The sequence below is a fragment of the Spinacia oleracea genome, chromosome 4, assembly GCF_020520425.1.
Source record: "Spinacia oleracea cultivar Varoflay chromosome 4, BTI_SOV_V1, whole genome shotgun sequence".
NCBI classification, from domain to species: domain Eukaryota; kingdom Viridiplantae; phylum Streptophyta; class Magnoliopsida; order Caryophyllales; family Amaranthaceae; genus Spinacia; species Spinacia oleracea.
In genome coordinates this window covers 7,131,446-7,275,159 of record NC_079490.1, presented here as the reverse complement: position 1 = coordinate 7,275,159, position 143,714 = coordinate 7,131,446, and the positions used below count along the sequence as shown (strand labels likewise).

General features: G+C 34.4%; 13 protein-coding genes, 1 long non-coding RNA gene and 1 other non-coding gene across 27 annotated transcripts; 5 read left to right on the top strand and 10 right to left on the bottom strand.

Moving 5' to 3' along the window:
• Positions 1-5,858: 5,858 nt before the first annotated feature.
• Positions 5,859-17,234, top strand: LOC110797242 (polycomb group protein EMBRYONIC FLOWER 2). The gene is made up of 15 exons (XM_022002333.2): positions 5,859-6,024; positions 7,274-7,434; positions 7,790-7,845; positions 8,644-8,708; positions 8,803-8,855; positions 10,129-10,182; positions 10,261-10,320; positions 10,679-10,725; positions 10,831-10,943; positions 11,394-11,652; positions 13,710-13,758; positions 15,711-15,794; positions 16,080-16,159; positions 16,314-16,403; positions 16,812-17,234. Exons 2-15 carry the CDS (start codon positions 7,309-7,311, stop codon positions 16,951-16,953), a joined length of 1,278 nt encoding a protein of 425 aa, XP_021858025.2. The 5' UTR covers positions 5,859-6,024; positions 7,274-7,308; the 3' UTR covers positions 16,954-17,234.
• A 17,696-nt stretch (positions 17,235-34,930) lies between these two features.
• On the top strand, positions 34,931-39,010 carry LOC110797249 (pentatricopeptide repeat-containing protein At1g63330). 3 transcript variants are annotated; one of them, XR_008932769.1, is made up of 2 exons: positions 34,931-35,345; positions 38,676-39,010. XR_008932769.1 is itself a non-coding variant. In XM_056843530.1 (2 exons), exon 1 carries the CDS (start codon positions 35,394-35,396, stop codon positions 37,578-37,580), a length of 2,187 nt encoding a protein of 728 aa, XP_056699508.1. In that variant the 5' UTR covers positions 35,113-35,393; the 3' UTR covers positions 37,581-37,670; positions 38,676-39,010. The 3 variants fall into 3 exon arrangements, 2 of the variants coding, with proteins under 2 accessions (XP_056699508.1, XP_056699507.1); XM_056843530.1 differs by having other exon boundaries at positions 35,113-37,670; XM_056843529.1 differs by having other exon boundaries at positions 35,117-37,666.
• Positions 39,011-39,379: 369 nt separating this feature from the next.
• On the bottom strand, positions 39,380-41,800 carry LOC110797248 (uncharacterized). The gene has a single exon (XM_022002338.2). It carries the CDS (start codon positions 40,640-40,642, stop codon positions 39,752-39,754), a length of 891 nt encoding a protein of 296 aa, XP_021858030.2. The 5' UTR covers positions 40,643-41,800; the 3' UTR covers positions 39,380-39,751.
• A 1,816-nt stretch (positions 41,801-43,616) lies between these two features.
• LOC110797247 (uncharacterized) lies at positions 43,617-48,352 on the bottom strand. Of its 2 annotated transcripts, none has more exons than XM_056843528.1 (3): positions 48,052-48,352; positions 44,979-46,937; positions 43,617-43,866 (listed from the first exon to the last, which is right to left on the bottom strand). In XM_056843528.1, exons 1-2 carry the CDS (start codon positions 48,150-48,152, stop codon positions 44,984-44,986), a joined length of 2,055 nt encoding a protein of 684 aa, XP_056699506.1. In that variant the 5' UTR covers positions 48,153-48,352; the 3' UTR covers positions 43,617-43,866; positions 44,979-44,983. The 2 variants fall into 2 exon arrangements, with proteins under 2 accessions (XP_056699506.1, XP_056699505.1); XM_056843527.1 differs by lacking the exon at positions 48,052-48,352 and adding an exon at positions 47,303-47,650.
• A 581-nt stretch (positions 48,353-48,933) lies between these two features.
• On the bottom strand, positions 48,934-59,393 carry LOC110797246 (putative pentatricopeptide repeat-containing protein At1g12700, mitochondrial). Of its 6 annotated transcripts, XM_056842836.1 has the most exons (9): positions 56,503-57,385; positions 55,989-56,325; positions 55,602-55,749; positions 52,016-54,828; positions 51,850-51,889; positions 51,395-51,639; positions 50,567-50,603; positions 50,237-50,475; positions 48,934-50,095 (listed from the first exon to the last, which is right to left on the bottom strand). In XM_056842836.1, exons 4-9 carry the CDS (start codon positions 52,034-52,036, stop codon positions 49,511-49,513), a joined length of 1,167 nt encoding a protein of 388 aa, XP_056698814.1. In that variant the 5' UTR covers positions 52,037-54,828; positions 55,602-55,749; positions 55,989-56,325; positions 56,503-57,385; the 3' UTR covers positions 48,934-49,510. The 6 variants fall into 6 exon arrangements, 4 of the variants coding, with proteins under 4 accessions (XP_056698814.1, XP_021858028.1, XP_056698815.1 ...); XM_022002336.2 differs by lacking the exons at positions 55,989-56,325; positions 56,503-57,385 and adding an exon at positions 59,157-59,314; XM_056842837.1 differs by lacking the exons at positions 55,989-56,325; positions 56,503-57,385 and adding an exon at positions 59,157-59,270 and having other exon boundaries at positions 55,602-55,744.
• Positions 49,142-49,243, top strand: LOC130460552 (U6 spliceosomal RNA). The gene has a single exon (XR_008920408.1). It is a non-coding gene; the product is annotated as a U6 spliceosomal RNA (small nuclear RNA).
• A 3,498-nt stretch (positions 59,394-62,891) lies between the features above and the next one.
• LOC130472315 (uncharacterized) lies at positions 62,892-65,116 on the top strand. Its single transcript, XR_008932416.1, has 2 exons — positions 62,892-63,202; positions 64,825-65,116. It is a non-coding gene; the product is annotated as an uncharacterized lncRNA (long non-coding RNA).
• A 575-nt stretch (positions 65,117-65,691) lies between these two features.
• On the bottom strand, positions 65,692-69,037 carry LOC110797243 (uncharacterized). 4 transcript variants are annotated; one of them, XM_056826765.1, is made up of 3 exons: positions 67,679-68,069; positions 66,269-66,359; positions 65,692-66,183 (listed from the first exon to the last, which is right to left on the bottom strand). In XM_056826765.1, the coding sequence occupies exons 1-3, from the start codon at positions 67,919-67,921 to the stop codon at positions 65,975-65,977; spliced, it is 543 nt and encodes a 180-aa protein (XP_056682743.1). In that variant the 5' UTR covers positions 67,922-68,069; the 3' UTR covers positions 65,692-65,974. The 4 variants fall into 4 exon arrangements, 3 of the variants coding, with proteins under 3 accessions (XP_056682743.1, XP_056682742.1, XP_021858026.2); XM_056826764.1 differs by having other exon boundaries at positions 66,269-66,315; positions 67,694-68,069; XM_022002334.2 differs by having other exon boundaries at positions 65,737-66,183; positions 66,269-66,315.
• A 738-nt stretch (positions 69,038-69,775) lies between these two features.
• On the bottom strand, positions 69,776-73,347 carry LOC110797230 (F-box/kelch-repeat protein At3g23880). The gene is made up of 2 exons (XM_056826682.1): positions 72,009-73,347; positions 69,776-70,336 (listed from the first exon to the last, which is right to left on the bottom strand). The coding sequence occupies exons 1-2, from the start codon at positions 73,176-73,178 to the stop codon at positions 69,899-69,901; spliced, it is 1,608 nt and encodes a 535-aa protein (XP_056682660.1). The 5' UTR covers positions 73,179-73,347; the 3' UTR covers positions 69,776-69,898.
• A 1,971-nt stretch (positions 73,348-75,318) lies between these two features.
• On the bottom strand, positions 75,319-79,018 carry LOC110797228 (uncharacterized). Its single transcript, XM_022002321.2, has 3 exons — positions 77,586-79,018; positions 75,775-75,830; positions 75,319-75,570 (listed from the first exon to the last, which is right to left on the bottom strand). The coding sequence occupies exons 1-3, from the start codon at positions 78,492-78,494 to the stop codon at positions 75,426-75,428; spliced, it is 1,110 nt and encodes a 369-aa protein (XP_021858013.1). The 5' UTR covers positions 78,495-79,018; the 3' UTR covers positions 75,319-75,425.
• A 6,566-nt stretch (positions 79,019-85,584) lies between these two features.
• On the bottom strand, positions 85,585-86,202 carry LOC110797232 (uncharacterized). Its single transcript, XM_022002324.2, has one exon. It carries the CDS (start codon positions 86,200-86,202, stop codon positions 85,585-85,587), a length of 618 nt encoding a protein of 205 aa, XP_021858016.1.
• Positions 86,203-108,519: 22,317 nt separating this feature from the next.
• LOC110797250 (nuclear envelope-associated protein 2) lies at positions 108,520-114,231 on the top strand. 2 transcript variants are annotated; one of them, XM_056843857.1, is made up of 6 exons: positions 108,520-108,816; positions 109,282-109,808; positions 110,136-110,239; positions 112,388-112,849; positions 112,946-113,047; positions 113,767-114,231. In XM_056843857.1, exons 2-6 carry the CDS (start codon positions 109,592-109,594, stop codon positions 113,935-113,937), a joined length of 1,056 nt encoding a protein of 351 aa, XP_056699835.1. In that variant the 5' UTR covers positions 108,520-108,816; positions 109,282-109,591; the 3' UTR covers positions 113,938-114,231. The 2 variants fall into 2 exon arrangements, with proteins under 2 accessions (XP_056699835.1, XP_021858032.1); XM_022002340.2 differs by having other exon boundaries at positions 108,521-108,816; positions 109,282-109,804; positions 110,132-110,239.
• Positions 114,232-114,790: 559 nt separating this feature from the next.
• LOC110797252 (PLASMODESMATA CALLOSE-BINDING PROTEIN 4) lies at positions 114,791-118,171 on the bottom strand. Its single transcript, XM_022002341.2, has 4 exons — positions 117,691-118,171; positions 117,067-117,594; positions 116,160-116,340; positions 114,791-115,336 (listed from the first exon to the last, which is right to left on the bottom strand). Exons 1-4 carry the CDS (start codon positions 117,752-117,754, stop codon positions 115,144-115,146), a joined length of 966 nt encoding a protein of 321 aa, XP_021858033.1. The 5' UTR covers positions 117,755-118,171; the 3' UTR covers positions 114,791-115,143.
• Positions 118,172-121,740: 3,569 nt separating this feature from the next.
• LOC110783535 (uncharacterized) lies at positions 121,741-125,883 on the bottom strand. Its single transcript, XM_021987883.2, has 4 exons — positions 125,388-125,883; positions 123,055-125,164; positions 122,610-122,958; positions 121,741-122,426 (listed from the first exon to the last, which is right to left on the bottom strand). Exons 2-4 carry the CDS (start codon positions 125,161-125,163, stop codon positions 121,741-121,743), a joined length of 3,144 nt encoding a protein of 1,047 aa, XP_021843575.2. The 5' UTR covers position 125,164; positions 125,388-125,883.
• A 4,980-nt stretch (positions 125,884-130,863) lies between these two features.
• On the bottom strand, positions 130,864-138,971 carry LOC110797253 (serine/threonine-protein kinase haspin homolog). The gene is made up of 14 exons (XM_022002342.2): positions 138,625-138,971; positions 138,410-138,517; positions 138,140-138,233; positions 136,749-137,293; positions 134,335-134,458; positions 133,573-133,682; positions 133,091-133,202; positions 132,857-132,949; positions 132,720-132,781; positions 132,509-132,639; positions 132,348-132,418; positions 132,201-132,253; positions 131,718-131,784; positions 130,864-131,370 (listed from the first exon to the last, which is right to left on the bottom strand). The coding sequence occupies exons 1-14, from the start codon at positions 138,804-138,806 to the stop codon at positions 131,242-131,244; spliced, it is 1,881 nt and encodes a 626-aa protein (XP_021858034.2). The 5' UTR covers positions 138,807-138,971; the 3' UTR covers positions 130,864-131,241.
• Between the last annotated feature and the right edge of the window lie 4,743 nt (positions 138,972-143,714).

The following is a 143,714-nucleotide window of genomic DNA, read 5'->3' as shown; positions in this document are numbered from 1 at the left end:
TAAAGCAAAGAAGGAAATGAGGGGCATGCACGTAAATGCACTATTGGGTGAATAGTAATCAAAGTATGAAGCTTTATAAGTGTTAGGATGAGAAGTCAAATAAGTTAATTAGTTAAAGAAAAAATGGCGCAATATAATTTTTTAAATACAAATAATAAATAAAATGTACTTATTTATACATAGATGAGCTTGAAATGCATCAGACTTTATGTTAAAAAGTAAAAACAATTTTGGGTTTTTCTATTTTGATGAAGAAAGAGACGATATTAACAATTTTTTTTTTTTTGTTATTTTTGTTTCGAGTACCGTTAACTATTAAGTTGGTCAACAAAAAAAAGAAAGTGAAAACAACTAACTAAATAAACTACTACAAAATGGTAAACATGCATGTGTTTATATAATTTGACACTTATAAATACTACATTTCATGGTGAAACGTGCATACCGTAACTAAAAGACAATTTAAGGTACTTTCTCCGTTTCAAAAAGATCTTTACACTTACTATTTGCACGGACTCCAGTGCAATGTTTGACCGTTAATATATCCAATTTTGTGTGGAAAAAATTTATAAAAAGTTAATATTCTCAAAATGAATAACGAGACCAATCTAACAAGATCTTACATGTAACATTTTGATGCATATAATAGTGGGAATTTACGGTCAAAATTTTTATACTTTGGACACATTTTCCAATGCGTAAAAAACTTTCTGAAACGGAGGAAGTATAATTTTTTATCTTTCATTTTTAATAGCAATTAACCAGTAAAATAATTTCCCATAAAAACTTATTAATATATTTTTAGATTACTTTTTATAGAGCGTAATTAAATTAATAATTTAAAGCTGGATCACGTTTTCAAAACTCTTAATTAACATTTATTTAAAATATTTCTTGACTTGCTAAGGTTACATTAAATCATTTACGGCCTTTGAAAAAATCACTTATGGAGTAATTATTTATAAAAACAAATTATATAAAAGGATTTTAATGTGTACGAAACCAAAATGATAAATTATGTGGTAAATGAAATCACTTTTTAGGTAAAACATCTACGTTAAAAATATTTAACTTGTTTTTTTAGTGGAAATTAACTTTATTCCCTATATTTTATCATATGAGTATTTATATTTACTGAAATTGTGAATGACCAAGGAAAAATTATACCTAAAAAATGGTACTACTGTTTTTCGTAATTATTTGTAATACTTTTAAAAATTAGACGTCTTTTTACTTTTGGTGGTCTCTTTGTTGTCACTCCTATATCTGCTTGTATTTATTTTTCTGTTGTGGATCCAGAGGTTCCGTTTTGTACGGTCGACACATGTGTCGTTCTGCGTGACAGTGGGTTGCATCGTTACGTCGTTTGTACCACTTGCATGCACCATCGCAGCAGCAGCATGGTTGTACGACTCATTAGGTTTTGCTTCATTTGGCTACTATGCTTTTCATCGCCGACTTCTTTTTCTGGTTTTCGTCACTCGGCTTGACAAGTTGCGACATTTTTGGATATCGGTCTTCCGACGGTGCATCACTTGTTGACCGTGTCTGCTCTTGTTCGAGATATGAAACCGAGTCTATTTGATCTTCAAAATTCTTAATTAACATTTATTAAAAATATTTTTTCTTGACTTGTTAAGGTTACATAAAATCATTTACGGAGTAATTATTTAAAATAACAAATTATATACAACTATTTAATGGGTACATAACCAAAATAATCAATTATGTGGTACATGAAATCATTCAATTATGTGGTATACTGAATCATTTGTAAAAATTTACATTAAAACTATTTAACTTATTTTTTTTAATTGAACTTTATCCCTATAAATGTTGTCATATGACGATTCATATTTCATTGAAATGGTGAAGGACCAAGATGTGTTTGTGTCAAAATAATGGTAATACTACTATTCGTAATCTCTATTATATAAGTGAAGAGGGGATGGGTATTTCGGTAACACCACTTTTGGTGTCCCCCCTATGATAAGACTAAATTACCCTCTAAAATTTCACAAGTAAATTCAATTAAAAAGCTAATTATTTGATTTAAAAATCTGACTATTTATTGATTTTAAAAACTGAAAATCAATAACAAAACAGGAAAGTTTTTTGGTGCCAGCATTATGGGTTAATCCTCATACGTGTAAAATTTAATGGTCTAATATTTGGAGATCTTTGACTTTCTATAAAATTAGGAAACTATTATGTCATTCATTTTCCATAAGAATGGTAAGATATGATTATGTAGAAAAGACTATAAGAGTATAGTTGCACGTAGTATGTACAAGATCTTCGCTTACGCCCATACATCAATATTAAGTAAAAATACAATTTTAAGTTTTTAATAATTTCTCATGCATATATATATATATATATATATATATATATATATATATATATATATATATATATATATATATATATATATATATATATATATATTATAAGGGAATTCATGAGGTCATTTTAGTAAATGGCCTTTTGGTGCCCCCCTATGTAATACACTATAATACCCTCAATAAATTTTAATTTAATTTAATTATAATAATTCTAAAAACTGACAGTTTAATGTCATAATGCAAAAAATAAAATTTCAATGCACGTGACAACCAAAAGTCAACAACAATTTAATTTAATTCCTATAGCAAACATGAAAGCAATTATTAAGGCAGTTAAAAAAATTGAAATTCATCACTTCAATGTTACATTTTTATATTACAAAATTAAACTTAGTCTTACTCTTAATCATACCCTAACTTTATATGGTTATACAAGCAATTTGCGGCAAAAAACGCAAAAAAAAAAAAAAATGAACAAGTAAAAAACACAATCATTTACGTTTATTTTAGTGAATTTGTTATTACATTAATTCCTAAATAGATTTTGTTACATATAAATATGTACATTTTTTTTCTTTAGTTTTAAATAAATTTTCTTACATGTTTTAGAAAATGTACATACTTTTAAGAACGTGTAGCGTGTATATAGGATTATGTTTTAATTAAAAAAATTAGAGAAGAAAGTCATTAAAGATTATTTTGTTCATTAAGATCAAACTTTAGTTTAATAACTTAGTACTTAGGTGTCCACATAAAATATCGATAATACACTTATAACAATTGTTAAAAAATTTATAAAACGTTAGAACATACTTGCTTATATATCAAATCAGATTTTAAAAAATATTTGCACGCATAGAATACTAGTTATATATAGAGAACTAATTTTTCACCTTAAAAGCAAAGCAAAAACTCATTAAAGTAAATAACCAAAATGTGAAACTTCTTAAATTTAAACTTTTAACTTTTAAGGAAGAAAACACATTAATAACCATAAAGTATTAGCATCGACAACTAACATTTCATTATATATATATATATATATATAATCAGGATCTGGTGAGAACCACCCCTTAAGATGAGAATTGAGAACTAATCTCAGCCGTTGATCAATTAAATCTAATGGCTGTAAAGCTACCCGAAATTTCAAAATTAGTAAGGGTAAAATGGTAATTTACCCGCGTTGAATGACCTCCCCCAACCCCTCAATTTCAGAATTTCTTTCTCTCTCTTCCTCCCTCCTTCCCTACGAATTCTCTCACTCTCTCTCTCTTTCAATCTCTTCCTCCTTCTTTCTCATATCTTCTTCTTCTAAATTCATATTTTGGGATTTGTTTTTCGTTTCTTCCGTTGCCCAGGTAATCAAATTTTCAATTTTTATTTTCGAACAAGTGAAATTAGGGTTTTTAGTTCTTATTCGTTTGTTGATGTTGTGTTTACTTTTTCTGATATTGTGTTTACTTTTTGTCGATGCCGTGTTTACTTTTCATTATTTTTTGTTTACTTTTATCCGATGTTGTGTTTACTTTTTCTAATCTTGTGTTTACTTTTTCTGATCTTGTGTTTACTTTATGTCGATATTTTACTTTTGATTATATTGTGTTTACTTCTACTCGATGTTGTGTTTACTTTTTTTGATCTTGTGTTTACTTTCTGTCGATGTTGCGTTTACTTTTGATTATATTGTGTTTACTTTTACTCGATGTTGTGTTTACTTTTTCCGATCTTGGGTTTACTTTTTGTCGATATTGTGTTTACTTTTCATGATCTTATGTTTACTTTTCGTCCGTTTTGTTTTAATCCAACAACTATCAGGGGTTCTCATTATAAGGAAGGTTCTCATCTTAAGGGAGGTTCTCACCAGAACCTGGTCCATATATATATATATATAACTGCGTTTTGGATTGAAAAACTAGTAAAAGTAAATGAAAATTTCATTTAATGTGAAGCAATTGGGGACCCGTTTGAAAAAATTGCATAATTACTAATATGCCATTAATGACATGAGAATCTTTAAGAGCATCCGATTTTGATGAACTAAGGACCCAAATAATTCTTAAATGGACCTGATCCACACTAAATTTATTTTGATGTACTTATTAGAATTATTATGAAAATAATATCAAATTGGTGTTATGCTTGAATAATGTGATTTTAAGGCACAATTCTCTTTACAAATATAGGGTTACTTTGATTCAAAAAATGGTGACTATATCTAAGAAAATTGGTGTTTAATATTTATTATAGTCACTATACCATAGCTGAATGATTTGACTTGTATCCAAACCGTACCTAGGAATGGATGACTCCAAGCTTATCCGAACCGAAAACACACCAATCTTAATTGACCTGACCAAATTTTAAATGTACTGTGACATGAATTAGTTTCCACAGTAAGTAGATTTTTAATAAACCAAAAATTCACAACATAAACCTGACTCATACTCGAGCCGAAATTTTCCTAATCCTGATGTGACCGTGCCCGAAAGAACCTCACCCGAAGAATGGAATAACAGGGTGCACCTGATTCGTATCGACCCGAACGATAGGTGTTCCATCGCTGCTCATATTATCATTGTTTGTTTTCTGCCAAATATAACCCCAAATTTTAAAATAACTTGACTGACTCAATATTAAACCCAATTTACATGGTTATATTTTAACACATATGGTAAGTGGTAACATGTGTATGGTCACATATTCTCCCTTTTCCCTAAAGATGACATTCGATTGGGTCGGCTTGGGCATGACACAACCCAACACGAAAAAAGCATGACATGACAAGAGCATGGAAAAAACACAAACCAACATGGGCATGAAATCGTGGGTCGTAGCTTGGGCTCAAGTGTATTTGTTAAAGGAAAAACACGACAAGCCACGACAATACACAACCAAATACGACCCAACACGACAAATCACGTCAAATTGATTGAAATTAGGTTTAGGCACGGAGACACGACACTTAAATAAATATGCTTGATGAGGACCGGACCTGTTCAAGCCCAAGGCACACGGACTTGGTCCAGATGCACGGCCTATTTGTAATCTGTAATCCATATTAACCTATTTCCCGGATTATTTAAAAGAAAAAAAAGTGACATGTCTAAAATTTTGTGAATATCTTTATGGAAAATTAATACATTATCACCCGTGACAATGCTTAGAACTTAATTTTGTTCAAAAGGTCTTGCGCGCACTAGGTGTACAATAAATTTATTGTACACCAAGATAACTTTTACCCATTTTTTTTTATAACTTTAACCTAGTTTTGATTAACTTTTATATTAGTAATTTTTTTTTTTGATAGAAATGGTTAAATGATTAATTTTATATATTATTAGTGGTTTTGACTTTTGAAATATGTTTTATTGAAATGAAAAAATTTATCACTAAAAACTAGATAACTTTTACCTATATAAGCTCAACTTTTAAACATTTTGAGTTAACTTTTAATAAGCTTAACTTTTTAACATTTTGAGTTAACTTTTAATCCCGTGTATACCCTCCGTGAATAAGAATTTGTGAATTTTGTTGATGTTGTTGACGGACAACAGTCCTCTTTTTCGTCGTTCTTCTTCTTCCTCCTCCCTCAATTCAGCGTTAATTCTCCCAAATTTCTGCAATTTCTGCTGTCAGAATCACAGGATTTAGTTCCACTGAGTTCCCACCGTTTTCCCAGGTATGCTTCATTCTTCAATTCGGTCTTACATTCTTTCAAAATTCACAATCTGAGGTTTTCGGGGTTGTTTCCGATTTTGAATTATAACTCTGTTTTAGATTATTTCGATCTGTATTAATAGTATTAAATTGATGGTTCTTTGTTAAATTAATCAATGCAATTTTAGATTTTTGTTTCTGGGTGATTTTTGAAGAGGAGGAAGGTGGTATTAATGGGGGAAAATTGGGGTGGAGGAAGAGGGTAAGATGCTTTGATAATCATGATTGACTCCTCTTTGATTAGAATTCTCGAGGTTTTTCGTTATGGATTCCAGAGCTAAGTTTAGGTTTAAGTTTACTGTAAGCTGCAGCTGGAAATTAGAAGGATCAATTCGATTACTTGCTCCCTTATTAATGTCTGGACCTAGGAAGAGGAAGGGATGTCCGTTATACATTCGAATGTACCATGCACATGGATTTCCACGCTCAGTTCGAGCTCTCCCAAATGAATAAATTAGCAAAAAAGTAGCTTCGGATGCTCAGTACATGATATATAATGGAAATTGCCGAAAGGAAGAAGAAGAGGGGTGTTTCAATTGACATCTTGTATGATTAATCTATAACCTGGTATATGCTTCTCTAATTGTGTTTACCAATATGTATATGAACTTTGGAGAATAGTCGTGGAGTACTTAATTATAATGTGTATGTAATTACTAATTAGGTTTTCCCCAATATGGGTAAATTCCTTGTAATTGGAGTACTTAATGTTTTTCATAGTAATTCTGAGCTATCTGGTATGAAGAATTGAAAATAAAAAGTGTACTTTTAGCTCTTACGAAGAGTTTGATCGACCAGACACCTGACATTTTTTAGCCTTAAGCCTATAAATTCTAAGTTCGTTCTTAGAAGTGATTACTTAATTGTTCATGTACCAGTATAACTCAGATGTTGTCCTTGTTTAGAAGTGGTTATTATCAGCCTTCACTAACTGTCCTTCGTGGCTGCTTGAATGTATATGTTTTTTCGTTTGAAAATGAAGAGGTGCAGTATTTAGTATTAGCAATATTTAAAGGAAGCAACTTAGCTTAGATTTTCTTTCAGATTGAAAAATTGCATCACGACATTATTTGGCGTTTTCTACTTTTGATTTTTAACAAATTTTTTTGAACTTTTATTTTAATCACATTACAGTATAGTCATATTCAATAATAGTCTACTGGTCGTTGTACATGTGGAATTTTCATATGTTTGACGTTGTCTTGGCACAGGTTTCTGTTGCTGGGATCTTGTCTGCCAAAGTTAAATGTGTCACCAAAGCTCCTGTCCACTTGTGACTGTGGAGGAGGAAGTTGCTGCTGAAGAATGCCTCTTAGTTTACTGCAAACCCGTTGAATTATATAATATACTTCAACGTCGTGCTCATCAAAATGTAATGTCAGGACTCTTGCTCAAAGTTCTTACTAACTCTTGTTATTAACAAATGTCCCACTGTATGTTTTTTTCACTATTTTACATGTACCGCTGACTGGAGTAGTTAATATAAGAGAGGTAATGATGTTTCTATTATCGTTAGCATCTATCCTCTACAACTACAACATATTATCGATCCTACCACTGGCAGTTTAACTAGTTATATTTTAGGCATTGATATGTTAAACTTAAATAAACCGGGTGCTGTGAATCTTCTTTTCCCCTAGTTGTTTTCATCTACTTCTAACTTGTTACATTAATTGCTCCATCAAGTTGTCTGTTTTCTAACTTGATTGTTCATCACTGTCGTGCAGCCTTCATTTCTTTCTAGATGCTTGAACTACAAAATCGAGGCAAAATGGAAAACTGGGTAAGATTTTCTTATTCACTTTTCCTTCTTTGGGAAAAAAATAACCAACCCGCTATGTCAGGTTAGCTAAGTGAATTACTTGTTGTCGCGAGTTTCTAGTCTCTATAACGTATCTTAGGCAGCATTGACTATGTTTTGCTGGTTTTGCATCCAAAATGACGCCTCTTATAACAACTGGGGAATGGATTGCTGGAATAAATAAAAACATGCATTGGCCTGCTTAGATGAACATAAAGAGTAAGAACGTAAAAAGAGAGAGGAAAGAGAAAGGCGTGGAAAATGAAATCCTAAGATGTAGAAAAGGGGTTTTCAGGAAATGAAGGGAAGAGATAAATATGTAAATATAGGAAAGACTAGAGAAAGACAAAGTGAAGAAACTTTGAGAGGAAGGAGGAAAGGAAAAACTGAAGGAAATCGTCTTTCCCAAGTTGGTGAATTTCCTGCAACTTTTTTGGCATATTGAAGGATCTTATTCTTTGAGGCTATACGAAATCCATATAATCATATCCAATCATCTTTAGAATATTGAAATTATTTTGTGGCCTTCCCTTATTCAAATAGTTTTAAGTATCATCACTCAGCATGTCCTTCAAAAAACCTTTATTGAAAAGAGAATTATTGGCTAGCTAAGGAAGTAAAATAATAAGTTGAATAAGACAGACTAACTCTATATCCTTCTAAAATGCTGAAAGAACTCCGTGGAGACCATGGCCAGAAAAGACTAAATTTGATGCTAACTAGAGCAGCATTACATGTAAATTCGTCGTCATAATTGTATTTGGGATTTCTGATGTGTAGATTGATGGATGGAAATGTAATCTTCAACTATAGGGACCAAAGCAACTTGCTTAGGAAGACCGAAGGTGTGCTTCCATAGTGAAATAATTCATTTACTACTCCTTTGTCTAATTTTTCGATTAATCAGGAATTCTTTCTTTTTGTTTCCTTGTTAATCAGTTACAAGACATTTTTCATGTTCTTTTTGCTTGATGAGATGTGGAAGCTTCCAGGTATGTATAAAACTGTTCATAATTCTTGTTCAAATAAATATGGATGGTTACACCTCATTATTAGAAGTTACTAATGTGCCATGTCTTAGTCCCTAATAGTTCTTGTACAGTATTTTGTACCCCCCCCCCCCCCCCTGTTTTTATCTTTTATAATTTACTAACTTTCCTTTTTGAAACTTTTTTTAAAGAATCTACACACTAACTTAAGTGTATTTTTTTTAACAATTACCTACCACTTCACTCTCACAAAATACATTTTTTTTTGAGGGAAAGTTAAGAGGGCATTTAACTTCAAATCAAGTTCCACCCAAGCTGTGATACTGTGGTGGTATCACATAAACTATTTTATGCATGTCACTGTCACAAATTACCTTCTCTCCTAAAATTGTAAGGGAGCCTTGGTTTTGACTAAAAAGCTAGTGTGTAGATTAAATAAATCCGGAGGTCGTACATTGTTTAAAGAAAGGATATTTTATTTCTTCATATTATTATATTCATCATGATAATGTTTCTGTAAAGCAACTTTTGTTAACTGTTTGCGGAAGGGAGACTGTAGTGCAATCAGAGAATTTAGAGGTTATCAATTTGTCATCTTTGTATCCTTTTTTTCCAAGTGCACTAACATTGAGTTTAAAGTCTCTAAACGGTTTTAGTGCTTCTAATTACTTTGCGTCATTAGTCACAATCTGCAAAATAATAAACTTGCACTAAACATGAAGATTAAGTAGGCTAACGTAGGAGATACCAGAAAATCAGAGGAGAAGAAGTTACAGGAAGGAGTGTAAGGTTTTATATGTGAATCGTAGCGTGAAACTATAAGTCGTTAGGATTTATCAGTAAGTTACTGAGGAATTGACGACCTTTCAACATGGAGAGTCTGGATGGCTTTGGATGGAATCATCACTGTCTTCTTGAGAGGCTTTTCGGTGATAGAAAAGGAAGAATAGAAGTATAGGTATCTTTGTAATAAGAAAGCACTTCAACCATAAGCCAAGAGGCTTGACCGCAGCGATTATTTGTAGCTCCAACTGTCATCTTGCTGGGAAATGGCACTTGGTTTTGAATGTCTTAGAACCATATAACAAGCCAGAGTTTTTTGAGTTTAAGGTTGTCGTGCTGTGGGCTTTTAATATAGTTCACGTGATTCCAATGCCTATTTGTAACTCTTTGTGCCTCTTTTCTTCCAACATGCCCTTTTCTAAAAGTTGTAAGTTAATGCACTACCTTCTCAACTTTTGTAATAGAAAGTGCAACTTTGATCTTCTGTTTGCAGGGTCTCCGTTCTCATCTGATCACATCACATGACCTTTTTAAATGTGAATTCTGGGTAAGTTGCATGAATTTGAACTAAAATGTATCAATTCAAACTCAGTGGCTGCTGGCTATATCATTATTTCATTTGTAGGCGACGGAAGAGTATAGAGCCATTAATGTCTCCGTCAAAACCGATGCACTACATTCAGAGGTCAGAATATTATTCTTCCCATTGTTCTACATATTCAAGTTTGTCATTTAGCATTTCTAAGAAATTTTCTTTCTAATTACAGTAGAATTTCATGTAGGATTGTGGAAGAACTTCAAATAGTTTGCTCCTGATTGTACTTTGGGTGGGGGTGGGGCTTTCATCGACCTTCTTCCAATTTAAAAGTAATGATGGGTCTAGATGTACTCAAACACAGTGCAGATTTGTGGCTTACAACAAATGCAAGCATTTACCTAATGAGACACAGCTAGATTATTTAGTTCATTCTAGTTGGAGTATGCTTTAATTCCATTTTGATTTTCCAGCTTGTTATCACACATAGTTGTCGTCATTCCTGCAGAGTACTGCCGGTGGAATTGATCCTCGGTTGCAATTATTTGGTTTCTGGTAAGTACGGCTGGAGGTTGCAACTTTGTGCTGTTTAACATTGCAGCTTATGGAAGATTCCCCTTTTCTAATAGGACTAATAGCAAAATAACCATCTTTGAACAGTTCAAGGCCTCGAAAGCGCAAACGCCCGGAAGATCCTCTTGAGAATGGGAAATACGTATATCCCCATGTCTTGGAGTCAGCCTTGCCTGCACTGGCCACTGAGAATAATGAGGGTATGCATTCTTTCAAATATTTCTGCAAGATTTAATCTTCTTGCTTCGACAATATTTGAACTGATACTTCCTAGAGACGAATCATTAATTTCCAGATATAACCAGTTGAACTTTTCTCAGATGCCTTGTAGTTGTCGATTTTTCGCCGCTTAGAATGTAGTCAATGTAAACTGCTTTTATGACAAAAGATCCTAAAATGATGCTGCTACTTATCTACTACCATTTTTGAGTTCCTCATTAGAATCTCAGTACTCTTTTAAAAGAAGTAATAAGTTAGTTTCTGCTGCATTGTGATATTCTGCTTCTCTATCATTTGTTTAAAGTGCAGTTCAAGATAAATGTATTTTCTCAAATTTGAATATCAAATACGCAATGACATTTTTGGGTCAAGGAATATTCCTAATATGCAAATGCAACTGTAAGATTCTTTCTGTTTGATTCGTGTTGTAGGTGAGAAAAATCCCAGCGCTTGTTCAATGTCACGTAATCCAAGATCAGGGGAGTTGTGTTATTCTTATGAAAATGGTAATGCAAATGGCGTCGATTACGTGGCAGCCAACAGTAATCTAGGGGTTCCAGTAGCTAGAGCTCAGGCCCTAGAAGACATAGACTGCATTCAAATCACATCTGGAGACAAGAATACGTCTTCGGTGTTGCTTCCAGCTGCAAAGTCAAGAAAACTCTCTTCTGAGCGGACAGAACCTAGAAGGTATGTGGACTGTTAAATGTCATATTCAAATTACTTTTCTGCTAATTTGGTAATCTAAGTTTCGAGGAAGTGTATTTCTTTATATCAAGATGTAGATATTGGCTTAGTTAAGAGGTGGGGCCCATGGAGACTGTTCTCGACTTGATGCATATTGGTTATATGGTTGATAGAATGAGATCAGTTGTGGTAGTAGCATACTTGTAGAAAAATGGCCATTAATCTTTACTCGATAATGAATAGATGAATATTGTGTGTTTCGTATGCCTGTTCCAAGCCATTTCTAAATTCCAGTGTTGGAGTTATAATCAACAATTCAGTGTATGTTTTCGACCACAATCTACATCCACATGCTTCTCAACTTGGCCAGAGTGGTACTCCAATTTGTTTTATACTTCCTCCGTTTTTTAATTGCACAATTTGAACTTGTATACTCCCTCCATCCTGAAAATACTCGAAACGGTTTGACCGGCACAAAATTTAATGCATTGTAATTGACTTATTATTTAATTAGATGGTACTCCCTCCGTCCCGGAATACTTGACCTGTTTTCCTTATCGGGCCGTCCCTTAATACTTAACCTGTTTCTAAAAATGGAAATATTCTAACAATATTATATTATTTCTCACTCCACCCCTACCCACCTACCCCCTACTCCATACAAAAAGTAATTAAAAATCCAACCCCTACTCTCCCCCAACCCCACCCTTCACACATTTCCCACTAACTACATTAAAATAATACCCCACTATCAACTACTACCTATTAAATTAAATAAGTCAATTCAAGTCCCTTAAACTCTGTGCCGGTCAAACCGGGTCGAGTATTCCGGGACGGAGGGAGTAGTTGGTAGTGGGGTATTTTTTTAATATAGGTAGTGGGAATGGGATGTGTGTCAAACTTTTAAAGGGGTAGGGGGTGGGGGTGGGGGTAGTAGAATTTTTTAATGTGTTTTTTAGGGAGTAGAGATGTAGTTGGGTCCTTGTTGTAAGTGAGAAATTTATATAATATTAATATAAGTTTCCATTTAGAGAAACGTTGCAAGTAATCCGGGACGGCCTTATAAGGAAAGCGTTTCGAGTAAAAATATAGTCATGTAGAATCTTGTTAGGTTCATCTCGATATATACTTCCAAAATATAAATTTTTATTTTAATTAAAAGAGTAAAGATATTAACGGTGAAAGTCATGCATTGGCAAGCGTGAAACTTCAAATGCTTCAGTTATAAAAAGCGGAGGAAATATCATGTTATTTGTAAACTCTTTAACTCCAGTATTGGTGTATTTTATACTGGCTGTATTTCGTGCCTTTCAATTCGTTTTGCATCATGTTATTTTAGTTGCATATAGTTAGTATGTCGACGTATATGTCAACTTATCTAACGAGAAGAGATCTCTAGGTGAAAAATGAGAAGAGTTGATATTAATAATTTGTTTTGTTATAAACGGACAAGACTGAAAGAGTCCCACCTACCCCAATCTCTCTCTCTCTCTCTCCTCCTCTTCCTCCCGCTTCATAATAAACTTGGAACCCAATTTGATATCCATTAATGATATCGCAAGGAGAAAATGAATTTCGATGAGCATAGACTTATTCTCTACATCTAACAAATTGGTATTTCTTATCTTTTTTGTGAATAAGATATTAGTAATCATTGCGATTCCCTTCCCTCTCTAATCCATGGTTGAACCTTCAAGTTGCTTTCTGCTCTCCGCTTTCATGACGGCCTGACCGTTGAGACAGTAGCATTGGCGTCACCAGAAAAATTGAGGGGTTTATTGATGCCATGCCGGAGTGCGTGTTGTTGACGGTCGGAGTTAGGTAAAAAGGCAGGATTAAAAAAAAAGTGCAATTATTATTTATTTCTAACTTTTATTTGTACTTTCCTTTTATATACTCGAGGTAATCTTGGCATTTGTAATAAATTTAACGGTTCATATTAACTCTTCTCATTTCTTACCAAGTAATCTCCTTCGCATTGGATACATTCCCTATTAAACATTTATACACACACCGCTTGTCAACTCTAATTGTTCTGGTACTTATTCTTTTATTTTCAGCTCTACACTCCTGCAGAAGCGGCAGTTTTATCATTCTCACAGAGCTCAGGTAAACTTACTTTATTGCATAAAAAACCATGTTGCGTTTTTACTGTGGTCCTTACTATTGTTTAGATGACCTTCAATTCTTACAAAATAACACCACCTGTCAAGTTCCAAACTCACGGAAATGTGATGTATAAAGGTCTTTGCTTCTCTTCAAGCTGTCAAATCGAGTCTGTAGGTCGCTTTGGATCTTAACGCGTTGGATCCTGTCACATTCGTGTCAAGCCGGATCAGTGTGTCCATTCAGATGAATCGAGATCAATTCGGATCACTTCATTTTCTGGTCAAGCTTGTTTGTTATTGTTTTGGCTTTAAGTCGGATTCGGTTCAAATCGGGTTTAGGTTGAGTAAGTTTGGGTTTGGGACGGGTTAGTCCAGGTATGGGTCAAGTTTGGAACGGTGAGTCTCAAATTCAGCCATTAGGTCAAGATCGGATCAGGTGAATATCGGGTTAGGGTCAAGAACAGATCGGAGGAGACTGTGGTTTGGGTCAATTTCTAATTAGGCGAGTCTCGAGATTAGGTAAAGTTCGGACCTGATCAAGTGTTTGTTCAAACACCAAACTAACATAAATAGATTTTAATAGTACTCGAGTAGTTTTGCTTTATTGAAATTCTAATGTCTGTGATACAAATATTGCCATGTAACTTTAGCTTAGGAAAAGTAGCACACTAGCGCTCTAAGCTGGGGGCTGTCTTGTGTCTTGTATGCAACATTAAGTTTTTTTATATATTTTTAAGTACATTATCGTGTTTTACATTTTTAGATGTAGAGTAACTAATCCCCTAAAAAAGAATTTCAAACAAATGTTAGTATGTCATAATCGTGGTTGGTCTTTTACCTGATATACAACTATGTTTTATATTGAGTCAATAGTGATTCAGGTTGAACTGAGCTGTCTAAGCTTGGATAAATAACGTGTTAAATGGGGAATACTCTTGTCGGGTTTGGATTATCTTAGGTTAAGTCAATAACGGGTTCATGTTGAATTGAGTTTGTGTTGTCTCGGATCGGATAAATAACGGCTTGGTTGTATGGGGGTTTTGGTTTTGTCGGGTGAATTGCAAGTTGCACCGAGAGGTTTCAGGTTTGTTGTCAGGTTTGGTGCGGCTTCAAATATGAGTACTAATTATCGGGTTCACACTGAGTTTTAATTTTGTTTTAAGCCAACTGTGGTTTGGGGTCATATCTCAAATTCTTATCAGGTGTCTGGTTGACATCAGATCAGGTTTGGGAATCCATTACCCGGGTCATTGTCAGCTTCCAGTTGGTTTCACGGGTGGGATCAGCTTTTGACAACTCCTTTTATTGGTTGATTGAAGTCATGACAGTATTTCATTTTTGCACTTTACTAATATGTTCTTGGATAAAAAACAGGCAGAGGGTACTTTTTAATTTTCTGCCTTTGCTGTATTATCTCGAGGAGACTCTCTGTACTTGATTGTATCACTTTAGTTTTGAGTCTAACGACTGGGAAACGGTAGTAATGTGGTAAAAGTCATAAAGACAAGTAATGGAAATGAATTAAGATTTTGATGTTTTATTTCTCCCTTCCTCTTCGCTTATGTGTCAATTGGAAACAACCTCTCTGCAATTGCAGGATAAGGTTGCGTACGTCTAACCCCCTCCCCCTTACCCCGCTTGTTGCGGTTGCCTCCTTGAAAGGCAATGGGGTAACGATAATGATGAGTGATAACGATTTCTCCCTTCTCTTTGAAGTTCATTGTCCTTTCCAATCCACTGTAATCCAGCTGTTTCGACGTGGTAATGCAAAGAATTGTTTCAGAGTTTTTTTTTCAATACAGAATTGTCATTGCTGCTCCTTCCTTACGTGTCTTATTTGTCTGCTTATTTGACAGTTATCTTGGACTTCACATTTAAATAATCTTGTGTTTGTATCATGTTTGTTTATATTGCTGATTATGAAGATCTTTTTTTGTGTTTTTGCACCCAAAGCCAATGGCTTTGGAACAAGTATTGTCAGACAGGGATAGTGAGGATGAATTGGATGTTGAAATTGCTGCTCTTGAAGATAGAAGGGTATGTTTGGCTCTTGAACATTGTAACCAGTTAGTTTTTGCTTCTACTCAATTATTTGAATCTTGTACTTCCTCCCAGAGCAATGTTACCTAATTCCCTAATCATCCCACGAACAGAGAACCCAAAAAGCGAATTACAACATGAAAATGGTATTTTTTTGGTTTAGTTTAAGCAATATTAGGTAGCAAATTGAGAACCCGTACCCAATCTCATACTAGTGAATCAGGTAACAGTGTCCCCGAGAACTTGTTGCTAACTAAAATGTGGATGGTACTTTGCCTGCAGATGCTTGATGATTTTGTGGATGTCACCAAAGACGAGAAACACCTAATGCATCTGTGGAACTCATTTGTTCGAAAGCAAAGGTTGAACTTTTTTTTCATGCAACTCTCCTTTCCCTCATTTTCTCTCTCCATTGTGCATGTTTGCGCTATAATACTCTTATGACTCAGATTTATAATGCTGATTTGCTTTGGTTGTTTTGCTTTCCTTAACTTTTTATTTATTTTCATGCAATAGGGTTCTGGCTGATGGTCATGTTCCATGGGCTTGTGAAGCGTTTTTGAGACTTCACGGCAACTTGTTAATTCAATCCCCTTCTCTTTTCTGGTAAGTTATCCGAGTTGGTAGTTTCACAGCGTTTTGTTCATACAATACAAGTATCCCAACAAATGAAATTATACCCAATAACATAAAACCAACCCAGAAACAGAACCCTGTCCCAAAAACTGAATGCATGACCCCAGTACAGATATCACAAAAACCCTATATTATTTACCCAGTAAGTATCCCAAAAACATATTACGGAGTATTAACTGAATGCATACCCTTAAGTATCCCAAACGTAACCAAAAAAAAAAAGTCCCAAAACCCCAAAAACATAAACTTATCCCAAAAGCTGATTATTAACCAAAAACAGAAATCATACAAGGAAAAATATGATGGCTTGACAATCCAAGTCTGTCCTTGGAATTAATCGGCTTCTCTTCTTTCTTACTTTTCTTCTCCCCTCCTCAGGTGTTGGAGGTTCTTTATGGTCAAACTCTGGAATCATGGTCTTCTTGATGCCGGTACTATGAATAATTGCAGCATGATTCTTGATAAACTTCAACATGAAGCTTCCACAAACGGAGAAGTTCCCGAACACAAACAAATATGAACCGAAAGAGATGGTTTTCATAAATTAGGCAAATATGTAATCCGATCTGTATGTTGTATTTTATTTTAGCAGAAAAATGATCGTCATAGATTGTCTAGCCTCCATTTTGTATATTTACATTTGGAGAGGGGTATTGTTGCGAGTTAGAGAGACGCTTAGACTAATAGATAAGAGAGCGTCTGTCCATAGCTGAAGGCCTGGAGTAATGAAATCACTGATGATTGTCTTACAGAGTAAACTGTATGTATGATCTATCTATTGAAAACATTATTTTTCTTTAACTCAGAGTTTTACTATGCATGAAATGCATTATATTATCTCCTCAAAAGGTTCGATCATGCGATATGTTTGCACGTTCGTGTACTTGTGTTTGGTCAGTTGACTTGGGTGTTTTACATAAACATGAATCATTATATATATATATATAGTACACCAAACTAACACAAGTTGGTGGAGTTGGTGGGGAACTCACCTTGTGACTTGGAGAGTTGGAGGTCACATGGCGGAGCTCTATCAATTACGAAATGTTTGGGAGTGGCTCAAGCCAATACTTGCGTAGTTGAGCTGAATAACATGTGATAGATTCTACACGCGAGTGCATAATCCCCATCCTGTTTCGCATGTCCATATTGTTCAAAATAGAGGTAAGTATTCTAATCTTTTTTCCATAATATCATTCTTTTATCATAAGTTCATATTATTTTATACATGTACTTCGAAATTAAAGTTGTTTTTATAATGATTTTTTCACTTTACTACCTTACAGAAACGTCAATTTTTTTGTCACCATATACTAAAATAAAAGTTGTATTTCACCACAAAGTTTGCAATTAGTTGATTCACTTGATTAACCAATTAAATCACTATCAATTGAGAAAATTTACCTAATTAAGTGAATTAATGGGAAGTAGGGGATTGTTGTACATACATGGAAATCGTTGGAAAAGAAAAGGAAATCCAAAATATAGATGTTGAAATGGGGATCATTTAACTTTCCGCTAACAGGTATTATAACGCAATTTTTATTTTTTTTGGGTGGTGAGAAATACAAAAACATCCTCGGGTGTCGAAGGAATTGCACGTATTGAAATTCAAAAAAGAATCGATCTGATACAGGTGATAATCCTGGATACATTTTCTATATTTTAGATGGTAAAAGTAGAATTTGTCATTTTTTAAAGTGGTTAAAGTCAATTTAACCTTAAGTAAATAAGTCATGCCAAATTTCACTTGTTTACAATGTTATTTTTAAAAGAATCATTTCTTCTTTTAGGATTTTGTTGAATATTGGAAAAGACATTTCCCTTATTTAAAATATGTACTCCACATTTTTTCACTTCTATATGATTTACATTCTAAAATTATACTAATATAAAATCAAATGTCAAAGTTCCATCTAATCATAGTTGATTTATCTTAATATACAAGTTTTTCAAAGTACAAGTGTTTAAATTATATTTTTAATAAAGTTAAGCGTTGTCAAACAATAAAAGTAAAAAAAAAAATGTTGTAAGTACAGACTTAGGATTAACGTCATAGCTTAATATGTAAAAGTATATTTCATGAACGAAGTTTATTTTGCAGAAAATGTAAGAGGATGTGTCATGTGTCAGATGAAAGGTGAGGTGAGGTGAGGTGAGGGTGAGGATAAGCCATCCCCTAAATTCAGTCCAAATTCACCCTTACTGTGTGCTATTTTTTTTAGCATTATCAACTCCTCAGCATAAGCTAGTTCCCTTCTCTTACCATAAGATATCTTAGACCTAGCAGTGGCTAACTCATCATCATCTTCATTTGTACCTTCGGAGTCATAATCAATTTCAGGTTCAGATTCAGTTTGAGGTTGTGCTTAAGTCTGTTTGGGTGAGAGTACTGTAATAGGTGGTTCCACAAAGTCAGAATCAAGGTCTACTACATCATCCCCATCACCAGTCAACAAGTCAAGGAAACTTTCAAACCTGGCCTCCACCTCTGTTTAGGTTAAAATTATATGTGGATTTGATTTATGCTCATTGTAGATATGAATTAATTTTTATTGGTAAAACATATATAGCTAAGAAAGGGTCACATTTACTACTGTCAAAACCTAAAAACCTTACCCCGTTCTTGAACTCTTTTTTGGGGTCACAAAAGTGTAGTTTTTCTATATTAGTGTAACCTAAACCATCAACTAATGTCATCAGATATTTTGTATCTGCATATTCAGGGATGTCATTAAAGCAATTGCTAACTGCTGTACCCGGGTACAGCCAACTCTGGCTGTACCCCCCAAAAATGACGCGCTCATATTGTTTGTTCATTCTTGTCGACTGTTTGTTCTTTTTTATTGTACTGTTTGTTCATTCTTATTGTACTGTTTGTTCTTTCTTGTTGTACTGTTTGTTCATTTTTGTTGTACTGTTTGTTCTTTCATGTTGTTTTTTAAATTCATCATCAAATTTTCATAATTGTTGTATTTTTTGTTCTTTCTTCTAGAACTTTATGTTTTTTTAATATTGTTTGTTCTTTCTTGTCTATTTGTTTGTTTATAATAATCATATGGTTAATGACCATAATTAAACTCTTCATTAATATTTTATTATTTCTTTTTGTATTGTTTGTTCTTTCTTGTTGTACTGTTTGTTCTTTCTTGTTGTTTTTTAAATTCATTCATCAAACTTATTGTTGTATTGTTTGTTCTTTCATGTTGGCTTTAAAATTCATCATAAAATTGTTCATAATTGTTGTATTGTTTGTTCTTTTTTCTGGAATTTTATGTTCTTTTTTATATTGTTTGTTATTTTTTGTTGAATTTTTTGTTATTTTTTGTTTATTTTTTTGTTCATAATAATTATCTGCTTTATTGTTTGTTCTTTCTTGTTGTATTGTTTGTTCTTTCATGTTGGCTTTAAAATTCATAATGAAATTGTTCACTTCATTGGTCTTTTATGTTTTTACAAGCGCCTATATTGTTTATTTCCCAATAAATAAATAAATGTTCATTTCCAAAATAGTAAATGTTCATTCCAAATAAATAAATAAATGTTCATTTCCGAAATAGTAAATGTTCATTTTTGTAGTTTATTTCCAAATAAATAAATAAATGTTCATTTCCAAAATAGTAAATGTTCATTCCAAATAAATAAATAAATGTTCATTTCCGAAATAGTAAATGTTCATTTTTGTACCAGTATTTGTTCTTTCTTGTTGTATTGTTTGTTTTTTCATGTTGGCTTTAAAATTCATCATAAAATTGTTCATAATTGTTGTATTGGTTGTTCTTTTTTCTGGAATTTTATGTTCTTTTTTATATTGTTTGTTCTTTTTTGTTGAATTATTTGTTCTTTCTTGTTTATTTGTTTGTTCACAATAAATATATGGTTAATGTTCATAATGAAATTGTTCACTTCATTGGTCTTTTATGTTTTTACAAGCGCCTATATTGTTTATTTTCAAATAAATAAATAAATGTTCATTTCCAAAATAGTAAATGTTCATTCCAAATAACTAAACAAATGTTCTTTTTCGAAATAGTAAATGTTCATTTTTGTAGTTTATTTCCAAATAAATAAATAAATGTTCATTTCCAAAATAGTCAATGTTCATTCCAAATAAATAAATAAATGTTCATTTCCGAAATAGTAAATGTTCATTTTTGTACCAGTATATTAATGTTCATTTTAAACAACACAAAACGACATCGTTTTGGATGGGGGTACAGCCAGCTTTGGCTGTACCCGGGTATAGCCAAAAATTTGCGGTACCCGGGTACAGCCAGCTCTCGCTGTACTCAAAAACGACACGCTCATATTATTTGTCCATTCTTGTCGACTGTTTGTTCTTTTTTATTGTATTGTTTGTTCATTCTTATTGTACTGTTTGTTCATTCTTATTGTGCTGTTTGTTCATTCTTGTTGTGCTGTTTGTTCTTTCATGTTGTTTCTTAAATTCATCATCAAATTTTCATAATTGTTGTATTTTTTTGTTCTTTCTTCTGGAATTTTTTGTTCTTTTTTATATTGTTTGTTCTTTCTTGTTTATTTGTTTGTTTATAATAATCATATGGTTAATGTTCATAATTAAACTCGTCATTAATCTTTTATTCTTTCTTTTTGTATTGTTTGTTCTTTCTTGTTGTACCGTTTGTTATTTCTTGTTGTTTTTTAAATTCATTCATCAAACTTATTGTTGTATTGTTTGTTCTTTCATTGGCTTTAAAATTCATCATAAAATTGTTCATAATTGTTGTATTGTTTGTTCTTTTTTCTGGAATTTTATGTTCTTTTTTATATTGTTTGTTATTTTTTGTTGAATTATTTGTTCTTTCTTGTTTATTTGTTTGTTCATAATAATTATCTGCTTTATTGTTTCTTCTTTCTTGTTGTATTGTTTGTTCTTTCATGTTGGCTTTAAAATTCATCATAAAATTGTTCATAATTGTTGTATTGTTTGTTCTTTTTCTGGAATTTTATGTTCTTTTTTATATTGTTTGTTCTTTTTTGTTGAATTATTTGTTCTTTCTTGTTTATTTGTTTGTTCACAATAAATATATGGTTAATGTTCATAATGAAATTGTTCACTACATTTGTCTTTTATGTTTTTACAAGCGCCTATATTGTTTATTTCCAAATAAATAAATAAATGTTCATTTCCAAAATAGTAAATGTTCATTCCAAATAAATAAATGTTCGTTTTCGAAATAGTAAATGTTCATTTCCGAAGTAGTAAATGTTCATTTTTGTAGTTTATTTCCAAATAAATAAATAAATGTTCATTTCCAAAATAGTAAATGTTCATTCCAAATAAATAAATAAATGTTCATTTCCGAAATAGTAAATGTTCATTTTTGTACCAGTATTAATTTGTTATTTCTTGTTGTATTGTTTGTTCTTTCATGTTGGCTTTAAAATTCATCATAAAATTGTTCATAATTGTTGTATTGGTTGTTCTTTTTTCTGGAATTTTATGTTCTTTTTTGTTGAATTTTATGTTCTTTTTTGTTTATTTGTTTGTTCACAATAAATATATGGTTAATGTTCATAATGAAATTGTTCACTTCATTGGTCTTTTATGTTTTTACAAGCGCCTACATTGTTTATTTCCAAATAAATAAATAAATGTTCATTCCAAATAAATAAATAAATGTTCATTTCCGAAATAGTAAATGTTCATTTTTGTAGTTTATTTCCAAATAAATCAATAAATGTTCATTTCCAAAATAGTAAATGTTCATTCCAAATAAATAAATAAATGTTCATTTCCGAAATAGTAAATGTTCATTTTTGTACCAGTATATTAATGTTCATTTTGAACAACACAAAACGACGTCGTTTTGGATGGGGGTACAGCCAGCTTTGGCTGTACCCGGGTATAGCCAAAAATTTGCGAATTCTAACCATAAGTCTAAACCCACCATCGACTTTGTTGAGATTCTAATTTATGATACGGAATGTAAATAATGTAAAGAGGGGAAAAAAAATAAAAAAAAAATTCCGCATGGAAACTTGAAGTAATAATTGAAATAAAATTGTCAACCTAGTAAATGGAAAGAACCAAGATGGCTCGTTTCTTGGCATGATTGTAAGGGAGATTAATTCTATTTCTTGTTACTTTGATAGTATTGATGTCGTTCATATTTTTAGGGAAGCTAATCTAGTTGCTCATGCTATGGCTCATCTTAACCCGCTCGAGTTTTCCACTAGGGTGTGGGTAGGGAGTTGTCCAAGCGAGGTGGAGAATATTGTAGCTACGGATTTTTGCTTAAACGTTAATGAGAACTAGTAGCCGTAGCTTTTCCCTTCAAAAAAAAAAAAAAAAAAAATTGAAATAAAATTCCCTAAAAAAAAAAAATTGAAAAACAATGAAACAAATACAAATACGAGGTGTGTAGGGGAGTAAACACACCCGAATAATCGATTTTGTACCTTGATTTACCTAATTTTTTGGCAAATGATATATACAAATTTTTTAGCCTATGTTTGACGGATGAATAAAATAATTACTCCTTCCGTCTGTTTTTGTTCTTCTATTTTTTTTTTTCGGGTGTCTCAAAATATTTTTACATTTTCTTTTATATTATCACATAAATGATTTAATATTCTATCAAAATTTGTGTTCAAAGATGATTTTAACCAATTAATTTTATTGAGTCATTTAATCTCTCACACTTTTCTATTGGGACATTAAATTTTTCTCGATCATTTTCCCAATATCAGTATTTTGATAAGAATGAGAAAATTATAAATAAACGTAATTTTCTTTATTTACTTTAAAAAATAGAGGAATCTCATTACACATTAATTAGTGATTAATAAACGTGCAAAATATCAAACGTAAAAAAACAAAAAGAGATATACTCCGTATTACATCGTACGTACTCCGAACCAATATAGTCTATTGGGTCTTTTGCGACGTGAAATTGGCAACGTGGGGAAGATTCTGCTTCATATACATGCCAATAGCATTTTTTTATGCCCAAGGTTAACCTAGAACAATAATTTAAGTTTCTTTTACAAGAATAACAATCAAAAGTCATGAATTGAGTAAGATTAACAAAGTTAATTTGATTCCTCTATATCCCCTTACTCCTTTTCCCTCTCTATAAGTTCCCCACTCTATCACGTATTGTAACACCCCGACAATTCTCCCTTTTCTAAAGTACCTTTTTAATATAAAACATAGAGAATTATCAAGGCATTATCGCCCGTGTGAAAACGTAACGGCTTATTCAGAATTTTGTAGCGGAAAACATAAAACTAACTTTAGGTTTATAAATAATCGATTACATAGTTAATCCCAAAGCCAATCAACGAAAATAAGATCAACTAACAAGTTTAAAGTCCAATTAAACAAACCCAAGTCAACTTAGCAAATCAAAACTAAATACAAGCTCTCTATTCCCGATCCCAATGATGCAACATCTTCAAACCTGCAGATGGACAATGCTTATTGATCCTTAGAGACTGCTCACCAAAGATTGGGTCATCACAGGATCAATAAGGCATAGCCATGATCAACATGCACAAGCAAAAGCACGTAATCAGCAAAGCTGAGTACTACATACTAAATCAATAATAATCCTATAACATGATTCTATTAAACGAACAATCCTAACATGATACTAAATAAAACATAAGCAAGGATAACCAAAACATATTGACTTGAAGACTATATTTGACTGAACTAGACCTTTGTATCATTAACATTATTTTAATTGAAATAGTCAATGGACTGAGCTGTCTACTAGAAACTTCTTCTTCTTCACTAAGGAAGACGAGGTACGGGCGCGACTCCGTAAACCCCAATGACCTGCGATATCGAGGGACTTTTGAATAAAATAGAACCGATGATCAATCCGGCCCAGAGAAAGCCATAGGCGACCCATGACCCCAACTCCTGATTGTCCGTCACTTTAGACGTGCACAGTCTAAAGCTATTGCTACTCAGTTTCACTTTACATGCTTTACCAATTAAACTCCGTTATGACTCAACAATCACATAAGTCATACAATCAACAATTATTCTCCACTATTCTTATCTTGGAATTAAGTAAGTGATCACAGAGATGTCAATCAAGACTCATTCCAATTAAATCCAACCTTTCCTTTAATACTGATCAACCCCTCTATATGGGTATAAGGTTTCAACTTACTAAACAAGGTCCTCGGCCCTCATAAAGTAGTGAAAAGCTAAAAGGGAACAACAATCAATCGATCTGAATCAATATATATAAAGTAATCTAGTGTTCCCAATCAAACTTGTTTGCATCAATCATCTACTAACATGTTATAATCCTCATAACGAAATATATATGTTCAACATGTCCATCCAACAATATTAAACATGAAATTCCAACATAATCTAGTTCATCAACGACTTTCAGCATGGATTCAACAAATAACACACATTCCAAGCACACAGGTATGTACGTACCTTGTGTAGACAAACTAATAGGCCACTTTAACACTTTCAAAAGTCACCTAGGGAGAATTCTCCGCCTAAAACAATCAACAAATATTCCCAATCAATTTCTAATCTTTCGCAACCATAATAAAGCAATCTAAATACATCCTAAACATATTTAGAAGCTTCCCCAATATCAAAACTTGAATATTTGATTTCCTAGCATCATAATTATTGAATTCGATGTTTGAAATTCGTTGAAAACTCTTCGCAAACATTATACTTTAAATTTTCAGCAATATAACTAATTTCAAACTACTCCAAAACATAATTAACATGTTTGAAATCATAAAAATAATAACTTTAATAACTTATAATCATCCTACCATGATTTCAAAACTATTAAAATTACAATTCGTGCTTTAAATAATTCAAATTCTCGTTTCAATCAAATTATGTAATCTGAAATTTAATAATTCAATTATGTAAAATATATAAATCTGAAATTCATAATTGAATAATAAAAACTAAACATTTAATTCAATAAAACATAAATTACATAATTAAAACATAATTTAAAACATTTAAATAGCTTAGAGTTTAAGAAATTAACCAAATAAAGGTTTAAGGAGATGCTGGCCGGCGGCAAGGGAGGCGCGGCAGCGAGTGGTGGTTCCGGTGGTTGTTGCGACGTGGCTGGGTCGTGCGGTGGCTGTGCAATAGCAGGAAAACAATTGAGGAGAGCAAGAAATATCCACCAAGTAAGGAGAACGAAAAGAAAAGGGAAAGGAGGGAGGAGAAGTTACCGAGCAGGTCGGCGGTCAGGCGACGGAGAAGAACTCGCGACGGCTGTGCTGGTGGCGAGCACGGCAGTCTCGCTGCGCGAAAACAGGAATAACGTAACCAAGAGGAGAGGTTAAGAAACGAAGGGGGAGCAAGAAAAACGAAGCAAGAGATGGAGGAGTTACCGGACAAAGGAGGAGACGCCGACGGCGAGGTATACGGTGGTGCAGGCGGCGGTCAGGCGATGGTGGTTGACGGCGGCGTTGAAGCAAGGAAAGCTGCAGCAATACTTCACGTGAAACTGAAGCAAGGAAAGGGTTTTGGTTTTGTTTTTGTTTTTTTTTTTTTTTTTGTTTCTACGTGAAATTGAAAGAGAGGCGAGGAGGGGAGAGTTGTGGATTTAATGTTTTGGGCTTCACCAAATTGGGTTAGGTTTATGATTTAGTTTTAGGATTTTAACCCAAAATCGATTAGGATCGTTTTCTAAATTCAATCGGTTTTCGCAATTCGAATTATTTTCAACGTGAGATTCTAAAATTAATTTGATTTCGTAAATCGTTAAAAATATTCAAAATGTAATAAAATAAATATACGTTAATTATATATTTATTTCTAAAATCTGTAAATTATTATTTAAATATAATTAACTATACGTTAAAATATATAAATAATGTTTCTAAATTTACGGGGGATTACAATCTACCCCTCTTAAAAGGAGTTTCGTCCCGAAACTTGACACGAGAACTCACACATCTTTCAAAAGTCTTTAACTTATTCTTACTGGAGAAATACTTGTGCCACTCATGTGCACTCTTTTGTCAACTTAAAGTTACTCGTGTTACTCATGAACACCTTTTTCTTATGCGGAGAATCTATTTACTTTGCATCAACATGAATAAGTTGCTAAAGATGAGCATAAAATGCATAAGATTGCCATAAAAATAGGTAAAAAGCGCGAATTTCTATCGCATTCTACCCCCCTTAAAGAAAACGAGTTACGCCCTCGTAACTCATCTTAGTGAATAACTTTGGATATTTCTCTTTCAACGAATTCTGTCCCCAATACAATATATTCACTCAAATCATTCCAGCAAATGAACTTCTACACTTTTTCCACACATTGCCTCAACATGTGATATCGTAATGCTCGCATGGTAACTATTGATGCACGAAAATTCAATCAAATCTAAACGATCTCCCAACTTCTCTTTAAAGCCAATAGTACACTCTCGACATATCTCCCATAGTTTGGTTAGTGCTCTCAGGCTGACCATCGGTTGCAGGGTGGAAAGCAGTATCATTTTCAATGTTGTCCCAAGATTTAACTGGACGTTTTTCCCAAATTTCAGGCTTTTATGGTCGATAAGGATCTTACATGTTTTCATATAAAGGTAATGTCTCTAAACCTCAAAGCGAACACAATAGCAGCTAGCTATAAGTCATGAGTAGGTTAATTAGCCTCATAAGGTTTCAACTAACACGACAACGAGTGCGGAAGTCAAACGCTCTTTTCACACTTGGAAAGTTTACTCTTATTTCTCACTCCACTTTAATTTCGATTCCTTTTTCAAACAGGTTGGTCATTGGTTTTTCTTTCTTCCAAAAGTCTTTCACAACCTCCTATAATGGTCATCTAGGCCTATGAAACTTCAGATATCGGACGCGTTCTTTGGAGTAGGTCACTCACTCACAACTTGAATCTTAGCAGGATCTACAGAAACTCCTTCTGCTCAACTTTTCCTTTCTACCGAACCTCATCACGCCTCTCATGGATGCATAACTTTTGGGCTTAACTCTTAGCTCTTTCACCAATTCATATGATTCCCCCCATCTTTTCAAGACAACAAATGATTTTTAACGATCCTGGACCACTCAAATCTTCTCTTAAATTTATTCCTTTACGTAACGTAGTTTTCAATCAATTTAGTCCTTCACTTTTCCGTCGGTGTCACTTATACACACATGACTTCATATTTGTATACTTCATCTAATAAAACTAGATTCTTTCTAAGCGTCTCCAAATAATCCTCAAGTGTTTGTCATGCTCCTTCTCATTCCTTGAATAAATCAGGATATCATCAATAACATAATAACGAACTTAATTCGGAATTCGTGTAAAATCTTATTCATCAAACCATAATTATGGCAGGTGCATTGGTTAACCCAAAAGACATTACTCTAAACCCATAATGACAATAACGAATCCTAACGAGGTCTTAGGTCCTTATCAGCTATTCTCAATTGGTGGTACTTCAAACACAAATCAGTCTTCGAGAACACACTAGCCCAATTCAATTAATCCAATATGTCATCTATCCTAGGCAAAGGGTACTTGTTCTCGATGGTGTTTAGTTCCCTAAAATCGATGCATAATTCCATACTTTTATCTTTCTCCTTAACAAACAACACAGGAGCTCCCCACTGTTATGCACTAGGCCTAATGTACCCCTTAACGAAACGACTCTTGCAATTGTTTCTTAATTAGCTCATTTCAGGAGGTGTCATTCTATATGGTCCCTGAGTGTTCCGTCCTTGAAAACTTCTATTTCCATTTCCATTCCCATTCCTATTCTCATTCATATTCCTCTTGAAATTCCCTTGGTTTCTCCCGCATTGAACTCTTATCTTTTCTCCCCAACAATTTTTTTTTTTTTTTTCTTGTCCCTTCTGGACTGCAAACCATAAATATGGGCGGTTCTTCCATACTCAATATCTAAACATGTAAAGGTTTCCCCACCTAATCCTAATTGGATCTCATCAGTCAAACCTTGCTCAAACCTCTGAGCCTTTAGCTCCTCTGTGGCTACAACCTCAGGTGCAAACCTCGACAGCGCTATAAATTTTCTATAGTATTCAGCGATGGTCATACTCCCCATCCCAAGGTTTATGAGTTCCTGTGATTTTTGCTTTCTCATAAAAGAAGGATAAAACTTTTTCCTTAGGGCAGTAACAAACGAATCTCAATTGAATCTCTCAACAGCGCTAAGTCTAGCTTCATTTTCTCTCAACCATAATTCAGCTTCATCTTTCAAGTACATTACAATTTGACCCACTCTCATGTTCTCAAGACAGTTCACAACCCCAAACATTTTCTCAAACTCTTTAACCTAATTTTCTAAGAAGGTAGGACAAGCTTGCCCTTTAAAGTAAGGTTGCTTAACCTTGGCTAGTCACTCAAACATGCCCCCAGAAGGATAAGGGCCTTCAGTTCTCTCATGTGTCAGCTTTTCCGCCAAGAGGCGAATAGCAGCAGCTAGGTCATTATTGTTGGTGGTCATTCTATTATGCGACCTGAAATTACTGACTCTATTTGAGGTTCGATGCATAACTTATATGTATTCTCTAAAAGGAAATTTTTGATTTGACCATAGAGATCGCATCAACAAACAATTATCCAGGAAAGTACACAATCATTAGAGTAATCATCACTCATCCAGTAAAAATATTCACCTAAGGCATAACATTTTTGAATCATATCGGTCATAAGGGTCTAGATTTCCCCTCATTTCCTTTATGCACTCAAATCACTTATTATTCTTGTGGCAATTCAATTGTTCCACAATTCACATTGAGTATGCAAACAATAAAAAAATTAATCTCTTGCGTGCTACTTAGAGCTTGGAGTATTATGGAATTCTCAAAATGAAAATAATACTTGAACTTTTATTGCTAATTCTATAAAGGTTTATTACATCCCTGAAAAGAATAAATAATAACTCAAACTCCTATTGCTTTAACTTTAAACTGTTGTAGTTTTGCTACTTATTCTCCAAAACATTTAAGAACAAACTAACTATTACAACTTCAAATGTTTAAGGCATCTTGTCTATCTGTTCATTCCTTGAAAATTTGTGAAGTGAAATCTAGATCCTCAGTATTCGTCGATTTTCTCGAAGGATCCTATGTTGGTGTACTTGGAAAGAAGCATTTTATTCATGAAACAAACAACTTAAGATCTTACTAACAATTTCCCAACCAAAGCATAATCAGAATTTAATAAAACAATAAGTTTGGTGGAATCAAACAATTTCTATGCACATTTACATGCAACACTTAAACATTTAACACATGCGCATAGCAATTAATTTCTTATGCTAGCAATTTACTACTAATGCACATATAATTCTATCCTATATGCCCTTTCCTATATTACCCATCTCTCATAAACTAAAGCATTGGAATAATTTAAATAACAAAGTAAAATGACGATAATATAAGAAAATTATAATATAGAATAATAACATAAATAAAAATATAAAATAAATGAAGTAAAATAAATTAAGGAAATGCGTAGCGAATAAATTCGGAAATAAAGTTATTAATTCGAAAAAAATTTATATTTCCTAAATAACGAATTCTAACTCTTGAAACAACTAACAAAAATTTGAACTTCTTTAAAAATAAGTGTACTCATTTTTTTTTTTGAATAATAAATAATAAGAAAAATAAAAATGTCGAAAGTATCACTTTAACTTGAATAAATAATTTAATTTCAAACTTAAATAAGAAATATTATATACTTTCAAACTAGAAAAAAGGAAATCGGCCCCCCAAAAAAAAAGTACCAATTTTTGAACACTATAATACGTAGAAGCTCGATTTTAAGAAGTTTGTTTTAAATAACTAGATAGTTATGCGCCTAAAAATTTATCAAAGTAAAACCTTAGCTCTGATACCACTTTGTAACACCCCGACAATTCTCCCTTTTCTAAAGTACCTTTTTAATATAAAACATAGAGAATTATCAAGGCATTATCGCCCGTGTGAAAACGTAACGGCTTATTCAGAATTTTGCAGCGGAAAACATAAAACTAACTTTAGGTTTATAAATAATCGATTACATAGTTAATCCCAAAGCCAATCAACGAAAATAAGATCAACTAACAAGTTTAAAGTCCAATTAAACAAACCCAAGTCAACTTAGCAAATCAAAACTAAATACAAGCTCTATATTCCCGATCCCAATGATGCAACATCTTCAAACCTGCAGATGGACAATGCTTATTGATCCTTAGAGACTGCTCACCAAAGATTGGGTCATCACATGATCAATAAGGCATAGCCATGATCAACATGCACAAGCAAAAGCACGTAATCAGCAAAGCTGAGTACTACATACTAAATCAATAATAATCCTAACATGATTCTATTAAACGAACAATCCTAACATGATACTAAATAAAACATAAGCAAGGATAACCAAAACATATTGACTTGAAGACTATATTTGACTGAACTAGACCTTTGTATCATTAACATTATTTTAATTGAAATAGTCAATGGACTGAGCTGTCTACTAGAAACTTCTTCTTCTTCACTAAGGAAGACGAGGTACGGGCGCGACTCCGTAAACCCCAATGACCTGCGATATCGAGGGACTTTTGAATAAAATAGAACCGATGATCAATCCGGCCCAGAGAAAGCCATAGGCGACCCATGACCCCAACTCCTGATTGTCCGTCACTTTAGACGTACACAGTCTAAAGCTATTGCTACTCAGTTTCACTTTACATGCTTTACCAATTAAACTCCGTTATGACTCAACAATCACATAAGTCATACAATCAACAATTATTCTCCACTGTTCTTATCTTGGAATTAAGTAAGTGATCACAGAGATGTCAATCAAGACTCATTCCAATTAAATCCAACCTTTTCTTTAATACTGATCAACCCCTCTATATGGGTATAAGGTTTCAACTTACTAAACAAGGTCCTCGGCCCTCATAAAGTAGTGAAAAGCTAAAAGGGAACAACAATCAATCGATCTGAATCAATATATATAAAGTAATCTAGTGTTCCCAATCAAACTTGTTTGCATCAATCATCTACTAACATGTTATAATCCTCATAACGAAATATATATGTTCAACATGTCCATCCAACAATATTAAACATGAAATTCCAACATAATCTAGTTCATCAACGACTTTCAGCATGGATTCAACAAATAACACACATTCCAAGCACACAGGTATGTACGTACCTTGTGTAGACAAACTAATAGGCCATTTTAACACTTTCAAAAGTCACCTAGGGAGAATTCTCCGCCTAAAACAATCAACAAATATTCCCAATCAATTTCTAATCTTTCGCAACCATAATAAAGCAATCTAAATACATCCTAAACATATTTAGAAGCTTCCCCAATATCAAAACTTGAATATTTGATTTCCTAGCATCATAATTATTGAATTCGATGTTTGAAATTCGTTGAAAACTCTTCGCAAACATTATACTTTAAATTTTCAGCAATATAACTAATTTCAAACTACTCCAAAACATAATTAACATGTTTGAAATCATAAAAATAATAACTTTAATAACTTATAATCATCCTACCATGATTTCAAAACTATTAAAATTACAATTCGTGCTTTAAATAATTCAAATTCTCGTTTCAATCAAATTATGTAATCTGAAATTTAATAATTCAATTATGTAAAATATATAAATCTGAAATTCATAATTGAATAATAAAAACTAAACATTTAATTCAATAAAACATAAATTACATAATTAAAACATAATTTAAAACATTTAAATAGCTTAGAGTTTAAGAAATTAACCAAATAAAGGTTTAAGGAGATGCTGGCCGGCGGCAAGGGAGGCGCGGCAGCGAGTGGTGGTTCCGGTGGTTGTTGCGACGTGGCTGGGTCGTGCGGTGGCTGTGCAATAGCAGGAAAACAATTGAGGAGAGCAAGAAATATCCACCAAGTAAGGAGAACAAAAAGAAAAGGGAAAGGAGGGAGGAGAAGTTACCGAGCAGGTCGGCGGTCAGGCGACGGAGAAGAACTCGCGACGGCTGTGCTGGTAGCGAGCACGGCAGTCTCGCTGCGCGAAAACAGGAATAACGTAACCAAGAGGAGAGGGTAAGAAACGAAGGGGGAGCAAGAAAAACGAAGCAAGAGATGGAGGAGTTACCGGACAAAGGAGGAGACGCCGACGGCGAGGTATACGGTGGTGCAGGCGGCGGTCAGGCGATGGTGGTTGACGGCGGCGTTGAAGCAAGGAAAGCTGCAGCAATACTTCACGTGAAACTGAAGCAAGGAAAGGGTTTTGGTTTTGTTTTTGTTTTTTTTTTTTTTGTTTCTACGTGAAATTGAAAGAGAGGTGAGGAGGGGAGAGTTGTGGATTTAATGTTTTGGGCTTCACCAAATTGGGCTAGGTTTATGATTTAGTTTTAGGATTTTAACCCAAAATCAATTAGGATCGTTTTCTAAATTCAATCGGTTTTCGCAATTCGAATTATTTTCAACGTGAGATTCTAAAATTAATTTGATTTCGTAAATCGTTAAAAATATTCAAAATGTAATAAAATAAATATACGTTAATTATATATTTATTTCTAAAATCTGTAAATTCTTATTTAAATATAATTAACTATACGTTAAAATATATAAATAATGTTTCTAAATTTACGGGGGATTACACGTATAATCTTCAACATTTCCGCTTAACAAATCTTAACCGTTAGCTTGTGACCTGACCTGAAAATCCGACCTAAACGGATCGAATTCGTACCCGACTATGACCCGAAATTTTGATAAAACAGGTAATCCGTAATTCGACCAGAAAAAACCGATGACCGATTTTAACACGATGTTCCGACCGAAAGATGACCGATAACCGAACAGATAGAAATTTGAGGACGCACGCGGAAGTTTTGATGGACCTCAATTATATAACAAAATTGTATTTTCATCATTGATTACCTTAATAAGAATTGTACAACAATATTTGCGAAGCCCATCTCTCTCACTTATATCTTTGGTAGAACTATTGTTTCTACCCCTCACTCGTGTTTTTTGTGGGAACTCTCTTGATTGGCTCACTCTAAACTTATGAAAATACAACCTATTTATAGTTGCTGTATTATGGTTTCTAGATTTTTATACTCCCCTCATCATCTAGATTTTTTTTAGGATAATTCTAGACATTTTAGTTACTATAATTTTCTAGGCTAGCTCCTAGATATTTACTAAGATTATCTAGATTTTTCTAGATTAATATTTTAACACTCCCCTTAATCTTGAAAAATCGTGTGCTTCAAAATCTTTCATCTTTCGAAAATCTCGTTGATGCACTTGTCACCAACCACCAATCGTCATAAACACTTGAGTTCTAATAATGTTGGCACCCGTGTTACCAACCTCCATCTTCTCGATACCTTTTATTAGTCTTGATCATCTTCTCGTTGATATCCATGTTACCAACTATCCCACTGATTCACATGTCAATAGTCAATCTCCTGAAATTTTTCTTTAAATTTTATTTTGTTATTGGTGCTCATGTCACCAACTATCCCCAACAATTTTATTCTTCTCATCTTAAGATTTTCAACTCTTTGCGTTGGCTTGCTCCTTGTTGTGCTCATGTCACCACCTAGCATTGCTAATGCTCATGTTATTAGCAAACTCCAAAATTCTCTTTGTGAATTTTGTTTTTCTTTCCTTTTTTTCCCACCAATCTACTCTACTAATCCCCTTGTCATTAGCATCCTTCAAACATCCTTTCTCATTTTTATCATCAACTTTATTGTCTTCGATCTTCAATTTTGTCGTAATCACTTTTCCGGCTCTGGTACCATGATAGAAATTTGAGGACGCATCCGGAAGTTTTGATGGACCTCAATTATATAACAAAATTGTATTTTCATCATTGATTACATTAATAAGAATTGTACAACAATATTTGCGAGAGCCCATCTCTCTCACTTATATCTTTGTTAGAACTCACCCGACTGAACAATGATCTAAACCCGATTCGATACCCGATGATGATCTTAACCCGATTTTTACCACATAACCTGTTAGTGACTCGACTTGTGCAGTAAATATTTTACGCTTGAATATTTTGAGATGACCAAATCAGTTATTGGCTCAATCTTAACCCGTGTTCGATCAAGAGTGAACTCGGCCTGAATTTTAACAAACCCAAAAATTATTCAATCCAAACTTGACCCCAAACCCGACTATATAAGATCCAAACCTGAAATTGAACCCGACCCGAACATGGCTCGACCCGAACCGGACTTGTACCCGAAATGAGAAAATAACCCGACCTGCACCCGAATGATAAAATGACCTGACCCGACCCGACCTGTTCATGACCCAAGACCCGAGATGACCCAACCCGGACCCAACCCGATGACCTATTTTGACAACTCTACCCTCACTAGTTCCCAATTCCCACTGTTTCATGATTATCTACTCGTTAAACCGTCGAAGGGTTAAACTCACGTCTTCGCAATTTACTCAATAGCATTGTTAATTTGTCATACTTCACTAATATTTTGATGCATGACAAATTTTTCTCCTTTTGAATTTGTAAATATTTATTTATTTATTTATTTATTTTAAACTTAAATGAATGGAATGCCCTCCTTCGCATAATCACATTGCTTTTTAAGGTTTTTCGTTCTATTGTAATTTTGAAATTGAGCAACTTGTCCAATCAAGAAGGGTGAAAATAATTTGTCTCAAAAAAAAAAAAAAAGAAGGGTGAAAATAATTAGTATTTCCTAAATAAGAAAAAAAAACAGGGGTTATTGTTAACTCTGCGGCACGTTCCCTCTATCTAGTTTTACTTCTGGGTTTGTCCACCGCCGAAACGAGAAGCGAAGCAGATTCCTGATTATCCCTTGAACAACACAAGTAGTTCTTCAGTTTTTGCTTCAATTTCAGTGAAATTCTTCAAGTATGCATCCCTTTAATGGCAGTTTACAGGTTAGCTTCTCTTCCCACTTCATTTAATTGCAATGTTGTTCATTCAAAATGGCAATAAAGTTCACACCTTTGACGATTTCAAGTAATATTTCAAGATGGGTTTTCTTAATTAGGTCAATTTCTTCAATTAATAGTGTAAATCATGTACAAAACGTCTCAAAACCCCACCAAAATGTGCTAAATAGGAGTGAAATTGACCCTAGAATACAGTACTTAAAGAATGGGTTGTGCCCAGATAATTTGAACAAGGTTTTGGATAGTACTCATGATTTGAACTCAGCTTTAAAGGTGTTCAAATGGGCTTCTCTTCAAAAACAGTTTAGGCATAGTGCTGATACCTATTCTAGGATTATATTGAAGTTAGGTTTTGCTGGAAATGTGGATCAAATGGAGGGTTTTTGTAGGGAGATGGTTAAGGATAGGTGCCAAGGCGCGGCGGAGGCGCTTAGTGCTTTGGTGGATGTATTTGTAGGTAATGGTAGGTTAGATGAAGGTGTTAAGGCGATTTTGGTTATGAATTCTAGTGGGTTTAAGCCTTCTTTGGGTAAATGGAATGATCTTTTAAGTGCTCTTGTGGAGGGGAAGAGAGAATTTCGTGATGTATTGTTGATTTATAAGGAGATGGTGAAATCGGGAATTCTTCCGAGTGTTGATACTTTGAATAATTTGATAAAAGCTTTGTTTGATTCGAACATGGTCGAAAATGCTTTGGATCAATTTAGAAGGATGAAGAAGAAAGGATGTAAACCTAATTGTAGGACCTTTGAGATCGTTATACATGGCCTCGTGGCCACAAATCTAGGGAATGAAGCACTTGGTGTAATGAATGAGATGTTTGAAATTGGGGTAAATCCTGATTTGAGTTTTTATACCAATGTTATACCGCTGTTGTGTAAAGAGAATAAGTTAGGAGAAGCTATGAGGTTGTTCGACATGATGAGAACTTCCGAGTTTGAGCCTGATGTTTGCATTTACTCATCTCTCGTCAAATGTTTGTGCATGAATCTTCACTTCGAGAAGGCTATTGAGCTATCCCGTGAGATGAGAAATGCCGGGTTTAGTCCTTCAACAGATGTTCTTGTGGATATTCTAAAAGCGTATTGTAAACTCGGGAACCTTAATGAGGCGAGAAATTTGTTAGATGATAGTCATGTTGTTGATTCTTCTGCTTACAATGTGTTACTTCAAGGTTACTGTGATGCTCAGTGCTTCCTAGCTGCAAAAGATCTATTTCATAAAATGCTACACTTGGATGTGGCAGACCATTTATCATGGAATATCCTTATTCTAGGGCTTTGCGATGAAAAACATGTTAAACAAGCTTTTAAAATTCTTGGAAAGATGATCATTTTATCGTATGAACCCAACTCCGCTACTTTCTCTGCGGTAGTCATTGGCCAGTGTAATTTAAGCAAGTACGAGGACGCTCTAAAGCTATTTCAACTAGTCAGTGAGAAAGATTGGGTTTTGGATCCCAATTCTTATAACAAGCTAATTGAAGGACTTTGTAATCTAGAAAAGTTTACAGAGGCCTCTGAAGTGTTTATGTTCATGTCTTCAAGAAATTGTTCCCTTCATTCTTCTGCATTCAGCGGTTTGATCAAGGCTTTTTGTGCAACCGGAAGGGTAGATGAAGCAATCAGGCTGCTAAAAGTTGGTCAAAGTTGCAAGAATCCTGTAAACACTTCTACTTTTACTGCTATAATCCGTGGTTTGTTGAAACTCAACAGGCCGTTTGAAGGTCTAGCTTTTTTCTCACAAATTCTGAGACGTGGTCTGGTTCTTGACTTGGAAGCGTATTGCATCCTCATTCAATGCTTGATTGCTTTACGGGAAATAAATCGCAGTCTTCTGATTCTCAACGAGATGGGTAATGAAAGCTTAATCCCCGACAGTGAAACACTTGCTAGCCTTTTGTTACATTTAACCGACCACTCTCAGTTACATATAATATGGATGTCAATAAGCAAAATTTGTCAGGAAAGTAAGGTTATTGACCCGAAGATTTACAACTTGCTAATAAACGGTCTTTGCAAGGAGGGTTATAAAACTGAGGCATGTCAGCTTCTTGATTTAATGTTGGAGAAGGGTTTGGTTCCAGATGCTATTACTCATGGATGGCTAATTGGAACTGTTGCTAGTCAAGAAGCAGCGCTTCAAGTAGTAGCATCTGACTATTCAGACACGCAGGATGAAGTTAGTAGCATACTTTCTGAAGGATTAGGGGAAGCTTAAACAAGATTTGACCCCATATAGCTACACAACTGTTCCAGATCGGTGGAATCTCTCTTCTGACCAAGTAACCTGCGTAAAAGATGTTGGTAGGTAATCCGTTTATGGCTGCATGTGTAGCTTTCCGTTCCATTACATGAAGTATTATTTTGTGTTCTTGACCGTAATATGACAAACTACAAGTTTACATCAGGATATTCCAATTTAAAATTAGGCTTTCTGATGCTGAGTTATTTTCCCTATAAGCCCTGAAGTTATTTTCCTAAATTAGTCTTTCTGATGCTGAGTTGAATCAGTTATGGAGTAGCCTTGTGGACTTGTGGTTATATGTGTTTCGTGTTTTTGCCTCTGTTTTCAAGCTTAGTTGGTTGCGTTTTATATCTTACTTTTATTGTGGTAGGCTGACTCAGTAAGTCACATAGTAATTGAGGTTAATTCATTACTTGGTCTTTTTATTTGACTTCAGATGCAAGCTTATTATAATTTGAGACTGACAGTTTGACAGTTTGTAACAGGAGAGCGTAGCCGCTTTCTGTGTAGTATGCCATTGACACATGGTCTTAATACTTATATATGACTCTTAATAGTAAGATTATTAGGTTGAAGATACATGCTTTCCTTTTTAAGGCGTTATATCAACACTCGTTGAACCTTGAGTAAATAATTAGATTTTCGAGTTGCAGAGTCTTGCATCTTTCTGTGCTTGTGCCTATGATGTTTCTTGTACGAGTGTCAAAGGTACGTGGTTGGAGTATGTCACGAGCCATTATATCGCGACAGTTAATGAAACTTGGTGACATTATCATGCACCTTAACCATTCTCATACTTGCATGTAGTCTAGTTCCCTTTTGTCTATGTGTTAGTTTTGAGTTGAATTGTTGAAAAAAGGCCTTTAAACTCCAAGAGCCTTATATTCGAACTGAAATTTTGCCTTCATGGATGTTTCTCTGCAAAACAGTGAAACAGAACTTTTGAACTGACTGTTTTCGAGACAGAATGTTCAGTTTCCCATTATGCATGATACTTGCAAGTTTCAAGTACAAGTGTTTCCTGCTTTTTGTGTCTGGTTTATAAGCTCTTTCGTTTTGTTGATGCAGATTTGGTTGATTTGTTCTTAACTATGGCCAAAGTCCCAAAGGTGGAAACAGTTGACAGAACAAATACTCTGAAATATTTCTCTCCCAAAAGCAAGAAACAAGTCATCCAATTCCTCTGAATGCCAATGTTGAACAGGAATATTTGATAGGCAATGCAGTGCGATTTTTTCCGTGTTTTACATATCCTCGATATCGAGGTCTCTGTTCTGATATTGGCAATTCTGTTCTTTCCATTAAAATGTCAATACAAGTATACAACTATTGTAAATCATGTGAATTTTTATTCATGAATTGCCCTCTCGATTCTTATTCATTCATCCCTACTTGTTCTTATATATATCGTTCACAAGTCGCGACTTTTTTTTACTACAATAATCAAATTCCTCATGATCAACAGATTAAGTTTGAGTACAGACAGTCTGAAAGTGTGCTGCACTCTGAAAGTAACCAAAAATTCTCATGACCAACATGATTCGAGTTTGAAAGTTGCTACATTATGTCCACTGCCCCACTAAAAAGATGATAAAACATCCCTTTTAAAAGTAAAAGCTCTTTTTTCCCGAAAGAGAACCTAAGAAATCAATATCAATCCATGAATTACAGTCAACAAAACAAACATCAATTTCAGAAAACAGATTCACCAATTTGCACAAATTGGATATTCTTCCAACAATAATAGTCATCCCTGAAAACAACACCAAATGTGGCAATTCATTAAACTCGTTCTCAATTTTCGACTATTTTTTCAAGTATTTTACATGAAACCAGACCAGAGGATCATCAATATCAATCCATGGATTGTAAATCAACAAAAAAAAACAGCAATTTCAGGACAGAGATTCATTCACCAAATTGGATATCCTATAGTAATCATCCCTGAAAACAACACCAAATGTGCCAATTGATTAAACTTGTTCTCGATTTTCGACTATTTTACAAGAAATCAGGCCAGAAGATCATAATAATAATAATCAGACAACATATATTTCACAATGTTACAGAACAACCTGATCATCTTCATCTTCTTCTTCAACCCCCCAAAAAAATTTCATCTGTGGATAAATATAATTTCTTTACTACACTGCATTCTCCTTCCCATTAGTCCCACCATTACTCTGCACCACCGGCACCGCGGCCAACGATCGATTTCCATTCCCAATCCCGACACGGCCAACGCCATTGTTATCCGATTTGGTAGCTTCAGAATACGGCCTCGGGCCCGACCCAAGAGCAACATTCCTCGGACTCAAACTCGGACCCGACCCAAGAACAACATCCCTCCTCTGTTGTTTGGAATGTACCATCTTCGAAGATAAGAACACAAAATGATCAATTGCTTCTTTAGCCCTTTTCCTCGCCAATGCGGCCCCTTCAATTTTCCGTTCAGCTTCGGTTCTGGCCAGGGCCACCGCCTTATTCATCGTAATCGCTGATATCTTCGCCGCCAATAAGAACACCTTCGCCGCCCTCTCATCAATAACCTGCCTCTGCTGCGGCTGCGGTTCTTCTCCGCCTCCGCTGCTGCTTCCGCTACCGCAGCCACCGTTGGACGGCGGTTGATCACGGAATTTTCTGGGTTTCTTTAAATCGAAGAATTTCAGAGAGGGGTTTGAGCAAGTAGTGCAAAGGTAAGGGGATTTGGGGATCTTGGGGGGGACGCACGTGCTGTGGGAGATTGAGCTGCATTTCAGGCACGTGAGGTTGCGATTGTTGATGGAGGAGGAAGAAGACGCGATAGGAGGAGGGAGGAGGGAATTGGGGTCATGGAGGTTGAAGCAAGTTGGGCAAAACGACGTCCGATAGAGATTTAAAACGCAGGAAGTGCAGTACTTTCGGCATTCGTTGTCTCGGGATTTGACGTTATGGAGAACCCAGTGGTCGTCGGAATTGCAGGTGAAGCAGCGTTTCCCGGAGGCGCTGACGGTGGAGAGAGATGGTTGGGGTTGTTGTGGGGGGTTCTGGGACATTGTGATTTATGGCACGAGGAAGGAATTAGGGTTTTGAGGAGAGAGAAAAGGGTGAGTCGAAATTAGGGTTTTTTTAGATGTGTGTGTTTTTTTTTCTTGAGAGGGTGGGTTTGCGTGAGGAGGGAACTAGGTCATAACTCAATGATTTGAGGTAACAAAATCAACTCTCAATTGTATGTATAAATAGTAAAATTTTAAAAAAAAATTACAAATTAAATTATGGTACATAATATTCATTTTAATCTAGCTTATCTTTTACTTTAGTTATTTGATTACCTTCTATAAATCAATGATATTGTTCACATAGTTACAGATGCACATACGTCACATGCGTGTCACAAGAGTCACGTCAGTCAACACGCACACATGTATGTAGCTAAAGATGGTCGTGGGCCGGGGCGAGCTTCGGGTTGAGCTCACGGGCTGTGGGCCTAACCGGGCCGAGCCCACGCCAGACCCACGTTGTTTCTGCCGGGCCGTGCCGGGCCGAAAAGTTAAAAAAAAGGTAAGGCTAATTTTACTAAATTTAGCGTGATTTGTCGAGTCGTTTCGTGCTTTTTCCAAAAAATTAAGTCTCAGGCCCGGCCCCGGCCCACGACTTCGTGCCCGTGCCGGGCCGGATCGGGCATCGGCCCGGCGATGCCCGACCCAGCCCACAACCATCTTTATATGTAGCGATGAAGCCAAAATATCATCATCGCAAGGACCCAATCATATTTTATGTATTCTAAAAATCTTAATACTATATGTCTATATGTCTATCAACATTTTTTCTTTATAAGTTTTATGTACTTCATCTATCCCAAATTACTTGTACCACTTTAACTAGATATATTTCCCAATACACAACTTAATTACCCATTATCAAAGTTATAAAAATTTAATTAATATTTCGAAAATATACATACTCCGATTAAAATAACGTCAACAACATATTACATACTAACATTTATTTTTATATACTAGCAAAAAAAGAAGGTCAAAGTGAATTGTGTGAATAGTGCAAAAAATTAAAATAGTGCAAGTAATTTGGAACGGAGGGGATTAAACCTTCTATTATAATTATTATTAGTACTTTTATACATGTTATGTTTTAAAGGTAAGATGAAGGCCCTATCGGATTGGAACTTCTCTCGGATTAACTTGATCTCGAGTTAGCGGGTTAGACACTTTGGGCCGAAGAATGGGGGAGCGAAAATGATCTTCTCCCAAAAGTGTCCATTGTGGGGATTAAACCTCTATTATTGACTTGTTGATATTGAAAGGTGAAATCCTTTCCACTAGGCCAAACTAGCTTGATTACGTAAGTTGTATCTTTTTTTTTTTTTCATGTTATGTGATACTCCGAAGAATAATACTACCTTTGTTCATTAATGTTCGTCATACCAATTATTTGCATAAAAATTAAGAAAATAAGAAAGAGAGTGAAAAGGTGGAAAACTGATTTCCGCAAATCTGAATGATGAAAAACTAAAATGAGAGCGCAAAAGTTAGAAATAGGAGTGCGCAAATCACCACCCGAAAAAAGTGGGGCTGCAACTTGCAAGTGGTAAAAGTAAACATATAAACACTAGACATAAATATACCCTTACCCCTTTGTAGGTGATAAAAGGGTAAAAACTGAAAAGAAGTTTTTCTAAAAAACAGAACATAGTAGAAGTGTAAAGAATAGAGAACAATCTTATACGGAGTATGAAATACATAAAGAACAAAAAGAAATGGAGGTAGTATAATCAAACTGTTACTCCGTATTAATTTTTATTTATTTATTAATTACTCGTATTGGTTTACATGCTTTTGACTAAATCCAATTTAGTCTTTTGACCCTTCTCTGGTTCATTAAAAGAAAAGAAGGGAGAAAAAAAGGAGAAGGCATGTTGCACTTTAATCCAAACATCTGAAATAATTAATGTAAAATTTTGATTGTACAAATAATAATAATAACAAAAAAAAAAACTTGATTCAATATGACAATGCCTATAAAAAAAAGAACATTATGTGCTTACTATTATTAGAAGGTAAATAAGTCCCTATATAGAATCTATCATTAAATGAGAGGATTTTGAAATAGATCTTAAACATTAAAATTCATATAAATCGATACTTTGAGATTGAGGTGATAATGTGTGTTATATAGAAAATAATTAAAAGTAACCTATATAAAAGGTGCATAACAATTTCATCTTTAAAATCGCGACAAAATCTAATTAAAAATGACATAAATAGAAAGGGTTTTATTTTTTATTTTCTATTTTCTACTTAACTTGAAAGGGAATTGAAGATGCCAGGGAAGAGGCAGTGCATGGGAGGAGCAACAACACCAATAATCCACATTGTTGATTGATCCATCTCATGCTCTGCCTCTTCCCTAGCTTCTATCCCTCCCAAAAAATTAGAAACATGAACAAATTAAAACACATAGAAAAATACATACCAACAATATTTACGCGGATGCCAACAATATTATTTTTAAGAGCGGTAACTAAAACATAGGATCGGATCTCACTCTGTATGATCTAATATGAACCGAATTTTGTATTTGTGGAGTAACCCGAATTTATTGTTGCATTTCCTAGCGCGATTACAAGCTCTATAAATACATGAGGCAAAACAGAAGTACCACAAGAATGATTGGTTTGTACTACATGCTGGTACTTAAACAACCTTCTAAGATTAGAAGCAGTACTTGATAAAATATGTACTGCTGAAACTTCCTGCAGTACAACATTATGATAGTACTTTGGATACTGATGTACTAGCAGTAGTTCAATACTGACTTTTTCAGAGGGAAATGTCAAGTTCATTGTTGTTTAAAGATGGGTCCACAGAGGAAAATTAAGCTCATTGTTAAAGAATTAAACAATGAGATTAGAGAATTTGTACCGAAAAACTCGAAAGCATGCAGATTTTATTCAATGATTTGGTGATGAGATATGAAGTATCAGACAAGTTATTTCCATCAGATCACACAGGCTAAATAAATCAGAGTATATATACATAGGAAGCCGATCACTGATGAGAAAATCGGAAGCAAGGTAACGAAATGAGCCCCTAAAATTGAGTTAATTTACTTAATTACGCGTTGTTGTTGTAGACCTAGCATAGAATCTGATGCTGAAGAGGAGAAATGCTGTTATTTTTGGGATGCTTGATCTGTGAAAAGATATGCAGCTTTCTGGTTGTTATGTCTCGGATATTCTGAATTCCGATATTATGGATCCACCCTGAAGCATGCATGAAGATTTTGGTTAGACAATTTGATAACAGATTAACAGACAGGAAACTAACTGAAAAGGAAACCAGACAAGAGAGACGATCCAGTAGTAGAACAAAACTATGGCAGCAACAAGTTGCGGAAACAATACTCCGTAAGAAGTAGCAGTATTAAAAAACACACACCAAACCATAGTAAAGCCTAGCAAGAGAGTAAAAAGCCAGCTTATATAGACCTGTACAGAAGCTTCAGTTGTGCTTCAGTTGTCACACTCGGACTCTTCTTATGACTGTGGACGGGGAAAAATGAGGGAAAAAAGGCCAATTCATGAGATGCTACAACAAATGCCTCAAGTCTTTTTTATTTTCTTCCTTTCACCCCTGTTTGGGATGTTAGTCTATTGCATTAACATAAACCCTCAAAATGACAGAGAAAACAAGACATCATCCGAGAACTCAAAAGTAAAAAATTGACTCAAAATGACAGAAAAAAGTAACTATATCTGAATCTAGAGCGGATTTCTGAATCTAGAGGGAGTCTGTTCATTACTGAGAAGAAGATGCAAATTTTCTGTCAGAAGCAACTCGCCAACTCCACAACTGGGATAGGAAACACAATATCTAGCAAATTGTATCCATACTCCATAGCAAACTGTAGAATACAGAACTTCTGTCCAACAATAGCAGCTGTAGGCTTAGCCCCTAAAACTGAGACCTTAGCCCTCGTGCCACTTTCCCCTAAATCCAATACTAGAGAGGTTAACCAAGTAGCCAAGAACCAGGAATCTACAAAAACATCACCTCTTTGGTCAACAGTCCAGCCATCAAACATCAAAAAATCAAAATTAGAATCTAGATCAGTAAGCCTCCTTAAAACTACTACAGCACATTAGCCAGATGAAATTACTTGTTCATCCAACACTCTACAAGGCAGCCCTACATCACATCCAGTGTTAATGTATCCTCCAAATTCCACAATGTACGGGGTATGTGTATGTCTGTATGCTACTAAGAGGATTTTAGGACACGCAGGGGATGATTAAACAAAACAACTAATGCGACAAATACATATTACAAACATAGCATCATTTATCTACTAGTGAATTTGCTTCTATATGCTTACCATTATTACTGTTCCACTAAAATCTCTTTACATGTTGATTTGTTGTGTCCCATGCCCTTGCATCTACTACACTGCAGCTGACGTCTGACAACCTCCTGTGAGCCAAAAAGCTTCTTTGTGGGCCGGCCTGGAGGCCGACGTGTAGGAGGAGGTGTAACCGTCACTGTCACAGCAGCCTGAGATGAATCATTCTGAAACGACCCATTAGTGCTTGGAACAGGATTTACCGTCTCAGAGTATGTCAACCTATAACTTTCAACTGAAAAATATTGGGAACAATATTCATACAGAGTTCTTCCCATGCAACCAATAACAGCTACAGCATGGCAACAAGGTAAACCAGTCAACTGCCACACTTTGCAACTACATTCCCATTGATCAATGTCAACTGTTTCTACGGTGTCTCCACGTACTTCAAATGTACTACCAACTGAGATCAAAACTTGAAGTTGAGAGACTTTCAAGTTTTCCTTCTCCAGTTTTTCTTCCATAGATGGAGTTAGCCTCGTTAACCACTGTGCTGACTCCGATTTCCGTGCGCAAATTAGGTCTAGTATCTTAGCTCTGATAACATCGACCATCTGTGTTATGGGCAACTCATGTGCCTCTGATGCCCAGCTATAAAACATATCACCAAAGTTTGATGAGAGATGATTATATCTTGCACCCTTAAAGAAAGTATTTGCCCAGTATTCAGGTTCACTTCGTATGACCCACTCATAAGCTTCTATGGAGATACTCTTGATGCTGTCAATGTATCTCTGAAAATCTTCAAGCTTAGAAGCATAAGCAGCAGCATAGAAATCCTCAACCAAGAGGCGGTTCACTTCATGAGAAAAATGCCCTTTCAGGTCCCGAATAAGATTCTCAGTCAAGTACCTTAAACAGTAACCATGAAATGAACCCTCAAATATTTCAGCAATTGATTCCTTCAACCCCTTATGTCTGTCTGCTACAAATGTTATTGAACCAGGTGTCTGCATCCCTGACTTCAACTGCAATAAAAACCATCGCCAGTTATCATCAGTTTCAGCATCAACCACAGCAAAAGCAACTGGAAAGACACCATCATCCCCATCAGCAGCATTGACAGCTAGAAGTGTTCCTTGGTACTTAGACTTCAACGCTATGCTATCAAGAAAAAGTAGAGGCCGACAACCTTGCTGGAATCCGTATAACGAGGCATGAAATGAGACAAAGAGACGTTGAAAACTCGAATCATCTTTGGTTGTAAAAGTAGCTAAACTCCCCGGATTTGACTCCATTATCTTTTCACAAAAACTTGGTAACTGCTTATAAGCTTCTTTATAAGAACCTTGCAGTTGCTCCTTGGCAATTTCTTTACCGCGCCACGCCTGGAAGTAATTCAATTGAATTCCATATTCCTGTTTAATATCATTTACAATATCCTTGGGCTTGTAATTTGGGGACACTTTCAACTTCTCTTTTATAATACCTGCAACCCAACTTCTAGTTGCTTGATAACCTGTGGTATGAATACCTCCTTCACAAGTATGTTCAGGGTTCATCTTTTTGATACAAATTAGCTGCGTGGTTGATAGCCTTGATGCATGAATTCTCCAAGGACAACCTTCGGCTTTGCATTTGACAGTCACACGGTGACTATCATTCTTCTTATATCTAAATGCAAATTGATTGGCAATTGCGTATTTACGTAACGCCTCACGAAACTCTGCAACACTATTGAATCTCTGACCAACACCAGTAATGTTATTCTGCCATTGATGAGCAGCTTTCACAAGTTTCTCATCACTGGAGCTAGCGAGGGGCGCTGGTGGAGAAATTTCAGTTGGCATATCGATCTTGACATCGGTATTGGAAATAATATCAAGAGGAGCAATAAAATGCACATCATCATGATCATGATTAGTATCCTCCACCACATCAATGGGGGCATCAAGTGGCATCATTTCCTGAGATAAAGAGGTTCTGCTCGACCTACATACAACACCCCTTAAATACTTGAACAAAAAAGGCCAACTAAAAACACCAATTCTCAAAACTCAAAAGTAATACTTCATCCGTTCTTATTTACATGACACAATTGATTTTTCCACACATATTAAGGAGAGGTAAAAGAGAGAGTTAAGGGAAAAAGTGCCCCTTAACAACCACAATCAACCATCACTTTCACCATCCTTCATTTGTTTAAAAGTGAGGGCAAAGATGACAATTCACCATATAAAACTTTTCCATAATAGAATTGTGTCAATTAAAAAGAAATTCTCCTAAAAGCAAATTGTGTCATGTAAATAAGAACGGAGGAAGTTTAAGACTAGAACAGCAAGAACAGCAATAAATACCTACTGACAGGCAAGTTAGAGAGTTCAGGATCAATAATTTCTCCTATCATGACATAGATATCAACAGTCATCTGACAATCATGGAACTTGATCATGCGCAACAAGTCCTTATCACTGGATATTGTAATGAGTATCTTGTTGTTTCCAGGAAGAAAGTACTTCATAGACATTGCATCTGTGCTCCAATTGAACATCTCAGCCACCTCCATTTTAAAGGCATTGAAATTCATATCATCATCAATATCAATGGCATGAGCCTCTCCTCCTTTATAGGTCATTATACCCTCATTATCGGTCTCAAACTCGCCCCCCGATTGACAAATTGCAATTAGCTTCTTCCCAGCCATGACCTACCCCAGAAAGTACATAAAAATTGTCCATGAATTCAATTCCAGAAAACAAGAATGACCCTTTTTGAGATACTAACCATTAAACATCATACATTACATTTCCCATGTCAGAAATCAAAACCCAGAACCAAAACCCCAAATTCAACAGCTTTGAGCAACAGAATATCAAAAACCCAAACCCAATTTCCCATAACATTCAGATAAATCAAGAATTTGACAGCAAAACAACAAATGGGTAATTTAAAATGAGATAAATTTTGGTCAATTGAACATCATTAAACACCAAAGTAACAACATTTCCAAAATTCAGATAAATTTTCACCAATTTTTTCAGCAAGCATCTAAAGAGATAATTAGAGGTGAATTAAATTAGATGAAAAAGACAAGAAAAGATTGTACCTTTGAAATTCAGAAGTGGGTAAAAATGGGATTAAAGGAGTAAATTTGGGACAAGAATTTGCAGGGAGGGAGGTCTGTCTGAATTGTGTATTTGTCTGCATATGTTCAAGTGTAGATCGTAGAGAGAGAAAGAGGAGAGAGGAGAGAGGGGGAGAGGAGGCACGCGAGATAAACGTGAGAGAGACGGAAGATTGGATGTGTCATGTGTGGGGGGAAAGACTGAGCTGAGCTGGGCCGAGTGGCCCGAGTTGGCAAGGGAAGGCCAATCGGACAAGGTGAGGATGACTGGATTGAGGGTTTGGAAGTTATGTTCATCATTTCATTTCAACCTCCCAATTCTAAGATAGGCTTCATTTTTGGCTAGAATATTGCTAGAGTTTTGAAAAAAAGTTATAAGATCGAGATTAATCTCCGGTAAAATAAATATCTATAGTTCTATTAAGGAGTCTCCCGGGAAAGAGAGAGGGTTGATGGATATATATATTTCGTATATCGGTGGTAAGGTTTATGTTTCAAATGCGCGGCAAAATACAGGAGAGACTTGGTAAAATAAAGGTGTAAGAATGGATATGGGAATCTGAGACGAATTAATATTTTATTGGAAGATAAATGAGTGTAATTCGCTCAAATAATGCATAGTAGAAAAAATATGTGCAAACTCCATTACCAAACCTCCTAGGAAAGAAAGAGAGTTAAAATAATACACCTATTTTCAATGGCATTAGGTAGTTTATGATAGAAATACGAGTACTTTTCCGTTCACACCAAAATATAGGCGGGATATTTTGGATAAACGTAAAGGGGGTAAGAGTAAGAATAGATTTAAGACGGATAAATTAGTGCAACTCGCAAGTAAATTCAAATAATGAATGCAATAAATAATACAGAGAAGAAAGAAATCCAATTTTTTTTATTGACTACAAGCCTTAACAAGACCTACTATACAAGTACATGTTCTACATCTTAGGCCATCTCATGCAAGTAGTTAGATAGGATCAGAGGAACTATCATCTTCCTAAATATATTTAGGTTAACTAAAACCAAGCATTGCATATTCTCTAGCCACGGAGTACACTGTGTCAACTGATCTGTCTCTTCGGAAACATCTGATAAAATTGGAACGATACAGAGAAGATTAGCATGGCCTATGCACAAGGATGACACTGTCAACTGATCCTCGAAAATCATATTCCCTTGCCAGTTCGTTCTTCTCACACCACCCTTAACTGATGCAACTCCGGAGAAATATTGTACATTTTGTACACTACTGTTGGAAGAAATAATCCAAACATGAGTTCTCAATTTCTCATGCACAAAAACAAATCCAAACAGACAAAATACTGAACCAGAACTCCTCTGGAATTCAAGTTTACAGTAGCAATTGGCTTTCATTTCTGCAGAAATGAATCAGACTGCATTACTAATCATCAGAACTCATATATCCATAATGGATAAGTCTTCATATCTTATGAATCCATCTCTCAAGTCGGAGCTGCTTCATAGGAGGTCCAGTATCTGGTTTATGTTTCTGTGGACATTTCCATTTCCCAGCAACCTCTGGCAAATGAGAAAGGTTAAAGTTGGTTGTTTCTCTAAGAATCTCTCTTCTCAACCTTTTATCATTTTTCCCATCAGAAAAACAATCTGACTTCACAGGAGAATTTTCCTTGTTTATCCTTGGCCTAGCTTTATTCTTCATCGAACTGAACTGATTTTCTGGAGATATGTGTTCACCCCTCTCCTTTATGATGCTTCTGGAATATTCTTCTCTTGGTTTACGGTTCAGAGATATCCAGCCAGTATTTGTTTCAGCAGCTGTAAATTTCTTCTCTGTATTTTTTTCAGCAGTTTCAACAACTCTCTTACCCCTACCGTAAGTAGCCTTTACTGGTAATAAATCTTCATCTTTATTTCTTGGATATACAACAGATTTATCTGGGAGGGTATTGCAATCATTCAGTTCTTCTGAAGTTCTCTGATCAGAAGTCCTTTTGAGATATGAACTGTTCTTGGGAAGAAAGTTGCTTCTTTCTAAACCATCCACCTGCACATTTCAAACAGAAAAGAGAGAAACTGGTTGAAATGTTGGGTAGTGACATTCTATGAACCACTATGAGCTAATCTTCAATCGAATTAAGGAGCTTCTTTTAATCAAAAGTTGGGAAAAGAATTGAAAAAGAATTACTGGAGGGTTTTTTCTGTTCTCAACTCCACTAGGTGTAATGATTGTCTCTGAGTAGCTGAGTAGTTCATCTTCGACTTCTGTTACAGGCGACTCCTTTAAAAGAACTTCCTTTTCTTTGTCAACCTCTTTTACATCACCAAAAGTATAACCACTTGAAAGTGGAACATCAAAATCAGCACTGTCTAGTTCTGGAGATTCGTATACATAACTGGAGAACCACTTCGTTATGTCAGGAGGCTCTGAAGTACATGTGCAAGCGCAAAAGTTTGAATTTATTACATCAGTTGAATCTGAAATTTACATAATATACGAAGAGAGATGAGCACCAACCAGATGGAATTGAGAGCGAGTCTGGAAAAGCTGGAACCTATCATAAAAGTTAGAGAGCACTGCCTTAGTAAAATTCTATTTTGAACTTTGAAATTGACACAACATACAGAGCAAACTACCTTATATGGGTTATTGGTTCCAAAATACAGCAGTGGTAAGAAAATACGGAGTACTGTAGTTAAAGAAGAAGATCAAGCAGAACAACAAACAACAACCTCAATCTAAAATGCCATCACCACTTACTTCAGTGCTAATTTCAGTTCACTATGATTCTGACTGTCAAGTAAACTGTATCCACATATGCTTCACTACTAGATAACTATACAACAGTAGGTGACGACTAAAGTCATCCTCTTGAATCATGATAAAAGATAGTAGCAATACGCAAATGTGTATAATATGGGTGTACTTGTATACAACGGGGTCAGTCACCCCAAATCTTATGTGGTTACAACACCTGCAGTCTGCAGACATGAAGCTCAAGTTAAGTTCTGGCAACCCAAATGGAGTATTGTTTTCAGAGAAGTTGCATACTCAAACAGCTGTTAGTCTCAGTATTATAACCCTCTTCATTGAGTTCACTCATATCTCCTTGTAGTGAAAGGCTAAGTTATATTCACCTTATTTCATGAATAAAATAAGTTCAGATAACTAGATAAGAGTTATACAAGTACACTTTATAACTAAACAAGTTCTAATTTTTACTCCGTAATAAGTTCAGAAGTGAAAGCCGGTTAAATAGAACGCACCCTAAAAGTTCCCTATCATTGGTCCTCTAACCTTTTTGTATAGATGTAATTCTGTTAAATTGAAGATAAAACACAATACCTCAACAACAGGAACAGATGGAGAATCATGCTTCTTAGCTTCCTCAATGGATTTACGAATGGCAACGGATCGATTAATCTCAGCTAAATCTTCAAAGTTTCCTTCATCTTCAGTCTCACTGTCTTCAACAAACAATCCCCTCTCTTTATCATCAACCCCATGAGAAAAACAGAAATCTTCATTTGTGTTCAATTCAGGAGATTGGTAATTGTAACTTGAAAACCATTTCTTTATGTCAGGAGGCTCTGAACTCAACCAATTTTAGCCAAACAAACAATAATTTCAGCATTTTTTCCAGCAGAACAAAGGGAAATTAAACACCACCAACAAGAATTTTAAAAAATAACCCAGTAATTGAAATGCTCAAACTGAAACGAGTAGAAATTAATTTTACCCCCAAATTATGATTAATTAGGTCAAATAAACAAGATTTTCGACAAAATTAATGAACTAACCAGAAAATTGTGAAGTTGGAGAGGATGAAAAGCCTGTGACCTGGAGGAAAGATGCAAACTTTCAGGTAATTTAACAGAAAATAACAACAAAAATTCAAGGATTACCTTAAAAAACATAATAAAATAAAGAATTTGAGGTGGGATTTCCAGATTATTTAATGGGTACCTGAGATCTGGGGTTTCTCATAAGATACAAAGTAAAAGAGAAGTTGAAATTACAATTTCTTTTGCGTGATAGTTTCACTCACTCTGCAATTTGCTCTCTAAAGTGTTTTGCGGATCTGCCATTAATTTTGTTCTTATTCCAAATTGGATTTCCGATTCAAGAAGACGTGAAAATGAAATTTCGAATAATCCCGGTATGACGATGGTCTAATTGGCGCCATTTTCTTTCCCTTTGACCCCACCCCCAAATCGGCCAAATGGGCAGTATATCTCCGTAGTTTTTATTTTAAAAGGTATGAACTCGGACTTTTAATGGGCCTCCGGCTAGAGCCGTAAAAACAGTTCATTGGGTTGGATCCGAGATGGGTCATCTCGGATCAGGTTGGGTCGTATTGGATCACTTTATCACTCGGGTTCGGGGGGGTTGGTTTTCGCTCGGGTCATGTCGGGTTCTTCTCTATTTCGGGTACAAGTCGGGTTCGGGTTACGTCATGTTCCGATCAGGTTTAATTTCGGTTTTAGGTCTTATACAGTTGGTTTGAATCGGGTTTGGGGATCAAGTTTGATTGGATAATTTTCGGGTCGGGTTCACTATCGAACACGGGTTAAGATAGAGTAAATAACTGATTTGGTCATCTCAAAAAATTCAAGCGTAAAATATTTAAGGTCGAGTCACTAACAAGTTATGCGGTAAAAATCGGGTTAATTGGTCATTTTCGGGTCGAATATCGAATCTGGTTCGGATCATTATTCGGTCGGGTCAGTTCAGTTATTTTCGGTCATCTTTCAGTCGGGTGTCGGGTTCGGATTCTGGTCATACAACATCTGTTAAAATTGGTTATCGGCTTTTTCGGACCGGGTACAGGTTGGATTTCGGCTTACCTATTTTACCAAAATTTCAAGTTATAGTCGGTTGCGGATTCGATCAATTTAGATCGGTTTTTCAGGTCGGATGAGTTTTTTACATCTCTACCTCCAGGCTCCAGCCGGTTGCACTGGTGTACGCCTAAGTCATGATGGATTAGGCTAAGTCGGCTGAGATCCTTGTTTTAAGTTTTAGTTTTCATAGGGATACTTTTTCTCCGTGCGTGTATATATACATATTTTTTAAAATATTCAGGGAACATCATACACCCTAGCTAGGGGTGTTCATTACCGGGTACCCAACATACTCGTACGATACCACCTGCTGACTGCTGCCACTCGAGTACTTACTCTTTGATGAAGATGTCTTGGAAGAATCTTACTGCAGTTATTATAACCTGGTACAAGTTTCCTAACCAATTTTCCCATATGCTAACGTAAGGGCTTCACCTTCCGCTGACAACTCAGAGCTCCTTCACCTATGTTACTCAGACTCTTTGTTTTACCTCAAGTACCCGTGTCGGATCCTCGACACTCATATATGGGTATAGACACTCCGACACTTAATTTTAGGAAATTTTGCCACAATTTAGCCGTGTCGGACACTTGGACACGTACCTGTGTCTGACGCTAGTACCTAAGTCTGAGTAACATAGTCCTTCACCACTAGCTTGTTCCACAACCGAGTGATTAGTATCACTTTTAGGAAATAACACAAACTTGATCTTTTTAGTATGACCTTCATGTCACCAATCTGAAGGGTCGTTATATTGAGTCATTCTCCTTCCTCATTCCTTCGCAACTTGAACCCAAACACTTACTCAATGAACCAGCTTCAACTGTGGGTCAGTCACCCTTCCAAGAACAGCAGGTTTTATTCCAGTGATAACCTTCTTATAAATCTGACCCGAGTTAGTGCACTCACTATATGGTAATTCCCGGGTGACTATCTGTAGCAAACACATCCCAAATGAATAAATGTCCACCAGCTGATCATTACCCTTCTTCAAAAAGCTCTGGTGCCATGAACTCACCAGAAGATCGAGCTGTAACTCATTCACAAAGAGGCTATCACAATTGTTAATAATTGGAGGATTATGACAGTGAAGATAATCTAATCCTTTCAAAATTTGTCTAACCCAATTCTTGATCGCCCTTTTTATCAACAACATTATGTTTCTTGCGGTACTGACTCATATCTTCTGAGATGAAGAGTTCAGTAATCATGTGAACTGTCTTCTTCTCTTTATCGACCTCACGAATGGTAGCATCTCATGATGTTCTCATGCTTCAAAGACTTCAACAAACTGGCTTCCGCACACACACTGTCAAGTTGTTCTTTTGACTTGAATTATTTTATCTGATAACTCGACTTTATTCCAAGCAATATCTACACCATTGAGCTCATTAAACCCAACTGTTTTGAAGGTCCCTCCTCCCAAGATCGAGCTCAACAATGTCGTCTACCTGTGAATCCAAACCCATGGTTTCAAGAAACGCAGAAGCAAGAGATTTAATGAAGTTGTTGTTTCTTGAGTGATTCTTTCCAAAGAAGATCAGATGATTATCAATGAACACGAAAGAAGAGAGGGTGGCTTGAAACGGCTAATTTTGGATGAACTGGATTAAAATTTCTGTGGGTTGCAAATCCACGAAGGGCGATGATAGATTTTGTGGTTCAAACAAAGAGAGCAAATACAAAGAAAACTAAGGCTTGATTTTGTTGAGGAGACTATCAGGAAATGGTTCAAATCTAAATCTTTTTTTTTCTGGAAACTTCTCGAAATTATATCTAATAGAATAATAGTGCATTCATTTTTTTATTAAAAATTAAGTGAATATACGGAGTAGATTCTTATCCGAGTCCTCGCTATAAAAGGAGGAGTATTCAAAAGGAAATATGTTCATGGAAAAACATGGAGGCATGGAGCAGTAACTTTGATATTATACCTGAAACAGTAGAATAATGGTTTAAATCAGACTCCGTGAATATTTTCATTATTTACATAAAGTCCTATCCTTGATATAAAGATGAGTCATACGACTAATGCTAGTGAGATAAGTGAATATAGAATAAAGTAAACCACAGTTATCTCTGATGCACCTAACTCATATAGAATGTTCACTAAGAGCATGAAGCAGAGCTTTTCATCATCATAACTCCAAAAATCTCACCATACTTGCAAAATTACAAGTTACAATCATCTTAATCAAGAACATTTGATAACAATTGGTGTGATTCAAAGAGCAACCTGAATCCAATCTTCCACGTATGACAATGCACAACTTTAACTTTTAGTATCCTTAACTAACTACTAACAGTAAAATAACTAATTTTGAAAATACATATTGATCATTTGAGACTAATCTAAAAATATTGTACATAACAGCATTAATTTTTTACATAGTAGTAAAATATATAGTCAAAGCTAATACTCCATACATAAATAGTGCAAAAAGTCACACCGTTGCATGTATTAAGAAACAGAGGAGGTATTAAAGTTGGTTCCATTTCTAACTGAGTCTCAAACAAAACTACTGCCATAAACATTACACCATTGCTACCTAGAATTCTATAAATGAGGAGATCAAGAAAATGAACCAGCAATTAAGTTTACAGATAAATACAAAAATCAAAGCACAAAAATCTGTAACTAATGTGTCAAATGCAATTGGAATAGCACCAATCTCTCAGTAACAAAGGTGTCATGAGAAATACTTACATGTTTACACGGAAATTCAAGCTTCTTGAGTTTGAGAGCGTGAATGACAAGCAACTTTGAAGATCCCCAACCTCAGACTCAAGCTTCTCCAGATGACCCCCACTCCTTTTCCTATCCCAATCAATAACTCCCGGTATAGCGACCTTCACTGCCATATATATATAATCACACATAAATCCCTCATTTGAAATGTTAACCCAAAACATACAAAGAAATCTATAACGGGTTCTGCACAAATTCCAGTTGCATTCCTCATCATAATGAAGCAAAGGTCACAAATTGGAATCCAAAAGCGGAAACTTAACCTCATAACGAAGATAAAAGAGAATAATTTCTTCCTCTTCTATAATCAAAACAAAGGAAGCACATGTACAACCATCAGTCTACCTTTTCTGATAGAGTGACGGAAATAAGAATGCTACTCCCTCCATACCACTGCGATTGCCCCATAAAACAGATGTCCCATTGAGTTTGCCCGATTCCATTTATGGCATATTTCCCTCACTCGACAATCCATGTGCAATCAAGAGAAGGAAAAAAAAGAGCTTCACATGCTTTCAAATGAACCAACTCTGACAGAGGTGAAATAAAGGGCATGGGGAAATCTTGGTGGGACAGAGAAAATATCTCCAAACCCAACAACTGGTGTAGCCTGTATGGTAGAACCAGAAACTAGAATCTAGAATATCATTTGCATGTCCAGAAAATTTAGCCTTGTGAAAATCTGCAGGCACACAAAAAAGATAACAAGAGAAACATCAAATGGAAAGCCAGAGTGCTTGCCAACTAAGGCCTGACTCCTCACAATATTTCAAGAATCAAAACACAAAATAGACAAACACCCTTAGAATAAAATACATAATGTGGGCCGGACAAAAGCGACTCTGTAGGACGGACTGACCTGATGAATCATAACTAGTGTGAAGTTCTACTGCTGTCACAAGTGCAGCTAAGAAACTCGAAACTGGACTAGCTCATGATCAACGTGGCATATCTTCTCCATGCTCGTCAATTAGATCACAGAGTTTATCTTCATCGGCCTTTTCCTTCACCAAGTTGGTAAGACAATCGCTTTCTCTTGAACCAAAATTCTTACGACCACACACAATTTCCTGGAGAAGAACCCCAAAACTGTAGACATCAACCTTAACAGAGATGGCATGACCAGCAATCAACTCAGGAGCCATATATCCCGGTGTTCCCCTTACCATTGTCATAACTCTTGGCTTTGGTCCTGGCCTACCATTTTTGCTAAGCAGAAGTCAGATATCTTGATGTTGAAATCTTCTGCCAGGAGTATATTCTCAGGTTTGATATCAAAGTGGATCACATTTTGCTTGCAGTGCTCATGTAGATATTCAAGTCCTACAGCCACACCATCAATTATCTTTCGGCGTATGTTCCAGGTAAGTGTTTGTGGTATGTCTCTGTTGAAGATCCACTTCTCAAGGGAGCCATTACACATGTATTCATAAACAAGAAGTAGATCAGTTCAACCCGTCATCACAAAATCCAATCAATGTCACTAAATTGAAATGGCGCACGCTACCTATTGTGTTGACCTCTTCCAGGAACTCCTTCCTCCCTTGGCCTGATGAATCCAATCGTTTCACAGCAACTTTTGTTCCGTCAGGTAAAATACCTCCAAAAAGGGAACCAAACCCTTCTCGAGTAGCTTTGTTAGGAAGCCTTGGGTCGCCAGTTTCAGTGATTCAAAAGAGAACCGGCTTATAATATTCACCTGAAGCAAAACTCTTGAATATCATGGTTGCAATCACCTTCTTTCAAGTTATTCAAGAAACTTCTGCAGCAAGTCTTTAGATGATTCACTTAAGTTACCGGAACACATGAGGCCAACAAACAATGAGAAAGTGTGAGCATCAGCTTCAAACCCATTGCTAACCATAACATCACTATAGTGTAATGCATTTGGCAAGTCATCATTATGAATGTATCCTCTAATGATGACATTATAGACACAATCATCAGCGGAGCAACTGTCTTCCTCCATTTTCCTCAACAATTGAATAGCTTCATCCATGAGTCCTTTCTTACAAAAGCCTTTAATCAATATACCGTATGTTTTACAATCAGGTTGTAGACCCTTGGATATAAGTTCCGAGAAGAACTTTGCTGCATCTTCAAGCTGCCCAACCTCACACAAGCTGTCTATTATAATATTGTAAGTGACAGTATTAGGCTTAACGCCTTTATCTTCCATGTCTTTGAGGATTGCTACTGCCTCGCCAAGCCCTGCATTTCTGCATAGTCCATCAACCAATGAACTATATGTGACAACATTTGGAATAACTCCGTGAGTTTGCATTTCCTTGAATAGATTGAGTGCAAGTGGGAGTCTACTTGCTTTGCACAGTCCATCAATAAGAGTGGTGTAGGTAACGACATCAGGTGTCATCCCTTTCTGAAACATTTCGTGGAATATCTTGAGGGCCTTGTCAGTGTTTCTAACTTTACAGTATCCATTGACCATAGTAGTGAAACTCACACGATTAGGCTCACAACCCTTTTGGTGCATGATATCAATTAGCTTTTTCGCATCTTTTATCTGACCACGCAAACAATAACCATCAAGTAAAGCATTGTAAGTAATGATGTTGGGAGTAACACCTCTTTCGATCATAAGTTGTAGAATAACTTGTGCTTCATCAACATCGCCATCTTTACAAAACATGTCAACCAACATGCTGTAGGTGTTAACATCTGGTGTTATGTTGTTCTCTAACATCTCAGTCAACAAGTGTTTAGCCTGATCCGGACAGCCGGAATTGTAGAAGCCTCGAACAAGGGAGGTATAAGTGACAACATTAGGTTTGATACCCTGAGTTTTCATAGTAGAGAACAGGTCCAGACCCTCTTTTAATAACCTATCCTTACAGAGACTATCAATAATAGTGCTATATATGACAAGGTTAGGCTTACAATGACCTCCAGATCGCATTTTGGTGAGCAATCTGAGCGCAGCGGCATTATCACCAATCTTACAAAGGCCTTTGACCATAGCACCAAATGTAACAATAGTGGGTTGGAAACCAAGCTTGACAATTTGATCCAACAAAATAGCAGCTTGAGGTAGCTTATCACAGTGGATGTAGCCATTGATTAAAGTGTTAAAGATAACAGAATCAAGGAAATAGCCCAGCTTAAGCCTTTTACCAAGAAGGGAGAAGCCGAAATCGACCCGGCCAAAATGACAGTAACAATTGGCCAGAATACCAATGGAATGCATATCGGGTCGGATACCAGACAATTCAAGGTTTCTGGATAAAGAAACAATGGTGGAATGAGGTTTTAAGTGTTTCAATTTTAGAATCGCAGTGAATAGCTGATTAAAATACATAACAGAAGGAACAGGAATCAAAGAGTTCAATTGATGAAAAAGGGAAAGGGGGAGATTGAGATCGGAAAACCCTAATTTGGATTGTTCTCTAACTGATTGAAGAAACAATTGACGATCAGGAGTATGATGAGAGAAATGACATGATTGAAATAGAAAAGGGGAAAACAATGGCAAATAAGAAGGAAGAAGATGATTACCACCATGGAAATAGGCCAAGGAAGCAGCAGAAGCAGATTTGCAAGCAATCTTCATCTTCATCCTTGTTTATTTGCAGAATCTACACTGACACAACGAACAGAGAGGTGCAAATGCGTATCTCACCACCGGAACTGGTTGGGTCGAAACCGGAATTGACCGCTATAGGAATTTTCAGGTCGGTTCCGGTTTGGACCGATTTTGTGATTAATTAAGTGCTCCGTCCAATCCATCTCCATGATTAGCGAGTGAAATATATTTAGTGGTATTTTCGTAAATAAATTATCAAAATATACCATCTACATATTTAAATATACAATCAATTTTTGTATTAAAATTATTTTCTTTTATTTTTATTTTTTTAAAATATCAAATATATGATCCGCGTCTTTCCCTTTTTTTGAGGGCTGCTCCTCAATCGAGTGCCGATCTTCGCTTGGGCCGCTTAAGCGAAGCTTTTGGATAGATAGAGTCTGGGGCGGTTGCATTGTAATTTTTAGATTGTATTTTTTTTTATTATTATAATTACGAGAATGCCACTTGATATACCAATCAAGGAAATTGTTTTAAAATTCTCATTAATTGTTATGGAGTATAAACGTAGGGTGGTTTTCTGAACAAATTGGACACGAGTCACTCAATACAACAGTCTTTTAATAACAAAAAGAGTATGTGAGTATCAGTGATGCAAATAACTCGTATTGGTGATAATTTACGGAGTAGTAGTGTATTAATTAATTAACCAATATCACACTAATAAAGTACCGATATCGAAATCATGAGCACTAAAGGTCACTTGCGTTTATTTTGGACACCACTACTTTTGACATTGACTTCCTCAACTTTCCATATAACTCCCTTTGTCTCTTATTGTTTGCCCCATGCATGATGCATCAAATGTGTTTTATTAAGAAACTAGTTTTCAACCCGTGCTATACACGATTATATATTTTTATCAAATTTATATAATATACTTTGATATAATGAAGGGACAATCAACTAATCAATTTATTCTTTTGTTTTGTTATGTCTTAGTAACACAAACAAGTTGTGATGTATTTTTGTTGGGAAGTACAGTAGCGTAGTGGTTCTGGTTCATCTCTATACTTAGGGAGACCCTTCATACAAGGTATGCCCTCTCTAGGTGTTGTTGATGTATTAATTGCCTTTTGGCTTGAGATCAATATATTTTTCTTTTCACCGACCCAAAAAAAAAATGATGAAATATATAGGATGTTATAATCATAAATAACATTAATGAAAAACATATGGAGAGTTATGCAGTTTGTTTATTTTTTTCAACTTAAAAATATGATTTTAAGGGTAAATCAATTAAAGAAAAAGAAAAAAAAAATATAAAAATAAAAGTCCAATGAGGATGTTATAAACATAAATAACATTAATGAGAAACTTATGGAGAGTTATGCAATTTGTTTATTTTTTTCAACTTAAAAATATGATTTTAAGGGTAAATCAATTAAAGAAAAAGAAAAAATATATAAAAATAGAAATCCAAGAAGGGGACATGTGGCAACTGGCAAGTAACACATTATATCTTAAGATATTGATTAATATAGATATATTATAAATATTTATGGTTAAAGATACGTTTTGGCAAACGTCAAATTAAAAATGATACAAGTATTTTGAAACATATAGAAAAATCTAGAGTTGCAGAATTGCAAAAACATCTACTAGAATAGTAAGGTAAGAACCTAGAATAATCTACAAAAGGTAAATTTAGTCGATTATGCTAGAGACTTGAGTACTACTTATTGATGTACTCCATCGTATAGACATTTCAATAGCCAGTAAAAGCCAGTATTTCCCCACAAAAACAAATGAGTCAATCATTCACTCTCCCTTTGCTATTTTACATCATCCACTAACTACAATACCATTTATAAAAAGAAAATAAAAAACAAATTACTACTCAAAATATTCCGCAACGATTTAGAATAAAGTTTAAGGTTTTTCAAGTATGGCTATATTCATCTTATTTCCACTTATTTCAGTAAAATTAAGTTCAGATAAGATAAGTTCAGAAAAAATTAGGATTAACCAAATATAATTTGTAACTAAAATAAGTTTTGATAAATTCAGGTAAGATAAGTTCGAGAAAAAATGAGTAAAAATCAGTTGAATAAAACGGAACCTAAGCATTCGGTTGTGATAAGCAATCTTGATTATTATTTGGTATAAATAGAGAAACATTACGGATTTTGCAATGGCGCGTGGTTTACATGCAATGTTGAAGGGAAGTTAGGTTGGACTTAGACAACTACCTTTGATAGGGTTACATTTTTTTTTTTGTTTTTTTTTAAATTTTTTTTAAAACTTTTTCTTTTCCGACTTTTTCTCCCAAGTGTGGCTGAGTAGTCTATTTACTCCATGATAAGTACACAATTAAACTTGTACTAGTATGTACCTGTGTTACGAGATATTTATATAATATATAATCCTGCTAAACCAATATAATAACAAAAGTATACTTAACTTCAAATGTCGTATTAATAAATCTTACAAAAAAGTTAAAATATCATCAAACGGAGAATACGTGATTCTAGATATTAAGATTTCCTATAATAGTCTTCCTATATGTTAATAGAATTGTATCAGGTGTGCTTCTAGTAAGTCTTTTTATAATAGTGTTCAACCACAATATAAATACACCAAAAACGTGTCATGTTTCAGTTTATCGAATAACAAACGACCTTAACCAGTGACAACTTGTCCCTAAAGTTAATCTCATTATTTTTATCTCGTGGCATAAATTTAAGTGTAATCAGTAAATTCGCAAATTATTTGATAATTAAGAATGAGAAATTGCAAATGGAAAACTACTTCGAATACCTACACGTATCTTTTATTATTTTGTATTGTTATTTCAAATGATTTTGGTTACAATTATTTATTCTTTCTTTTTTCTTTATTTTATTTCTTTGTCAATCTAATTACTTTCCGTTTTTCTTATTTGATTGATATTGCTTTTGTTATATATTTTCATGTGTTTGGTAAATTATTATTGTTGCCTTTTTTCTTTTCTTTGTGTCCTAAATGGGAGAGTAGTTAGAAGAGGAGTGTTGAGGTTTTGGACCTCTCTCATTTCACATCACTTTGCTTTAATAATAGATAGGTGAGTGGAATTGAGTAAAACAAAAGTAGTGGGCTAAACGTGGGAGTAAATTTGTAGTCCATGATCATTTTTAGTAATTGATCAATCTTTTAAAAACGGACTAAAATATCAAATGAGGCAAACAAATAGGAACGGAGGGAGTAGTAATCTAAAATTCTTATCACAATACACAAGTCAATGTTAAAAAAATTTAAGTAGAAATTATAGAGTTTATTTCATTAAAAAATTATACTCGTAATTACATGAGTTTTTAATATATATTTTACCAAAAGTATTTTGAAGGGAACGTTTCACAAATTTGGATCGAATTTTGCCAAGTGTTGATTGAGCTAAAAAATAGATTGGGGGATCTTACTCTAATCCATTTTAATCCTAAATTTCATTCATTTGGATCTGGTTCAATTGGCTTATATTTACACTAATATAAACCTGGTCCACGCTAACTTAGCGTGGACCAGGGCAACAAAGTAATTTGTATGGGTAATATGTGTAACTGTTATGTGACAGTTATTTTATGATTTTAAATAGTAACTATATGCGTATTACAGTAACTATGTGTTTTAAAGAGTTACTATGTGTTTTGTAGAGTTTCAATGCGATTTGTGCTAGTCTAGTTTATATACGTTTTAAACTTTTTTATTTTTCAAAATTTCAGATCTACATTCTGTTCATTTCTCTTTCATTTATCTCTCTTCATTTTCTCTCTATGCTTTTCAAAATTTAGCCCAAATTTCTAGGTTTTGTTCGATTTTCTTCGTAATTATCTTATAATTCTTATAATTGGATCTATTAGATGAGGAAAAATTGGAGGAAGTAGTAGATCAAGAAGGAGGTTCGTCGTTGCCGAAATCGAATCGAAGAATTTGCGCTCGTCTACAAATCTTCGCAAGAATTTTTAGAGATCGCATCTCGGTTTGTTGTTTTTTTAAAGAATTTTAAGTCTATTTTTATTTAAAATTGAAAATATTTGTTGTTTTGGAGAAATTAATGTTTGTGTTTACCGAAATATCGTTTTCACTTCGCGAATTCGATCAGTGACTTCACGATTTTAAATAGTAACTATATGAGTAATACAATAACTATATGGATTAAAGATGTACTATGTAATTTTAATGGTTACTATATGTGTATAATAGTTACTATATTATTTTAATGGTTACTATATGTGTAAAATAGTTACTATATGTGTACAATAGTTATTATTTTGTTGAGTGATTTGAAATGTTTGTTGTTTTGTTGAAATTAGGGTTAGTGTTTCACATAGTTAGTATATAAATGATATAGTCACCTTTAATTTATGTTGTGAAATAGTGTTTTTAATAGTCACTGGAATGTTCGTTGTGTTTATGTTGGTAGTAGTTTTTAGAGTAACTATATTTTTTAAAAAAGTTACTATAACTTTAAAATAATAACTATATATGTGTTTAAAATAGTTACTATATTTTTTAGAAAGTTATTATAAGTTTAAAACAGTAACTATGTGTTTAAGATAGTTATTATGTTATGAACAGTTTATAGTGACTTTTTGATAAATAAAAGTTACTATACGATTACATTATGTACTATGTTATTTAGAGTATGTTTTTGTCCGCTTCATAGATATAGTTACTATATGTGTACAATATATAGTTACTATATTATAATAATAGTCACTATATGGTTTATATAGTTACTATATATTTGAAATAGGTACTATGTTTATTTTATCATGATTTGTTACCATATGTTTATTTTCTTCAATAGTTACTATATTATTTATATAGTAATTATATGTTTGAAATATGTATTATGTTTATTTTATCATGATTTGTTACCATATGTTTATTTTCTTCAATAGTTATTGTATGATTTATGTAGTTATTATATGTTTGAAATAGGTACTATGTCAGTTTATTATGTTATGTGCATGTTTTTTATGTTTATTCTACATTTTTAGTGATGTAGTTACTATATTATGGATCGAGTTACTATATTATTATCACACCACCTATGTCTACAACTTTGTGACTAAATGACCATCAATGATATTTATAGGTACTATATCTTGTATTATAGTAACTATATGTTTGGTATAGTTTTTTATGTATATTATAATGTTATTTTTATGTTGTTTGTTTTCCTCTATGTTATTAGTATAAGAGTTACTATGTTATGCTCACAATAACTATATGATCATAACAATAACTATATCTGCAACCCTACTCATATATGACTATCATTAATATTAAGAGATATTATATCATGTATAATAGTAACTATATATTTTTAATAGTTACTATGTTATCATTTTGTTCTTTTTATGTTTTTTTTTGTCTCTATGTTATTAGTAATAAGAGTGACTATATTATTATGACAGTAACTATATGACTACAACAATAACTATATTTGCATTTCTGCGAATATCTTACCATCATTAATTCTAAGAGTTACTGTAAGATGCATAATAGAAACTATATGTTTTACATAGTTACTATGTCATTTTTTCACACTTAAATGTTAAATTATTAACTTAGTTTATATATCTATTAATTCAGAAATACAAAGATGATCATCTAGAATTGAATTCGTGCAAAGAATAACTTCTGCAAGGAAAACAAAAGCAGGATCGAAGAAGAAGAAGAAAATTCTGACAACAATGAAAACCAAGGACGTGGTAAAGGAAGGAGAGGACCCGGGCGTGGAAGGAGAGGACGTGCTACTATATTTTTGAAAGAGTTAATAGTAACTATAGAATAGAAAGAGTTACTATATGATATAGAAGAGTAACTATTTCTGTACGATAAATATTTACTATATGATATAAAGCAGTCAATATCTTTGTGTATACATTATTAAGTAATTGAATTCTTATCAAAATGACATCAAAAAGTTATTGTATGACTATTAGAGTAATTATACTACATACAAGTACAACTATATCAACTTAACAGTTACTATATGATCTTTGCAGTAACTATGTCGCATATATTAATAATTATATTGTTAAAATTTACTGTATGACTAGTAGAGTAACTATATTGCATATAAGTAAACTATATAAACGTAAGAGTTACTATATAGGCCGCGAATTTTTTGGTTCACATTGCTTGTCCATGTCATCTTTAAAAGCTGTAAAATACCTAAAATATCCTGGTCCACACTAATAGTAGCGTGGACCTGGTCTATGCAAGTGGAATTGATTGGCTTATGCACAACCCTTTTCGTATTACTCTTTCCACCTCACTTCCCTAACAATGAACATCGTTAAGTTAAGCTTTCCTATTATTATCCCTTATAGTTGTCACTGTTCTGTCACTTTATTTTCTATTATTTCAGGATAAATAAGTTTAAATAAACTAAGTTCAGGAAAAAATATTAGGCTACCTAAATGCGATTTATAACTGAAACAAGTATTTAATAAATTTTAACAATTAAGACAAGTTCAGATTAAGTTAAGGAAAGTTAAGTGAAAATCAAATGAATATAAGTATATAACACATCCTAACAAAAGTAATCATAACACAAGATAGGGAAAAAAAACAAAAAAAATTCTGTACATAAAAACATTCTTTACTCTTTCTAGATTCTAGATTTCTAGCTACTAGAATCCATCTTCATCTTCTTCATCCTCATCATCACCTTCGTCCTCATCATTGGATAGCGCATACTTAAAATAATCGCTGTCTTTATCATCATCATCTGAACTTAACCAATAAGTTTTGACTTTGCCATTGTCCTCAGAATCACTCTCATTGCCATGCGCCTCCTCGAAATCACTAGCATTGCCATCCTCCTCCTCCTCCTCGAAATCACTCTCATCACCATCATCATCATCATCATCATCATCGCAATCATCATCATAGTCATCCTCGTCTTCATAATCAGAGTCCTTTTCCCGAGACACAGGAAGAACTCTGCCAATTTAGAATGATAAATCATTCATTAATGTGGCATACAAATATTGCAACACTTGAAAAATTAAATAAGTGAAATGTCTACCGTTTATTTTGGAGAAGCTTATTGTCCACGATTGGTTGTTTAGCAGTCTAATGTTACACCCCCAACAAAAAGAGAAATAGTTAGACCATACCTGATACAACTGATAAGTGAGCTGCCACAACAGATGTTATCAAGTAACTTCAAGTTGCCGGGAAAAAAAATGAATTGCAACAATATCAAGTAACTTCAAGTTGCCGGAAAAAATGAACAGCATCAAGCCAACAACGGGAGAGAAATAAAAGACATACTCCGTAATAGTTTCTGAATATTGGACGTGAAAATTTAAAGAAGGAATATATACAATGTAGACACTATATACAAACAGAACACATGAATAGGCACCCTTTAAAACAAAAGTGCACCTCACATTAACCAAACGACTAGTTTATGAAAAGGCAATAGATGTATCCAAGTTCATGAATTACAAAGAGCAAAATGCTTGTAGAATGAAGTGATTTATTTCCAATCCAATGGCCAAAACCTATGTTAAACACATAGAATTAGTAAAAATCATGTAGCTTTTAAAAATCATGTAGCTTTGATGACACTTAATGACCTTTTCCACAAGGAAACTATGTCATAGCTCACCATAATCCTACTCTATCCAAGAATATGTACTACAATCCTACAATAGATCAACAAAAAGAACATGCTCAAAAGTTCAATTAATTACTTTTGGGTGAGTCTGATGTATCCTTCTAGGGTGGATACAAACATCTCCTTTAAACTCCTATCGTAGATCGTGTCTAGATCCTCTGGCAATTATGACTTTGAGAAATCGTATAAGTTGTTGAATATAAAGGACAATATTTTTAAGAAAACACAACTATCCTTCTCTGCATGTATATTGACTAATGCACCAATAATAAGTAGGAAGGTCGTGAACTTGTGTATTTGACATCTCATTTTCATTTAACAAACTCGAAGGTTAAGATATTACAAGTCATCCAACCTTCCTTTAATATCAGAAGCATACAACACACTTCCATCCATCAATTCTTTTGAAAAATAGAACAACAAATTTCACAGTGATATTTCAAGTCTACTCCATTGAGATATGCTGTTCCTTTAACTGCTAATTTTACCAATCAAGACCTCAGATGATATCAGAGAAGGATGCCACATTAACTTCAAAAAACAGGCACGTTAGTGGCAACATATGAATTATGAAGTATGAACCATCTGAAAGTCTATGAGTTTCAAATTCCTACTACATCTGTATGAGACAATTCTGTTCATCGGTCCTATAAACCAGAAATATAATCACAGTTTAGAATTTTCAATTAGTATCATTCAGAAATGAAACCCCCTGGCTACAACCTTGATCATAACAAACATGCGCAACTAGCTAAAACCAGCAAGAATATAAAACTACACACAAAGCATTAGAATAAAAAGACATGATCAAACCTCAAAGTTTTTCACCTTCGTTGTAAAAAAAGGTGAAACAAGACTCTCAGTATATTCCATTGTTACTTCCTTCTGAGAATTATCGGAATCTCCTCGGACAAGTTCCAAAGCTTCCTTAGATGGGTCAATTAACTTGAACTGCTCAAACTGTCGCACCAAACACTTGTCTGTCTCAGAGAAACGAAAAAAAGGAGACATTTGTAAGATCAAATGTGAACAATTTCTCCCAACTAATCGAGCCATTGGGTTTTTTTAGCATCCAAAAGTCCCAAACATTGTGAGTACTCTTCCAGTTACGACCATAGAACGTCAAACACCCTTTAAAGTTCAACAATTTAACATCTCTGTAGCTATGTAAATTCTCTCTCCATGGGAATTCTTCAAATTCCTCCCTCTCTAAGTTAAACCCAATAATGTGTTTGGCCTTACAGAGGTTAAAACGCTCAGTACATCTGGGAGGCCAGTACAGAGTTCCATCAACAAACAGTGCTTCGTTGTCCAATGTGATAGCAAGTTGATGGTAATGCCTATCAAATTTACCAACAATTCTTTTCCATTTCCCATCACGTACAGAAAGCACGTAAAACCCCGAAACTTCCCACTACGAGTAGCAAATGAAGATGCAATCTTATAATCATCAATGGAATAAACATAACCAAAACCATAAGCTAAAACATCGGGAATATTATCGGGATTAGTAATCTCACGATGCTCTTTTGTAGCAGGGTTCCACAGACCAAATTTACCAGCATACTCTTCCTTATCACACACGCATATGAGTCCATGACAAGAACCCACTAATACAGGAAAATCTTCAATATATCCACACCCTAATCGAACTAAATCTTTCACGCTACAGCATTCTTTGTACGGTAACGAGAGAAAATAACCACCATTCCCTTTCCCACAATAATCATCACAATACGGAAGAAATAGAAATTGACGGCGTAACACAGAGAATTTCAGATGGGAAATTGCGAATTTGCGGGAAGAAATTATTAATAACCAATACTTACAAACGGTTTTGAAACGAATTAGGGATTTTACCGGAAGTCGTGCCAGAATTTCTTCAATTAGGATGTGGTCCGGGAGATTTAGGGTTAGGGTTTTCGATAAATCGATCTTGCTCTTCTTCAAGCTACTCTCGTCTGGTTCAACTCCCGAATCAGCCATTCCTGTCTTCGAATTTGTGAAATAGTTGCAGAAATGATGGGATTGAGGTTGAAGAAGTGGGTAATTGAAATTGAATAACTGACGAAAACACGGGAAATTGGGGGAGAAAATGGGCAGCTTAAAACTGGAGGATATTTGCGCGGGAAATAGAGCAAGGGCTCCATAAGCCTATATTGGGCCAGCCCGTACCAAATAAATTGTACGGAGTACCAAATAGGCAAATACTAAGGAGGGGCTATATCACATTTTTTTTTTTTTTTTTACTTTTTCCTTTTTCCGGCTAAGTGGCCACAAGGACAATACCAATATCTACGAAGTATATATGCGGTTTAATAAAATATCGTATTAGAGTCAACGTATTTTGTTTTATTTTTCTATGCGAATGAGCCACAAGGGAAATATAAATTACAAATAGGGGCGGGGGATTCGAACTTGAGACCTGTAGTACGCAATCCCTCGATTTTAAGTTTTTAACCACTAGGCCAAGACATCATTGATATCTATGTAAATATTAAATGTATAGAATTTAATGAAACAGATACAGTGCTTGGGTAGAACATTATCGGGCCTTAGTTAAACCAAAACAAGGGTGGAAAATACTCCAATTTAATATGAGTACTCTGTATAAGCAATTTTCACTAGGAGACTTTTGGCAAAAAATATTTTCATTTGTCTTTGGTTATTTTATTAAAGGTGGAAAAATACTCCAAGATGAAAACACATTTTCCTTTTATGAAGAAATCTATCACTTCCACTTCCATTTCCTTTCTCACTGACTTTTCTTGCAAAGAAACAAAGGAATTTTGCAATTATGTTTTCCCTTTAAAATTGTTTTCTAAAGACAATCATTTTCCGTCGAAACGAACCTATCCGAAGCCTAAATTTCTAAGTAGGATGTGCAGAAAAGGGAAAACCATTCATAAGTTGAGGACAAAACTAATAATTTATCATAACACAGAATGGAAAAGAAAATTATGTTAACATAGACGTTTATTTACTCCTTAAGCTACCATTACAAGGATACAAGTTAATTCTAGTTTCTAGCTACTAGAATCCATCATCCTCATCATCCTCATCATCATCCTCATCATCATCATCATCATCATCGTCTTTGGATGGAATAGCATACTTGTACTCATCGCTGTCTTTATCATAATCCGAAGAACTTACCCAATAAATGTTGGCCTCATTATCATCCTTGGGATCACATTCATTGCCAACAACGTCTTCAACATCATTATCAATGCCATCATCATCCTCAAAATCACTCCCATTGCCTCCATCATCATCACCATCACCATCACCATCATCATCATCACCATCACCATCACCATCACCACCACCATCACCACCACCACCACCATCACCATCACCATCACCATCACCATCACAGTCACAGTCACAGTCACAGTCACAGTCACAGTCACAGTCACAGTCACAGTTACAATCACAGTCATAGCCATCCTCGTCTTCATAATCAGATTCCTTTATCAAAAAGAGAAATAGTTAGACTGTATCGGATAATATTTTATCAACACTTGTCATTTCTAAATTCCTAAAAATGATTCAACAGATAAGTGATCTCTCACAGCAACTCCAAGTGGCCCGAAAACTAGTTTATTAAAAGGCAATTAGAACGAAATTGCACCAGATGTATCCAAGTGCATGTATACATACAAACATAAAGCGGTAGATAAAAGCTTCAAGCAAAACGCTACTTCGTACAATGTACGGAGTAACTTATTTCCATTCAATGACCAAAAGCCAGAAGAAAAAAAACACTAGAGGAGAACAAAAATAGAGAAATGGCTTTTGAATTGTAGACATAAAATTTGAAAAAAAAAAAAAAAAAGAGGAAGATATGCAATGCAGATACTATCTACAAACAGTGGTATAAAATAACAATGAGGAATAGGGATAGCTTTAAAACAAACATGTACCTCAAATAAACCAAGAAGAGTAGTTTATGAAAAGCCAATAGCAATGGCATTGCAGATTTGCAAGAGACATATCCAAGTTGATGAAATACATACAAAGAGGAAGCACTAGATAAAAGCTAAATGCTCGTACAATATAATTTATTTCCGATCCAATGACCAAAATCAATCCACATTGAAATAGTGTAAAGAACCAATATTCTTGAGCATAAAAGTAATGGCAGAAAATGCTTGATAGACGATGAACACAAAATGGGATACAAGATAGTGACTTGAGGTCACCACTCTCCAAAGCCTAATCTTTACCAAAATTCTCAACATCCTTCCCATAATCTAATGTGCCAAACTGCCAATATTTATTACCATTTTACTAGACCTGCCAAATTTGTCTTCTACCTAATATCACTCACTACCTATTATGCCCTTCCCTTATACTTGATTCATTACAAAGAATAAAAATTATGTAGCTCTTATGGCACTTAAAGATCTCATCCGCTAGGAAAAGTGTCATAGCTCACCAAAATCCTACTCCATCCGCTAGGAAAAGTGTCATAGCTCACCAATATTTTTAAGAAAAAACGGAAATACAATGATCCTTCTCTGCATGTATAATGACTAATGCACCAATAAGTAGGAAGGTCATGAACTTGTGTATTTGATATCTCATTTTCATTAAACAAACTCAAAGGTGAAGGTATTATAAGTCATCCAACCTTCCCTTAGAATTTCAGTGGCGTACAGTGATCCAGCAAAGACACCCAATCAGATTTAAATTCCATCTATCAATTTTAACGTAAAAAAGAACAACAAATTTCACATTGATATTTCAAGTCTACCCCATCCAGTTATAGAGTTCCTTGGTCAGAGTAGAATTACCGCTAAATTTTACCAATCAAGACTATAATTGACATTAGAGAAGGATGACAGACTCATTGGTGGCAACATATGAACCATCTGAAAGTCTACGCGTTTCAAATTCCTACTACATCTGTATGAGACAATTCTGCTAAAAATAGGAAGAAAAAGAAATCTAAAGTATCTCTGTGATTTTTCAAAATATATAACCAGATAGTTTGAATGTTTGAATTAGAATATTCAGAAATGCAACCTTTAATAATTACTCCGTACAAACATGGGTAACTAGCTAAAACGGGTAAGAATATAAGACACGGGCAAGAATATAAGCCATGATCAAACCTCATACAGAGTAGTTGGTTTACCTCCTCGTCGAACTTGGTTGTAACAAAAGTAGAAACAAGACTCTCAACGTAATCCCTTGTTTCTGCGTCTTCAGCAAAATCGTCCTTTCCACGGACACGTTCCAGAGCTTCCTTACACGGGTCAATTAACTTGAACCTCCTAGAATATCGCACCAAACACTTATCTGTTACAGAGAAACTCAAAAAGGCGACATTTGTAAGATCAACAGTGAACAATTTCTCCCAAGTACTCGAGCCACCAGGTTTCTTCAACATCCAAAAGTCCCAAATATCACGGGTATTCTTCCAATTACAACCGCGGAATGTCAAACACCCTTTAAATCGAAACAATTTCACCTCTCTGTACCTATGTAAATCATCTATCCATGGGAATTCTTCAAATTTCTCCCTTTCTAAGTTAAAGCCAATAATGTGGTTGGCCTTAGTTCGGTTAAAACGCTCTATACATCTGGGTGGCCAGTAGAGAGTTCCATCAATAAACAGTGCTTCGCCCTCTAATGTCACGGCAAGAGAAAGATACTGCCCATCAAATTTACCAACAATTCTTTTCCATTTCCTACCAAGTACAGAAAACACGAAAAAACCACGAAATTTCTCACTACGCGACCCAAATGAAGCTGCAATCTTATAATCATCAGTGGAAGAAACAGAACCAAAACCATAAGCAATAACATTGGGAATATTTTCGGGATTAGCAATCTCACGACATTCATCTGTAGCAGGATTCCATAGACATAATACACCAGCATACTCGTCTTTATCACACAAACACACGAGTCCGTCACAAGAACCAACTAGTACAGGGAAATTATCAATATATCCACACTCTAATTCAACTACATCATTCCTAGTACATAATTCTTTACAGGGTATTGAGAGAAAAGACAATTCATCCCCCTTCCCGCAAAAATAGGGAGTATAAGAAAGAAAAAGAAATTGAGGGCGCAACGAAGAGAATTTCAGGTGGGATTTTGCGAATTTGCGGGAAGAAATGATAGATAACCAATACTTACAAACAGATTTGAACCGAATTAAGGATTTTACCGGGAGTCGTGCCAGAATTTCTTCAATTAGGATGTGGTCGGGAAGATTTAGGGTTAGGGTTTGCGGCAAATCGGTCTTGCTGTTCTTCAAGCTACTATCGTCATCTTCAATTCCCAAATCAACCATTATTGTATTCGAATATGTCAAAAAGTTGCAGAAATAATGGGATTGAGGTTGAAGAAGTAGGTAATTGTTGAAATTGAACCGACTGAAGCACAGGAAAATGGGGGAGAATGGGTAGCTAAAAATTGACGGATATTTGCGCGGGAAATAGAGTAAGGGCTCTATATTGCCTCGGTCTATATTGGGCAGCCCGTACCAACGAATTTGTACGAAGGGTTAAATCGGGTTATTGGTTGGCTACTGTCTACGGGTCGCGTCTAATCGGATCATATTTTGTACAGTGTCATCGTACCTATACGAATTGAATGTACGAACTTTTTTGGATCACTTTGATTTTGGTCGGATGTCGATCGAAAATGGTCAATTTTTGACAGCCCAATTCATAGACTTCTGTAGTTCATACGTTTTGTACATAAATTTCCTCCAACCACGTTTTCTTATACAATAGAGTAAACATAGTTTCGGAAATATATACACACGAAAACATAGGCATGCGTACCAAAAAAAACATTTAAAATCGTTAACAGACGAAAGTCATCGCTTTGATCATGTGAATGTCAAAAAAATAAAAATAAAATAGCCAACGAAATTCAAATATTTTTATTAATGCAAACACGAAGAACTATCTATACTAATATATTAAAAGGCGTTGAGAAAAATGTCTATGTATCACGTAATACTTTTTCCTTTGCGCCACATCATCCACTCACCAAGTGAGTGTCATATCATAAACAACAAAAAATCAATACGTAAAATAAGGTTCAAACTCTAGACCTCGAGTGTGGATGATAACCCCATTACCATCTTAACCAACAACTAATTGTAGCTTATCACTTCACATTAATTTATAAATGAATGTTAACATGAAGTCTAAAATAACTACATTTTTATGAGACTTTTTATTTTAATTTCTATTGACTATTTTAGGAAAATAATAATACTCCCTCCGTCCCAAATTAGTTATTACACTTTCTTTTTCGGCCTGTTCCAGATTAGTTGTTACACTTCTAAATTAGAAATGACCCCACAATTATTATATTGTCTCTCTCTTCCCACATCTACTTTTTCAATAAAATAACAATTGATAATCAAACAACCACTTATCACCTAAAACTTTGTGCAAAGGTAAGTGTAACAACTAACATGAGACGATGTCATAAGTCTCATCAGCATCAACTACATAAATGCTTTGCATGACTGCATATATCTAACTTGGTGTTTATTAATTTGAATCACTTATTTCCACTAAAAAATAAATTATACAAATTGTAAGATGATGTAACTGAAAAATTATTTCCCACGATACACGACGTAATGTGTTTGTGTAGTGACGAACTAGATGAATGCTTTTCACTTTATGATATACATGTATTTTATCAAATATTAAGTTCAAGAAAAATCTTTAACTATTCAATGTAGCGATCGAGGTATCGTCCGAGACACACACTAATTATATAGTATTAAACATAGTACTTACAAAATGGGCTTATATACCAAAAACTTTTTGCCCATCCCTTAACTACAATACTAGCCCAAACTAAATGTTTTTGCGAAAATATACAAAATATACCAAAAGTTCTCCAAACAAAATATAACCTAGTCTTTTCATCCACATCCAAGTTGGAGAACCACCAAAAAATTTTTACTGCTAATAAAAAATCTATCATAAAGAAAAACATAAAAAATCGGATGGTGGTGTAACTTTTTTACAACAATTGGGTATGCAGTATGCTATAATGCTAATGCTCTTTAAATCTTACTTGTAATAAACTATCTAAACATGACTTTAAAGTCAGAAAGTACAAAATGTGTGTAATCTAAAAATGAATAAACACTAATAAGCTTTCTTATTATTGATTTATTCTTTGTATTTGTCAACTTGTCATAGTACAGGGCATCTTATACACGGGTGCACCTAAGACAAACGGAGTAAGTATTTTGTTTTGTCACGCATACAATTAAGGTGATCAAGCTCACAAGTCAAAACATGTGATTAGTAAAGAAACAATAATTCCTATAGCCATACTCCTCCTCAAAATCACTCTCATTGCACAATTTAGAAGGTAGACCATGGTGCACAGTGAACATGATGCACCTTAAGAACATTAGTATATGATTAAAAGAACATTTGATTACGTGAAAAGAACATGAATATATTTATTATTAATATTTTTAATAAATAGTGAAATATTTTATTATTTTTTATAACAAAAAAGTGAAATATTATATCGCTGTTCTTTTGTCGTAGTGTCATGTTCTTTTGCTTATGCACATATGTTTTTTCGGTGCACAATGGTCCATAGTCCACAGATTGGTATACTCCACCTCAAAATCACTCTCATTGCCATCATCATCCTCATCATTATCAGATTCCTTTGCCTGAGACACTGTAACCCTGCCAATTGGAATAATAATTTCAATCATTAAAATATGTGACCATTGTTGTTCTTAGGTTGGTGTTTTAGTGGTTTTAAGGTCTTTGTATGAAACTGTTTCGACCCTTGGTGATTAATAAAGTCAGTTTAATTGCCAAACAAAAAAAAAATGTGGCATACAAATATTGCAACACTTTTAGAAAATTTATGGGTGATATGTCTACCTTTTGTTCTGGAGAAGCTTATCGTCCATGATCAGATCTTCAGAACTATCAGACGTCTGTAATGTTGTTACATCCCAACACAAAAAGAAATAGTTAGACCATACTGGATAATAAACATTTACTCTGTATCATTTCTAAAATCCTAGAAAGCTAGGATTTCAACAGATAAGTGAGCTATCACAGCAGATATTATCAAGTAATATCAAGTCAAGTTACGAGAAAAAAATGAACAACACTGTTACACTAAAAGAGAGAATAGCTTCTGAATCGTAGACATGAAATTTGAAAAAAAAGAACAAAAAGAGAGGAAGATATACAATGCAGATACTATCTAGAAACAAAAGTACAGAACAACAATGAGGAATAGGCACCTACTAGGTTAAAACAAATGTGTAATAGCAACGGCATTGCAGATTTGCAAGAGACATATCAAAGTTCATGAATACATACATAGAGAAAGAACTAGATAAAAGCTAAATGATCGTACAATACATTTATTTCCAACCTAATGATCAAAACCAATGTTAAACACATTGAAATAGTAAAAATCGTGTAGCTCTTATGGCACTTAAAGACCTTCTCCACAAGGAAAAAGTGTCATAGCTCACCAAAATCCTACTCCATCCAAGAATATGTGCTGCAAGCCTACAGTAGATTAACAACATGAACATGCTTAAAAGTTTCAATTAAGTACTCTTCGGGTGGGTCTGATGTATCCTTTAGGATGGATACAGACATCTCCTTTCAGCTCCAACCGTAGATCATTTCTAGTCCTTGGGAAATTGCGACTTTGAGAATTTGGCTAAAATCCCTAGAGAAATTCTATAAGATGTTGAATATAAGGTTGAAATTTCTAAGAAAATGCAAAAATACAAGTATCCTTCTCTGTGTGTATAATGAGTAATGCACCAATAAGTAGGAAGGTCAAGAACTTGTGTATTTTTGGGATCTCATATGCATTAACAAACCCAAAGGTGAAGGATGACCAATCAGTTTACGTTAAATTCATACTTCGTATCAATAAAGAGCAAGTCATCCAACTTTACTTTAAATTTCAGAGGCATACACCATACACCAAGACACCCAGCTTTCAATTTTATCCATTGATTCTAGCATAAAAAGAACAACAAATTTCACACTCATATATCAAGTCTATTACATCCATATAAAGTGCTCCTTGGCAGGGTAGAATTACTGCTAAATTTTACCAGTCGACACCTCAGTCGAAACTAGAAGGATGCCTAAAGAAAAAGTTCTATGAGGTTATAGGGGTAATCTGACTCGAGCATTGAAGATTCATTGGCCTTTCTTTCACTCTAGCTAGCTTATCGTCCTTACCTAATGAAGTTATTGGTTTCTATGTGTTTCTTGATGACTTGATTTTCTGTAATGAGTTAGAAGATGATATGAGGTTTTAACTGTTGTAGCAGCAGCAGCGGTAATGACAAGAGCAACAACTAGCCTTCTAAAAGACACCTCCTGAACCACGGACTAAGAAACTCAAAAGCCAAAACATTGGATTCACTATTCACTTATACAACATATGGTGTATGAATTACAATCTAAAAGGTCTACCAGTGTCAAATTTACTACTACATCTCTATAAGACAATTCTGTTCATCAGTCCTATAAACTAGAAATAGGAAGAAAAAGAAATGTGACATATATCTGTGATTTTCCAAAACATATAACCAGATAGTTTGAAGGTCTTAATTAGTATTATTCAGACAACCTTGATAATCACAAACATAGTTAACTAGCAAGAATATAAAACTAAGCACAAAGAATTAACATAAAAGACATAATCTAACCTCGTTGCTATTGACCTCCTCATCGAAATTGGTTGTTACAAAAGGCGAAACAAGACTCTCTACGTAATCCCTTGATTCTGCAATGTGACAAAAATTAACATCTCCTCGGAAACACTCCAGAGCTTCCTTACACGGGTCAATTAGCTTGAACTGCTCAAAATGCCACACCAAACACTTATCATCCGTCTCAGAGAAACAAAAAAAGGAGACATTTGTAAGATCAACACTGAACAATTTCTCCCAACTACTTGAACCATCAACTTTCTTCAACATCCAAAAGTCCCAAACATCGAAATTCTTCCAATCACGACCACGAAATGTCAAACACCCTTTAAACCGAAACAAATCCACCTTACTGTACATATTTATATCATCTATCCATGGAAATTCTTCAAATTTCTCACTGTTTAAGTCAAATCCAATCATGTGTTTGGCTTTACCGCGGCTAGTATATCCAGTAGGAGGCCAGTATAGAATTCCATCAATAAACAGTGCTTTGTCATCCAATGTCACAGCAAGTGGAAGGTAACGCCTGTGGAATCTACCAACAATTGTTTTCCATTTCATACCACCTACGGAAAACACAAAAAAACCTCGAAACTTCTCACCAGGCGTACCAAATGAAGCGGCAATCTTAGAATCATCAATCGAAGAAGCATAACCAAAACCATAAGCTAAAACATTGGGAACTTTACCCGGATTAGTAATCTCGCGATACGCATCTATAGCAGGGTTCCACAAACTAAGTTTACTATCATTCTTGTCCTTATCACACAGACATACGAGTCCATCACAAGAACCAACTAATATAGGGAGAGCTAAAATGTTTCCATCCCCTAATTGAACTAAATCTTTCAAATTACAGCATTCTTTTTCGGGTAATGATAGAAAAAAAATCAAATTCTCCATTAAAATCAGCAGATTGAGAAAGAAATAGAAATTGACGGGGGGAGAATTCCAGGTGGGATAATTCGAATTCACGGGACGATATGATAGATAGCCAATACTTACGAACAGATTTGAAACGAAGTAGGGATTTTACCGGGAGTCGTGCAAGGATTTCTTCAATTAAGATGTGATCGGGGAGAATTAGGGTTAGGGTTTGCGACAAATCGATCTTGCTCTTCTTCAAGCTGCTGTCTTCAGGTTCAATTCCCAAATCAGCCATTTTGTTTTCGAATTTGTGAAAACGTTGCAGAAATAATGGGATTGAGGTTGAAGAAGTGGGTAATTGTTGAAATTGAATAACTAACGGAATTACAGAAAAATGGAGGAGAAGATGGAGGAAATGGGCAGCTTAAAAATTGGCGGGTATTGCGCGGGAAACGGAGTAGGGCCATCATTGGGTCAGCCCGAACGTTAAAATTTTAATGTGGAGCGTTAAAAATCGCTCCATATTACTTAAAACTGTTCTATTATTTTACCCAACAGTTTGTTGGCAACCATTTTCATTGCATGAGCCTTGATTGGCGTTCCAACATTCATTTCGACATCAATGAGTCTTTCCCTTGTTTTTTGCCTTTCGACCTTAAAACAACAACCTAGTAGAGTATTAAGCTTTAGATCCCCAAATGACTATACTAATTCAAAAACATTTTTCTCAACTTGTTGACCATTATGTTGGAATCTCCCACGACATTTATCCCTTAGATGTCTTAGAAGTGCCTATGGCTCGTATGCAACAAACCTAGCACGTACTCCCATCTTTGGGGATAGAGCCAAGAATATGATCCATCACTAGCGTCATGTGGCTCGCCCACAAATAGTGCTTTTCAGGAGCCATATCCTTTGAGTAATAGATGGGGATGGGTTTATCAACAACATATTCAATGTAATTCCATATGAGGACTTGCCGAAGCTTCCTCTCCTAATCAAGAAAATTTGACAAATTTAACTTGACGTCCAGAATTTCTGATGCTTTGATTTTTATTTTAGACATTTTACAATTGAAAAGAATTTTTCAATAGATAACCATTCATAATCCTTTAATAACTTTGAAATAAAAGCATACATGCAATCATTAAAGCTATTAAACGTTTCATTAATGCATAATAAAACATGGTCCATAAATGAATGAAACGCATCCAAGACCCTAAAAGTCTCTTAGTATTAAGCATACTTTGGCTTGTCTTAATCCTTTTAAGATTTTAGGTAAGCAACACCTATTGCTAGTAATTACAAATTACTCTTAGTTAATAAACTAATACCATAACTTATTCCATTGCCACAACATCCAATGTTGTTTGAGTTGAAACCACAATCAACGTGTTCCTTTGGGATACCTTACTATCTAGGAATACTAAAATAACACCTTGCTTTAACGGAAACCTACTATCTTAGGTTCAAAATTTTTAAGTAGAATACAAAGGATTAATTTAAGTAGAATTCTAATCGAATTAGTAAATTGAATACTAGTGGAAATCTAAGTCTGATATTTCCTCCCTATAAGTAGGTGATACATAATCACAATTTATAACACATCAATCATAAGTATTCATATAGTTTAAGATTAAACTAAGCTTAATAATTTGCCAAATAATTAAGTTCGAATAACATAAAACCTTAGACTATATTCTAGTTAATTGAATCTAAGGCGGATCCAAACGTGTTGTGGACTATCTACGGAGGGACGACACTTGGAGTCCTAAACTTGTTCTTGTTCGGTTCGGGAGCAGCTAGGGAAGGCACACGTCACATGTATGTATCCTAAATTATGCTAATTGATTATGTGGCAATTAATTTGGATTCCTGGCTTTATGGTTTTTCCGCATGAAATATATGTTTTATATTTGTCATAACCTAACAGGCTCTTCAAACAATAGTTGATGGGGATGTGTAATTGGAATGATTCAAATGATGAATGAATGAATGAAATATTTTGGTTATGTTGTAACGCTTGCATTTTGTTTCAATTGTTAATGTTTATTTCATTTGTTAAAGTAATATTCTTTTTTTGATATTGGTTTATCTTAATTACATTGGTTTAACTGTGATCATATGTGGATGTGGATTATTTGACTTTGAACCCTTGTATAATTGTGTATCATGGTGGTGAATGGGTAGTTGAAGGGGAAATGATTTGTGATGGGGGAAGGGTGGATGTCTTTAATGACCGCAAATTTTTGGCTATACCCGGGTACAGCCAAAGCTGGCTGTACCCCCATCCAAAACGACGTCGTTTTGTGTTGTTCAAAATGAACATTAATATACTGGTACAAAAATGAACATTTACTATTTCGGAAATGAACATTTATTTATTTATTTGGAATGAACATTTACTATTTTGGAAATGAACATTTATTGATTTATTTGGAAATAAACTACAAAAATGAACATTTACTATTTCGGAAATGAACATTTATTTATTTATTTGGAATGAACATTTATTTATTTATTTGGAAATAAACAATGTAGGCGCTTGTAAAAACATAAAAGACCAATGAAGTGAACAATTTCATTATGAACATTAACCATATATTTATTGTGAACAAACAAATAAACAAAAAAGAACATAAAATTCAACAAAAAAGAACATAAAATTCCAGAAAAAAGAACAACCAATACAACAATTATGAACAATTTTATGATGAATTTTAAAGCCAACATGAAAGAACAAACAATACAACAAGAAATAACAAATTAATACTGGTACAAAAATGAACATTTACTATTTCGGAAATGAACATTTATTTATTTATTTGGAATGAACATTTACTATTTTGGAAATGAACATTTATTTATTTATTTGGAAATAAACTACAAAAATGAACATTTACTACTTCGGAAATGAACATTTACTATTTCGAAAACGAACATTTATTTATTTGGAATGAACATTTACTATTTTGGAAATGAACATTTATTTATTTATTTGGAAATAAACAATATAGGCGCTTGTAAAAACATAAAAGACAAATGTAGTGAACAATTTCATTATGAACATTAACCATATATTTATTGTGAACAAACAAATAAACAAGAAAGAACAAATAATTCAACAAAAAAGAACAAACAATATAAAAAAGAACATAAAATTCCAGAAAAAGAACAAACAATACAACAATTATGAACAATTTTATGATGAATTTTAAAGCCAACATGAAAGAACAAACAATACAACAAGAAAAAAGAAACAATAAAGCAGATAATTATTATGAACAAACAAATAAACAAGAAAGAACAAATAATTCAACAAAAAATAACAAACAATATAAAAAAGAACATAAAATTCCAGAAAAAAGAACAAACAATACAACAATTATGAACAATTTTATGATGAATTTTAAAGCCAATGAAAGAACAAACAATACAACAATAAGTTTGATGAATGAATTTAAAAAACAACAAGAAATAACAAACGGTACAACAAAAAGAACAAACAATACAAAAAGAAAGAATAAAAGATTAATGACGAGTTTAATTATGAACATTAACCATATGATTATTATAAACAAACAAATAAACAAGAAAGAACAAACAATATAAAAAAGAACAAAAAATTCCAGAAGAAAGAACAAAAAAATACAACAATTATGAAAATTTGATGATGAATTTAAGAAACAACATGAAAGAACAAACAGCACAACAAGAATGAACAAACAGCACAATAAGAATGAACAAACAGTACAATAAGAATGAACAAACAATACAATAAAAAAGAACAAACAGTCGACAAGAATGGACAAATAATATGAGCGTGTCGTTTTTTAGTACAGCGAGAGCTGGCTGTACCCGGGTACCGCAAATTTTTGGCTATACCCGGGTACAGCCAAAGCTGGCTGTACCCCCATCCAAAACGATGTCGTTTTGTGTTGTTTAAAATGAACATTAATATACTGGTACAAAAATGAACATTTACTATTTCGGAAATGAACATTTATTTATTTATTTGGAATGAACATTGACTATTTTGGAAATGAACATTTATTTATTTATTTGGAAATAAACTACAAAAATGAACATTTACTATTTCGAAAAAGAACATTTGTTTAGTTATTTGGAATGAACATTTACTATTTTGGAAATGAACATTTATTTATTTATTTGAAAATAAACAATATAGGCGCTTGTAAAAACATAAAAGACCAATGAAGTGAACAATTTCATTATGAACATTAACCATATATTTATTGTGAACAAACAAATAAACAAGAAAGAACAAATAATTCAACAAAAAAAAACAAACAATATAAAAAAGAACATAAAATTCCAGAAAAAAGAACAACCAATACAACAATTATGAACAATTTTATGATGAATTTTAAAGCCAACATGAAAAAACAAACAATACAACAAGAAAGAACAAATACTGGTACAAAAATGAACATTTACTATTTCGGAAATGAACATTTATTTATTTATTTGGAATGAACATTTACTATTTTGGAAATGAACATTTATTTATTTATTTGGAAATAAAATACAAAAATGAACATTTACTATTTCGGAAATGAACATTTATTTATTTATTTGGAATGAACATTTACTATTTTGGAAATGAACATTTATTTATTTATTGGGAAATAAACAATATAGGCGCTTGTAAAAACATAAAAGACCAATGAAGTGAACAATTTCATTATTAATTTTAAAGCCAACATGAAAGAACAAACAATACAACAAGAAAGAACAAACAATAAAGCAGATAATTATTATGAACAAAAAAATAAACAAAAAATAACAAAAAATTCAACAAAAAATAACAAACAATATAAAAAAGAACATAAAATTCCAGAAAAAAGAACAAACAATACAACAATTATGAACAATTTTATGATGAATTTTAAAGCCAACATGAAAGAACAAACAATACAACAATAAGTTTGATGAATGAATTTAAAAAACAACAAGAAAGAACAAACAGTACAACAAGAAAGAACAAACAATACAAAAAGAAATAATAAAATATTAATGAAGAGTTTAATTATGGTCATTAACCATATGATTATTATAAACAAACAAATAGACAAGAAAGAACAAACAATATTAAAAAAACATAAAGTTCTAGAAGAAAGAACAAAAAATACAACAATTATGAAAATTTGATGATGAATTTAAAAAACAACATGAAAGAACAAACAGTACAACAAAAATGAACAAACAGTACAACAAGAAAGAACAAACAGTACAATAAGAATGAACAAACAGTACAATAAAAAAGAACAAACAGTCGACAAGAATGAACAAACAATATGAGCGCGTCATTTTTGGGGGGTACAGCCAGAGTTGGCTGTACCCGGGTACAGCAGTTAGCAATTGGTTAGAATTACATGTATATAAATCAATCGTCAAGGCTATTAATATTTGATGGCCCATATTTATAATCCTGTATTGATTTAAATCTTATTTTGTATTTTCATAGCACTATACTCTGTGTTCGGTTAAATTTTTATAACCTTACTGAATTAACACCTATATCAGATTCCCAAATTAGTCAATTCAACTACACACGTATACGCTTGAGCTAAGTATTACATCTGATGGGACTCGACCATAAAACCTTCAAGTCACGAGGTGAGTTTCCGACCAACTCCGAGTCTCCGACAATGACTTTAACTAAAAATGGCAAATCTTAGAGTACAAGATATTAGAAATTACAACAAATCAAACAAACTTAAAGAGGAAGTATCAAGTATACCTAGTCCATAACACGAGATTATTGAACAATGTTTTGAACTTTTTCTAAAAATTATTTTGGCATGAACCCCATAATTAGGCCATAATGATGTAATGAGTTGTTCTTGGGCATATTGGCAATTTCTTTTCATGAGCTTTTTTTTTTTGAGGGGATTCTTTGCATGAGTTTCTTTACTAATACTTGGTATTAAATAAAGAATGAAATATAACATCCTTCTCGGCTCATGTCATTATATCCAAGTGTCCAACTATACAAGTCACTTGTTCTTTAAAAATTCGTAACATCCAATCTGAAATATATGAATATAAAAAACTTGGGGCTAGCTAACCTCTTGTTGTTGTTATAGTGACTATAATAACTAAACACCAAATATTCTAGATATAATAATCCTATATTTTAAAGGGGAATTGTGATTTAAAATCACATTATTCAAGCACACTATGCATCAACTGCACGAATTTGATAAGTTTTTTCATAATAATTCTAATAAATGACAAAATAAATTAGACACAAGTTGTTGATCTTTTATTAGGAATGGTCCACAATAAATTCAGTGTGGACCGAGTCCATTTAAGAGTTGGTGGGAAAAGGTGATCATCTAACTTTTCTCCATATTTAGGATAAACGGAGATTTAAAAGGTATGGAGTAACTAATTAATGGTTCGGGCGATGCGCTGAGTATTACGTGTATCTTGAAATTATTTTTAAAACAAAATTCACTGACATGCATTGTAAAATTTTCTTCGTATTATGTTATGTACGAATTATATAGTTTTAAAACTAAAAATGATTCACAAACTTTTTGAGTAATTCACTTTATTCGTATAAAACTTGATTTTGGTACGTTAGTTGAGAGGAGTTTCAGCTGAATAGGGCCCTCTATGCATCTTACTAAAAAAATGAAAACAATTATATTTTGTTCTTTTCGCCTTGTTCTTACACAAATTCTTATTTATATGGGGTGTACGATAAATATTATACACCGAAGTTAAAGTTAACGTAAAATAATTAAAAGTTACCCTTATACTCCGTATGTGTTAAAGTTATGTATTTTTATTAATAAAAAATTTCAATTTAATAAAAAATATTTCTTTAAAATTACTAATAATGTATAAAATTAATCATCTAACCAAACTGGGTAAAAGTTATGTACACCTTGTGCAAGACCTTTTGTTATTCTTATCGCTTATAACAAAAATTAGACCAGATAAAAAAATTCAGATCAGGCAGATCGGTTAAAAGCGAAAATTACTCAGACCAAATCAAGAAGAATCAAACCAAACCAGGCGAGAAACTGTAATAAACAGACTATATCAAATAAGAGAAGTGATAAAGGTCGCAAACTCAACAGAAATCTGGGTTTTAGAATCGTTCAGAAGCTCGAGCTGTAATGGTCCTAAGCCTAGAAGCAATTTTAGCAGCAGGGGAACCCATAATAACTCGGCAAACACAATCCTTCGCAATCTTAATCCCATCATGTGTACCAACAAAATGAATCTTATTACCAGCAAAAACAATCCTAGTTTTAGTAGCATTCTCAATCATGAATTTAATCTTCCCAGATTTCCCACATATCCTCCCAATCGCACGAATCAAATGATCCCCTTTTAGTGTGCGTTTCACATCTTGTATATCAAGTGAAGACATATCCAGATTATCGTACCTGAAAAAGGCCTCTCTTACTTGCTCTGGTTCAAAGCAAAGCATGAATGCTTGAACATAGGAAGAACACTTGTAAAGGTTGCTAATATCGGGGGTGTTAATCATGGTTTTGAGTTCAACACGCTTTGCAACGAGATTCATGCGGATGTCGATCTTCATCTCGTTGCGAATGGGTTCGTAAATCTGGGTTTTCCAGGCTTTTTGGAGTGGTTTGCGACGGTTTGGTGGGACGGGGACGAAGCAGAATTGAAGTTCAGCACTGTCTGACACATTGTTGGGTTGAATAGGCTGAAAGGTTGGCTTTCTTGGTAATTCCATAGATGCCTACGTCTCGATCTCTGCTAAAAACGAACAGAGTAAGTTCAGTTAAATTCAGATAAGTTCAGGAAAAATAAGGGTTCACCAAGTACAACTTATAACTAAAATAAGTTTTGATAAGTTTTAATAAATTCAGATAAGATAAATGAAAATCAAGTTAGTAGAACGCATCCTAAAACAATACAAAGCAGATTAAAACATGATTTTCAAGAAGAATTATGAGGTGGGTATACACATAAACATGATAAACACCAAAAGTTTGCTAAACATACCAAAATTCAGATATGTTCAATTAAGTTCAGATAAGATAAGTTCAGGAAAAAATAAGTGAAAATCAAGTGAATAAAACGCACCCTAAAACAATACAAAGCGGATTAAAACATGATTTTCAAGAAGAATTATGAGGTGGGTATACACATAAACATGATAAACAACAAAAGTTTGCTAAACATACCAAACTTCCTAATACACATCGAATGAAAACTTAGGAAGTTCAGATATGTTCAATTAAGTCCACACAAGATAAGTTCAGAAAAAATAATTGAAAATCAGGTGAATAGAACGCACTATAAAACGATACAAAGCAGATTAAAACATGATATTCAAGAAGAATTATGAGGTGGGTATACACATAAACATGATAAACACCAAAAGTTTTCTAAACATACCAAACTTCCTAATACACATTGAACGAAAATCTACCTAGCTTCTAAAATTCACAAATCTATACTACTATTTAACAAAAGGTCTTGCGCGCACAAGGTGTACAATAAATTTATTGTACACCAAGATAACTTTAACCTTTTTTTTGTAACTTTAACCTAGTTTTGATTAACTTTTATATTAGTAAAAAATAATTAATAGATAAATATTTTAAAGGGTTAAATGATTAATTTTATACATTATTAGTGATTTTGAAGAAATAAGTTTTACTAAAATGAAAAAATTTATCACTTAAAAATAGATAACTTTTACATATATAAACTTAACTTTTAAGCATTTTGAGTTAACTTTTACTTCGATGTACAATATTTATTGTACACCCATTGTAAATAAGAATTTGTGACTATTTAATAACAGGGAGTTTGGAGTGCCACTTGTCATCTCCTTATTTTTTCTAATTTAATATTATTTTCTTTGAAAAAATCCTCAATAATCTTAGTAACTAACATTTTTCAAAGTGTCCTTTCATGTATTTCATGAAGCAAAAGATAATTAACAACTCTCATATTTTCTTTCTTCCCTCTTTCATATTCCATAATCTATCTTAATATTTTAAAACAGAAATATTTGCGTGCCCACTTGTCACCACCTTAAAATCTCTTTTATTTATTGGACGATGATATAGGTCGCAAATTGCGACAACAAAATATTATCGCAATCTTACGTGTCGGCATTTCATTGGTACAAATAAGCACATGTAGGCTACACGTCATCAATTTATTTTTACTATCAATTCAATATTTTACTATGATATATATATTTACTATGAATATAATAAACATTTATGACACATAGGCGTGCCATGTCACCATTGTGACACGGCTTAAAGGTCGCATGTTGCGACCTTTATCATTTCCGTTATTTTTATAAACTTTAACTTATTTTGTACAACTATCCCTAAATATATAATAGAACTTTTAATATTCTTAAAACTCCCAATTAATCAATACTTTATTATTTAGTAAATTGCCCGGCCTTCAACGTTTATATCTAACATTATTATTTAATTTGATTAAAAAAATATACCGTGCGTAGCACGGGCAAATATTTGCGTGCCCACTTGTCACCACCTTAAAATCTCTTTTATTTTTATAAACTTTAACTTATTTGTACAACTCTCCCTAAATATATAATAGAAAAACTTTTAATATTCTTAAAACTCCCAATTAATCAATACTTTATTATTTAGCAAATTGCCAGGCCTTCAACGTTTATATCTAACATTATTATTTAATTTGATTAAAAAATATATACCGTGCGTATCACGGGCAAAAAAACTAGTTATAATTTGGATTAACAAAAAAAACTTAATTATACAATTCAAGTTAAACATGAAAGTGTTAATCTGATTAGTAGCACATCTTTAAACATACAATTCAAGTTGAGTAATGTTTTTACCCCTCCATGATCAATCTTCCCTTATTTGGGGGGGAAAAGAGTACTCCAGGACCAATCTTTAAACTTTGTAAATTTTGAGAAACTTTGTAAATTTTTATTGATAATGATCCCAAATGATCAAGTGTAATATTAATAGTAACCGAATTTTGTTACAACTAAAAACAGAATATGGCGCCAAGATTTATTAACAAGAAGTCAACAATTGACTTTTCATTGATTGATTAAGCTAACGGCTAGATAGCACCGCCGCCATGAACGGTGGTGCTACAAAGCAATGGCTTTAGACATGAAAACAACGCCTAAAACAAAGCCAACAAAATACCCAACAGAATTATATTTAAATAATTTCAAACCCATCAAATCAGAAAAATACGAATTAAATTAACAGAAAAATCTAAAAAATAATCGATACACACCGAGAGCAGGAAGAGAGGTGGTTGGCAGATGGAGGTGACACAACTGCAAATTGTTGTTTTTGTTAGGGGAGGAGAGAAGTTAGGGTTTAAAGAGGAGAATGGAGATGCAGAGTAATTCGGGTTCGGGGAAATATTCTGCCAATAATCACTGTGGAACGAGGAGTGCAGAGATGAAGCAGAAATAATGGAGTACTTAGTAACAAAGGCCCGTACATCCTTTAAGACCTTAACCCTTTCAAAGATGGAGGGCTCTATTCTTTTGGACTTAATTGCATTTCTGTTCAGCTCAGATCAGTTCAACTTCATTCAGTTCTATTCAGATCAGTACAATTTAAAAGAACGGCATTGTGGTTTATCTTATTCTTTAATAATCTTATTTTATTATTATAATATTAAATATTGTAATGTTCTGATTGTTATTAGGAAAACTTATAATTATTAATCCAACATTTGCCCGATTTTCTTTAATTAAGCCTACCTATGCGATATTTCTAAATAGTCCAACATTTATGACCCAACTACTATTATTAAGCCTGGATGACCGGTTACCTGCTACAAAGTCAAGAAAAATTTGTAATTATTAATCCAATCTTTGCCCGATTTTCTTTAATTAAGCCTATCAATGCGATATTTCTAAATAATCCAACCTTTATGACTCAACTACTATTATTAAGCCTGGATGACCGGTTACCTGCTACAAACAACCTAAAGTTGGTTTCCCTCCTAAAATATTGGACACGTCATCATTACTTGCCACCTAAACAAGGATTTCATTTATTTTTTTCAAAAAACCCTTAACCCTTCTCTTCTCTGTATCGTGTTTCAATTCCTCTCTTCTCCATTACTATTGCTTCAACCACAATTGTACTGGTTCATGACATCATCAGCGATTTTCTTGTGGAAATAGGTGACTTCATCCACGCGCATTCAAATTTCGTCTCCAAAATCGTACAATTGAAGGTGAACTTACGAACCTTAGCGTTTTTTTTCCTTTTTTGGTAAATTTTGAATTTTGGGCTTCCTTGATGGCCTGTTCGTAAAAACCAGAGATGTTGCAATAATATAGTTTTTTTTATGTTGTGGGATGTTGGTTATTGTGGTCTTGTTGAAAATTTAGAAAAAAAAAAAAAAAAAAACCTTGAATTTGAAGAAGATCTAGATCCAACAGGCAATTACTTTACCCCCGCCATAGCAATTGCTGATTATTTTATGAACTTCGAATGGAGAGGTATGAGGGATCGACAATGGTGGAGAAGAGGTAGAAGAGAAATAATGGAGAGGAGTGCAAAGATGAAGCAGAAAATCGCAGAGGAGAGAGGAACGAAAATTAAAATAGCAATTAAAGAAAATTAGGGGGAAAAAATAAATTATAATTGTTATATGCCACGTAAGGGTGAATACCGCCTATAGCAGGTTAGTAACTTGTTAGGCTTAATAATAATAGTTGGGTCTTAAAGGTTGGATTATTTAGAAATATCGCATAGGTAGGCTTAATTAAAGAAAATCGGGCAAATGTTAGATTAATAATTACAAATTTTCCTTGTTATTATTATTATTATTATTATGGGAAAACATCAAAACGTTACAAGCTTAACAAGCTACAAAGATCAAATGAACTACCAGAAGTTGGAGGGATTATTATTATTATTTTTATTACTAGTGTAAAGCCCGTGCGATACACGGTTATGTGTTAATTATTTAACTTAAACTATTGAAAATATATACTCGTTGTTTTCCTAAGTTTTAAGCTCTTTATTATTCGTGGGTCAAATTTAAAGAACCTTGATCATGCCTCCTTATTTATGTATAAAATAAAAAACACCACGATTCATGAGATGTCTTATCATATTTGTTTCATTATATATTTTTAGGACATCAACTTTATAATATGTTGACTAGTATTTGTTTAGAGAAGTGGATAATGAAAGTATCGCATTCGTGACCGCACACAATACAATCAGTAGAACTTAGGAAAACAATATAGTATATATTTATGCGTCCCAAACTGATTTTTATTGTGTAAAAAATATTTTAGAATTAGTTTATACATATCCAAAAAGAATATATATTGATATGATCTTATATTATGCAAATTCCAAGGTTGTAAAATCGATAATGACATAGCATAGTATTAAAAAAAATTATATGCTTCATACTTATTAATTATTATTTTTCTTTTAAATTATTTCTCATATAGTTACATCATGTTATCACCGAAAACTGATGTTATTTATCTAGAACGTGATTCTATTTTTAAAAAAAATCTATTGTCAATTTATCTTTTCTTGACGTGCATAAGATCGATTTGTATGCATGGCAAGTATTTTTAAATATCAATTGATCTAATTTTTTTATATGTAATTGTTTAATTAATTTACAAATTAATCTCATTAGTTAATTTTTATTATGTACGCTTGTATTTTTAAATTCTAAAAGAAATCGCAAATTTAAATTTTTATTGGCCAAAATCTAATGATAGTCTATGTGGTGCTCTAATAACTCAATAAATATATCTTCTTTTAATAGATCTTAAAATATCATAAATGTGTTCTGGCTTACTATAATTTAAGTAGGACTTTAATTCCAAAATTATAATTCAACTAGGATTTTAATTTCTGAATAGCATAATTAGTTTTGTATGTCATACCAAAGAGTTAGCATATGATTGATGTAAAGTTATCCGAAAACATGTATTATTTGGAATTTAGTTTAAGTATGACTTCATTTAGTATACGGTTTGTAGAAAATGGGTGTGATTTGGTTGGATATATAAGTTAAGAAGTTGACTAAAAGTTTTTAATTCTTAAAAAAAACAATATTTAGTTTTTTTTTTATAATATTTATTTGTGGAGTATTTAGATGAGGTAGGACTTTATTTACTAAATTACTAATACTACATTTTAGAATACGGTTTTAATATTTGGTTACTTAGTTTAAGTTGGACTTTATTTCCTTAGCTAATATAATATTTTGGAATACGGTTTGTAGGATATTATGTGATAAAATTGTATTGTTTGGATATTTAATTTAAGAATATGACTTAAACTTTCTAATTCTAAAACAAATAAGTAATCTTAATTCTTATTGAAAGAAAAGTAATGATTTCAAAAGAATTTTTAATTCTACATTAAATTAGTAATGTTATTTTTTATTGGCTAAAATTTAAGAATTTCCTACGTGGCGATCTAACAATTGAGCAAACATACAAGTTTTAATTAATACTCCGTACCTAATTAGGTTACAGGTGTCATCCCATCTTTCCTCTATTTTTTTTAATTCAAATTTTCCTTTTATTTTTTATAACCTAATTTCTCTTCATTTTCTCCAAAAACAAATGAAAATAAATTGAAATTAACAAGTTTACAATTTGTATGTTAAATAAGCAGCAATACACCATGTTTAATGGATTAATTTTAATAAATTGTGTTTTATACAAATTACAAATTTTACTATGTCATTATTTTTAATTTGTACCTTATATTTTCTCAAACACACAACGAACGTAAATACTTTTTACTGTTTATAAATTATTATTTACGAGTAATTAATTATACTTCGTAAATAAATTTAATCTCAATTGTGCGTTGCACGTGTCCTAAGCTAGTTATATAGAAAGTGACCAATCACATTAACGCGAACCCGGAAGCAATTTTTTTATAAAGCATGTACGTACTATATCTAAATTTTTTTTGTGTAGATAATTGTCATGATAATTATAAATATATAACTGTATTGTTTTGTCTCCTTTCTTGAAAGGATTATAAACAGACGTCCGGTTCGATCTATTTCTTTATCTCTCCATGAATTGTATGCTTGTAACAATAGGGACAGAATTTTCGCAATTCCAACCGACTAGGCTTATTGTGGAGATTCTTTTGAGTAATATATCTAGAAACGCCCCTTAATCCCTTATTAACACTCTTTCGAACACAACCAGTACATTCCAAAATAACTTTTACTCGGACATCTTTACCCTTAGCCATGAACCCCCTTTAGATATTTGATTCAAGCAACTTTTCTATTTTTTCGTTATTAATACAACTTTACCTAAAATAAAACACTCTAATAATTAAAAACTAAATCTAAAATAAAATTCTTCCAAAATCAAACACTAATCTAAAATAAAATAAAATAAAATTCAATCCAAAATCAAACATTAATCCAACATTAGAGCGCGACGTAGAAAATACAATGGTTTAGCCAATGAAATAAGATTTCAAAATTAATTTTGAATTAAAAAAAAGTCGAATGTGCCACGTAGATTAGGTCCTGTGCATGCACGAACATTTTAAAATTATTATTTGACCATCTTAATTTTTTAACAAAATAATTAACTGAAAATATTTATCTCCTAAATCCATTGCATAATTAATAAATTTTCGAATGTACTCATTTTATCACACTCCGTATAATATACTACCTCTGTTCCTACAAGTTATTTACGCATTGAAATATGTGTCCAAAGTATAAATGTATATATATATATATATATATATATATATAGGTTTAGGCTCACGTGAGAAGCACAAGTTACGTGAGAAGGGTGAGAAGCAATCATAACCCTTCGATCAACCATATCTAACGGACAATGATGAGCGTGTTTCATGAATTGCATAGTCGGTAGTTTTGATCAACTTTAATTCTAATCTTTATCATTCCACATGCCACGACCCTTTTCCTTTTACAATTCCAAGAGCTTTCTGACTTCCCACCATATTTTTCGGCGATGGACAACTCCTCCACATCCCAGTGACACGGTGACCACATTTACCACTTGGTCTACCACCATTATTCTTACCTCTGCTTCTCGGAACTCGCTCAGGTAATTGTCAATCGGTGAACGGCAGCCGACAGGGTTAAGTAATTTTCTCATTTAGATTTTAGTTTTCCACAATGAAATTAAATTAAATTTAGTTTTCTTACTAAGATGCAAAATACCTATTTTTCTCTCTTTCAAAGTTAGTTCAGTAACTTCCTTTAACCCAATTACCTGTCAGCGTTCTTCATTTTACAGAAGTTGGTCGAAAATTTTACTATGGTTGATAATGTATCTGTGATGTATTTGTGATGTACTTAGAGTGTTTAGTTAATGTATTTGGTTTAATTACTTAATGTATCTACATCCAGAACCCTCTTATTCTTCACTCCGTATGTAATGTATCCATGGTGTATTCATGTTCTGAAAAAATAAACAATGCAATTTTATAGAAAAATGGAGGAACAAAAGTAACATACAACATTAATATGGCTTTTCATGTTGATGTGGACAAAAAGAGTATGTCCATCATGGACCAATAACCAAGTTACACGTATCAAGATCAATGGACACGTGTCTTATTTCTTGTTAACTTATGACTTAGCTAAACAACCTATGGCAAGATGACATGTGTCATTGTGTAAATCAATCAGTATATTCCCCTATTGGAATGAATACAAACTCTACAAATAGGCCCACGGCCCATAAAAAGAGCCTGATTAAGCATGTAAGGACACTTGTCCTCATGACATAAATGAGCCAATCATATGGCATGCTTTTAGGGAATATGCTGACAAAGCACTTTTCCCAAAAAGATATAAATACAAACCCTCATACCTCATGATGGGGGTCAAAAAATGTAACACCCCAAATTTCTCTCTTTTTAAAACCAACATTTAATTTAATAAAACCAACCTTGAGAGAAAATTAGGAGTATTACCGCCACGTGATTACGTTAAAGGCTAATTAACTCAACTAATGCAGCGGAATAACTCAAATACTTTTCTTATTGAATAATAACAGTCGAAATAATAATAGTGTATATTTGATAACCCTTGAAATTAAAATACTAAAATCTGAACTCACAAATGAAACCAACTTAGAAAAATAAATCCTAACTAGTGAACTCTCCATCAATCCCGTATGCAAGCATGTCACATTATCACATCAAGTTCCTGAAAACTGCTCACCAAAAGGTGAACAGGGCCAAGCCAAAACAAATAGGAAATACGGGTTAGCAAAAGCTAAGTACGAATATATGCAAGACATGTAAAACATTTATATATAGTTGAACATACTTTCACAAACCATTTAATTCAAACTTGCTTAATTGAAATCATAGAATAGAAACTTTCCATAAATAGTAACTTTCCATAAATAGTAACTTTTCAAAAGTATAAACATTTCAAGAATTAAGATTTCCAAAATAGAAACTTTCCAAAAGTAGAAACATTCCACGAAAAGAAATATTCCCAATATATAAACTTTTCAAATATAACAATATTCCAAAAGTAGAAACTTTACAAAAATAGATTCCAATTAGAATATGAAAATCAAACACCTCTTCTTATCTCCCCTTCCTTCCTAAATGTGCACACCCCAAGCTAGTATTCCATCACAAATCTATACATTGGGGTACTAACCAAATAATAGTCAACAAGTGACCCTCGACTAACACAACAAGTGATGTGTATGAACATAAAAGTTCCATGAAATCCATTCCACCTTGAGACTTTATAAAAGTACAATAATGTCATGAAAGACCATCCAATTCCAACCATATGATAAACCAACAATCCTACTTTTATTTAATCAAATTTATTTTTAAAGAAAACAACGTATTTTGAAATAAAGATTTGTAACTCATCAAAACCAAACAAACTATTTCAAACACCACTTGAACAAATCCATCATCATATTAAAATCAATAAAAATATTTAACCTTTCAAAAATCCTCAAACAATTTTCACAAATCAAGAACACAATTCAAAATCACTAATTCACAATTTTCAATTTAAAAAAAAAATTAATAATTTGAAGTTAATAATCAAACCATACATTTAAATCAAAATTTGAAGTTAATAATCAAACCCTGATTGAACAATTAAATTAATAAAAATAAATCTAATGCCCTTAAATTTAATTCATGAGTTATGCATGCATAATAACAATATTATAAATCAAAATTTCGAACTATGGTTTTAAAAATAACTTTTAAAAATTATGGCATTAATTTAGAAGATTTTAAATAGTAAAAACAGACCGTAAAAAGAGAAGGCTTTGAAATCAATTGGGGTGTGAAAGTCACGACACCAAAGTATAGACGTTGGCGGCAAGGAGTGCACGACGGGGGTGTCATGGTGGTGGTATAAGGGTTTTAGGTAAGAAGGTTTAGAGCCAAAGAGGGAGAAAAAGTTTAAGAGCGGGCTTGAGAAAGCTCTCAACTTTTGGTGTGAGGAATGATGAATGAAGTAGGGGGTATTTATAGGTGTAGGGTTAGGGTTAGGGTTATAATGGAACCCATAGGGGTATGGCCGTGGTTGGTGTTCAAGCTGTGATAGGATTCTGAATCTAGTCATGATTTTGGTGATATTCGATTTAGAGTAAAATTGTTTAAAATAGAAATACAAAAGATAAAATCACAAAATTTTAAACAGACTCTTGAATAATTAATTAAGATTTATCCTGAAATTTTAAGAATTTATCTCAAAGAATTCGGATTTTTAGGGAATTTTGAATTGGTAAAACTCTTAAAATCCAATTTTAAATAGAGTTATCTTATTTTTTCCAAAATAAATCCGAAATATATTCTCATAAATATCATATAATATAAAACTGATTTTATAAAATACTAAACATAATTTTCGGATTTATAAAATAATTTTAAGTTGATTAAAACTCTTTTTCTCCAAAATTGATTCCTAATAGAATTAGGAATTAATAAAATATGAAAAATATAATTTAATTCAGTTTTGAAAATAATATTCACATTTGAATATTTTCCCTCCAAAATATTTGAATATTTTTCCCTCCAAAATAATTTAATATCAAATATATATTTAAAAAAATGCATAAAATCATTAATAAAATGCCTAAAAATATGGGGTATTACAGTCTACCCCCCTTAAGGACAAAATACCACACTATATTCCAAAAGCTGAAATATCTCAATTTTATCGACTCTTTTAGGAAGAAAAATATGCTAATGCACATGCTTAAAATAGACCAAATTTGCTAAAACTTTACAAAATCACGCTAAAAATGGGTAAAAGCGCGAAACTCTATTGCATTCTACCCCCCTTAAAAAGAAGGTTACGACCCCGTAACTCGCCTATTAAGTTTTTGAAAACTAAAGCTCTTGGAATGAATGAATGCCCTATTATTACAATAAAAGTTTAGCTAGCAAGTAGATCATAAATAGAAAAAGTACCAGCTTCTACTTCATACGCGTTTTCAGCTTCACGATGATTCATAACGAACAATTTCCCCTTCAATTGGGTGGCGTTATTCCCACCTCCAGGTTTGGTGTTGTTGATTCCATCCTGCTGGCTTAATCCTTGTTGACTTGAGTGTGAATTTTTCCCATTCTGGCCTAGGTTATATGTTGATTCCCCAAATGCTTTCTTGTAGCATTCAAAGTCACGATGCCCTTGCTTCTTACAAAAATAACAAGTAACTAGGTTTCCCTCACAATCTTTTCCTGGATGGTTATTCTCACACTTTTTACAAAAGTAGTTCCTTTTAGGCTTATCCTCTTTCCTGTTACTTCCATTTTCATAATTTCCCTTCCATTTTTGGGTGAAATTGCGATTCTCTTCCCTATTTTGGTTAAAATTCCCTTCCCTCTTTCCATGGTTAAAACCCCCATCCATCTTAGGTTTCTTCTCATTCCCTTGGAAGTTTCCATTTCCCTTCCTCTTTTCACCAGAATTTCCTTCAAGCTCTCTTCCTTTAATCCCATACAGGTGAGCTGCACGTCCATAAACATCATTTAAGGATTCAAAGTTAACTCCCCCAAGCTTTCCTTGCAAAGTCAAAGTTAACCCTTGCTCAAACCTTTGAGCTTTTATGGCTTTAGTTGGGACTATTTCAGGTGCAAACCTCATTAGCTCTATAAACTTGGTGTAATACTCATTCACAGCCATGGTGCCCATTCTAAGGTTTGTAAATTCTAGGCATTTCTGCTTCTTTAGATAGGGAGGGTAAAACTTAGCTCTCAAAGCTTCTTTCATGGTTTTCCAATTAAAATCACGCTTGGCCATTAGGTCTTTCTTTCGTTGTGACCACCATAGGTCAGCTTCTTCCCTTAGATAGTACACAACATTATTGAGTTTTAGATCCTCAGGGCAATTGATAGCATCAAACAGTTTGTCAAATTCTTTAAGCCAGTTTTCTAGACTTGCAGGGTCTTCCTTTCCATCATAGGTATGTGGTTTACTAGCTGCTACTTTCTTAAAGACATCACCAAAGTTTTCAATATTACTCTTGCGAGTTATCTGAGTTGTCATAGCTTGAGTCAAGTTTTGAGCTATTTCGGTTAGGCACCTAATCGCCGTTCCGACTTTCCCTGATCTCTTCCTTCCCCGATTACAGATTATCCCTCTCACCATCTTGCCTGGATAAAGGTGTACTAATAGAAAATTTGCAACTAAAACCTAAATTCAAAAATAATGCAATTAGAATATTGCAACACTTTAGTACATCAAATTCATAACAAAGTACAAGACAATTCACAATTTTCACCAAATTCCATAAAGAAAAAAAAAATATCTCGACCAATTCCAAATAAAGGAAACTCATCATCATTAGAAGGTTAAAATTGCCACCAAACTCCTTCCAAGTACATAATTATTAAGTAAACCATTATGCACAAAAATTCACATAAATCGCAACTAATGTCACAAAAACAATTTATTTAGTTATTTTTGAAGAAAATTCGAACCTATCAACCTAATGCACGAAATTTATCATGTAATTCTAGTAAATGCATGAATTAGTTTATTAAATAAACTTTCAACAAATTCTTTTGATCTTTTTCTAAAATTTGCATAAGTTCGATCAAGTACTCGATTTTTAGTGTGAATACATCAAAATAACATCTTTCCAGGTAGTTAGAGAATTATACACAGCGTCGGTAAGAGCTCCTCTTATTCAACCTTAGACAGAAGACATTAGGAATGATAAATTCACACCAAACATCGTTTCTCGAAACGAAATTCATAAATAGTTTTTCTTGAAAATATAACTTTTATTAGAAAATAGATTTTCATGCTTAGAATGCGAAACTCTATCCTATATGCCCCTTAAATTCTACCCTTACTCTCAAATTTATTTATCAAATTTTAGTCCTAGGTTCTTAAATGGCTAAACTGATACCATTTTGTAACACCCCAAATTTCTCTCTTTTTAAAACCAACATTTATTTGAACAAAACCAACATGGAGAAAAACTTAGGAGTATTACCGCCACGTGATTACGTTAAAGGCTAATTAACTCAACTAATGCAGCGGAATAACTCAAATAGTTTTCTTTATTGAATAAAAACAGTCGAAATAATAATAGTGTATATTTGATAACCCTTGAAATTAAAATACTAAAATCTGAACTCACAAATGAAACCAACTTAGAAAAATAAATCCTAACTAGTGAACTCTCCATCAATCCCGTATGCAAGCATGTCACATTATCACATTTAGTTCCTGAAAACTGCTCACCAAAAGGTGAACAGGGCCAAGCCAAAACAAATAGGAAATACGGGTTAGCAAAAGCTAAGTACGAATATATGCAAGACATGTAAAACATTTATATATAGTTGAACATACTTTCACAAACCATTTAATTTAAACTTGATTAATTGAAATCATAGAATAGAAACTTTCCATAAATAGTAACTTTCCATAAATAGTAACTTTTCAAAAGTATAAACATTTCAAGAATTAAGATTTCCAAAATAGAAACTTTCCAAAAGTAGAAACATTCCACGAAAAGAAATATTCCCAATATATAAACTTTTCAAATATAACAATATTCCAAAAGTAGAAACTTTACAAAAATAGATTCCAATTAGAATATGAAAATCAAACACCTCTTCTTATCTCCCCTTCCTTCCTAAATGTGCACACCCCCAAGCTAGTATTCCATCACAAATCTATACATTGGGGTACTAACCAAATAATACTCAACAAGTGACCCTCGACTAACACAACAAGTGATGCGTATGAACATAAAAGTTCCATGAAATCCATTCCACCTTGAGACTTTATAAAATTACAATAATGTCATGAAAGACCATCCAATTCCAACCACCCTAGAGAGTGCCTTGGAGGGCTGTGTACTTGTTTTGCTAAAGAAGATCTGTTCTCGAATAAACCAACAATCCTCCTTTTATTTAATCAAATTTATTTTTAAAGAAAACAACGTATTTTGAAATAAAGATTTGTAACTCATCAAAACCAAACAAACTATTTCAAACACCACTTGAACAAATCCATCATCATATTAAAATCAATAAAAATATTTAACCTTTCAAAGATCCTCAAACAATTTTCACAAATCAAGAACACAATTCAAAATCACTAATTCATAATTTTCAATTTTTTAAAAAAATTAATAATTTGAAGTTAATAATCAAACCATACATGGATTTCATTCATATAATAATCTAGCCACATACACGTACCTTGATTAAATAATACCTCACACAAAGATAAATTTGATCCTGCTACGGATCACTCACGAGTTCCTAACAATTAATAAATAAAACCCTAATTAATTCCTGATTGAACAATTAAATTAATAAAAATAAATCTAATGCCCTTAAATTTAATTCATGAGTTATGCATTCATAATAACAATATTATAAATCGAAATTTTGAACTATGGTTTTAAAAATTATGGCATTAATTTAGAAGCTTTTAAATAGTAAAAACTGACCGTAAAAAGAGAAGGCTTTGAAATCAATTGGGGTGTGAAAGTCACGACACCAAAGTATAGACGTCGGCGGCAAGGAGTGCACGACGCGGGTGTCGTGGTGGTGGTATAAGGGTTTTAGGTAAGAAGGTTTAGAGCCAAAGAGGGAGAAAAAGTTTAAGAGCGGGCTTGGGAAAGCTCTCAACTTTTGGTGTGAGGAATGATGAATGAAGTAGGGGTATTTATAGGTGTAGAGTTAGGGTTAGGGTTATAATGGAACCCTAAGGGTATGGCCGTGGTTGGTGTTCAAGCTGTGATAGGATTCTGAATCTAGTCATGATTTTGGTGATATTCGATTTAGAGTAAAATTGTTTAAAATAGAAATACAAAAGATAAAATCACAAAATTTTAAACAGACTCTTGAATAATTAATTAAGATTTATCCTGAAATTTTAAGAATTTATCTCAAAGAATTCGGATTTTTAGGGAATTTTGAATTGGTAAAACTCTTAAAATCCAATTTTAAATAGAATTATCTTATTTTTTCCAAAATAAATCCGAAATATATTCTCATAAATATCATATAATATAAAACTGATTTTATAAAATACTAAACATAATTTTCGGATTTATAAAATAATTTTAAGTTGATTAAAACTCTTTTTCTCCAAAATTGATTCCTAATAGAATTAGGAATTAATAAAATATGAAAAATATAATTTAATTCAGTTTTGAAAATAATATTCACATTTGAATATTTTTCCTCCAAAATATTTGAATATTTTTCCCTCCAAAATATTTGAATATTTTTCCCTCCAAAATAATTTAATATCAAATATATATTGAAAAAATGCATAAAATGATTAATAAAATGCCTAAAAATATGGGGTATTACAGAAAAATCATTTCAGAAATTACTATTATTCTCTCTCTCTTCTTATTCTCTCTTTATTTTCTCTCTCTAAATACAGATTACTAACTTAAGAAATATAAGATTCGCTGGTTGCTGTATGAAGTGCAGGTCCACTTCGACCTATGCTTGAATCTAGTGAATAGAAACTGCGACTGGAACAGAGGGAAGTTCGGTACACAACAAAAAATACTATTCAGCGCAAATGTGCCTCGGCTGAAAAAGAGTCCGTTCAAGGGAGATGCGTACCAGAATAGGGAGCGGAAAGGGTGATACGACAAGCGTGTTAAATGAGATTTCTTATTAAGTTGACCCTTTGATGTTCGGGATCTTTATGTTTGGTATATCTGCACAGTCCTGTACTTTTAACTAATTGGTAACCCATGGATTATTCGGGTAATCATTAGCCTCTGTTTTTGTACGAACTATTAAACATCCACAAAATAAGTTGAAATTAACAATTTTAGAATTTGTATGTTAAATAATCAGCAATACACCATGTTTAATGGATTAATTTTAATAAATTATGTTTTATACAAATTTCAAATTTTACTATGTCATTATTTTTAATTTGTACCTTATATTTTCTCAAACACACAACGAACGTAAATATTTTTTACTGTTTATAAATTATTATTTACGAGTAATTATTATACTTCGTAAACAAATTTAATCTCAACCGTGCGGTTCACGTATCCTAAGCTAGTTATATAGAAAGTGACCAACCGCATTAACGCGAACCCGGAAACAATTTTTTTATAAAGCATGTACGTACTATATCTAAATTTTTTTTGTGTAGATAATTTTCATGATAATTATAAATAACAACTAATGTGCAAAGTAAAGGTAAATATATTGATATACATCTTTTAATAGTAGGTTTATATTTGATAAAGAAACAAAATAATTATCGAATAATGTTCCATACTGATTTGATTAGTTGTTTTAATATTATCATAGAGTTCCAACTGCAAGCTTATGTTTTATTTTTGACGGAAACTAATCATATCAATATATTTCTCACAATATACATACTACTTATTCAAATCACAATGCAAGTGCACAAATATGAACTCGAGTTTTACATTGACTTTGAGATTTGTCTATTACGAATTGTTTTTAATCATATATGCATATGGGAACTAGATTCGTACATGCATTAATATGCATATACTCTGTAAAAGAATAAATTATATGCATATCAATTATGATCAAATTCTTACACTTTTGCAGGCCTTGAGAGTTGGCTCGATTATGAAAGTAACTGAAAAGATAAACCAAAGATTTAATTTTGTAGTGCTCAAATAGTAAGCCCACGAGTCAAACGAACTCACCATAACTTGTCAAACATTAGAGTGCAACAAATATATCAAAATATGATCAAAGGATTATAAGTCCAAAAAATAACACCATAATTTGTCCTCTCACATATACTTGTAGGGTAAATGGTTAATTTTATAAAAGTGATTATAATCATAGCTTTTAAACTGTAGGAAACTAGTAATTCGGAGTTACATTGAAATTTAGTCCAATAAGAATGAAAAATAATAGGAACGAAAAATAAATATTCGTCTTCTAGCAATGATTTTATGTTCCTTTGATAAATCTGCAAAATCTAACAAAATTTGTGGAATTTGTATTCGATCAGTAAAATTAAATTAAAACAATATAATCAATAAAACGAAATAAAAATTTAACCTATACATTAGAAAATCTAAGCAACAAAATTAATATGAAACTTGGAAACTTAGACCTTTAATCAAAATATAATAAACATAGAAACAAAACTCAGATGAAACATAGCATAACATCTGTACGATTAGTTGTGAGTTGAAATTCAGATTTCTTTGATACATAGATAGAGAACTTTAGGCAATAATTTGTTACCCCGTACTTTTTTTATGGGGTAAAATCGTGCACGTTAGTTAATTAGCAATACATAGGGTATGGTAGTTAATGCCCAGTAGAATTTATCTCTTATTATCTTTTACCGAGTCTTTACTTATCTATGTGACTCCTAGTAAAATTTATCTTTTATCATCTTTAATCGAGTCTTTCTTATTTCGTATTGGATTAAAGCTATAATTTCAAAGGAATTTTTTAATCCAAAAATAAATTAGAAAATTTATTTTTTCATTGGTCGAAATCCATAATAATCCTGCGTGGCGCTCTAATAATTCGGCAAATATGCCTCCTTTATATATATATATATATATATATATATATATATATATATATATATATATATATATATATATATATATTAGATTATTATTATTATTATTATTATTATTATTAATGTCAAATGCTAACAAAGTCAAACATTTTACAAATAATTAGTGGGAAGTCGAGATACAATCTGGGCCCCCACTCCTCTGGATATAGCAAAACCTATCCTAGTGAAAATATGAGCAGCAGCACGAGCCCCAATGTCCTGTGTCCTAGAAAAATTATGAATCCACTTCAGCTAAGCACCCACATCCTTGTCCATGCAGCTCCCCAAAGAAGAGAAAGAGAACGGAAGAAAGCCATAACCAATGGCCCTGCAACGTGCTTCATACTTGACCCGCTTCCGAATAGCCGCATCAGTCACAACTCGACCCGGTACAAAGCCAGACAACCCAGATTATTTATTGTTCCGGTGTTGAAGCGAATAGAACAATGAGCTTCGAATGAAGGCATTTTTGAATGTGTTGAAGATCTTGCTAGCTTGAATGAGTCGTGTCCGAATTCACCTGCACAATAGTAAAGTTACTAGCTTCGGGGGTGTTTCCGAGGAAAGCCCCTCCGATAACGATGTTCGGATTCTAGAGAGAAGTTCTCTAGAAGAGTAGTCTTAAGGCAATAAATTGGACGTACCTTGAGGTGTGAGCCTTGACGGCTTATTTATATTGTTTGCATAATAAATGCCCATAGGTCATTTATTGATATTGGGCCTTGGGCCTTGGTTGATGGCTGAATAGCCCTTTTGGTTGTGGCGGGTTTGATGTTGCTGTTTTGAGCCATTTGGGCTTTGGACTTAGCGGCCCAATTGATATCCAATTGGGAGCCCAAACATTTTTTTTTTTTTTATTATTATTATTATTATTATTATTATTGTTGTTGTTGTTGTTATTGTTTATTGTTTATTGTTTATTGTTTATTGTTTATTTCAGTAATATTCAGTTCAGTTCAGTTAAGCTCTAAAGAATAGAGCCTAAAAAGTATGAAAACAATAATGTTTTTGTTCTCTTCGTCTTATTTTTATTGTTTATAAAAACACTCATAAAAATATATACAAGCTAGACCAACAACAACAAAGCCTTGGTCCCAAAATGATTTGGGGTCAGCTAACATGAATCGTCATACAAGATAATCATTGTAACCAGATAAAAAAAAATCAGACTGAATCAAGAAAATCAAACAAGATCGGACACTAAACTAGAATAATCAGATGAAACTAGAAAGTAAAATAACCAAACCATTTTAAGAAGAGAACATAGCCTTAACAAAGTAAAAAAATGGCGGGGAATTTAACAATTAGTACTCCGTATTAAATCAACCACCGTCGTGCATGGCGTGAATGGAGTAAATACATTTACAAATGATAACCTTGGTACGTTGCTATGGTGACCACTGACAGACTATGGATTGCCAATCAGGCATTTATGTTACGATACTCCTCCAAATTATTAACCTATGCATCTCAAAAATGTTTGTGGAATTTTAATACATTCATACTTACGTCTACAAGTGGTGATTGACTGTTGGTTTAGTGGTGATCGGGTCGAACTTGGTAGGGAGGACCCGTGTCCGATCTCCCGCAACAACAATTGGAAAGGATTTGAAAACCTATCCACCCAAAACTCGCCCCGAATCCGAATTAGCCCTAAGGATGAAATGGGTGCTAACACACACAAAAAAAAATACTTACATCTACAAGTATAATTTCAATACCTCGTGTAATTGTGTATATATGATGAACAAATGTGTAACCGATCTACAAGGTCTACATTCACTCGTATTTTACTTAATTACTTGAATTTAGTTTAATTTATTTTAGCAGTAAATGAACGTGGATAACTTTTACTTTTATCGGATTTATCTGATACGAACTTGTTTTTGCTTGTGGAAATAAGGTTAACAAAATAAAGACTACTTTTAGTTTATTCATAAGAAGTGAAACATAATGTTACTAACGGAAAGATCGATTACGAAGAATACAAACATTTTTATTTTGACAAATTTTGCGTGGGTAAAGGAAGTTTAATAAAGATGTCAATTAATAAAAAACTAAGTGCGAGTATTTATTTAAATTTAAATCCATTCCCATTTTATCAAACGAAATCGTAATAGTCGTAATCAAATAAGATGTGAACCATTAGCCAACCACTTTTAATTGGACAAGCAAGTGGCAATTTAATCTAGCTTAACCAAATGATGCAATAAAAATCACAAATTAACGTTAAGCAAGTAGCAACTTGAGGCCTTATTCATCATTATCGGATCAATCTCATTTACAACCATCGTGGTCTTGTCGAATTAGAATTTCATTTGATCTAATTAAATTATTTTATATTTGCTAGTTTTGATTTCTAGTGTAGATTTCTTATGAATATTTTATTAATGAAATTAATTATACCTTTTTAAAAAAAGTAGCAACTCGATACCTTCAGCTACCCGCACGGTAAATGGTAATGTGTGCGCCTGATGCCTAGGTTGTGTCAGTTTTCGTAACCGTCCGATATTTATACCGTCTTTTATTGGGATCTAGATCGAGATTTGAATTATTGTATGATTATACGCAAAAAAGGTATAGACAAAATTTTACGAGTATTAAACCCCACAAGTCCGCAACTATCGTGAAACCCGTAAATGACAATCTTTAACTTAAAGATACTTAGCTACTTATGCTAGTACACATTTGCCCCGGATAATGTAATTAACGAGAGAGAAAGATGTGAATTTTAGTGAGTGGCGTATCTTAGTATAGGATGTGAATTAAGCAATAATCAAATGTGAATACGCATCCATTATGAGACAAGATTGAGCAGCCGTAATCAAATCGTCCCCAATTAATAAAATCAAAACCCTACCCACTTTTAAACACGCAACACTCGATCATAACTCATAAGCCATAAACCAAATGGTTCAAAATGGATCATCCTGTAACATTCACCAATACTGGGACCCACACTCATACTGACCAGTCACAGCTCACAATGACATCCACGTGGAGGAGAGAGAAAATTTTAAAACACACTTCCCCACTTTTGATTGCTCAAATTTTGTATTTTCCCGCGCTATGACCCCCCCTACGTCAGTCAAACAAATTTACATCTCCCAAGAAAAAATAAAAATAAAATAAATTTGAATACTACTACTACGAAATACGAATCTACAATCTTCAGGTTCGGGCTAAGGTAGAGGAGTCCAGCTGGGCACTGGCCGGGCCAACAACGGGCTGTCCGAGTACGGCACAGGCACGTTGTAAACCCGGCACGACGATAAGCCATTGACTGTGCACTGTGCAGATATCGATTTAGAGATTTGGCACGAGCTCGACACAAGCATGATGGGCTGATCCATACACTTATTTTTTAAACAATGACAACAAAATCTTAATGTTAGTAAGAGAATTCGCTAGCAATCTAACACAATACGTGTGACAGACTTTGCATGAGCCTCAATTATGAAAGAGAGAGACATTGACCTGACACGACATCACTTTCCTTTGGCCCGTGTAGGTACGACCCGATAGTGGATGAGACACGAGAGGCTTGACACATACACACCTTGTAAACTGAGGCAGTATGAGATTTGAGTGTATGTTTCATTATTCTCCTTTTTCTAGTTTATCTGAAATGACGATAATTTTAATTTTCGGGTTATACGCTAGATAGTAGATGAGGCACGAAAGACTTAATACGCGCCCACTTTATAAACTAAGATAGTACGTGTGAGGTTTGAGTGTGTGTTTTAGTCTAATTTTTGCGCGTTATTCACCAGAGTTTTTTTCCTTTTCTTGTGAAAAAAAAACGGATATTTCATGAAATACCCCTGAGTTTTATCATAATTCACCAAACGCCCATCAAGTTTCAACAATTCATAAAATACCCCCACAAATGACTTAATACCCCAAGTACCCCTTTATGACGTCATCATCCCTAATTAACTCAATTAACATCTAATTAACCCACCCATTTACCCATTTTTCATAATTAACCCATTTTTTTTCTTTTTTATTTTACTTTTTTGCTTCTTCCCGACCCTTCCTCTCCCCTTCCTTCTTCCCTTTCTGCCATTGAAGCCACCACCACCTCCTAAAGTCGTTGCCTCCTCCACCGACAAAACTCGCCTCCTCTTCGCCCAGATTTGAACCGCAATCCCCTCGCCTTCTTCGCCCAGAAATTTCTGTTACCATCGCCTTCGAAGAATCCGGCGTCGTCTTCTCCATCGGAGGGAGAACGACAACGAGTGTGGCGGCGGCGTTTGAGCAAAGTAAGGCAAGCGAAGGTGAACCATAAGGAGCGAGATCTGACAGGAGGAGGCGCGGCATTTGAGAAGAATACAAAGAGCGGAGTTGCAGCATGAGGAGCGGGATCTGACGGAGGAGGCGCGGCGGAGGAGGCACTGCAAGATCTGAAGGGAGGAGGCACAACGGCGTCGATTGGGAAGATAATGGAGGAGATTTGGAGAGTCGATGATGGTGAGTTGAGAAGGAGGTGGTGGGTTGTAGGGGAGGTGAGAAGGAGACAAAAATGGCAGTGAGCAAGGGGGGCAGCCATGGAAAAAGCTCTCTCTCATCGGAATCCTTGAGGGGGGGGTGGGTTAATGGAAAAAGGAAGGGGAGAGAGAAAAAATAAGAAATGGGTGGGTTAGTGGGTGGGTTAATGGGTTAATGGGTGGGTTAATGGGGACTTAGGGGTAATTAGGGATTAGGGGGGGTTAATTAAGGATTAGGTGAATAATTAGATCGTAATTGGTTGATTATGAGGATGATGACGTCATAAAGGGGTACTTGGGGTATTAAGTCTTTTGTGAGGGGTATTTTATGAATTGTTGAGACTTGATGGGCGTTTGGTGAATTATGGTAAAACTCGGGGGTATTTCATGAAATATCCGGAAAAAAAAACCCCTCATGTTCGAATTTTGTCTCTTGTACCAAACCATTGCTTCGGATAATCATCCCGAAGCTGACATCTCAAAATCAAAATTCCCCCCTTAATGTCACTTCACCCTCTCTCTCTGCACTTTCGTCTTTCTCTCTCCTCTCAGCTGTTTCTCGTGCCATTTTCTGCAACTTCCCATTTCTCATAAATCTTGGACCTTTGCCGAAAAAATGGCGAAACGTCTCTTCAATCCCAACCCCTAATTTCTCCCATTTTATTTTATTTTTTTCAAAATTTTGCAACTTCGATTTTTCAGCTGATTGCTTATCGGAAATGATAAATCCTGACCTAATCGTAGAAATTTGAAAAATTTACAGAGAGATTTCGTAGTTCTTTGAGCTTTCTCTCTCGGTAAGATATCTCTCACTCTCTCTCCTCTTTTTCATCAGTCATTTCCGCTGCTTTTCTTGCATGTATGTATTCTTGATTTATTCTGTATTCTTCGTAGTCAAAGTGTCAAACCAATTTAATCGGCGCTTTTTCTTCTCCAGAATTTTCAGAGCACTTTTTTTTCTTTTCAAAATTACACATTTTTAGTGGTGGTTGACGGTGGTCGACACTCGTATTAGTGGTGGTTTACGGTGGTCGTCGACACTCGGTTTTAGTTACTCCACCGTCTCCACATAGTCAAACTTAAATGCATCAATAATTGGAAGTGAGTTTTGATTAATTGCCACGAGAATAAATAAAAAATTAAGCTAGAAATCAAATGTTTTTCCAATTACAGTAATATTAAATTAGCTATCTTGATTCTGATATTATTATGTGATTAATTAAATTAATTAATTCAACTGGCGTTCTTCCTTGCTGTTGCAGGTACGTTGAATTTATGGCAATAAAGAAAAAGATAAAATTAAATGCGGAGAACAACTACCGCAATCGAATTCACATGCATCCTTAGATTTTAATTAATTCGTCGACTCTTCATTTCTTCTTTTTTTTCAGGGAAATTCATTTCTCCTTTCTTCTACTGTTACTCCATCATTTTTTTCATAAAAAATAAATAAATCTCTCCCCATTTTTCTTCCATCACTCTAAAAAAAAACTGAATTATTATGATTTATAGCTTTTGAAATAATTGGGTTGAGTTTCTTTTCTTTATTTTTAATTTCTTTGGGTTCAAATAATGATGGGTTCAATTTCTGAGAGACCCACATCATCATCTTCAACATCATCAAGCTCAAATGGCCGGGAAATAGATCCATTGTTAAGGGATTTGAGTGAGAAAAGACAAAACTTTAAACGGAACGTGGTGTCGTTGGCGGCGGAGTTAAAGGAGGTTCGAACTCGGCTTGCTGTCAAAGAGCAATCTTATGCTAAAGAAACCCTAACAAGACAGGCATGTGTTTTTCTTTTTCTTTTGATTTGGATCTCTATTTCTTTAATTTTGTATTTTGTTCATGGCAATCTAACTTTGAATTGAAATCATTTCACCCCTTTTTGTTTCTTTTTGTTCTTTGTTGAGTTTGGCTACTTTTGCTTTGTGGGGTCCTTTTGAGTTGGATATGATTTTCAATTCAATGGATTTTGTGTACAACGAGTTTATTGTATACTATACTACGAGTGAATCAATTTTATGTGATTTGGGGTAATTTAGTTATTTGTATAGAAGATTTTATCAAGAAAAAAAGATCTGATCTTTGTTAATTTTTTCGAAATTTAATAGGAAGCCGAAGCAAAGGCGAAAGGAATGGAAGAGGAGATGTATAGATTGAATAAAAGTTTGGAGGAAAGAAATAAGCAATTACAAGCATCAGCTTCATATGCTGAAAAGGTACCACTCATTAATCATCATAACCCAAAATTTCTCCTGATTCTGCATTTTTGTTAAGCTTTTAATTGCCCCATTTGCAGATTCTTGTATTATGGGTCTCAAGAATAATACAAAGTTTTATGCTTTTAGCTTGATTCCTGGACAATTGGGGTTTAGTTAGTTCAAGAAATGTGTTGACTAGGAATTATAATAATGTTAATTTGTGGTTGTGTTTTTGTTTGTTGAACTTACAAATATCATCAATTCATCTTTTCAAGTCATCTTTTGGCTTTTCCTAAATGTTTTATAGTGGAATTTGTTAAAAGCTAATTGCCAAGTAGGTATCATCTCATATTATATTATTGTCTCACTTTAATTGTGGGTTTGATTGATTCAAGGTGTTATGTCTTTACTCCTGGAGTGCGTTTTGAAAATGTTGCCAGCACTTGAAATTGTGCCTTTTATTTGTAATTTTCTTGGTATTATGTATAGTTTTTTTGTCCCTCTCTTTTTTCCTATATTAAATTAAGTTAATGAATTTCTTTACTATTATATTTAGCTATTATGGGAGCATGGAAGAGAGAGTCATGATCTAGTGAAAACTGGTCTCCCTTTTCTTGGTCCTTTTACTTAATCTGTACTAAAATTATCTCATTATATTATCATCTCATATTATATTATTGTCTCCCTTTTCTTGGTCCTTTTCTTAGCTCAAATAGTTGTTACCTTCTTTTTCAATGATGTAACTAGTTTTTACGCCCATGCGAGTGATGCGATACGTGGGTTGTTAACTTGTGTGAAGTAACAAGGTCTATCCAGGACGAGATACTGTGGCGTTTGTTGTTTACAAATGTATCATATTGGTGGATGAAACTAGAGCCGTGGTTAATTAGAATTTCAAGGGTTTAGGTTAAGTTTTAAGTAAAAATTTCTTCTTGGAAAATGAATAGAAGTTGGAGTGATGCATGTTTCTTCTTGGACTGCTGTCTAATTCCCTACTATGTTAAGAATAATATTCTAATTTGAGATTAGATTTCATAGTGAGGGTGTTGTATACACATTTGTGGAAATCTGATTTTGCATATTGATTGAGCTGATGCATGATGGCCATTTAGACAACATTTAGTGTCTTGGTGAATGGGTGGAATGTTTATCCTTTCCGTCTCGTGTATATTCACTTGTCAAGTCTCTTGTTTTAATCATGGATTGGGGTAATTTTGAGGTTTGACATTACTTAAGTTTGTAATCAGTTGATCAGTAGAGCTAAGGTTTAATGAATTTAATCCTTTGATTATCAAATACTAGCTGGGAATCGAAGTACTTTCAAAAGAGAGGATCACAATTTTTAGATTCAGTAGACAAGTTCATCCAAAATTTTCTGAAATAGGACACTTAAGAAGAATTGTGGCAATAATCTCAATATCTTAATGTCATTTGTACAATCAGGTTTCTAACAGTTACCAGCTATCAGCGACTTTGACTAAGTTTTTCCTATACAAACTACTGATTGTATCAGCTGGTGAATCAACATCAAATGATGAACTAAGCCTTTTATTGCCAAATAGGAATATAATCCTTGTAATCCCCTTTGAAAAGATGTTTTTATTACTTTCATTAGTTCATGAATAACCTATTTACTATTGCTAACTGGTTAAAGATAGTAAGGATGTTACAAGTTGGTTGTTGACCTCTCAACATCCATATCTAAAAAATATATCTGTCTTCCTTGTTAATCTGCCTCTTATGCTACCTGGGTTTGTAGCTTAAGCTTGAAAATGAATGCTAGACTATTTGGCGTTAAGCTTTTGAACTTGTGAACACTTCACAAGTAAATGTGACCCAAACTCCTATTTACAGAGGCAGTTCTTTCTCATTTTAAACTTGTGAAAACTTTCTTGTGGAGAATCAGATGTGATTTTTTGGATATAGTTTGATTTTTATCTTTAGCTTCCAATGAGTTTGAGAAATATGAACATGTCTAAGATCTGGCATTGGTTATAGTCAATTTGGGCATCTTTCACTTCCAATCTTGTTCACTTTCTATTGTCTGTATGCTGTATTATTGTGCGATTGTCACTCTTTGATTTTATTTTGTACTATTTCATATGTTCATATAAATTATAAAATAGTGTTTATTTTATGCTAACTGCATATCTATTTACTAAATAGTACCTCCATGAGCTGGATGATCTTAGAACCGAGCTCACTATTACTCGAGCTACAGCAGATGCAAGTGCTGCGTCAGCTCAATCAGCCCAACTGCAGTGTCTGACTTTGATGAACGACCTCGATGAAAAGAATAATTCAATAAAGGAACACGAAGATCGTGTCAAGAGGCTAGCAGAACAATTAGATAAACTGCAGAAAGATCTTCAAGTTAGGGAGTATTCACAGAAGCAACTGAAAGATGAAGTCATGAGAGTTGAGCAAGATATCATGGAAGCCGTGGCAAAAGCTGGCATCAATAAGGATTGTGAATTGAGGAAGATCTTAGACGATATCTCTCCAAAGAATTTCGACAACATAAACAGGCTTTTATCTGCCAAAGATGAAGAAATTACCAAATTAAGGGATGAACTCAGGATTCTGTCTGCACATTATAAGTTAAAGATCAAGGAATTGGAAACTCAGGTACAATACACCGTAACTTGCTGTTATTTATCTATACAAATTTAGTTTAGTTTAGCCATCTTGATTTGTAATTGGATGTGTTGTTTTCCTAAATAGTTGGAGAAGCATCGAAAGGCTGATCAAGAGTTGAAGAAGCGAGTTCTGAAATTAGAATTTTGTCTCCAGGAAGCTCGTTCTCAAACAAGAAAGCTTCAGAGGGTAATTTACAAAGTCCTCTTACTAGCAATGAATTCAGTCATTTTAAATCTGCATTCCAAGTGAATGTCTGCAAACTACATGCTAAAAATGCTTCTTAACACCCATATTCTTTCTTTTTATGTTGTGTTTTATTCGGGGAAGGAGGTAATGAAAACCTTTCCTGCGATAACTATGGAAATCTATACCTAGTATTTAAGAAGGAAAATCATAGATGATTAGATGACACATGTCACCTCCATCTTTCATCCATAAATTTGTTTTTTTTTTCTTTTCAATTTTTTCTTTTGTTGTTTGTTATACGAAGTATTTTATAGCTTCCACTAAAACCACAAGCACTCAATAAAATCAGCACTTTAAAGACGACTTACCAACCAATATATAATTAATTGTCTGTTCATTGAACGGGCTCAAAAGCTAGTTAGAAGTTTGAAACACCTCCAAATCTGTTCTGCAACTAATTCTTATGGAGAATATTTGGGTGCTGGAACTGCAGAATCCTTCCAATTAGTACTATTTTTCTAAAGGAATATTGGTCCTCTGTACTGCACATTATATTATGCATACTCTTGTATTATTGCCTAAAATATGCTGCTTTCAGCAGAATTCAGAATCACTTCCACTACCAAACTGGTGCCGATCTACACAATAGTTGTCTTTTTGCCTGTTGTGTACATTGTTCTTTGTAATTAATATGCTATTTTTCTATCTGTTCCTGGCAGATGGGGGAGCGAAGGGACAAGGCTATAAAAGAACTGAAGGATCAATTAGCTACTACGAAACACCAGGTTGTGTCGAAGAGTGATGAGAAGCAGAATTTCTGGGAAAGTTCCAATTTCAAGATCTTAGTTTCCATGTCAATGGTGGTCTTGGTTGTTTTCTCGAGGCGGTAAAATATTTGTTTATAAGTGTAGTTTTGTAGAATGCAAGGGAATCCTATCCTAGGAATCCATGTTTTAGGATATTAGGAAGAATTAGAGAGGTAGTATCTGTAAAAAAAAAACCCGAAAAGGGCCTCTTTTTTCACCCTCATTTTACAGTTAGTACACCGGCAGAGTACATCGTTTTGATGTCTCTATAAGTAGAATATTCCGGAGCTCGAACATGTGATCAGATGAATGTATAATTTAGGATTAATTACATATAATTAGAGGGAAATCAATCAATATTAGAACATCTGTTTTCTATTATTGCCTCAAATATTTTGTTGTTATTTCAGAATTACTCCCTGCTGGATTGTTGCTGATATATGCAGGAACAGAACAAAGAAACTTCATGAATAAGTCAACAAAAGGTTGGTATCAGAAAAAAAACATGTTTTCTACCTAACTAGCATGTGGTAACCGAAGGTTTTAAAAAATGTTTCTTAATTATTAAGATGGGGCCATTTTCATTTGTCTAATTACTTCATAAGTTGACAGTTTTGATGTGATAATATTGAAATTAAGAGTGGTTCCTGTTATTTCTTACTAGTTCACCAATCTACCATCCCTGAAACTGCAATGTGAATTTTATGCTGCATATCTCTTGGTTTGATTTGCAGAGCCAAATACCACTCTGATAAAATCTCTAAGTTAGTAAATGCAGTAAAAATATCGAAGGCTGCTTTAATCAGAAATGTGTTAGTTTAATAACCAGAAAAAATGCAACTGCAAAAGCCAGAAATTTAAGCATAATCTGCTTCAAAAGGATTCTGAAGCAACTACTTTATATCATTTTGATAGAAGTATATAACAGTGAACAGAATAACAGCACAAGAAAACTTTTTTTAACTTCTAATACAGTCTCATGAATCTACAAATAACTGGCTTCTTCTTTTATACATCTTTAACCGGCCTGATACGAATCTAGCTAAACCTAATCTAGATCATCTCATATTACAACTCTCTTCCTTAAAAATTGCACTCATTATCAAAGGGAATAATGCTGGCAACTGATATTGTGGCTTGGATTTCTGATTGCTAACTTTTTAAGTACTCCTAAAAGAACTCACTACCATATTCCGTTCTCTTCTCGTGGGTCTAACAGATCTGTACAAGAGCATATATTTCTTTGCCACTAGCTAGGATTCTTGTTAACCTTCTGAAATGAAATCAAACTCATGTACCCAGAATTAGTTTTCCTGTCAAGTAGAAAACTACCGGGATGATGAAACTGATGTCGGGTCGCAGACTAGCTGTACCTGCAGGAAGAGTGTTTCCAAGAGGTGGGCTATCAGGCCCGTAACTTGCAGGGAATAGTGAATTCGGGTTGCTTGGAGTTGTTAATGACGGTGGAGATCCATAGTTGTTGCTGCAACCATATAAAAAGAGAACAAGTTTAATACTTCAACCTTATGAATTCAAGTCATGATAACCAATCTCAGAGATTGGGAAACCATCCAATCTTAAAAGGATATTCTTTTGCAAGAAATTCCACCCATTTTAGTCATGAAATTACGAAAAAAATATATCCAAAAATACAACCCCAGATTGTTTTTTCTTGCACAAGATGGATTTATCACCCCTTGTATGAATTCCTTACCCTAACACTCGGAAAAATGAAAAGAAAAACACACACACAAACATAATAAATATGGGATCTTTGATGGGGCATTTTTTAGATACCTACACATTAGAATTTTAACTAGGTTGAAAGTTGTGTTAATACACTTTACTTTAGAAAGGGAACCTACTATTATAGATCAGAACTGAAGATTATTGCATGCTTCGTGTTTATCTAGCCACGTAATTGTCATTCAATCGATATTATGAAGCCATGGATTATCCCTTCCCACTCAAAACTGTGGCGTTTGTTCAGTTTTAGCTTTTGCATAGGAATCAGAAACACATCAAAGAAACTGACAAGAAAACTCTATGCAAGTTTTATTCTACTTTCCATCAACATCAGCATCATCCCAATACCTCAACAGAGTCTCCCACTTCTGCAAGAATTGAGCATATACTGCTTTAACATCTCCAGCCTCCTTATAAACTATTCCAAATGAACTTTAACGACGAAAGAATGACGGCTGATGTAATGTTCAGAAAATTCTTATGCTGAGGCTAACAAGTAACAAACAAGACACCCAAGAATCCTTCAACATAAGTACTAGTTAGTGGATAAGATAGCATACCCATATGCTGGACTCCCATATGGTAATCCTGTAGTCCCAGGTGAGGATGTTGTTGGTGTTGGAAATGTCGAGGAAGGTGTTTCTGTTGTCGGAGGAGTTGTCGATAAAGGCATAGCTGCTCCTCCTCCAGCTCCTGTTCCGGTTCCAGTTGCTGATGATGGGTAAATACAAGAACCAGTACCTGCATACCCAAATTCCCACAATTCAGAAACATACTAGGATATTACTGAACTCTCATAATTGATACAAGATTAATGATTCATCTCTTAAAAAACAAACACCATTTAGCTAAAAACTTGATTAGTAGACACTTATAAATGATGCAAAAATCATGATTCATCTCTTAAAATAATAAAAAGAACCCTTTAGCTGAAAACTTACTAAGATTAGTAAACACTAATAAAGGATGCAAAAATCATGACCCATCTCTTAATTATCAAAAATTATCAAAAATAAAACCCTTTAGCTAGGAACTTACTACAATTCATTGGCACTCATTTTACTTTTGGTGTCACAAAAGGCACTGACAAAACCCTTTAGCTAGGAACTTACTACAATTCATTGACACTCATTTTACTTTTGGTGTCACAAAAGGGACTGATGTAGACGAGATTTTATCTACGACCTTTCGACTTATTTCCACTTATTTCCGCAAAATTAAGTTCAAGATAAGTTCATGAAAGATGACGTTACCCTAATATAATTTATAACTAAAATAAGTTTAAAAAAATCAGGTGAATGAACACATCTTAAGCTAGTTGGCATCGACCTAATTTGTAACGACCCCCAATAGATCAACTAAGCTAGTTAGCATCGACACTGGCAGTAGAAAACTCATGATGCAAAATCATGATTCAAATCTTAACAAACCAAAAAAGAAAAAAGAACCCAATAGCAAGAAACTTACTGGGATTAGTGTTCACCATAACAGCAGCACCCCCAAAATCACAACTAGTAGACGAAGGATTCTTCTGAAAGTAACTATTAAACGCATAAGAAGCATGATTAGCAAGACTATTAGGATTATAACAACTACCCCCATCTTGAATTGTTGAACAATCAGCTAATCCACTCCCACAAGCATAATCTAATCCACTCTGTAAAGCACTCTCTGATGCACCACTATTAGCAATACACCAACTTCCCCCCGCCGTACCCGACCCATCTGTCGGCGGGTTCGACACCGGCACATTTCCCGGGTTAGCAGGGTTAGTGATGGGCGGAGCTGGGGTGGTTGTGGAGGGGACTGTGGTGGTTGCTGGTGGTGTTGTGGGAATCGGGTCGTTTACTGGGGTGGTGGGATTTGAAGCTGGGACAGTAATAATTGTTGGTGTGGGTGTATAAGGTGGGAAATTTGCTGGGTTTGTTATTGTATTATCATCCAATCTTCTGACAACTTTTTGTAGTTTTCTTTGTGTTTCTGATTCAATCCCACCTGCAAACAAAATGAAAAAGTAATCATTTTTAGTAAAATTTGAAGGTTGAAACAATGAATTAAGTTGCTAATTGTAGAAATAACAATGTACTTTACCGGATTTGGAGATGATTAGAGAAGATAGAAGCAAGAATATGTAAATGGAATCAAGTTTAGCCATAATGAAATGAGGGGTTTTGGTGGGTTTTTGGAAGAAACTTGATTTTTTTTGTTTTTGTTTTTTGTTTTTGGGATTTTGTAAAATGATTTTGTTGTAATATACTTTTGTTTATAAAATCAATCAAATGTTGATGATTTAAGAACATATACAAGTACAAAAACAATGAAAATGAAGGGTGAAATAAAGAAAAAGGTGGTATAATAAAGTGGGGGGAAAAAAGGAAAGGGACATATAATATGGTTTGGTGCAAATTGGTGAAATAAAAAGGGGGGAAAAGAGAAATGCTTTGTCATGAAAGATGAAGGTGCATGTTCTTCATTAGAGGATAAAGAATCAAATACAGAGCATTATGTAAAAATGTAAGTTTGATATTTTCAAAGAGAATATGAGAATATTGGACCAAAAGGAAATCTGAGTAGATTGGAGGTTTATTATGATGCTCATATGCATGTATAACATGGGGCTAAGGGGAAAGAGGTGATTGTTTTCACGTGCTAGAGTGATGGGAACTCTAAATTGTGGTAATTTTTATGAGGTAAAAACTAGAAACTAGAAAGGCATGGGAAACGTATGATGTACTCGAAGTTCACTTGGGGTTTACACATAGTATTTTTTATTTACTCGGATTTGTCTTATCTCTATTTTGTCGTTTAGTGGGGTGATATGTATCTTGAAATACATATCAGATATTGGCCTCTCCGCCCTCGGTTTGTAATAGATGCTATGAAGTACAACGCGTTTGTTGTGTTCAAATAATTGTTAGTGGTTAGCTTTTAAAATAATTGATTGTAAATTTGCAATACGTTATCAGAATAACCAAGTTAAGTTTGGCCTAGTTGGAAACAGGAAAAGATTTCACCTTCTAACCAAGAAGTCGGGTGTTCAATCTCCACTAGGAGCTTTTGGGAGAGGGTTTCTCTTTATCTTCTTACCTCTCATCCCAAAGCTATCTAACTCGCTAACCTGGATCGAGTTAACTTGGTCAGGTAAGACCCTTTATCTTTTCTTTTAGAAAATATAGTCACATACTAATATACGGAGTAACGCATAAGTAGTGTTTTGATATAGTGAAAAACTCAAAACACAAACTTCTCCTACGACAAGCTCTATGTCATTATTGTTAAATTGACACGACCCAAAGAAAACCACACCTAATTAGATGATTTGTTACCTGAAACTAATTCGAGTTGAAAAATGAACATATGAAATGACTTGTTTGTCACCTTGGTAATTCTAACAAAAATAGAACGTTGTATAATGAGTGTGACAAACAAGGTTAAAACTCCAAATTAATTTGTAATTTAACATGGATGATGAGATAACACTATCATAAATAAAGCACATACTCCGTAGTATTAATAGTAATAACTACCTGATTTTTAAAATGACAAAAATAAAATTAAAAATAAAGGCAAATTGTTTCTAAAACATCAAATTATTTTGGTTTAAGGGCAGAGGACAAAATTATGTTCCATCCACTGTCTATGATTGATTATCTCCTGTTATCTTTGTTTGATTTTGTTAAATTTTGTCAAGATTATACAAAGGTTAAAATTAAAGCTTCTCATACAGATTAATGATCTAAATTTCTAATAGATTCAATTATTGAATAAATACGTGATAAATAAATCTCCGGGATTTAAGCTTTTTTGTGTACCGCGAGAGTATTTTCCCGTTATTCTAAACATATTTAGGTCAAAATTGACACATATCCGAGGCGATATTCTATTAATTAGGATACCTACCGCCTATTCCATATTAAGTCGAATGGTGATGATACAAATAAAATATCTTGAAGAATTAACGCAAATTACGCAATTACTTTCCGCCTTCTCTCAAATACAATCATCGGCCTTATCATTTTTTTTTATCTAATTTTAATATGTAATTCTCAACAATAACAGTTTAATAATATAAAGATTAAAAATATAACGTGTAAAAACAACATTTCAGCATCATATTACATAAAGTTATTTTAAGATGACAATTGATCTTACCAATGTGACGCCACCCTCAATTCCTCATTCAATTTTTTTTTTTCTCTGATATTCTCTCATTCAAATTTTTACTACACGTAAAACTACTTTCTGATCCTAATGTAGGCTCTAATCTCTTCATCTAATGATCTGTTTTTCTAGTTTTTAGTCTGTTATGATCTGATTTTTTTTTTCTTGTCTAATCTAGTATGGTGCTCTTTTTGGTCTTTTTTCCTGGTCTGGTCAGATCTGAATTTTTATTATCTGGTCAGGTTTTAAGAAAATTGAGTAACAAAACAATTCGAATAAGGTAAAGTGAACAAAGCTTAATCTTGTTCGTTACAAAAAAAATTATATTAAAAATTCAACCGTATATTGCACCCTTGACGTTCTACTACGTGTGCTTTACATACGTATTACTCCCTCTGTATTTTTTTAAGAGATACACTTGCCTTTTCCGGCCGTATTTATTTAAGAGATACACTTGCCATTTTTAGTAACTTATCAACCCCACCATCTAATTAAATAATACATCTAATATACCCTATCACCCACCATCCTATTAAACAAATATTTTCATAAACCCACCCCACCCTCCACCCACCAAAATGACATGGTCCCCACTTATTTAATTATTAAAATATCTATCCAACCCCACTTGCTTTATTATTTTATTCGGATTTTTCACCAAATGCCCCTGAGGTTTACTTTAATGCACCAAATACCCCTAAACTTTCCAAAATGCACCAAACACCCCTGACGTATGCAATAATATCATTAAATGCCCTTTTGTCTGACGGACGTTAACCCTCCGTTAGGCAGTTAGTTCGTTAAAACATAATGCACCGAATACCCCTGAGGTTTGGTAAAAAGCACCAAATACCCCTGAGGTTTGGTAATTTTTTTTCCAAAAACTAGCCGTTGAATTTGAATAATATAGCCGTTGCAGTCACCCATACACTAATTTCCCTTATATATACCATACCCAACAACAACACCACACTGCCCTAAACCCCAATCCCCCCCAACTGCACAAACAGTCCACCCCAAACCCCCACCTGCACAACCACAACACTGCAACAGGAGCACCAACAACAAGCAGAACCCTGCAACACCAGCAGCAGCAACAGCAAGAACAAACAACAACAGCAGCAGCAGCAACAGCAAGAATAACAAGACAGCAGAGCAACAAGAACAAACACCAATAGCAGCAGCAGCAAGGACTTCTACACAGCACAACACCAGCAGCAAGAACAACACAGCAACAACAAGAATAGACAACACCAGCAGCAAGAACAACACAACACAACAACAACAATAACAAACAACAGAAGCAGCAACAACAGAAGCATCAACAACAGAAGCAGCAACAACAGAGCAGCAAGAACAACAACACAGCATGAGTTCTTGTTCCAATACATCATCATCCAATCTGTTTCCATACATACTTGTTCCAAACAAATGTTGTCCTATTTGTTCCAAAAAATGTGCAATAAAAAGCTCCGAGACATCCAAAAATCCACAGAGGCTATATTACAAGTGTGATCCTTGTAACCATTTTATGTGGTGCAAAGGAAGTGTTCTACACCAAAATCAACAACAGCAACAGCAACAGAGCAATATAGAGTATGAGGGAACATCGGAAGACAACGACAATATAAGTGACGAACTGAAGAAACTGAAGAAAAGAGTGAAAGAGCTCAAAAAATTCCAAGCTGCAGCAATTAAAATAGGAATTGTAATGTTTTTGTGTCTAATGTTTGTAGTAAAGAAGTAATCAAGACAAACAATGATGGTTGTAATGGCACGAGCACATGAATTTCATTTATCAATAATATGCAAGTCTTTGAACTCGTAACTGGAATAGTTTGTTTCCAAAATAAACCGAACATCAAGTTGTGGGTAGCTTTACAAAAAAATGCCAAAATGTGCCACAACCTAAGTTGTTTTTCAAAATAAACCTAAGCTTTAAAACAGAAATACTAAACTGAATCCTAAGCTTACTTCTAGTTATGCAGCTTTGGACTTCTTGCTGCTCGATGCATTAGATGTTGGATCCTTCCTCTTCCTAGCACCAGATGTTGATGCACCAGCAGAACCAGCAGCAGCTGCAGCAGATTCTTTCCTCTGTTTTGCAGTGGAACCTCCTTTACAGGTTCTTGAGTTATGCCCAATTTGCTTGCATTTCCCACACTTGACAGTGGTGTTTCTTTTCCCCCTCTTCTTCTCATGAGCACCTCTTCTTCTCTGCTTGGCTGGTCTGCCAGCTGCCCTTCTCATTAGTGGGGGAAGAATCCTAGGTAGCTCAAATGTAGGCCACTGTGTTGAGTCAGGCATGGGGTGAATATGCTCTGAGTATGTGAGCTTATAGGCTGCCCCTTTGAAGTAAGGAGAAACAAAATCTGTAGGATTGAGTCTTTGATGGTATATTACCCTAATAGCATGCTTGCAAGGTATACCACACCCTTGCCATTTCCCACAACCACAAACTCTAGCAGCAAGCCTAATAGGGAACTTCACATGACCATCTAAAACCTCAAATTCACCCCCCCCAGCATTAGTTGCATAACAGAACCTCGAGTCAGCACTCCACTCTTCAAGCTCCTTAGTAGCATATGGCTTCAATTGATCGGGTCCAATGTCAACAGCTTTATCAAATCTGGCCCCGATCTTCGTCATGCACCAAGACCTTATTTCTAACATAACAGAATACAATAATTGGCATCACACATTTTAATGCAAAATAAATACCCGACTCGGAAACTTGAACACATACCCGACTCGGACACTTGAACACAAACCCGACTCGGACACTTGAATACAAACCTAAATAAATAAGTTCCAATGACACAAAAATAGGATAAAATGTAAAGGATTACCTTCAAGAAGTGACAAAACAGGAAGATCCCTAAAGGGTTTGGTACACGCGTTGAAGGATTCCACAAAGTTGGTGGTGTTGTGATCACAAGTGACCCCAACATCAAACTTGTGTCTGGACCACTGTTCAGGCACTTTGTCAAGATATCCCACTGCTTCTGGGATGAGTTTGCCAATCTTTTCCATGGCTTTGTTGAAGATATATGGATTGTATGCATCAGCAGCAACCCAGAACAAGTCATGGAAGGCTGTGCCACTGTATCCAGCTTGTCTGCAGTTGGTATACAGATGCTGAGCACAGACCCTCCTGACTGCTTTGGGGAAAACATCATACAAAGCAGATTCTACTCCCTGCATAACACAATTCCAAGTTTCAATAACCAGAAAACTGAAAAAATATAAACAATACTACAAATAATAAAAACCAAGAAAGGGAGGAGTAATTACCCTCATTCTGTCACTAATAAAAGTCCAGTCATCCCTCTGGCACCCATGTTGAACAAACAAAGCCTTCAAACTTCTGAAAAAATAGGACCATGTGTCCATACTCTCCGTACTCACAATGCTATAGGCTAATGGAAAAATCTCATTATTCCCATCGATAGCAACTGCAGTGAGGAGAATTCCCTTATAGTATCCACTCAAATGTGCACCATCAATGCCTATGATAGGCCTACAACCTCTTAAGAAACCCCTAACTTGTGCAGCAAAGGAGAAAAAGCAAGCCTTGAAACGGGGTGTCACGTTACCAGAATCTGCAGTCCAAGTGACCAAGGCATAACTCCCAGGATTGGTAGATTTGATCATTTCAGCATAGGATGGTAAAAGGGCATATGACTCATCAAAACCTCCATAAATTTGCTGCCTCCCGAGGCTTCTCACCTTGTACATCAACCTCTGTTTCACTTGTACCCTATAAATCCCCAATGCCTTTCTTTGAAGTGTCTTAATTGGGATTTCTGGATTTGCTTCAATGTCAGGAAGTAGTTTGGTGCATAGCCACTGAGATGTCACCATGGGATTCTCCTCAAGTCTCCCACAAGACTTGTGCTCACTGACAAGAGTTTTAATGGCCCAACTGACCCCATCCAACAACACACAGGCATGGATCCTCCAATTGCATGACTCAACCAGACACATTGCAGTGAATCTGGTTGTATCAGCCTTTTCAACACTCACAGCAAATCCCTCTTGAATACAGAAGTCTCTGAAGACCTCCATGAAGTGTGTCTTGCTTTGGAATATCATCCATGGTTGCAACTTGATAGTCCCCCATGGCATGCTTCCCACAACTTTCCCATTTGCATACAAATTATCCAGCTTATTACTCCCATCTAAATGATCCTCAAAACTTCTCTCAGAAATTACCTCCTTAAGAACATCTTGTTCTTCATCTTCTTCAATTTCTTCGTCAATGAAATCGTCGGAGTTGAAACCAGTTTCACTATCACTCTCACTCTCCTCAAAATTTTCATCATCACTCTCATCATCCCATTGCTCCTCTTCCTCCACATTGTATGCAGTGGGTTTCCTCACCCTTGAACCAGCAGGCCTTCCCCCCCTCTTCTTAGGAACAAACTCACCCGTCTTCTTAGCATGACTTCTGGAAATTCTGAAACCCCTCCCTTTGTTTAACTCAGCCCTGTTAGGAGGGGGTGTCTGATCTGGCTGGTGTTCTGTTTGATGTTGTTGCTGCTGTTCTGTGGGTTGGTGTTGCTGTTGTTCTGTTTGTTGTTGTTGTTGATGTTCTGTTTGTGGTTGTTGCTGATGTTCTTTCTGTTGTTGTTGTTGCTGTGGTTGTGTCTGTGGTGAGGTTGGTGGTGGTGAGGGACTTCTTGGTGGTGGTGATGGATTATTTGGTGGTGGTGAGGGACTTCTTGGTGGTGGTGATGGATTATTTGGTGGTGGTGAGGGCTCTCTTGGTGGTGATGGAACATTTGGTGGTGGTGAGGGCTCTCTTGGTGGTGGTGAAGGCTCTTTTTGTGTATTTGGTGGTTGGGAACCTCCCGGGGAAAAGCAGTCAGCATGTTGTGAGCTGTAAACACGTACGTACTCTACGCTTAAATCCTCAACATCATACACAGGCACCTCAACTGCCACTGTGTTTGCCAATTGCTCCTCCAAATCCCTTTGAATCTCAGCCTCCCTTTCTAACCTTCTCCTTTCCTCTTCCCTCTCCCTCTCAAACTCCTCAGCTTTCCTTCTAAGTTCTGCAGCCTTCCTTTCCTTCCTATCCTTCCTTTTCTTAACTGCAGTCCTAAATTGGATTGAAGTTTCCTTCTCATTTGCCTTCTCTATCCATATTTCCACAGTATCTGTGCGCTTAAATAAACCCCACATGCCCATCAAACCAACATCATTCAACAATTCTACTCTTTTATTCGTACTAGGATTAACATAAAACAATCTAAATAAATCGGGAATCAGAACATCTTGCTTAATAGAATCATCAAACAAGTCATCAACCAAATCCATGTAGTTCGTTTCATCAGTATCTTGTACCTTCACATCAAAATTCCGATCATTATAATGACATAACAACCAAATTGCGACCATCCTATACAAACAATAAACACAACACAAAAATTCAAATTAATGAACTAAATCATTAGGCAAAACAACAAAGCACAACCAGACACTATGTTTTACCATTAACACCCAAAAATTCAAGTTAACCCATCTCATGGAAAAATCACGATTTTAGCAAAACCCTAACCCTAATCAAAGCAAAATTCGCAAAAAATAGCACCAAGAACAAGAAACGAATTGAGTGAACTAACCTTGACACAATTTTGATGAAGTTGAAGCCACAAATTCCAGTCCTTTGCTCTCCTTGCACCCACTTTTGTAGGACTCGCGAAAACTGCAGATTTTTGGACCAAATTGTCGATCTTTTCGTGGGGATTTACTTCGACTAACTATTGCGAGTTGTTTTACACAAATCCCAGCGAATTTCGATCTTTCTCTCTCTTTGGTTTGGTACTCAAGTGCTCTCTAATGGTGTAAGAGAACAGAGAGAAATGTCGAGGAAGAAGTTGGGAAGTTAGGTTTTGAATTTTTTTTTTTTTTTTTTTTTCTTTTTTGATATGGCGCCAGAAAGGACAAGTAAGGGCAACAAGGTAAAAACATGGTAACGGAGGGTTAACGTCCGTCAGACAAAAGGGCATTTAATGATATTATTGCATACGTCAGGGGTGTTTGGTGCATTTTGGAAAGTTTAGGGGTATTTGGTGCATTAAAGTAAACCTCAGGGGCATTTGGTGAAAAATCCGTATTTTATTTCATTCAATTATTTTTCTTAACGGTTTTTTCATGAAATGCCCTCGAGGTTTGCAAAAACGCACCAAATACCCTCGCGTCTTTTGAATCACATAATATACCCCTATTTTTACGTTCTGTTCATGAGATGCACTTTTGAGTTAACGGCGTTAGTCTGCCGTTAGCAGGAGTTTACATTTTTGCCCTTGTGTGTTATTTGGCGCGATCCTTAGCTTAAATCCCCATTCATTCCACTTAACCCACCCAAACTTTCTCTCTCCTCCCACACAACCCACCCAATGAACCAACACCACTCATCACCGTTGTCACCACCTTCGCCCCCGCTACCGTCGCTAACGCTGGCCTAGGGTTCGACTTCCTCAATTGCACCGTCGATGGCATCGGTGACCCGGTCGCCACCGTCATCTCCCATCCCCAATCGATTAAGTGTTACTGAATTTAGTGTTGTTGGTGTAAGATTGTTGCTCATTATCTCTCCTTCCCCGTCCACCGCCGTCAATGGTGGTCGTGCCTCTATCGGTTGTCCAGTTGCACTTCATCCTATATGGCGATCTTTCTAAAATTTTCCTTTTTAATTGAGTGAATTGATTTTGATGGAAATCTCAAAAACCCAAATTTATTTTGTCTAATTTCTTCTTTTTCTCTAATTTCTCACTCACCACCGGCGAGAGGGTTGTGTCACCGCCTCTTGCTCGGTTTTTGGGCTCGCCTCCACCGTCCTCGTCTTTGAGGTTGCTGGGGCTGTTGTTGTCTTTCCTTGTTGGAAATTGGAGTACTCTTGTTGTGGTTGTTATCTGCTGCTCGTTGCTAGCCCTGAGGTACCACACTCTATTCTTCTCTCTCTCCCTCTCTCTTGATATTAATTTAAAGAGGTTGTGTTGTTGTTTTGTTAATAGATGAATTTCTTCATTTTAGGCTGTTAATTTTACTTCAAACTTCCAAAATTAGGTGAACAAATTGTGGAAAGAGGTTATTGTTGTTTTGTTAATAGATGAACTATGCTAACGGTATAATTCAACTCAATCAATTTCTTATTGGATTTGTTGTTTGAGCATTTCAAATTTCTTTGATTATTACAGAGTCGGAGGAGGTGAAGGTGGTGGTGGTTTGCCAAAGAGGCATGGGCAAAGGTGCCACCGTTTGGTGGTTGGGAGAATGGAGGTGAAGGTGTTTATACCCAGAGCTTTGAAAATGCTAGGAAAAATATGACTTCGGGGGCTTGTGGAAGACCCTGCTGAGCCCCAGGTCAACAATCGAGCTTGACCTTCTACTGCTGCTGGAACCAAAAATAAGGCATAGGATCCTCAGTTGAGAAATAATACAAGTAAAGGCTACAATTAGTGGGAAACATAGATTAGTTACGTACTGAGAGGATTAGTTACTGAGAAAATAAAATGTATTTTGCTGTAGAAGATTATTTGAATTACCAATGAAGCTGAATTTTTGTTTTTTCTTAATTTGAGAATGTCATCTTGATACAATTTGTACTGAGAGATTATCTTCACCATTTATGATGACCAAATTTGTTGATTACGGTTTGGTAGTGCGTATAGTTTTACCGATTTTAACTAATTCGTATAAGAGGGGTGATTGGTAGTTTGCTTACATAAAGATGATAAGCCCCACGCCCTTATAGCTTCATTAGAATCAAATTCTGCAATAGGTCTATATTGTGCAATAAGTTTATAAATAGGGGCATTCTGTGAATTATAAACATGACTTAACGGAAGACTAACGGAAGGTCGGATTAGGGGTATTTGGTGCAAACTTAGGCAAAAATAGGGGTATATTATGTGATTCAAAAGACGCGAGGGTATTTGGTGCGTTTTTGCAAACCTCAGGGGCATTTCATGAAAAAACCGTTTTCTTAATACCCGTGCCCGGCCAAGTGTATCTCTTAAAAAAATACGGAGGGAGTAGTATGTGGTACGTGTACCACATGTGCCGGTCTACTCTAATTTTTTTTTCTTCATGGTGTACCACCCGGTTCACCCTTAGGGCTAATTCGGACTTGGGGTGAGTTATGAGTGGATTGGTAGCGTTAGACAAAGAGTTTATCGCTATTATATTTTCGAGTGGACCTCTGAGTGGAGTAGCACTACAAGAATCAGAAGTAAGGAGGGCGATTTTATCGTCAAAAGAAAGGCGATAATAAAATCGTCCTAGTAGAACAAATCAAACAGGACGACATTGTATTGTCTTTGTTGATATGAGCAAACAGGGCGAAATTACTTAATTGCCTTCTTTAATATTCCATTTTCATAAAGAGGGCAGAATTATTTAATTACCCTTCAATATAACTAACAAAGAGGACGAAATATTTTGATTGCCCTCTTTGATCTTATTTGTTATAATAATGGTCCCACTCTAAAAATATAATAGTGATAAACTCTCTGTCTAAGACTACCTAACTACATAGTAGAATGTAGAAAAAACATAAAGAAAACGGCCGCAAAGAGAGATTAAGGATATGTTTATCTAAGGAACATTTGATAAAACAAACATCACTATGTGCTCATAGTGCAAAACCAACGTCACCAACTGAAGATAACTTGATAAGAAAGGAATAGGATGAATCATTGTGTATAACAAAACCATGCATGTGTACAAATCTTTGCTTAAAGTTGGACTACTCCATGCACCAATTAATTCAATTAAACAAAAAAAAAGCAAATTTTAGCCAAAGTTTTTATTAGGGTTGGTTTGTTTCAACTTAATTTGACTTATTTCAGCAAAAATATCTTCATATAAGTTGGATAAGTTCAATTCAGTTCAGTAAAAATAAGTTTTTTTTGGCAATTATATGCACACAAATACAGAGTAAAATTTTTCAGCAAAAATAAGTTTAGGTTCAATTCAAATATATTAATTTCAGTAAATTAAGTTGAACCAAATAGTTTTCTTTATTTGATAGCCCTTCTTGTGCGAATTAGGCAATTTGTGGACTATACACATGGATGACAACGCGCATAATGCCCCCAAAGAACATATGTAGTACATAGGTAAAAGAACGAGAATTAATTCTGGCTTAGCCTTCCTACTATAAAATGTGCTCTACTCGCAAAGAGCAATGTCAAAACCAATCTCTTCTAAAAAAACATGATATTATAATAAAAGAACATGAGAAGAGTTCTTTTGTTTTTTCATTTAATACTTGTAAATAAATAACATAACTCATGTTTTTTTTTCACAACACTTGTATTTTTTGGGTACACCATAATTAATGTACAGTGTGCACTCTTGTCCAGCATCTAAAATGCGCAAATTTGGGCGCCAATCCCCATTTGAGATAAACTTTTGTTTAAGAAAAATCTTAACTTTAATTTAATTGTCAAAAAGGCTTCTACAAAGCCAGAAAGCAAGGCCAAAAGATGGCTTAACTTAAACAGGCATTCAGATCACATTTAGTGTAATTAATTAATTTTAGATAACAATAATAAATAATTTAGACCCAAAACAAAGGGGGTCTTTAGTTCTTTACGTCAGAATCAGACCTTAACAAAAGGATTAAGGAAGTGATTAACAGATAATAACCCACTAATCCTATTCTGGGCGCTAGAATCTTGGTTTCTTAGCTTAGTCTTAGTGCATGTGCTACTTAGATTACTTCTTAGTCTCATCATCTTCTTTTTCCTCACAAGTTGGCTCGATCATCAGGATTTTATTATCTTGCTTTATTATATCTTTTTCAGAAAAATGTGCTTCTGGCATCATATATGAGGTGTAACCATTCAACTTTTTGAATATCAATCTCCAACAAATTAATATTATCTATATTAGTCCTTTTTTTGGGATTTGAAGGGGGCGTCAGGACGTAAAAGATAGATAAGATACGAACTCTCAACCTTTTAGCTAGCGAAAGTAGGTCTAGTAAAACTTAAGATGGTTGTATGTCGTGTCTGGCTGTGTTTCGTGCCGAATCCACGTGTATTCACTGTATTGGGCCTGCGGATTCAATTGGGACCGAGCTAGAACCCAAGGAACGCCTAAATAGGCACATCAAGACCACTTGTAACGTGTCGGACTAGGTCGTGCAAAGAATATAAAAAACATGTCCAGGGAACAACCCAAGCCCTCCTGCTGAATAGGGCCAGAGCCGTCATGACTAAACTTATTTTCACTTAATTCGACGTGTTTTGTCGAGCCAGGTTGTATCATGTCATACCTTGTCGTGTTTTTTCCAAAAATGTGGCCCAGACCAGTCCACCCCTCCACGGCCCACGACTTTTTGTTTGTGTCGGGTTGTGCTTTTTTTCGTCTAGGCAGGGTCGTGCTTGGAGTCGGCCGGTCACAGTGACATCTTTAAGTAAAAATTCTACAACAAAGGTGTAAAATCTAAAGCCCTTGTTTTTTTATGTTTGGCTGGGTGGATGACTGTGTGGGGGAAGGCAGGGAATGAAAAGGAAAAACTTTAGGCATTGGCATACATGTTCAATGTCATGAATTCAAAAGTATTCTCCAAACTTTCTACCAAAAAAAAAGTATTCCTCAAACTTATCCATGTCTCTTCCTTTGACCCGCAATCCAATATGGATGATGGTGACTATATGCGGGTTTAAGTTCTTTTAATTTGGATAATTTGATAACCAAGTTAACAAAATGAATTGGATCCGAAAACGTTACACGCGCAATAGAGAAGATAAACTCGATATAGTCCGCTTGGTAGTCGGTAAAAAGTCCCATACAATTGATACCAATATCCATAATATTGGTTGTTCGTCTCAATTTCATGCACCAAAGAGCTCTAAAGCATGAACCATTGAGCACGCGTATTATGCGTACTGTTTGTAGCTTTGCATCATATTTTCTGCGCGTATAAACTTAGTGGGAGTGCCAAAAGCAACAAAGTTAGATCAGAAAATGCGAACCAAATATTCAAAAACGCTAAAAAATAAAATAAAAAAGCAAGAAACACCCACCACAGATGACAGTCGCCACAGTTGCAGCCATTTCTGGCAGGCTGAGGGAAAGTGGATCTTTTCTGAGTGGCAAATCAAAACATTTTCCCTTTGTTCATACAAAAAGGTGAAATTCAGTTCAGATAAGTTCAGATAAGTTCAGATAAATTCAGTCAGATAACTTACAAACTATCCTAGTGGGCGACTATGTAAACATAAATATACATACATGCATGTACAAACTTGACAGCAGGTGAAACATTTACAGCCATTACAGGGTTCTCACTAAGAGGTGAGAAGTGTCATACCCTAAACCTCTGTGTACCCAAAAAAAAACTACTTAATGAGTTGATACAAAAAAGAACTAATGACTTGATACTACTTAAAAAGCTGTCATGGCAAAAAAGCCTCAAGCATTGGTACTGCATCTGTCATCAGGGTTTTGCTTCAAGCTTCCTCAAGCAACAGCATAATCAACGAGCATGTTACTGAAGAAAGGATCTGATAGCGTTTCCTTTGAAGAATCATAACTGCTCATTCGCTTCTTCAAGGACCGTAACTCTCTTTCATCCTTTCCAGAACGTTTCTGGTAACAAATTTAGACATGACTCCATATGAGAGATCTAGTCTCCAATTTCGAAAATCAGACTATGATGAACAATTAAAGACTAGAAGTGCACTTCATTCTAAATAGCTCAACTACATAACTAGTTTTTCCACTCCATTTTAACATGACATACAGACATTCCAAGGTATTTGGACAAAACAAAGTTAAAATAACAGCAAATTGGTCAAAGGCAATTATAATCCATTTACTTAAGACTGAGATCAGTTCAGTTTAACCTATTCATCTATTCTAGCCCTATACTCGAGCAAAATGGTTGGAATTTGTTGATGTACTAGATAATTTAACAATGTAGATGCAGTACTTACAAATGATTTCTTCAGCAACAAGATATCCACCAGATATTGCAACCATAACACATTTGTTTTTGGGTAACTGCCAACAGAAATTTCAAGCAAATTCAGCATTTAATGAAGTTTCAATAGAAAAGAAATAGTCATTGATCTTTTGATTTGAAAATAATAGAGTGATTGCGGACCAGCACAATAGACAATCATAAGATTAGAATGCCTGTTCAGTGTTCACAGAAAGACAGACTTCATAAACCAACTACGTGACGCTTGTATCCTGGAGCCACGGCTTCATCACTTGATTGAAATGGATACAACATTACAACTACTCTTATTTATCAATGCAAGAGTTCAAATAAACATTGGGCAGAAGAAATAAGTAAAAGCTAACCATGCTTTACATTATGCATTTTTAATTAAAATTTAGATGTTGTCTCCCTTCAAAATAAACAAATAAAAATAAATGAAAACACATGATTCCATCATCAGACTGAAACATACCTTCCATCCCAGCAATCATCTGTGACCTCCCTCATCTTCCGATATGTTTCTGACTGCAAGAAGATTGAGATTTCAATAACAAATTCATTAAAAAGATTAAAGGAGAAAATACAAATGGAAGAACGAGATTGTGAATATTTTTATTACTTGCTTATCTCCTTTGGGACCTTCGAAAAGCTCGGGATCCGAGGATAAGTTCAAATAGAGAATTGTGTTGCCTGTATATATTGCACATCATTACATCAATAAATCAATATGACGAAGAAAAACAGCAAATGATTTGAGTACATAGAGTCGTTGACATTTACCTGTATTGATCCTTGACAGAGTAAAATCTATTATGGAAACCAGGAGTCCATGAGTTTTAATGGATGCCGTCCTTCCTTCAAGAGTAAACTGCAGAGCAGTAGTTTCTCTTCTGCTTAAAAGAATGTTTCCCCTAGGAAGAAAAAATACTTTGACTTGAGCAGAACAATATACTGGAAGACTTTGACATGTAAGTGGCTATTAACAGCTTACCAGTGCAAATCACGGTGCTCAAATTCAAAAGCAGCTTCAGCAACAGCCAGGGCAGCTGTTACCTGCAGTTCACAGTACACAGTGTTGATGTATTTTAATCAAAGAATTAACACAACCTGCAAATTTCTTGTGAATACCTGAACTAACAAACTCTGTGCCTCATTAAAGTCTGAGAGGACAAAACTTTCAAGATCCGTACCACCATTCTCAAGGACTGAAACGACATAACACTGCAAAGTGCAAACAACTTATTGATCGAGTCAGTGTAAAAACATGAAACTCAGCAATGCCAGGAGAATTAGTGAATAAACAACCTTATTTAACATAATGCATATACTTCCCAACAAATTGCACTGCAATACAATACAAACCTGGTTTTCAGGAAATTGCTTAGGATGGTCATTTTCTGAACCATGTTCTGTATCCCAAGTTTCCCAAGCTTTCAGCAGAACGGGATCATAAGGACCTTCACAAACCTTTATACTGAAAAACAAAGAATTTCAGTACCTAGAATAAGATTGTTAAAAAAAATCCCAACCCTCAAAAGCACCAACTCTAGTGTATTTTTTAACAAATTAAAACCTTATACATGTGTGCTTATTCAGAGATAGTGCAAGTTAGCAACTATATTATAATATCAAAGCATTAAGAATAGTAGACCACGTAATGAGATTATAGCAAACTACCGATCATCTACTTTTTTCATTTATTTTTCGTTTCTCTTTGTTGTAAATTATCTTTCCTCAACTTTCCAACAGTTCAATCAAGAAGACCTTTTCATACGAAAATAAGCAACCAGGATTTCCTAGATTGTTAGCACAAGCAAAGAAAGTGAGTACTCCAGAGAACATACTCTTTTGTCTCTATGAATGTCGTGGTAGCATTGTCAAGAAGAACTTCACCCCCTCTTAAGCGATTAAGTGTCCGTGACAGTATCACCTCTTCCAGCAACTCCATAGATCTCTGTAAAGACATCAAAGTCAGGTATACAAATCTTCAAATATACTGAGTACAACAACAACAAAGCCTTAGTCCCAAAATGTTTTGGGGTCTGCTTCAAATATACTGAGTATTTACATTAATTCCAAAGTCAACTTTAGATATATGAGGATGTTAAAAAAAAAAGTAAATTAAAGGTTTAGTACATTTTTGGAGAATCTGATAAACCAATGAGAAAGTTAAAAGAAAACAGTAAATTAAAGGTTTATTACATTATGTAGAGAATCTGATAAACCAATGAGGATGTTAAGAAAACCAGTAAATTAAAGGTTCAATATATTATGTAAAGAATCTGATAAACCAATGTTGACGCTCCGACGACCAGGAAATAAAATTATCACCCCAAAACAACAATAACCGAAAGTCACTGAAAATCGCTGTCCAGAAACAAAGGACTCTACATGGTTGATGTGTATCTTAGGCTTTTAGCAACAAGAACAAGGAAGACCTGTTTGAGTTAGTCTCACTGCCTAGATTGTATCCGAGTGTTCTAAAGCACAAGCCTAGGAAACTTTTACCTACTATTACTTCTCACAGGTTCTGATACCAATGCATGAACTACTTCAATGAGCAAGGAAGACAAAGTAACGATAAGAGATATTACTTCAAAAAGTACCTTTTGAATTTCACCATTCACTCGCAGCTCTCCATCAATAGGAACAATTTTGCAAACAGAACTTCCAGCAATGAAAGCCTCTCCAAATGTTCCTTCGCCAATCTTAACAATACTTTCTGTGTCACTGAAGTTACAAAGATTTCTAAATGTCATTATATCAAGGGATTTTAAACTTGCGATTTCAAGGCAAAAACACGAAAAATACAAGCTGAAAAGTGGACGACTCCATAGACTTCATTTGGCCTTTCAAACATATGATTGGGAAAACACAAATCAGCAGAAGAATCATAAATAGATGGTTGTCCTGATGAATTACACAACAATATTGAAGAATGAGGTCTTTAAAGTTAGTGTTCACCCGTCAAAGGGCATATCCATATATCGAGCAATTGACTCATGCATGCATGAGAAGTACTACATCTATCACAGTATCATCTAGGAAACTGAAGAAAAATGAAAAGAAAAAAGATACCGTACTATCCTATATTATCGAATTGCGTTTTGATATTTCAGTTAATTTTCAATTCTGCTACCAGAAGATGATAGAAATTTGAGAACGCACGCGGAAGTTTTGTTGGACCTTAATAATATATCAAACTTGCATTTTTATCATTGACTTTATTAATAAGAATTGTACAACAATATTTGCGAGAGCTTGTTTCTACCCCTCACTCATATTTTTTGTGGGAGCTCTCTTGATGGGCTCGCCTCTCAACTTAGGCACATACAACCTATTTATAGTTGTTGTATACTAGTTTCTAGATTTTTCTACACTTGTCTATTAAACATCACATGTCTAAGATATTTCTAGATACATCATACTTCATTTTTCATTACACATCTAGATTTTTCTACACACTTTACTACTAGATATTTGTATAGTACATTCTAGATTTAGATTTTTCTAGATTAACATTTTAACACTCCCCCTTAATCTAGAAAAATCTTGTACTCCAAAATGTTTCTCTTTCAAAAATCTCGTTGATGCACTTGTCACCAACCACCAATCGACATAAACACTTGAATTCCATTAATGTTGGCACCCGTGTTACCAACCTCCATCTTCTCGGCTTGATACCTTTTCTTAATCTTGATGATCTTTTCGTTGGTATTCCTGTTACCAACTATCCCACTGATGCACATGTCACCAGTTATCTCCTAAAATTTTTCCATAAAATTTTATTTTGTTATTGGTGCTCGTGTCACCAATCAACCCGCTAATGCTCTTTTCATTAGCAAATTTCAAAATTTTCTTCAAAATATTTTCTTCTACATTTTCTCCATTAATATTTGTTTCTCCAATTTTTTCTTTTGTTGTGGTGCTCATGTCACCACCCATCACTGCTAATGCTCATGTCATTAGCAAACTCCAAAATTCTCTTTGTGATTTTTTTTTTTCACCAACCTACTTGCTAATGCCCTTTGTCATTAGCATCCTTCAAATACTTTCTTCTTCAAAAACATATTTTCTTCTTCAAGTTTTTTTCATTCCTTCCTTATTTTTATCATCAACTTTTATTTTTCTTCATAAATTTATTCTTCTAGTTTAATTTTCCCACATTTGTTATCATCTTTAAGATATTTTAGATTTAGAACTTACCTCCTTTCTCTTCCATATTTTCTTCAAATCTTGTAACCCTTCATGTCTTGGGTCTTCGGTCTTCAATCTTGTCGTAATCACTTTTCCGGCTCTGATACCATGATAGAAATTTGAGAACGCACGCGGAAGTTTTGATGGACCTTAATAATATATCAAACTTGCATTTTTATCATTGACTTTATTAATAAGAATTGTACAACAATATTTGCGAGAGCTCATGTCTCTCACTTATCTCTGTGGTAGAACCCTTGTATATGAGTGAGGGGTTGAAACAAGGGTTCTACCAAAGAGATAAGTGAGAGACATGAGCTCTCGCAAATATTGTTGTACAATTCTTATAATGTAATCAATGATAAAAATGCAATTTTGTTATATAATTGAGGTCCATCAAAACTTCCACGTGCGTCCTCAAATTTCTATCAGAAGAATGTCCCTTTGGTTCGGAAATAATTTTAATTTTCAGTGACCATGTGTTCTTGCCAAAAAAAGATATTTTATAGCACTAGCACTTGCATAACTTCAACTTCGTTGACATTAAGTGGAAAATATATAATGACATTTATGTGTTATGTATAGCATATAGGTAAGCTAGAATAATGTTGAAGTAAGTTAACTAAGAACTGGCTAATCCTGCAGCAGCTATCAAAATGAGGCGTAAGCTTAGTAAAAACTACTTCAGTGACAGCCTGGCAGGTGGGCAAGACAAATTTTTGTCTGTCCAGTTTCTTTATTTTTCTAGGCTGCTAGGATTGTACCCAAGTCTTGCTACATAAATCACATAACAAAAAGCAACAAACATAAACAAAATACTGACCAGATGTTGGAGAAGACGTCAAACAGTGTTGAAGTGCCTGACTGTTCACATTCCTTCAGGATTGCCAAAAATGCCTCATTAGCCAAAGAACTAGGCCGTGATGCTAAAGAAAGTTTCTTGATTTCAGATTCTATGTCATCGAAGTCCCTGTCCTCTAGGCAGTCAAGATCTATGCGAGTCTTCCCTAAATGTGTGAGCATGTCTTGCATTGAGATTGAACCGGATAAATTGCGCAGACAAAAATCTTCTGACCTCCTCAGAGACGATTCAAATCCGTCATTATTATAAGGAATAGGCTCCAGTGCCTCATCTGGAGTTCTTAATATGGTGGATAGCGTGCTGGAAGGAATTACATGCTGCCTCTTAGCATGTAGCCACTTCTCCAGTCTTGTGCAGAGTGGAGGTACTCCTATATTTTCCGGTTGAATTCCCATAACCCAAGCAGATTTTTTAGGTGAAGGACTTTCTTCCAACAACTCATCTGCATCGACTTCTTGGAAGTATGCTCGCTCTTTCTCAAAGTTCAGAGGCTGAGTAACTTTTCCCTAAATGGCAAGAAAAAAAATACCCCAACATTACAAAAGGGCTTATTATGTATCCTCTTGTTTTGCTCGAGGGAGGTAGTGTTATAGAAAAAGAGCAGATGGAGAACTTGCAGTATAATAGTTTAAATTATGTCATTGGTACAAGAATTTGAATCTACTACTCCAGTACTCCCTTTTTCAAGAAACAATAGTCACCTTGTACAGAGATGGGATATTTGTAAAAAGTTGTCACCTTTTCTAAAACGGCTACATATTAAGATTATAAACTTTCCGAGACAACCCACCCTACATAAATTTAACAAGGGGAGAATTGTAGGAATGGTCTAACTAATCTTGTAGTAATATCATGCTATATTCTTACATTACTAAGAGATGGGATGATGTTATAATGCATACTGATAAAACCAAAATCATAAAGACATGCAAAGTATAACACTCCGTAAGTTCTTAGACTACCATTTCAACACCAAAAGAACATCAAGTTGCAAATTAGATTTTCCCCAATTACCCAACAATTGACCTCTTTTTCTCTAAATGTAAACCCTAATATAAAGAGGTAATATGAACTATGAAACAATGCCCTAACACAAATTAATTTCCTCTCTAAATTTCATGTCTACTGACTGATCCAAAATAAAGCTAGTCAATCTAGCATGTAACAGTGCATAGGAAAGAAAACATATGTACTTTTATTTAATGAATAGGGGAGCCACAAAGCGCAATGACATAGATGGAACTCAATTCAATCCCTCATTATGCATACCACCGTACCGCCCCCATAACACTAGCCCATAACACTAGCCAACTAAGCTAATTGACACCGGACAAAGAAATGAAAATCCATACTTTGGGAAGAGGTGGTCTGTTTTTCCTCCTACGTGCCCTTTGTTGCTGCTCCGTGCAATCCGCTCCTGCTATAACCACAATACTTTCCCTCCCTCTGCAACAAATATCAATTTGTAGCAAAACTGTGGTTATAAACCCTAATTCATCATCATTCATAGCTCAATAAAAACGATAATTTGTTGCAACAATATGATTAATAAATGACAATGTACCATAAAATTGCCATGAAAACTGAAAATGGGAATAAAAGTAACGGGAATAAAAAGAAACCTGGTTGAAAGAGAACGATTCCAGCTGACTCGTTTCGAGTTAATATTATTCGCCACGAAGCTCACTCGAGTCTCTTTACTTCCAGACCTTGAATCACTGCTTCTAGACCTAATGAAATCAAACGCCAACAACAAAATGGGGAAAACAAAAATCAACATTGGGGGAAATCGCAGAATAATGCGAAATTTGAAGGGGGTGAAATAAGTGAAATGCACTTTTGCGAGGGTTTGATTGCAGCAACTTCATTGATTTTGTGACGCTGATAAGTGACGACGGTTTGAGGTTGTTGTTGATGATTACTGATGCGATTGGGGTTTTGTTGTTCTTCAGCAATGATTTCACTCCATAAATCGTTGTTAATTGGGTATTTTCTCTCGTTTCTAGGGTTTGAATCCATGAATTTGAAATTAATTAATTGTTTCGTACTGGAGTCGTTCAAACTTCCAGAAGAGTGAGTGTAGGTGTCAGATAAAAGAGAGAGATTCAAAATGACGATGAAGTGGTTTTTCAGGCGGGAAAACTTATACGAGGATGTTTGAGTTGGTTTTGGTTGGGCTTTGGTTCCTACAAACTCAACTTCGATGGCTCGTGGAAAAATAATTTTGTAGCACGTATCAATCGCAATTTAGAAGGTGGACCATGGTGCACATAGAGCTACGTGCACCAAAAGAACACAGTATATAATTGAAAGAATATCTGGTTACGAGAAAAGAACATGAGTATTTTTTTTATTTAGGTTTTAATAAATAGTAAAATAATAAATTATTTTTATAATAAAAAAGTGAAATATTATATCGCATGTTCTTTTGCCGTAATGTCGTGTTCTTTTACTTATGCACACATGTTCTTTTGGTGCACGTAGCTCTATGTGCACCACGGTCCATAGTCCACGAATTGCGTATCAATCGATCGGAGATTATAACCGCTACACTAAATTTGGCATTTGTTTTAACCTCAGTAAATAACACTCCAAACTACTCCAAGTTGCAAGCAATCAAGGATCTCAATAATTTTAATCGAAGATGATAATTTACAAGTGGTTAACTGAGACAAAGGTCACTGAAAATGTGGAACACCCCAAAAAAAAACAGAACATTAACACCGACATCAACTACTTCGCCAACATTTCAAACACTTGGGGAATCAGTTATGGGCGTAAAATAACGACCTAAAACAGTACAAAACTCAATTGTATTTGTATGCAGTGGCGGAGCCACGTTGGATCATGGGTGGTCCACTGACACCTAATTTTTTAAAAAAAAAGTTATAGAAACTTGTTGTTCTTGTCGATTTTCCGTCACTTTAATTGAAAACAACCCAATTTTAAAATCTTGGCCCCACCATTGTTTATATGCAACTTTGATCAATAAAATGACCTGCGTATAGGGAGTCCTAGGGTGGCGGATTATATTGGCTTGTGATCAAGTGATCAACCATGCATGTTCGTGAAGTCGTGAACATTATTACTAGCACACATGTATGCTTAATTAACAAGTAACAATAGTCCCATAATTTGGTACCTAGCTATACTTTGTAAGAATACTATAATAGGAGCAAACTAGCTAGGTTAGAGTATGTTTTCGAATCTAGATTTATTCGAACAAGTATAGAACAAATGGATTAAATTATGCGAAGTACTCCGTATGTAGTTGGATAGCCAAATGGATTTTTTGTCATACAAAATGATAATCAAACTAGATCAAAATAGTGTTTATAAGAAATTAAAGTATTGTTAGTTTGTTACAAACTCTATGAAGTGTCTTAAAATGATCGAGATGCCTTATTAAACAATGTGGAATTGTAGTAAGAGGGCAAGAATTTATGATTTCTTCGCAAATTCGTATTCACTTGGGTATTCAGTGCACTGACGACTATATTTTGTTTACTTTATTTCCACTTATTTCGAGAAAAATAAGATAAAACAAATTTCGAAAAAATAACGGTTATTCAAGGGTAATTTAACACACACACACAAAAAGTTTAGATAAAGCTAGTTATGCTCAAATAAATGAAACTCAAGTGAACGTAACATACCCTACGACTATATACACATCTTCTTAATTACGTAGTATCAGGTAAATTAAAATCTCTAGTTATCGGGTTTACCTACTTAACATATTTAGGGGCTCGTACTTTTTCTAAAAGAATTTGGTAAAAAAAAAAGGAAAAACACTATAAGATCAGAGCTATAAGCTCTTTGTTTCATCTTCCGATGTGGGACACAATACTCACACTTACTTTCTAACAAATCCCCCCCCCCTTAAGTGTAAGTCACTCCCCCTTGAACAGAATGGGCTAAAGCATCCAGACCCTAGCCACTTAGGAGACACCAACAGACGGGCTATAACCGGAACAAGCCCACAGACAACAGTGTTTAACTGATGGTGCAATAGCCCAGCTACTCGAAAGCCCAGCTCTGATACCAGTTTGTTATAACGGATGCAAAGAAAGATCAAATTAACGTAATTAAAGAACGCAGAGATTTAACGTGGTTCACTAACAATGTGTTAGCTACGTCCACAGACAGATGAGAGGAAAGTTTTATTGATCTTGAGGAATACAGATTACAGAATACAACTAGGTTATGACCTAAAGAGTTTATATAGTACTCTCTAGACAGATGCGGAAAAGCCCAGAAAATAGGCCCAAAACAGATAACCCGTCCCCGAACCCCTAAACCAGGGGCGTCGCCCCTGTGTTAGGTTATGATACATATGACATTACATAGATCATGCGGAAACAACCATTAACCCAGGACAACATATTATTTACACATAATCATATAGCATAATTTAGATGCATACTCTTTGTTGCGTGCCCTCCCTAGCTGCGCCCGAACCGAACAAGAACAAGTCTTTTAGGACTCCAAATGTCGTCCCTCCGTAGATAGTCCACAGCACGTCCGGATCCGCCTTAAGATTGACCAACTAGAATCGCCCTTAAGGTACTAGAAAATTTCGGCACTTTATGAGCAAGATGTGTTTTAATTTTCTCTCAAAAACTCACTTTTGAATACTTTGAAACTTGTTTATAAATTATGACCCCTAGGCCTTTATTTATAGAGTTATGGAAAAGGAATCGTAATCCTAGTAGGATGCGAATTAATTGGAATTAGAATCCTACATGAATTCTATTTAATTAATTTATCCAATTAGGAATAGAAATTTAATCATACACTGATTCTTGTAGATTCAGGAATCACGCATGAGCACAAACTCACACACACACGGCAGCCACAAGGGCTGCCATGCGCGTGCGAGCAGCAGCCCGCGCAGCACGGCCCACGCAGCCGTGGCCCTTGGCGCGCGCTGGGCCTGCCTTGCGGTAGGCCTGGGCGCTGCCTTGGCTGGGCTTGTGGCGCGCATGCTTGCTGGGCGATGGCCCCGGCTTCGTGCTGGGCCTTCGTCCGGCAAGCCTCGTCCGATGCTAATTCGTACGATACGCTTCCGATTAAATTTCCATTTCCGGAATCTATTTCCGATACGAACAATATTTAATATTTCCGATTCCGGAATTAATTTCCGTTTCGAACAAATATTTAATATTTCCGTTTCCGGAATTATTTTCCGATTCCGGCAATATTTCCGATTCTGACAATATTTCCGTTTCCGGCAATATTTCCGATTCTGGTAATATTTCCATTTCCAATAATATTTTCCGATACGTACCATGTTTCCGTTTCCGGCAACATCTACGACTTGGATAATATTCATATTTCCGATACGATCCATATTTCCGTTTCCGGCAATATCATCGTTTCCGGAGTATTCATTTCTTGCCTGTGACGATCTTAGCTCCCACTGAAACCAAGATCCGTCGGTTCCGAATATTCATAGATGGAGTATTTAATGCCATTAAATACTTGATCCGTTTACGTACTATTTGTGTGACCCTACGGGTTCAGTCAAGAGTAAGCTGTGGATTAGTATCATTAATTCCACTTGAACTGAAGCGGCCTCTAGCTAGGCATTCAGCTCACTTGATCTCACTGAATTATTAACTTGTTAATTAATACTGAACCGCATTTATTAGACTTAACATAGAATGCATACTTGGACCAAGGGCATTATTTCCTTCAGTCTCCCACTTGTCCTTAGGGACAAGTGTGCATTTCCTAATTCCTTTGTCGCTCGATGCTTGCTCTTGAACATAAGGTAAGAGTTGTCATCCTTATTATGTCCAGAGGTGTTCCTCGGTTTCAGAGTTCAACTGATCAAATAAACAGATAATCATAGCCTATGATTCATCCGAGCACGGCCATGCATTTCACAGTTTCTAGCTCTCCGAGTGGCCTTGTACAACTTTTAAGCATCTCTTCCCGATTTATGGGAGGACAATCCCAATCTTGCGATCTTGAGATTAGACTTCGTTTGATAGGTGATTACCTGAGCGTTGCCTTTATAGCCTCCTTTTACGGTGCGACGGTTGGTCAACGTCAAAGCAACCAGTTCTCAAACAAGTAATCTCAAATCACTCAGGTATTGAGGATTTAGTGTCTAATAATTTAATGAAATTTACTTATGACAGACTTTCATCTCTTACAGTAAAGTTTCATAGGTCTTGTCCGATACTAGTCTTCCCAAAGTAAGTATCTATGCAAATGATTATGACATTGCCATGTCCACATAGTTCAAGAAACAGAACTACTAGTCATCTTGCATTCTAATCGTCTAACGTTTTCTATGCGTCCAATTTTATAGAAGACTCCGATTAGGGACCATTTTCAACCTTTGACATTCAAGTTCACTTGATAGACATTTCTTAGTCACAGGACTGGTCCTGACAGTCTATCTTGAATATATCGTCAAATTGAAGGGACTCATCATTTAATACTAAACCAAGATTAAATGGAATATGAAAATACATTTCATATATGATAAATGTTCAACCCCAATGTTTTACAAGCATGGGCCTCAAACCCATCTTCTAAAACAGTTCATGGAATTCAAAGCTATGCTTGATTTCCAGTGCTACAATGTGAGTGTTGCTTCTCACTTGTTGCATAGGTTTAGTTATCATGCTTTGCCAATCTTAATATCCTTTTCATCGAATGTTCTTCGAGATATGATGATAAGATCTTTTCGAGTTTGTTTATTATGTGATCTAGTCTTTCTTACTTCGATGGTGGTTTTACTCATTTTGCAATGAAGAACCATCAAGTTAGCAGACGTTTTTCTTGCTTCAAGAGTGGTTCTACGCATTTTTCAATGAAGAATCATCAAGCCAGCAGATAGGTGATCTACCCAAGTTCAGTGAAGAACTTTAAACAACCCTGTTTTATTGCTTCTTAGGCAATAATTACTTT

Excerpts from the sequence above, each read along its gene's own strand:
- LOC110797242 (XM_022002333.2), top strand. The coding sequence starts at position 7,309 with ATGTGTCACCAAAGCTCCTGTCCACTTGTGACTGTGGAGGAGGAAGTT. Across the intron at positions 8,709-8,802 it reads CTTGCTTAGGAAGACCGAAG|TTACAAGACATTTTTCATGT; the intron begins GTGTGCTTCCAT and ends CTTGTTAATCAG. Across the intron at positions 15,795-16,079 it reads CTGCTCTTGAAGATAGAAGG|ATGCTTGATGATTTTGTGGA; the intron begins GTATGTTTGGCT and ends CTTTGCCTGCAG.
- LOC110797249 (XM_056843530.1), top strand. The coding sequence starts at position 35,394 with ATGGCAATAAAGTTCACACCTTTGACGATTTCAAGTAATATTTCAAGA.
- LOC110797248 (XM_022002338.2), bottom strand. The coding sequence starts at position 40,642 with ATGTCCCAGAACCCCCCACAACAACCCCAACCATCTCTCTCCACCGTC.
- LOC110797247 (XM_056843527.1), bottom strand. The coding sequence starts at position 47,649 with ATGGCTGGGAAGAAGCTAATTGCAATTTGTCAATCGGGGGGCGAGTTT. Across the intron at positions 46,938-47,302 it reads TCTAACTTGCCTGTCAGTAG|GTCGAGCAGAACCTCTTTAT; the intron begins GTATTTATTGCT and ends TGTTGTATGTAG.
- LOC110797246 (XM_056842835.1), bottom strand. The coding sequence starts at position 58,848 with ATGCATTCCATTGGTATTCTGGCCAATTGTTACTGTCATTTTGGCCGG.
- LOC110797243 (XM_022002334.2), bottom strand. The coding sequence starts at position 67,921 with ATGGCTCGATTAGTTGGGAGAAATTGTTCACATTTGATCTTACAAATG. Across the intron at positions 66,316-67,678 it reads CGAAGGTGAAAAACTTTGAG|ACTGCTAAACAACCAATCGT; the intron begins GTTTGATCATGT and ends GTGTAACATTAG. Across the intron at positions 66,184-66,268 it reads AAGCTTCTCCAAAATAAACG|AGTTCTTCCTGTGTCTCGGG; the intron begins GTAGACATTTCA and ends CTAAATTGGCAG.
- LOC110797230 (XM_056826682.1), bottom strand. The coding sequence starts at position 73,178 with ATGGTTGATTTGGGAATTGAAGATGACGATAGTAGCTTGAAGAACAGC. Across the intron at positions 70,337-72,008 it reads CAACCAAGTTCGACGAGGAG|GAATCTGATTATGAAGACGA; the intron begins GTAAACCAACTA and ends TTTTTGATAAAG.
- LOC110797228 (XM_022002321.2), bottom strand. The coding sequence starts at position 78,494 with ATGGAGAATTTGATTTTTTTTCTATCATTACCCGAAAAAGAATGCTGT. Across the intron at positions 75,831-77,585 it reads AGGAGGTCAATAGCAACGAG|ACGTCTGATAGTTCTGAAGA; the intron begins GTTAGATTATGT and ends ACAACATTACAG. Across the intron at positions 75,571-75,774 it reads AAGCTTCTCCAGAACAAAAG|GGTTACAGTGTCTCAGGCAA; the intron begins GTAGACATATCA and ends TCCAATTGGCAG.
- LOC110797232 (XM_022002324.2), bottom strand. The coding sequence starts at position 86,202 with ATGGAATTACCAAGAAAGCCAACCTTTCAGCCTATTCAACCCAACAAT.
- LOC110797250 (XM_056843857.1), top strand. The coding sequence starts at position 109,592 with ATGATGGGTTCAATTTCTGAGAGACCCACATCATCATCTTCAACATCA. Across the intron at positions 109,809-110,135 it reads AACCCTAACAAGACAGGCAT|CCGAAGCAAAGGCGAAAGGA; the intron begins GTGTTTTTCTTT and ends TTTAATAGGAAG. Across the intron at positions 110,240-112,387 it reads CAGCTTCATATGCTGAAAAG|TACCTCCATGAGCTGGATGA; the intron begins GTACCACTCATT and ends TTTACTAAATAG.
- LOC110797252 (XM_022002341.2), bottom strand. The coding sequence starts at position 117,754 with ATGGCTAAACTTGATTCCATTTACATATTCTTGCTTCTATCTTCTCTA. Across the intron at positions 117,595-117,690 it reads TCTAATCATCTCCAAATCCG|GTGGGATTGAATCAGAAACA; the intron begins GTAAAGTACATT and ends TTTTGTTTGCAG. Across the intron at positions 115,337-116,159 it reads TATGGGAGTCCAGCATATGG|CAACAACTATGGATCTCCAC; the intron begins GTATGCTATCTT and ends ATATGGTTGCAG.
- LOC110783535 (XM_021987883.2), bottom strand. The coding sequence starts at position 125,163 with ATGGTCGCAATTTGGTTGTTATGTCATTATAATGATCGGAATTTTGAT. Across the intron at positions 122,959-123,054 it reads TTATTAGTGACAGAATGAGG|GGAGTAGAATCTGCTTTGTA; the intron begins GTAATTACTCCT and ends TGTGTTATGCAG. Across the intron at positions 122,427-122,609 it reads TGTTTTGTCACTTCTTGAAG|AAATAAGGTCTTGGTGCATG; the intron begins GTAATCCTTTAC and ends CTGTTATGTTAG.
- LOC110797253 (XM_022002342.2), bottom strand. The coding sequence starts at position 138,806 with ATGGATTCAAACCCTAGAAACGAGAGAAAATACCCAATTAACAACGAT. Across the intron at positions 133,683-134,334 it reads TGAATGGTGAAATTCAAAAG|AGATCTATGGAGTTGCTGGA; the intron begins GTACTTTTTGAA and ends ATGTCTTTACAG. Across the intron at positions 132,254-132,347 it reads GTCCCAAAGGAGATAAGCAA|TCAGAAACATATCGGAAGAT; the intron begins GTAATAAAAATA and ends ATCTTCTTGCAG.